This window comes from Delphinus delphis, chromosome 1 (assembly GCF_949987515.2).
Source record: "Delphinus delphis chromosome 1, mDelDel1.2, whole genome shotgun sequence".
In the NCBI taxonomy this organism is placed as follows: Eukaryota; Metazoa; Chordata; class Mammalia; order Artiodactyla; family Delphinidae; genus Delphinus; species Delphinus delphis.
This window is the reverse complement of record NC_082683.1, coordinates 30,040,082-30,180,083: the sequence shown is the minus strand read 5'-3', so window position 1 is coordinate 30,180,083 and position 140,002 is coordinate 30,040,082. Positions and strand designations below refer to the sequence as shown.

Below are 140,002 nucleotides of genomic sequence, written 5' to 3'. Positions count from 1 at the left end.
TACTACTTGAACCCTTATTAGAATATTTACTTCCCTCTGTTAGGGGAAAGTACATGTCTTAATCCAGTGAAATGATTTTATGGTAAAATTAATACCTCTTGTCATTCTTGCAGGTGAAAGACCCTTTTTCTGCCCCAGTAATGGCTGTGAGAAAACATTCAGCACTCAATACAGTCTCAAAAGTCACATGAAAGGTCACGATAACAAAGGAAATTCATACAGTGCACTTCTAAATCACAATGGATCAGAGGTGTGCAGTGTTTTGTCTCTTGTTTTGATCTGGGCACCATAGAACAGCAACCGTTGTTTGTATATCAGAATAAAAGGTTAAAATGCCTTCTCTCTAAATCTGTTAGTGAGAGAGAAGAAATCAGTGTCGAGATCTATGTCTTTGTGATGAGGTGGTGGAAGCCAGAAATTTCACCAGGCTCCCTGTGCTTCAGCCCCTGATTCAGCTCCACCTCCCCTCCGTCAGGTATGGTGGAAGAGATGTCTTGGAACCAGAGGTCTCAGAATGGCTTCCAAAGTGTCAGCCAGGTGCTCTCAAAGGGTATTATTTTCCCATTCATGTCTATAAAATGGTACATCTGCACTTGAGTTTGGGACATGAGTTAATGATTTGCTTCACACATTCATTAATCCATCATTGGAGAACCAGGCAGAGTCTGGGGGGTCCCCTGCCCTTTTGAATTGTCTGCAGACCGAGGTTTGAGAGCCACCGCCTTAAGGCACTGAACCACAGAACAAGACTCTGCAGAGTTTTAGGTGGTTTTGTCTGTTCTTTACCAAGCCCTTCCACCACATTTCCCTCTCCTCTACAGCTTCTTTCCAGAGAGGTCCTGGGATAAACTTACTGTTATTACTTCTGATATGGTATTGAGTAACTTACCTTATGTCTTTTGAACCCAGGAACTGAGAACTGTTATTATTTTGCTATTTCATAGATAAAGAAACTGAAGCACACTGACCCCCTTTTGAATAATGCGGTTCTTAAAGTATGTAATACAGTTTTGATTTGGGGAAAGGCAGCATAATTTAATTCTGTGGTTTCTAATATTTAAAGAACAAAGGATCCCTTTATAAGGACTGTGATTTGAATGTGTTTTATTAGTAATAACTCCCCCTATGTTTTATTAGTAACAATAACTAATATTTACTGAATTTTTACGATATACCAAGTACTGTGCTGTTTTTCTGTGAATTATCTCACTCACAAGAGGTCAGTATTGTTATTATTCCCATATCACTGATAAAGAAACCTGAGGCAAGGAGAAATTAAATAACTTGCCTAAATATCCAAAGCTTGTAATTAGTCCCCTTTAGGCAGGCAGGCTGATTCCAGAGCCTGGTTCTTGACCCCTATGTCGTAAGAGGCAAAACAGCACTGGTTGGGCTTCCCTGGTGGCGCAGTGGTTGAGAGTCCGCCTGCCGATGCAGGGGACACGGGTTTGTGCCCCGGTCCGGGAAGATCCCACGTGCCGCGGAGCGGCTGGGCCCGTGAGCCATGGCCGCTGAGCCTGCGCGTCCGGAGCACAGGCTCCGCAACGGGAGAGGCCACAACAGTGAGAGGCCAGCGCACAACAAAAAAACAAACAAACAAACAAAAAAAACCCCAGCACTGGTTGCGAAGAGTGTGAATTCACATCCAGGCTCCACAACTAGTCACGTGACCTTAGGCAAATGACTTCTTTGCGCCTCAGTCTCTTCCTCTGTAAAACCAGATGAAAATACTAAGATTTGAGAGTCTTTGTGTACAAAGCTGCATTTATGAAGTCATGATCAATTTTCTTGTTTTTGTAACAATCTGAGGACAGTTTCTTGCCACAGTCTCTATGCATTGGAGGGCCCTAGTGCACACTGCCCAGACCTCACCTACTCTGGATGGCTGTTCGCTCGCCAGGGGAGGGAATCTCCTCTAGTCTCAGTCTTTCAATGTCATCGAGATTGCCTTTGAGTCCTAAGTTTGTATCTCCAGCCCGGATTAACCTTCCGCTTGATGTCTCCACCCAGCTGTCACCTAGGTTTCCCAGTCTTGACGTGTCCCAACCTATTCCTCCTGTAGTCTACCCCATCTTAGTAAATGGTGCAGTCTACCCCGTCTTAGTAAATGGTGCAGTCTACCCCGTCTTAGTAAATGGTGCAGTCTACCCCGTCTTAGTAAATGGTGCAGTCTACCCCGTCTTAGTAAATGGTGCAGTCTACCCCGTCTTAGTAAATGGTGCAGTCTACCCCGTCTTAGTAAATGGTGCAGTCTACCCCGTCTTAGTAAATGGCACCTCTGTTTTTCTAGTGGAGCAGGCCAAAAATCTTAGAGTCATTCTTGACTCCTTTTCTTCCCTCATACCCCCCACCCACCAGCAAAGCCTATCAGCCCTACCTTGAGAATATATCTAGAATCTGATGTGATTACTTCATTCAAACCACTGTCATTTTTTGGCCTGGTTACTGCAGTCACCTGCTAAGTGGTTTTCTTAGCACCTTTCCCACTCTTCTCCCCACTGCTACTCTGTCCACGTCTGTCCTCTGCTCATAACCCTTCAGTAGCTTCGTATCACTTAAGGTAAAAGAATCTTTACAGTGGTCCAGAAGGCCCTAGACACTCTGTCCTGGTCACTTCTCTCACCTCGTTTACATCACTTCCTTTCACTTTAGCCGTACCGTCCACCTTGTGGTTCTTTGAACAAGGGAAGCCCACTCTTGCCTCCAGGCCTTTGTACTTGCTATACTCTGTGTGAAACACTTCTCCCACGTATGTGCATGGCCCATGCCCTCTTTCCTTCAGTATCTGATCAGAGGCCACCTTATCTAAGAGGCCTTCCCTAATCTAATAAAAGGGCAGCTCTTACCCTGGCCTTCCCTACTCTGCTTACCCTCCGTAGCACGTATCATCATCTTGTGTACTGTATATTTATTTGGTTTTATGTCTGCACCCCCTCCCCACACTGGAATGTAAGCTCTCTGGTGGCGGGGACTTTGTTTTCTTTATTATTGTATCCCTGGGCCTGGAACAGTGCCTAATACATAGTAGATGCTCAGTGAGTATTTGTTGAATGCATGCGTGGATGGGAACAACTGATCCATGAGGTAAAGCAGGGTTACCACCTGAAGTATGTGAATTCCAACTGGCATTCTAGGAATCCAGAATTCAGAGTTAGCCCAGACAGCCATATATGAATAATAACCCCTCAGTACCACTCTGAGTAAGGGTCCCCGAGATGCCCATGTTGGGGACACAGTGATGTAATGGAAGGAAGATGGACTTTCAGTCAGAAGCACTGGGTTTGTGTTATGCTAATTAGCTGTGTGATTTTGGACAGTTCACTGCTAGTCTTAGCATTAATTTTCTCATACTTAAAATGGGAATGTGAAGTAATACTTCGAAGGTTTATGTGAATAGTAAATGAGGTCATGTGAAATTGCTTTATCAGTGGTAGGACCAATTATACAAATATTATCCATTTCATATTATTATAGCTTTTGTTACTTTGGAGCCTGAGTCATGAGATAATTCTTAAACTCTATTAACTATCTTTAAGAATGTAAGAGATTTCTTCTTAAGAATATCAGGATTTTAAAAATGGAAATAACTCACATAGCCCTTGCTTTGAATGGTTTTTTACTCTCTAGACATTTGGAACCTTAGGGACACTCTAATCAAGTGTTTTATTACCTGATAGGCTACTATAAACCCTGATTTTTTTTGTTACTTAATTAGATTTTTTTTTTTCTTTCACAGGATACAAATCACTCACTTTGTCTGAGGAATTTAAGCCTTCTGTCCACAGATTCCGAATTTCAAGAAAATTCCAATACAGTAAGTGAACCTGTGATTATGGGTGCCATTAAAATAAGTGCAAGAATTGAGCCCTCCCTTTGGTGGGAGTCTTTGAAGTCTTTCAGATTGAGTTGTGTTCAGTTACTAACCATTCAGGGTGTTTTGCTCTTGTTTCCTGATAAGAGCTCTCATTGGAGAGGTTGTTCTCTCTGACGTGTAGTGCCTTTTGACCTAGATCACTCACTTGATAACCTCCTGCCCCAGAAAATGTCTGTCTTTATTCATTTAGCAAATATTTCTTGAGTGGCTACTCCATCGGGCAGAGTGCTGGTGCTGAGCTTGTGGTGGTGGTGAAGTAGCTGCGGTCTGTCCTTGAGGAGCTTAAAATTCATCCACTGTGAGGGGGAGCCAGGATTCCGTTTCCAGACTTTTCTCAAGCCCTGCCAGTCTGACCGAAGTCAGTTTTTTCCTTTCTTTGAGCTCACTACACGGGGGTTTTGCGGAGGACCTCCTCTACAGGCCCTCGGCTAGGGGACAACACCAGTGTCTCTTGGTCTGCTTGCTTTGGTTCCCTCTGCCGTTGCCATGGCTCCACGATATATCTTGGAAACTGCCGCATCAATCCTGAGCTTATGCTCCTTCAAGAGGACCTGTGAGCTTTACTGGGTCACCGACACTGGTGGTTAAGTGTGCATTTTTTGTTGTTTCTCTCTGGTAAGTAAATATAGCTTAGGTCAGATTTTCTGTGAGTATATGCATAATAAATAAGGAGGAATCCATGTGATAGGAAGGATTTGAACAGAGACTGAGTGACTCAGGAACGCTGTGAAAACGTGTTTCTCAAATTGTGAATGATGGAGTCATCTGCAGCTCTTCTGCAACGTAGCTTCTTGGGCCTCTCCCAAACCAACTGAGTATCCTCTGGAAGGGGCACCTGACACTGCAATTTTATATTAGCAGACCAAGGCCTGGGTTCTCCCGGCAATGGCAGAACTGCTCTTATCAGACCTGCCCTCCCACAGAAAACAACTGTATATGCTGGACAAAATATAAAATATAAAAACAACTACTTGAAGGCACCAGAGAGCAACCCAAACAGGCAGAGGTAACGCTTGGAAGAAGGGGCTGGGAAGATAGCAAAGGCACTGGATGGGTCTTCAGGCTTTATGGTTTATCCATCTCAGGGCAAGTCCTGGTTGATACCAAACAAGATGGCCCAGGCTCAGTAAACACTCCCTCTTACTGGCTTGACTAACCAGGGGACAGAGTTCAGGGCTACCACAGCACCTGGAAAGTCGGGGGGTTGGCCTGGAAAGGAGAGAGCCACAACGGGGGGCGTCCTGAGTTCCGTGTATAAGCTGTGTCCAAATCTCTAGTTGGCCCCTGAACTGTGGGTGTGTGGGGCAGACACTTAAGCAGCCCAGCTGAGGCTAAAGATCTGGACAAAGATTACAGCTGCCATCCACTGCAGGGAAGACAGAGCTTGGAGTTGGAGCATAGCCAAGTCACCGGAATGTTAAAGCAAACACCAAATACTCTTCCAAGAAGTATAACAGAATCCTTAGTCTCTACAACATATCATTTGCAATGTCCAGGGTTATCCAAAATTTGTGAACATAAGAAGACACGGGAAGGGACTTCCCTTGTGGTCCAGTGGCTAAGACTCCACCCTCCCAGTGCAGGGGGCCCAGGTTCCATCCCTGGTCACGGAACTAAATCCCACATGCCACAACGAAGATCCCACGTGCTGCAACTAAGACCTGGTGCAGCCAAATAAATAAATAAATATTTAAAAAAAAAAAAAAAAAGACATGGGAAAACATTACCCCCACTCAAGAGAAAAGGTAATCTATGGAGACTGACCCCAAGATGAGCTAGAAATTAGAATTAGTGGGCAGACATTTCTAAGTAGCTCTTAAACGCTTACGCACATAAAGGAATATGCTTGTAATGATTTAATAAATAGGAAATCTCAGCAGAGAAATAGAAACTATAAAAAAAAATATGTTCCAAATGGAAATTCTGGAACTGAAAATATATTGAAATTTTAAAATTCACCAGATGGGCTCAACAGCAGGTTGGAAATGACAGAAGAAAGAATCAGTTAAGTTGAAGAGAGATCAGTAGAAATTAGCCAATCTGAAGAACAAAGAAAAACATTAAAGAAGCACTTCATATGATTGTTTGGCATATTCACATTTCAGAGCTAATGCTCTAAATGAAACTAATGTACTGTGTGGCCAAGATTGCCCTCTAAGCCACACACCTAAAATTTCTGGGTATAATATCTCCTTAATTTCAAGAGATCGTATGAAATGGTTTAGGCATCCACTCCCTGGCTGGGGCTGTGACATATGACTGAGGAGCTTTCTGAAGCCCTGGGGTCACCAGGTGAGGAATCATATGAGGGGACATTGAGTACTTGTTAAAAAAAAAGGAAAGCTTTTTCTGCCATAATTTACAGCAGCAAGAGAGAGGCCTGCTCTTCTCCCTTGGAATCAAATTATATGTTGTCTCCTTGTCACCCAGCGTTTATCCCAGAATTGGAAATAGGCTCATTTTTAGGCTTTCAACTAAGACCACAGTTCCTTGAAGTAATAGGATTAATTTTGCTCTGCTTACTTTAAAAAAAAAAAAGATGAATTGTTAAAATCAAATGATATATTTTTATGAGATCATCATTTTACAGGTTCCTGGGCAGCCACATGCTTGTGTCCTAGGAGTGAACTTGGGCTGAAGTGCTGGGGAGTGGCCCGCTGGGCCTTTGGCGCCTGAGCTTCAGGATCCATCCTGTTCCAGACGGCTCAGTGTTCTTGTGTCTCTTTGCTCCAGGCCCCAGAGGCTTAGCCTGTTCTGTCTCCTCTACTTTGGGGGGCAGTTCCCACTCTGCCCCCAGGGTTGTTGCCCTAAAGCCTGGTAGTGGCTGAGTCACAGTCACCTCAGCACCTTCCTTTTAATTAAGAAAAACTTTTTATTGAGGTATAATATACATGCAGAAAAGTACACCTATCAGGTACACCTTGATGAATCATCACAATTCATCATATCCAGGTAACCAGCACCCAAATCAAGAAACAGAACATTCCCAGCACCCCAGAAGACCCCCCTCAGTCCCCCTAACAGCCATTACCTCTCCCTAAGGATAACGACTGTCATAACTTCTCACAACCTAAGATGAGTTTTCTCTGTTTTTGTGATTTGTATAATCGGAATCATGTGGTATATACTCGTTTGTGCTGGCTTCTTTCTTGCAACGTTTTGTTTGAGAAATTAATCCATGTTGTTGTATTTAGTAATAGATTATTCATTCTCATTGTTGAACAGTATTACACTAAATGAATATAATAGAGTTCATTCGGTCGACTGCCCTTGGGCATTTGGATAGTTTCTAGTTTGGAGCCATTGAGAGAGCTGTTGTAAACATTCTTGCGTATAATCTTTTGAAGTCACACGGACTCATTCCTTTTTTTAACAGTGTTGTTCCTGATAATGATTCGTAAACAGGTAGAACAAAAAAAACAACCATAAAGGAGTTGCAAAGCTGTAATTATAGCTTAGTGGTAGTTCTTAGCTCACCATTTTTCAAAGTGGGTGGCACATCTTTATTGGGTTATAAAATAGTGGCTTATAATCAACACTTTAAGGACATCAGTAGAATAGAAAATATCAGAAGACATTGCATGTAGTAAGGATAGGATCTGTTTCATAGAGTTTTGTTTCAGTCGTACGTACAGATATGTATGTAACATGAAATATATATATATAATATATTTCCTACTTTGTGTCATGATGAAAAGTTTGAAGGCACTGTTTCGGCCTGTGATTCTTAACTCCCTCTGGACTAGAAGCTGGAAGCCTTACATAGGTTTCTGCCTTCAGCTTCTACCATGCTGGCCATCAGCTTCACTGAACTCCCTCTCATTCTGCCAGTTGTGGAGTCATGGCAGAATAATTGGACCCTCTTGGCTCAAGTGGGCAGTTCATCTCAGAGGCCCTCTAGATTGGTGGACAGCTCCACTCGCCGTGCTTCCGCCCAGCCCCAAAGAGATCCTTCCCCCTCCCAGAAGCAAAGCTGATGCAAAATGCCCTTAAAGCTCAGCCTGGCACCAGGTCAGAGTCTAGCCTGAAGACAGGTTTTGTGCGGTCTGTACTGTGCTTTGAAATTGTTTCCGTTACTTGTTTTCAATTATAAATCAGTAGGTTTCACGTAAAAGTCCAGGTTTTGAACCGGCCCCGAGCTCTGGTGACCCCCTCTGTGTGGCCCGTGGCCGCCCTCAGCTGAGCCCACAAGTGTGGCCGAGGCTTTGCCACAGCCCCTGCCCTCTGCTTCACTTCTTTCTGTTGCTCCCTGGGCTCTTGAACGTGGTCGCCTTTGCCACCCTTGCGGCACAAAATGCGAAGTGGTGTTGGGCTGCAGAGAAAAGAATTGCTGTTTTTCCCCTTCCCTTAGCTGAAGGGAAGCCTGGAGGTGGTGCCTGTCAGCAGTCAGGCCCTCGGGTCACTAGGTGCTCTCTTTTGTTTTCTCATGCCTTATTTTTTCATAAATGCCTCTGACCTTTTCTTAGTTGTAAGTTACAAAGAAACTTGCAATGACAAACAGTAGTGAGTCTAAGGCCATCACTATTGTCTATCATTCTAAGTTTCCTTATATTGTTTGATTCACTACCATGTGTACATATTAGAATAGCATAGCCATTGTGTAATATCCTTGGAAGATATTCACAATATGTTATTATTGTGTTATTATTATGTTATTACATGAGAAAAGCAAGTTCCAAGTAATAAATATTATACAACGCCATTTTTATGTAGAATTTGGTCTTTTAGAGCAGGGGTCAACAAAATTTTTGTAAAGCGCCAGATGGATATTTTCGGCTTTGTGGCCCATACATCCCCTGTCACAACTCCTCAAATCTGCCACTGCAGTGCAAAAGCAACCTAGACAATCCAGAAAGGAACAGAAGTACCTGTTCCAATACAACTTTATTTACAGAAACAGACGTTCAGCCAGCAAGTCAGTTTGCCGACTCCTGCTTTAGAGTGTTTGAGGACCCAGATCTTCAGCATCTGAGGCTTAGGGAAATAAATGTCACCTTGGGAAAGGAGAAGTTGGAAACAAGAAGCATATCCAGAGATCATTCTAGTAATTTAGTTTTTTTTTAAATAGATTTATTTATTTATTTATTTTTATTTTTGGCTGTGTTGGATCTTTGTTGCTGCGCGCAGGCTTTCTCTAGTTGCGGCGAGCGGGGGCTACTCTTCGTTGCGGTGTGCGGGCTTCTCATTGCGGTGGCTTCTCTTCTTGCGGAGCACGGACTCTAGGCACGCAAGTTTCAGTAGTTGTGGCACACAGTCTCAGTAGTTGTGGCGCACGGGTTCTAGAGCACAGGCTCAGTAGTTGTGGCGCACGGGCTTAGTTGCTCGGCGGCATGTGGGATCTTCCTGGACCAGGGCTCGAACCCGTGTCCCCTGCATTGGCAGTCGGATTCTTAACCACTTTGCCACCAGGGAAGCCCCAGAGATTATTCTAGTTCTGCTGTTCTGTGTGCTTTCGTGGTGAAGACCTGCTTTCGGATGGCGAGCCTTACACCTTTGTCTCTGTCTCTGACACAGGGCCAGAACACTTTCAGCACACTTTCACCAGCAATCATCTTTGAACCAATGTTCCAGAAGTCAGATGATCCAGCAATTCAGGAAGATCCTCAACAGACAGGTTTGTTATACAGACTCTCTTCCTGCCCAAATCTCTGCACTGGGAATGGGAATTCACACTTGTTGACACAGTGTAGATGTCAAGCACAGTGAAATATTTCAGTTCCTTTAATGAAGTGTGCTTTCAGTGAGGGGTCAGAAAAAGATGGGCTTTTCAGTTCAATTCCATCTTTTTTTCCCCTGCTTCCCTCATCAAGGGTTTACTTGAGGAACTCCTTTCCCTGGACCCTCAAAAGAAGAGAGTCCCCTTTTCCAAACGCTCTTGTTGGCTTTAAAAAGTGAGAGGAGTTGTGAGCTCTTTCTCCTGATGTGACACCTCCGTTCATGAGTGGGCAGGATCCACAAACCAAACTTCAGATGCGTAGATCAGATTGTGTTTGAATGAAAACCTGTCCGTGAAGCTTCACTTTCAGTAGTCAGAAAGTGTTCACTGATCATAGGCCAAGAAAAGGATGTCTCAGCTCTTTTCCAGAAAAGCGGTAGGACACATTTTTTTATGGTTAGACCCATACTAGGTCTTCACGTTTAGAAAGTAAGGTTGATCGTGAAGCCTGGTGCTTTGACCAGAGGGGTCGTTGAATGCAAAGCAGAAAGCCAGCCTGCCAGCACTGGAGGAGTCGACTGTTAACAGACGTCAGCTGTGTTTGGTGTAGCCCGTGATGACTGTGTTTTTGTGGCTCATATAAGGCTTGGAATATGTATATATATTTCTATTTCTTTTTCTTGCCAGCTGCCTTGATTGAAAATTTTAATGGTGATGCAGAGTCAGTCAGTGATGTTCCGCCATCCACAAGACATTCAGCATCTTTATCTCTTCCACTTATACTGCAGCCTGGCATCTCCGAGCCACCCCAGCCTCTACTACCAGCCTCAGCACCGTCTGCTCCTCTGCCTGCTCCCTCCCTAGGAACTGGTTCCCAGCAAGCTGCATTTGGCAACCCCCCTGCTCTCTTACAACCTCCAGAAGTGCCTGTTCCCCACAGCACACAGTTTGCTGCTAATCATCAAGAGTTTCTTCCGCACCCCCAGGCACCGCAGCCCATCGTGCCGGGACTTTCTGTTGTCGCTGGGGCTTTGGCGTCAGCAGCGGCAGTGGCGTCAGCCATGGCAGCACCGCCTCAACCACAGAGTACTACTGAGCCCCTGCCGGCCGTGGTCCAGACTCTGCCCCTGGATGCCAACTCCGTCCTAACTAGTAATCCCACTATAACCATCACCCCGACTCCCAGCACGGCTCTCCTGCAGCCCAGCCTCGTCATGGGAGAACAGAACTTACAGTGGATACTGAATGGTGCCACCAGCTCACCACACACCCAAGAACAAATTGTAAGTATTATGTGGAAATGGATCCAGTGGGGTGAAGTGTATTTCCATGGGTGACATGTTCAGAGGCTTTTACTTCAAAAAGGAAAACAGCTGTCATATCCACCCTGAAACATGTCATTCTAACACTTAGTCATTTCCCCATAATCAAGCAAGTATAAACCCAGGAATGCTGCCGTCAGTACCTGCAATGGAGGGGTCGGGGCAGAGAAACAGCCTTCAAGTTTACCTGGATATTTCAGCTGCAGTCTAATCCTGTCAGCTAGGACAGGAAAGCCTGAGAACATTTCAGGAAAGCGGGTTTTTATCCAAGGCAGAGTCCAGACTGGGATGAGGGACCGATGTGACCCCATCAGATGGAAGCAGACAGCAGTAGCCAAGTCAGAGAAGTGATCTGTGCTCCCAGAGCAAACCGTAGTGCCATTTTCTACCAAAGTGTTGGTCTTGATGGCTAAGGAAATGACTTGGTCGTTCAATTGAATATATCTTGAGGGCCTGCTATTTATCAGATACCACGCAGGATACTCTTGGGGATATGGAAAAGTGAAAAAACCACGATCTCTTCTTCATAAAAACCTATATTCTAGTTAAAAAGGCTAAAATGCCTAGAAGAAAGTTAACACTACCAGTAGGTAAAGTGTCAAATAAAAATAATGGTAATAAAAAATAACAATAGCTGTAATTTATTGAGCCCTTACTAATGTGTATAGGCTTACTGTGCTAACTAAGCACTTTTTAAAATTGAGGGTCTAACATGTACCAGTCATTACCTTAGGTACCTTATTTTTAGATTATGGTTTTTTTAGGTTTTATTGAACAGGTAGAACAGAGAATTTCCATACACTTCCTGCTCCCTGCCCCCGCCAGCCTAGTTTTCCCTTTTACTAACATCTTGCATCAGTGTGGTACATTTGTTATAATTGGTGAATTAATATCGATGCATTACTATTAACTAAAGTTCATAGTTTACCTTAGGGTTCACTCTTGGTATAGTATGGTTCTGTGGGTTTTGACAAAGGCATGATGTCATATATCTACCATTACAGTATCCAGAATAGCTTCACCACCCTAAAAATCTCCTCTGCTTCACTTCTTCATCCCATCTCCCTCTCCCCCTCTCCCTAAGCAACCACTGATCTTTTTATTGTCTCTATATGTCTGTATCTCTAGATGTCACTCACCATGCTAAGTACTTTTTAATGATTTAATCACAACAGGCCTAGGAGGTAGATAATGATTTTACCAGTGCAGAGCTGAGGCCCAGAGAAGTTAATTGACTAGCCCAAGGTCACACAGCTTACAAGTGGCAAAGCACAGACAGACCAATCCCAGAGCCCATGCTCTTGACTGCTACATTGTGCTGCCAGATGAGGGGTTTAGAGACTAAAGGCTTGTTAGTTGGGCATACAGGTCAGGTGAGCCTTGAAGTATGAGTAGGATTTAGATGGATAAAAGGATATACTAAGTGGGAGAAAGTCTGGGTGGATGTATGATGCAATCAAACAAACTGGAAAGGTAGGTTAGAGCTAAATAGTGAGTACTCAAATTCCATAAATGGGGTGGGTGCCAACCACCTCTGGAGGCAGCCTAGTTCCAGTCTCAGGTGGCCAGAGTCACTGGAAGGATCTTTTCAGCATTAATGACCCAATCAATCTGCCTCCATGTAGTTGGGTTTTCTGGTTGGTACTGTTGTTTTCATTATTCAAAATTATTTTCAGGGACTTCCCCGGCGGTCCAGTGGTGAAGACTCCGTGCTTCCGCTGCAGGGGGCGCGGGTTCAGTCCCTGGTCGGGGAGCTGAGATCTCGCATGCTGTGTGGCGAGGCCAAAAAAATAACAAAAGAAAGAAAATTATTTTCATTATTTTTATTCATATATTTGCTGATGGCTATGTACAGAAAGTGATCGTACTTTCTCATATGATAGTGGTATTTTTTTCTTTTTTCTTCCAGTTTTATTGAGCTATAATTGACATACAGCAGTGTATAAGTTTAAGGTGTGCAGCACAGTGACACAGGTTTTGTGAGCATCCATCATCTCGTACAGACAGAATTAAAGAAATAGAAAAAAATGTGTGCGTGTGATGAGAACTTTTAGGATTTACTCTTCTAACAACTTTCATATTAACCTACAGCAGTGTTAATTACATCCCTAGTACTTCTTTATCTTATAACTGGAAATTTGGATCTTTCGACTGCCCTCATCCAATTCCCCCTCTCCCCACCCTACCCCTGCCTCTGCTAACCACATATCGGATCTCTTTTTCAATGAATTTGTTTGTTAGTTTTGAAGTATGATTGACCTACCTCTGTTAGTTCCTGCTACACGACATAGTGATATTTCTGTACATTTCAAAATGATCACCATGTTAAGTCTAGTTACGATATGTCACCATCCTAAGATTTACATACTTATTGACTGTATTCCCTGCACTGTACATTTCCTACCCATGACTCATTTATTTTGCAACTGGATTTTTGCACTTCTTACTCTCCTTCACCTATTTCCCTCCTCCCCTCTGGCAACCACATGCCTCCATGTAGTTTTTAATCTTCTTTTCCTGGATCTGCCCTGGGGAACTGCATGGAACAGCTCATTCCTTTTCCACCCAATTCATTTTCATGTATTTAAATATGGGTCTCATTTCTCCATCATTATTTTATAGTGTCCTCTCCTATAACTTAGCCAGAAGCTTTCACGTTCCTCCTAGACTCATCTTAGAGGCACTTTTTTTTCCTTAAAAGGATGAAAGATAAAGCCCTTTTTAATATAAGACTTGAAGAAAGCAGAAACCCTATAGCCAGTTGAATCGGAAGTGTAATAAAGTGAGGGGTGATTTCTGGGCATGACCCAGTAGTCCTACTTGGTAATCATATAAATAGCTAGTGTTTGCTGAATGCTCACGGTGTGCCCCGGGCTCCACACACATCATCTCATTTCATCCTTTTGGGGGCCTTTGGGAGAGTCTTTGGTTGGTGTCCCTGTTTTTACAGATGAGGAAACTGCGACTCTAAGAGGTTAAATTACTTGCCTGACCTCAACAACTAAGTGGCCGAGCTTGGACTTGAATCCATGTGTGAATGAGTCCAGGGCCTACCCTTGAGCACGTGCCCCATGCAGCTTACAGCACACTGCCCAGGGCCTTCACAGGAGGTCTTCTGCCTGTGAGAGGGAGTCTTAGCCTGTTCTTAGCATGCAGCTTAGTCCTTGAGGGGAAAAAAGAACTTTCCAGTCTCATGGAAGTATTGGGGGTTGGCAGGGAGTGGAGGGCTTAGAGGGGAAGCTGGGGCTCCGTCTGAGAAGACCATCCACGTGAGAAAAGCAACCTTGGAGGAGCCTTTGGGTGCACAGAACCTACTGGATTAGGCAGCTGGGAAACAGCCAAGGAGTAGGGAGAGGACAAAGCCAGCTACATTTTCAGCACTGAATGTCAAACAGTGCGGTGACCTCATGTCAGAGCACAAACAAAAACATCGCTCAGTACAAAAATCCCTGAACACGGAGGGGTTTCTGTCCTCTTGGATGACCATTACAACTGGGGAGGCTTTAGGCCCTTGGAGATCTGCCATATCTGAGTAGCCATAAATGTGATTTTTTTTTTTTTTCCAGCAGCAAGCATCTAAAGTTGAGAAGGTGTACTTTACCACGGCAGTACCAGTAGCCAGTAGCACAGGTATGAGATTCTGTGTTAGCTTTAAAAGGAAGGCAGCTCTCTGGGCCCCTTGAGGCACAGTTAGTTAATTGTTGCTTTGCCCGGGATTCAAACATTTTTTAAATTAAATTGATCACATTTGTATTATTAGAGTATTTAATATTCTTACAACTATTGAAAGTTACTGGACTTATAGCATAAATACCACATTTAACATTCTTTAACTAGTAACGGTTCTTTCCCTTTCAGATATAGCCTTTAGGGAATTCCCTGGTGGTCCAGTGGTTAGGACTCTGTGCTTCCACTGCAGGGGGCCTGGGATCGATCGCTGGTCGGGGATCTAAGATCCTGCAATCCACACTGCACGACCAAAAAAATAAAATAATAAAAAAAACAGATATAGGCTTTAATGTGGCCAGAAAAAAGTCTACATCACAGTTAATGCTAAAGAGAGCAGCTGTTAATTCACTGGACTCTTCTAATTACAGTCATGAAGAAACAGCATCTGGGTCAGAGACTCTTATAGGGCTAAAGGGTCCTTTCTCTCAAACTCTTTGTTTTATAGATTAAGAAACTCAGGCCCTGAAAGATTAAATGAGTCCCCCAAATTCATAAGTGAGTTTGTGGCAAAGCCAAAGCTCTAGTTCTTGGGCCTCCTGACTCCCTCCTATTCTGTTCTCTTAGCCCCTTGGTCTCTAGCTCTTTTGAGACACACAAAGCCTGTGTGAATTCAGAGTGTGCATCTGCACAACACACGTATGCAAAAGAGAAGGAATGTGCGCGCACACAAGGCTGGCTGTGTGTCTGAGACGGGGCTGCAAAGGTGAGCGCGGGATGTCCCAAAGGAGGTCAGAGCCTCCGGGGCAGGCGGGACTAAATGGCCTGGTACAGTGTGGAACAGCTCTGCACAGGCAGCTGCCCTTGGGCCATCCCTGAGGTATAAGCCTGCTGCAAACACTGCCTGGAGACGCTAGGAGAGGAGGGCAGTGAGCTGGGTGCTCAGAAGTAAGAGTAAGTTCTCCAGAAGAGTTTAGGTAGGAAGAAGAGCCCCTGAGCCCAGAGCTATGAAGAACGTGCAGGAAAAGGGAGGCATCCACCGTGGCTGGCGTGGAGGGTGCCTGTGAGAGGGGCCGGAAATGAAGCTGGAAATACAGGGTGCATCTAGATGGTGTGTGGCTTTTCTGTCTTGGAGGGGATGGGGAGTGTCAGAACCTTCTTACTTGAGGAGGAACGTGGTCCAGTTTAAAGCAGAACCAACCCTGGAGCATGGCACGGCATCCACCCTTTCCATCGTCCCGCCTCCGTGGTGCTGAGCTAGTCCTACACCCTCCTGTCCCTCTTGCCCTTGCCCTGCGGCTACTTGAAGAGCAGTCTTTCTCGCCCTCTCGCAGGGAGCGCAGTACAGCAGATTGGCCTCAGCGTCCCTGTGATCATCATCAAACAAGAGGAGGCCTGTCAGTGTCAGTGTGCGTGCCGGGACTCCGCCAAGGAGCGGGCGGCCGGCAGGAGGAAGGGCTGTCCTTCCCCTCCCGCTCCAGCGCTGAGCACCCAGCCTCCTGATGAGCCCAGCCTGAAGCTACCACCGCAGACTTTTTCCCCGCCCCCGATCCCCCTGTCGTCCTCCGCCGCCTCCTCTTCCTGTGAGCAAAGCAGACAAGCAGTGACTCCTTCAGACCCTCAGACAGAAACGTTACGTGCCATGGATATGTCAGAGTTTCTGTCCCTCCAGAACCTGGACACGCCGTCTAATCTGATTCCCATTGAAGCACTACTGCAGGAGGAGGAGGAGATGGGCCTGACCAACAGCTTCTCCAAGTGAAAGGCCCAGCCGGATGTGCTCACCTCCGGGAACAGAGGCCAAGCAGGAGGCAGAAGGTGCGATGCCTACCATCGTGGGGTCAGCAGTTTGAAGGAGGAAGAAATCTACTGTTTGAAATCCTCACCTTTCAGACATATTTTCTTTATTCATATCCCAGGAGCATCCATTTTTAAGGAACTGATCTTTGGAGAAAAACAAACAAAAACGGAACAAAACAAAAAAAAAAAGCTAAGTTATAAATGAACTGTTTGGCTGCACTGTATGTCACTTTCGCTTATTGTCATGTGAACTTGGAAATTAAGGTTACTCGTATGCATAAAAATTCTAAATGAAAGGGTGTGGTTTCCATCAATCTGATGCTGCCCATCACTTGCACTGGGGTCTTTGTAGTCCGGGCAGTAGCGTTCAGCGTGTCGGGTGTTGCTGCTCCTGTGTCTTTTGAGTCTGAGGTTGAAGCTTGCTTGGAAGGCCAGACCCTCACTCCATCAGAGAGGGAAGTGGCAAAGGCAGGTCAGACAGCCGTGAGCTGGACAGGGATCACGTGAGATGGTTTCATTGTCTGCGCTTGGTGTTGGTGGAGCTCAGGGTGACTATGGCAGGTGTCATCCTGCAGCCCAAAGGGGCAGCTGAAAGCCTGGCCCGAGGCCGCGGGGACGGTCCGCTTCTGCAGGGACCCCAGGCAAGTTGTTGACTGCTCTCTGTCCATGACACATGTGCAGAACAGGCTCTAGTGATGTGATCACAGTCTTTGCCTTCGGGTTCTCTCTTTCTCCGTTGGTTGCCAGGGCTTGCAGATCACAGTGAATTTTTCTCGGGGAACATCCCTGCTTTGTCCTAGAGTGGACATGTGGTTTATGGCCAGTCGCTGGCTGGTGGTCTGCCTTCCTTGAAGGGTATCTTCTTCCTCAGAGCAGAAGAGCTGCATTTTGCCGATCAGGAGAAGGTGCAGCTTTACAGGAGTTCTGTTCAGGCGGCGTGTCATCGGCAGGCCGGGTGTCCTGGTTCCGGGTTCCAGCCAGGCCTTTGGTTGCCCCTCCCATCCCCGCCTCTCACCCCTCTGGATTTTGCATACAGCCTAGTACAGTGCAAAGAAGGATGTGACTTGCTCAGCTTAGTCATATGATTTCTAAACAAAAAACAAAAAAAGAAAAAAAAAAACACAAAGCGATGATCTTCTACTCAGGGTAAAACAAAAAAATTCCCCTTCCACCAAAAAGCCTGAAATGTTGCAATAAGTTATCTCATTTGGAATGTTTCATTAAGTTGTATTATAGGAAAAAAATTTTTTTTGATTTGTGTATAGAATTATATCCATCTCTCTGCCTTTGGCTCTGAGTCAGTCATTGCCTCTTAAAATAAAACATAAAATACAATCCACACTAAAATGGAAAGTTTCTCTTAACTGCCTATGTCAGTGTAGTCATGAGTGCTCCCCCCACTCACTGAGCTCAGAAACTAGGCATGGCCCAATGTCCAGACTGGGCCTCTGCCTCCCAAGGGCCCCTTCCCTGCCTTGAGCGAGGGGCAGGGTGCCACAAACAGGGCTGCCCTTCTGAGTCAACGATGTCGGGCAGAAAGCAGCCGTAACTTGCCTTCCTTTCCCAGTCCCTAAGGTGGAGAGATCTGTCACTCTCCTGTTCTCTGCGCCATTACTCAGGGCCAGCCAAGACAGTATCCAGAGCAGATCATCTACCTGGGAGCCAGAGGCCCTGCCTTTAACAGGATGTTCAGGGACAGATTTGGAGAAGAGGGCAGTGGTGGTAAATGTTACTGCCATGAGGAGAAATGGGCTTACCTACAAGCAGCTGGTGGTTTCTCATTGTAGAAGTCTAGTCACGAGAATCGGGGGTTTTTTGACCCTCTGCACTCTCCTGTCCAAAAGGCTGGTGGGTTCTGGTGGCCACTGGCCTCAGCAGAAGTTGATAAGGCAGGAGGAATCTTCTATTACCGCAGTGGTTCATCTTCCTGGAAAACCAGCTGCTGAGCATGGGTTGTTCTTGACCGTCTCCGGGCCTTGCACCCATAGGAAGGTTTGCGGTAGGACCCTGGCTGTTTTCTCCACACCTTCCGAGATAGAGAGCAGCATGTGGCTCCCAAATGACCTCCCCACATGCCCGTCCTAGGCTCACTTGAGATTCGGTTCCCTGGGAGCTGAGGTGGAAAGCAGGAGCCTAGGGAAGGCCGTCGGAAGTGCCATGGTTGAAATATTGCTTCCCTCCGGCCAGCCCGGGCTGTGCTTGTGTTGGGGGTCCACCCAGGTCAGTGGCTTTTCTGCTCCAAAGATCAGGGGTGATGAAGAAACTGGGTTTGGGCTGACAGATTTTCCTAGTTGAAGTATCTGCCTTTTGAGGGTACTAGAGATTACAAGGGGGACCTTCAGATCCAATCAGCTTTTGAAAACATCAAGAATGTGCTTAAAATGCTAGTGAGTGGTTGTGAAGAGTACGTTTACTCCACAGGATAGGCGGTCTCTCCTTTCCTTCTTCTAGCACGCTTCCCCACCCCTGTCCCTTCCATCAGCCTGGCCCCTAGTGTCAAGGATCTTGAAGAAGAGAGGGCGCTGGCTAAAGTGGAGCCACAAAGAGCCTTCATGGAGAGTGGTTTTCAAACCCACGAATGAACCTAGGGTGAGGCTAGGGAAGGTGTGCAGACTTCAGGTGAAATCACGCCTTTTTTCTTCCCATGGTAACCTTAATCATTTTCACCCTGTAGACTGAGACTTCCAGCTCCCACTAGCATCTCCAGTTATACTGCCCCTTTACAGAATGCTAGTCAGCCTAGGGAATCGTGGAGTTCACGGGCCTGGCAGGTGGCAGGAAACTTTGGCTGGCACCGCCAAACTGCCTTAGTGAATTTGGTCCTTCCCAGGCAGGTGGGTGAGGCATTGAGGGAAAGTGGCCCTGCCTTTCCTGGCAGTTTGGCCAACCTCGTGGGGGTATCACTAGTTTGATGACAGGAATTGGTGTCATTCATTGAATTCCACCCCTACCCCTCCGCCCTCGCAGAAGGAGATCATGGTACAAAGTCCAGGAGGGGCCTTAAGGTGTGAAGGCTTCTCTGGGCAGAAGCAAGGGACTTCTCTTCACCACCTCTGGGAGAGTCAGTAGATTGGAGAGTTTACTTTCAGGGTCAAGGCAGCGGACTGATAGGGATAATGGGTGGGTGGGTTTTCCTGAGAGACTTTGTATAATGTGCTGAATGTGTCCAAAGGGACAAGTTTGCAGAACCTCATATTGGTATATTAAAGAAATAATAAAAAAGCACTTTACGTTATTTTATCTTTAACCCAATTGCTGCAATTTCTTTCGTGTGTGTGTGTATACACACACACACACACACATATATACTTTCCACAAAGTTTTATTTTTTGCTCAGAAAAAAAGTTAAATTGAGGTGTGAAAAGAAAAGCACTTACCTTGGTGCAATATGTGTAGCTTGATGGTTGTTGTCCCATGTGGCCCTGGCCTGGCTGCGTTTTTCCACTCCATCAGCCCTGTGCCATGAGGCTGTCCATAGGGAAACACTATTATGCATTCTCAGCAACTGCTCAATCTATGCAAGCCTTCCCTGTGTGCCCAAGGGCGCCCCCTCAGGCTCTCTGAAGAACTGCTGCGGGTCCTGTTTTCTGCTGTTGAGGCCCTTTTTCATCACTTCTTCTTGGTCCCTTGCCATCTTTTCCCCCTTCTTCACCATTACAAAGTGATGCCTGAAAGGAAGAAACTGGTTGTTCCTAGGTAGACACCTGGCACCTTCTAGACTTTTATATTTGTAATCACGTTCATTGTCCTTAATCCTAAAGACTTCTCCAGAGTCACCGAAACCATTGATTTGCGGAACTGCAACAGTATTGCTAATGAGTTTACAATTTTCCTATACCACCAATCAGAAATATGTTTGGGGAAGGCTGTGGCAGTCGTGGGTGGGGCGGTGGGGGGCGGACAACATGAGCCATTTCCATACTGCTCCCCCTACCGCCCCTGTTGGCTCTTTAAGCAAAAGCCTCCAGCCCTCATTGAATCCAGTAAACAAAGCTGTTAATAATCTGCTTTATCAACTTTCTTCCTTTCCCCTCACTCCCCTCTCCCCCGCCCATTTTATCTTCAATTCTCAGGCTACTAAAGAACTGAGTTTTAAAATATACTTCACCCAAAGCAGAAAGATTTCCATAGATCCAATATGCAAATGGAGCTGAGACATAGATCTGCTGTGTTCTGCTGTGACATAGATCCAAAATTGACCATTCCTAAATATTGGGGAGGGGAGAGGCAACAAAACTGAATCATGCATATTTCTGATTGGTAGTCAGTTTAGCCCGTTTCCTCTGGCATACGTTGGGGGCGAGGCTAGAGAAAGGGTCCCCTGTCTCTTCTCACACCCTTTGGGGAAGCTGATGATCACTGTTTGGGCATTTCTCATTGTTACTCCTGTTCGAGAGAGGGCTTCTCAGTCTGCACTGAGAAATGCAAATTAAACTGGATCTTTATGTCTATGTGTACATAGTACAAGCTTTTTTACTGGAAGCAAAGTTTAAAACCACACACTGCCCTTTTGGTGGTGTGCCTGCTGGGCCCCAAATTGGGTGATGTCGTGTCACTTTCTCAGCTCAACGCAGGTTCTACTTTTTCTTACTGGGAAATTTTTCATAAAACCTTTTTTTTCCACCAAAACCCAGGGGTGTTTTCTGCAATATTCTTATTATCCTTATACTGGTGCCAAGTCAGAGAGGCCTCTCTTACCCTTTTCCCCCGTGTCCTCAGGCCTCCCCAGGGCGCTCTTTGACTCAACAGTCTACATCCTTTGTTGTGTTTTGGAGAATGTGTGGGTGGGGGGGTGGTCAGAGTTCAAGGTAGCTGTTCTCTTTCCCCGTAAACTCCTAGTCCCTGTTTGGGGAAGGTGGCTGGAAACAGGTTTTTGCTGACTCTCTGGCTCAGATCTTCTGGCCAGGAGAAGCAAGACCCACGAGAGCCTTCTTTTTTTTGACACACACTAGTCATTGGCCAGAGGTCTTGGTTAAATCCCAAATAGTTTTATTTGGATTATGTAAAAGCCTATCAAATTTATTTAAGTGTGAAACATGGGAACAACAGACTTCCACTGAGCGATATGAAAACGTTACAGGTTCAGTACTTCCAAAGGAAGAAACCTCCAAACCCAAAAAAGAATAAATATGAATTTGTATTTTTGAAGAATGTGAAACAATGGTGTTTGCTTAATTGCTCATTTTGTATAAACTTAATATTGTACTTTAAAATATCTGCTAAGAAGTGAAAATTTAACTTTTTGGAATTGAAAAAGCAATATTAAATACTAATGAAATCCTAATTAAATGCTTATTTAAATCTGGTAGTATCTGTGGCATTTCTTCCCAACCCTACCCATGGTTGACAATTTTCAACCACTTCACCCCTCCCCAGCCATCAGAGTTTTAGAGAGGGGACAGAAAGGAAAGGTCGGTCACCAGGAGAGTCTGCAGGTTTCCTTTTAATCAAGGCTCTGCTAAAAGTGTTTTGTGGGGCTAGGAGCCCCCAAAGCATGAAATGGACATGTAACACGACCTGGATCCCCCAAAGCAGGCCAAACCACTCTGGCGAGCACTGCTGGTCTGCCCAAATCTGGGTAATCAGACTGGGTATTCGTTGGCTACATTTCAGAGCTCAGCACTGCCTTCAGCCAGGATGAAGTGGGAGTGAACCCAGCTGCTAGCAGAGCTGCCACCCCGGCTGAGAGCCAAGTACCAGCCACTGCCAGTGAAGACTGGCCCCTTTATTGAAAGGGAGTTGTTCACAGTCCAGCTACCAGCCCTGGGGAGGGAGAGAAGTCAGGGCGCCCGGCTCGGGGATGGTCAGGGCTCCGTAGCTCCATCGCCGGCATCCTTTGGAAAGCCACCTCTGGCGGAGACAGCTGTCTGGGAGGGTGCTCCAGGTTTGGCTGAGACGTTCTGATTGGAACAGAAGAAAGAAAAAAAGTGAGGCTGGGAGGAAAGGCCTTGGATTAGGCCCTGCAAGAGATGGCCACTTGGCATCTGGATAGCACTTAACTTTTTCAAAGCCTCTCGCCCAACTGAAAGGCAGTGGGCGATAAAGCGGTGGGGACACTCTTCCACCCTCCAGGGGAAGCCAGAACTTAGCAAGTGCGGCCAGTGGGCAGTCCCCACCTCCCAGGCCCAGCCCGGGGTGGGCACTGACCCCGCCACCAGCCGGCTCCGGGCGCCGGCGGCCCAGCTGCCGCAGCATCTCCTCGCAGGCGGCGATGGTGTCCAGGAGCTGCCGCTGCCGCTGCTCCACCGCATCCAGCAGCTGCTGGGCGCGCTCATCCCGGGGCGGCTGCGGGGGTGGCCTCCCGCCGAGCCCCAGCCCCGCCTTCCCACGGTCCACGCCGGCAGCCTCCCTGCCCGGGAGAGAGCGAGACAGACGGTCAGGGCCGGAGCTTGCGCGGGGTCAGAGCCCCTTTCCCCCCGCCCCAACGGGCCCCCTCTCACCCCCGTGACCAGTCTGAGCCCGGGCCCCATTCCATCTCCGCCTGCGCGGCCCGACCACCGCCCCCCTTTCGGCCGCCCCCCCTCCCCAGCCCTGCGCTAAGGCTCCGCAAAGCTGCGCCCCGCCCCGTCCCCACCGGTCTCCTTCAATCCTCCTGGGGGTCGCGGTCCCTTTAAGTTGCCCAGCACGGTGGTGGGGCGGAGCCTCCCAGACCGGAAGATGACTGGGCGCGTCACTTCCTCCCGGAAGCAGGCCTGGGCGGATGTCTCCGGCGCGTCCGTGCACGGGGCTGAGGGCCGCGGTGGCTGCCAGCATAGGGTTGAGCGAGGGGCCGGCGGGCTCCGCCCGGAGCGGGCGCCTTCTCCGTCCGCCGAGCCCCGCTCCGGCGGCGCCGGGGGCCCGGCTGTTCCGGCTCCCGGGGAGCGGGGCCGTGCGGGCCGCAAACCCGGAGCGCGCCGGCTGGACCGAGGCGCTGCGGGCCGCCGTGGCCGAGCTGCGCGCCGGCGCCGTGGTGGCCGTCCCCACCGATACGCTGTACGGCCTGGCCTGCTCGGCGAGCTGCTCGGAGGCACTGGGCGTCGTGTACCGCGTCAAGGGCCGCAGCGAGACCAAGCCGCTGGCCGTGTGCCTGGGCCGCGTGGCCGACGTCTACAGGTGAGGACGCCCCGACCCGGCCCTGTTGGGGGCGGCACCGCGGGAGGGGTTTCCGGTGACAGGCTTGGGAGACTGAGGCGCGGAGAGCGGGAGGGGCTTGTCCAGGCTCACCCGGGAATCCGGAACTGGAAACGTGTATGGAGCGCTTAGCGTCTGCCAGGCCTTGAACGAGATCGGGGGCGCAGCGATGAACGAGGCAGGCGGGGTCCCTATTCTTCTGGCGTTTTTGTGATAATGGGCGGGGGGGGACGCCCACGGTTTAAGAAAAAAGAGGGGGAGCACGGTAGCTTAAGTTAGTAGGGAGTGCTTTGAAGAAAGTAAAACGTGTAGCGTGAAAGCGGTGCAGCTGTTGTAGCCTGCGGGTCCAAGCCTGGGGCGGTCCTCTGGAGCCCTGCTTTCTGCTCAAGCTCTTGGGGGTGAACAGGGAAGACAGGCGGATCCCATTGTAGACCCTCGGGTCACCTTTCCTAGATCTGCCTAGAGTCTGGAATAGGACTAGCAGTGCCTTTCATTTGGTTGGATTTGTGTCCCCTCTGTTTCCCAGGTACTGCCGTGTGAGAGTACCTGAGGAGCTCCTGAACGACCTGCTGCCAGGACCAGTGACCCTGGTGATGGAACGCTCGGAGGAGCTCAACAAGGACCTGAACCCCTTCACTCCTGTGAGTCAGATTTTCTCTTGTGTCCCCAGACTTCCGCTGTTTGGCTTTCGCTAGGATCCAGGCCAGAGCCATCTCCCACCCCTTCAACCTTTCTGATGATCCCCTTTCTCTTTGCCTCATAGCTTGTAGGCATCCGGATTCCTGACCACGCCTTCATGCAGGACTTGGCCCAGGTGTTTGGGGGACCGCTTGCTCTCACCAGCGCCAACCTCAGCTCCCAGACCAGCTCTCTGAATGTTGAGGTGAGTTACCCAGTCCTCCCCCTGGAAATGTCACCAGGCCACAGTTTCCTCTGAACCAGAGGGGCTGATGGTTCACTGGAATTGCCTGGCAGGGGAGCTGCCCTTTTGGTCTGATGGTGGGAAGTCTGCCTAGGTGGCCGGGGTGGGGGAATACAGAATGATCTCAGAAAAGGTTTATTTTAAAGTTTGAAAGGCGAGGGGGAGAATTGGTGTTGTTTTCCTACTGTCTTTTTAACAGTAAGAGACATCATAAGTACATGTTTTTCTCATTCTGTTGGGATAGCAGTCGTTGGAGAATACAGTTGGGTGATAAGTCTTCATAACTTGCTGTAAAGAAAGTTAAGACTCTGAAAAGTTAAATCACTTATCCCAGGGACTCCTGGTCCTGTTCTCTTACCTCTGTCACAAGCCAGGTCAAAGAAGGGATCACCCACGGGAATTCCCTGGCCATCCGGTGGTTAGGATTCCGCGCTTTCATTGCCGAGGGCCCAGGTTCAATCCCTAGTCGGGGAACTAAGATCCTGGAAGCCGCGCAGTGTGGCCAAAAAAAAAAGACAGAAAGGATCGTCCTAATCCTGTCTTGGCGGAGTAGCTTAGAATGAATGAGGACGCAAAGAAGTTTGACTGAGCATACTTCTTTTCTCCTACTGGTCTTAAATGCAGAACATAGCAAAGTGATTTTACTTTCATAGTAAAGTGTTTCCATGCCCAGACGTAGAGAGTGGGTTCAGGGGCTTTGGAAAGTGAGAGCCCAGCACCCCTTCTTATTCTCAGGCTTTACTTGATCCTGGTGGCTATATCCTAGGCATTGGTGATGGGGATTCTTACCTTTTCGGCAAGCAGCTTACCTATCCAGCACAGTAACTGGTATTTATGATACCCCATCCCAAATTCCCAGGCCTAACTGCCACTGCAGTGCCTTCATGCGGGGTGAGGGTGGAGAGTGGTGCTCTGGCTCAGTTAACAATTCAGTCCACAGTTCTGAAGGGGAACTCCTTTCCATAGCCCAAGGATTGAGTGCCAACGGCGTGCAGTTGCAGAGTCCCCCCCATTTCTCCTGCCCTGATCCAGAGTTTAAATGAGGTTCCTTACCCTGCTTAGAGGAAGATGCCTGCTGTTTTAGAGCTGTGTGATCTCTGTCTTAGGTGCCCTGTGTGCGGTATGACATCATTGCAGATGCCAGAGGTGGTGTCCATGCTCTTCCTCTCCCTCTTCTCAGGAATTTCAGGACCTCTGGCCTCGCTTGTCCTTGGTCATTGATGGGGGACCAATTGGGGACGACCAGAGCCCTGAGTGTCGACTAGGCTCAACTGTGGTTGACTTGTCTGTGCCTGGAGTGTTTGGCATCATTCGTCCGGGTTGGTGAGTCTCTTTGCTGTGGCACAGGGATAGGATTTGAGGGAGGTTGGGAGATGCAAACAAAAAAAGGTTGTCACTCCTATCTTGCCCTGAGGGGAGCGGGCAGGTTTGGAGATGTGGTGGGTGGAGTGGAACTCAGTTTGCTAGTGTTTGCTGGCTTTTTCAGAATTCAAAAGGATTCATCAAGGGTTTGATGAACAGAGCATAGTATGATCGAAGAGTTTAGAGGTCCCTGATCTCCAGAATCTGGTGGGCTCGGGGCTTTGAGAAGTCAAACCCTAACTGTCCTCCATTTCCTCCCCAGTGCCCTAGAAAGTACTTCGGCCATCCTCCAGAAGTACGGGCTGCTCCCCTTACGTGAATCCTGCTTGTGAAACTCCGGAGGAGGGAGGGCGCAAGGACTGGTGCTGGACACTGTGTGTCCGACTGCTGGTGGCTGGCAAGGCCTCATTGGCAGAGGCCGCTGGGGCTACAGTGTTACTAGTCTGACCTTTTAAGGCAAAGTTTCTTTCTGAACACTACGGACCAGGCCTCAGAAGCTGCTGGTTAAGCCTCACACCTGGTTGGGGAGGTTATATTTATTTATAATTTCATATATGAGCCAAAAGCTGAATAGAGGTTTTAAGAGTATTCCGAGGATGGCCTTGTTCTGATAAGTTTTTCCGATCTTTGAAAAATAAATAACAGATTTGGAATCTAGTGAGAGCTTCTCTGGTGGGTAGTGGCACTTAAGGTCCAAATCAACTAACACATTGGTTGGTGCTTTTCAAAAGTCTCAAGTGACCAAGTGCATGAGTTTTATGCTTCTGAAGCTGGAACCAGTTTAGGACAAAAATAAAAACTGTAGAGCCATCGACCAAACACTGCTTCCTCTGAACCAGGGGGCTGGTTCTTTGCTGTAATTGCCTGGCGGAGAGTCACCATTTTGGTCTAATGGTGGGAGGTAAGCTCAGCTGGCACAGGGGTTGGGGGTGGGGTCCAAATTAAGGAATATTGGAAAATAAATCTCTACTGTCCTGTCCAGCCACTTTTTTCTTATTTATTCGTAATATAAATTATAATGAATTATACCTACAACACCTTTATTTAAATGCAGTGTCTACTCAGCAGCCTTTATCTTTATTCATATGTATACAAGTGTTAAAAACATACTTACTATTGGGCATTTGAACTTAGCTTTTTCTTTAATAGAAAAAATGCTGTTAAACATCTTTGTGAATGTTTTATTTTCCTTCTTTTGAATTATTTCCTTGGGGTAGGATTACTGGGTCCAAGTGTGTGGCCATTTTCTTGGCTCTTGATAGAGGTTAGCCTTCAAAAGAACTGAATCAACCTGCACTGCCATCAGCAGTGTGTGAGAATTACTGCGCCTGCCCCCCGGTTCTGGCCATACTTTTACTAGTCTTAAAAATATGCATATGTGAACTGAAGCCTCAGTGTCACTCCCTTGTAAATTATTCCAGGTCATCATCTAGCCCTTTTCACCTGTCCCTGCCTGCCTTGGTTTCCCCAACTGAGTCACAGCAAGGGGACCAGGCCTGCCCCATCCGTTGGTGGGATTTAGTACCTGTTAACCTAACTGGAGCTGGGAGTCCTTGTGACCAGTAGGGCTCACTTCCACCCCTCTCCCCTCACACCCCAGTTCTCAGAACTAGGATTCAGTCTGAGCCCATAAACTTCTCAATACGGTCGTTTCCAATGCACATATTTTCAAGTAGATCCTAAGAATTTTGCCAAGAGGGTGTCCCAGGGCCTGCTTTGAGGGTCCCTGCAATTAGCATATTCGTTTATTTGTAAATAAGCACTGGTTTGTTAAATATTCCCTCTAGAAATCTTGTTGAAACTAATTTCTTAAGCAAACTCGACTGCGTTGTGCTAACCCTGTAGCCAGCCCATCCCATATGTCAATTTGTCACAGAATCTGAGGAGTTAAGAGTTCGTGGTCCTGAAGGGATCAAAAGGAAAGCTGATTTGAGAATAGGAACAACACGTCATTTTTAATACAAATCACAGTCGCACTGAAAATGGCTCTGGTGAGTGGGCCTCATTCAGTTCAGGCAGCTAAAGGGAGGGGGGTGTCCTAGTCCTCCCCCTGGAGCTAAATGTTTACCTAGGAAAACGGAGGCTCTGGAGCGCAGAGGTATTTTCTTCGAGGAAAAAGAACTGAACTCCCAGCACTGGGCAAAACAGCAAAAAGGAAAAACTTATAGCTGTGCTTAGGCACTAGCTACAAGGCCACACCAGATTAGGAAAGCTGGCTCCTGTAAGCTTCGGAAGACAGGAGCCATTCCTGGTCGAGTTTTCCCCCAGCACCTGGCACGCGGTAAGGTGCTCGCAGAGTATGTGTTGAATGAATGTGTGAGTGCTCAGGATTATTTCCTGATAATTGGGTTCGGGAATCTACTGGGAAGAGCTTAAACTGAGAATGTTCCCTTTTAGAAAGTCTTAAATGTGGTTCCCTAACTTGGGGAAGACAGATGACGTGGGAAGGAGGCCTGGAGAGGACGCAGGTTGGCAGAGAGCAGGGTGCATGCTAGCCCAGAGCCCTGACACCCTTCTAAGACCAGTGACTTGGCGACTCCAGAACACCAACCAGCTGAGCTCCAAGCTAGACGGGATTGTCTTAAAGTGTTCTCACTGAGGATGTGGAGCTGCCTTGGGCTAAGCCCAGCCACCGGCCAGCCCCTGGGGTTCCCTTTCTGGAACACCACCTAGTTTCCTGTCCCTGCAGGGCACTCTGGCACCCACCTGCCTCAGAAGCACTCAGCCGCTGACTTGGGAGCGAGTGCCGAGCCCCACGTGGTGACATCTTCCAGTGAAGCTGGGACGTCAGCACCTCCTGCCCCTGCCTGCAGGCCCCTCACATCAGCCACTGCTCCTTCTCTTTGATGAAGTGTTCCGCCCAGCGGCGCGTCAGCTCTAGGTACAGGCTGGGCTGATGAGGCAGGTAGTCCAAATACAGCCGAGTCGGCGTCTTCTTGGGAATGGCCTTCTCAATCTGGGTGCCCTCGTGCCACTCATTGAAGGAGGTGATGGAGACGATCTCGGGCCTCACGGTCAGGGCTGCCTGCAGGGCCGTCTCATAGTACTTGCCGTTGACCCTGTTCCGCGTACTGTGGTTGTTCCAGGGCCGGATGCTGGTGTCAATGTAGCCAGGCCCCACGCTGGGAATGAACATGAGGTTGTTGGCATCGCAGAAGTTCTTCACAGCTTTCCAGTTCTGATGGGAGGAGCCGAAGGAGAAACCATTGGAGGCAAAGTAGGTGTACATGCCATCAAATCCGGCGGCCAGGATGTCATGGGTGTGGCCCTCCTCCACCAGCAGCGCTATGAAGACCCCATCGTAGGGGGTGTTGCGGATTGAGTGGGGCCCGTTCGGCATCAGGAGGTGGGCCCAGGCCTCGGGGGATGTCAGGTAGGAGTCATAGATATAAAAGAGTGGGAGGCTCTTACCCATGCTGTTCTTATAGCGGTAAAATGCACCATGGGAGCCATACCTGAGGAGCAGGAGGAAGAAAAGGCTGAGCCAGCAGCCTAAGAGAAAAGAAGCCAGCACAGCCGGAGGGCTGGCCATGAGTGAGATCTTTCCTGATGTCCAAGCACAATTTTGAGTCCACTTGGACTCCACAGTTGGACTCATCATGCCTCTAAGCAAGAACCCAGTTCCCTCCCACCCTCCCCCGAGCCTTGTCATTCCTCTATTTAAGCCTCACTTCCCTGCCCCAGGCCGAGCCACCACCATCTTCTATCTGGACTGTACCGACAGCCACCTAACTGGTCTCCAGGCTCCCACTTCCACCTCCCTATAACCCAGTCTCTTTTTAAAGCATAAATCAGATCTGACTGCTCCTTACCGGAGACCAGCAAGGCCCCACCTACTTGATCTGACCCTGCCCACCGCTATTCCTGCTATTACCCCATCTATCGCTTCACTCCGGCTACACTGGCTGCCGTCAAGCTTGTCCCATCAGACGGCCTTTGGATCTGACAGCCCTCTGCCTGGAGTTTTCTGCCTGCCCCAGATCTCTGCAGAGCTGACTCTTCCTTTAGGTGCTGGCTTACATGTCACCTCAGAGAAGCTCACTGGACCACCCATTCTAAAATTGTTTCTTGGACACACTCTTAACACCTGCTTTATTCTGTTATTACTTCTTCATAGTATAGATCGCCATTTGATTTGTCATCTATAACCACTGTCTGCTCACTGCACACCCGCCCGAGGATGTAAACTTTGGTAGCCCTACCCACTGCTGTACAACTGGGACTTAGGACAGTGCCTCGACACCTGAAGGCACTCAATAAATATTTTTTGAATGAATGATATATGCAAGCCATTTGCAAGCCACTTTCCACATATATTAGCTCATGTTAACTCTCACAAGACTCAAAGGTTAAGAGGACTGCCTCTGATCACAGAATGGAGGCCGCAGAACCAGAATTCAAACCCAGGTTGCTGTCTCCAAGCCCAGTACTCTTTTACTCTTTTACTCTCCAGTCCCCGTGCTGGGGACACGGGCATTCTGCCCTTTTGTCTCTTGACCTGCGCCTCCAAGCCTTCTAGCCCTACCCCCATTTAGATCCCCACCAAAATCCAGGTCCCAGAGCAGCCTTACGTGTCAATGATATACTTGATGTTGTCATGCAGAGTGATGTCATCTCGGCCCTTGTAGGGTTGGATGTGGAAGGCCACCTGCCACAAACAGGAGGTATTGGTCAGGTGAGTATCTGTCCAGAGGCCACAACCTATAAGGCTCGTGCTTCAAGTATGGGTTGGAGAAGAGGCTGAGTTCAGGAGAGACCTGGCAGTCATGGGCACAGTGTAAATAAAAGCAACCACTGCCCTCAGGGCCCGAAAAACAGGGGTGAGTTTTCCCACCTCCCACAGCAGGGCCTCTGGGAATCATTCTGATGGGCTGTTGCAGGCTGGCCAATAGGTTTCAACTTATGTGCCAGCTCCCAGTGGTTGGCACTAGCTGCCTGAAACTATGGGAAGACGTGTCCATAGGAAAACGTGCCGTGATCTGTTTAATGTGCCAGTGATGGGCTCAGGAACAGGAGCGGGGCTCGTTTTCATCGTTTTTCTTCTTTTGCCATACAGAGGTAAGGGCAGTGACTTACTTGATTGGTACACGTGGGGAAAGTAACTGGCCAGCTCCATCCTTCCTCTTGAAAGAGAGCCTGCCTGATGAGAGCACGTGTTGTGCTTTACTCCTTGAGGCCCAGCACTGCCTCCCACTAGGGAGTTGAGGCTGGAGTTCAGTCTGTGGGCCTATTTGGCCCTTGTCTGCCCTCTCTCCAGGATCAGGGTCTCCAACCTAACCTCTATCACCGTGATATTAATTTAGTCTCCCATTTATCCTATATTTTTCCCAAAACTTTTTTTCAGAACTCAAAAAATAAGAGTGACATAGGCACCTAGAGAAATGGTACAGATGAACCGGTTTGCAGGGCAGAAATAGAGACACAGATGTAGAGAACAAACGTATGGACACCAAGGGGGGAAAGTGGCGGGGTGGTGGTGGTGGGATGAATTGGGAGATTGGGATTGACATATATACACTAATATGTATCAAATAGATAACTGGGCTTCCCTGGTGGCGCAGTGGTTGAGAGTCCGCCTGCCGATGCAGGGGACACGGGTTCGTGCCCCGGTCCGGGAAGATCCCCACATGCCGTGGAGCGGCTGGGCCCGTGAGCCATGGCCGCTGAGCCTGCGCGTCTGGAGCCTGTGCTCCGCAACGGGAGAGGCCACGACAGTGAGAGGCCCGCGTACCACAAAAAAAAAAAAAAAAAGATAACTAAGAAGAACCTGCTCTATAAAAAATAAATAAAATAAAATTCAAAAAAAAAGTGACATAGGCATTATTTATTAGACCCCTACCCACAACACCACACTTGCTACGTATTTGCATACCTGGGCTAACGCCAAGAACTTTGGTAGAGGCACTATCCCTGTGGGTGGAGGAGGGGACATCTCCAGAATCGGCCAGAGAGCATTTGACATCTTCTTGGAGACTCACCTGGATGTTGTGCTGATGGGCAGCATCCAGAATGGTGGGCACCAGGTCATCTGAGGGTTCCCCATTATCATCAGCCATGCCAGGTGGGTACCAGGACAGGACCAGGACGCCTGAGACACAACACAGAGGCTACTTCAGAGACACACAGTACCCCACAACAGAGAATTCCTTCCTCACAAACCATCTCCAACTGCAGAATGGTTTCTGAATGAAACCTTGAGGGAGACTCCTGCCAGGTTCTCTTCTTGCAGATCAGATCCCTGAGCTGTGAGTCCTGGAGCTGTCCACGCCTGCGGTGCTGAAGCTCAGTGACTGCAGGAACCCTAACGTGTCAGGCCTGGAAGGAGCCGGGAGCCTCGGCAGCCTCTGGCCTGCATTAGCAAGTAGTTAAACAAAGGGAAACGGGTGGACAATGACACACCCACCTGGAAGGCACAGTCCTGTCTCTGGGGGAGAGGAGCACCTCTGAGGTCCCTCAGGGAGAGGAGCCCTGAGCAGAGGTCATTTTACCCTTCCCGTGGGAAATAACATTTGTCTCAACTGTCTGCCCCTCTAGATGGTAGAATCTTGAGGGATGGCCTCTGTGCTATTTATCTGTGAATACTTCCCACCACTGTCTCTGGCATTCGATTTTCCCACCACACATTAACCATTTCCAGAGAAATTGAAATGTACTGTAAAATCCAGCAGAATTCAGTGACAAAATCTGAAATAAGTCAGCCTCCCCACCCCAGCCTGCCTACAGGGGGGCTTCTTTTCAAGCAGAGTACTTGAAAAGCTCCCAGGCCCCTTACAGCAAATAGAGCAGGGTCCATCATACAACGTGGGCAAACTTTCCTTTCTGCAACCAGCAAACTCAGGAAAGGCTGCTGCCCTACCCTGTGCCTAGTGTGAAAGCAGAGGCCATCCCAGGCACTACTGCTCTGAACCCCAGACTCCTGCGGGGCCAGGGCACCCAGGCCTCACTTAACCCAAACCGAGAAGCCCAATAGGCTGCCCTCCTCTCCTCGCTCTCCCTACCTGGGACAGCCCTGGTGCAAACGCCTTCCACTGGCCCTCCCAGCAGCTCTGCTCTAGGAAAGGGCCCTGGAATGGTAGGGGGTCAGAAGGCAGAGGTGGAGGAGTCTGAAAACTAGGAGATGGGGGCGGGGTCTCCTGGTGAGCATGGGATGAGCGTTCTAGAAGAGAAGAGGTAGAAGCCAGGCTGAGTGGGACCAAAGGCCCCGTGATAGGAGCAGTGGAAGTTGGGGTCTCCTGGTGAGCATGGGATGAGAGTTCTAGAAGAGAAGAGGTAGAAGCCAGGCTGAGTGGGACCAAAGGCCCCGTGATAGGAGCAGTGGAAGTTGGGGTGTGGGAACGAAGAAAGGCGAGGCTGGGGACCCAGCGACGGGGGAGGGGGAGCTCACCAATGGCGGCTTCCTTCAGCTGGGTCATGTGCTCCCGCAGCACGTCGGGGTCCCGGGAGCTGTAGGGCCCCAGCTCCGGGTAGAAGCTGGAGCCCAAGTCTTCGGGGGGGCTGTGGCGGCCGCGGGGGTAGCTGGCCGAGATCTTGGGGTCCCAGTGCGGCACCATGACGTGGTCCCAGTGAATGTAGTGGCCCTCGCGCCGCGGGCTCCCGTACCACGAGTAGTAGAAGGCGTGCAGGTCCGAGTAGACGCGCAGACTCTGCCCGGGGGCGGGCTCGGCCTCCGCTGGGGCCGGCCCCGGGGAGCTGCCCGGACCCGCGGTGCGGGGCGGAGGCGGCGGCGGCGGCGGCGCGGCGGGGGCGGCCGGGGCCCGGGCGGCCGGCGCGGGGCCCCCCTCGGGGCGTCGCTCAAAGGGCGCCAGCTCCAGGCCGGGGCCCAGCGCCGGGAGTCCGTCCGGAGCCTTGAGCGTGCGCAGGCCCATGAGAGTGCCGAAAGCGAAGAGCAGCACCAAGAACAGCGCGATGCAGGCGCGGCGCCGCCGCCGGGCCATGGCGGCCCCCGCGCTCTCCGCGTCCCGCCCGGCTACCTCCCCGCGCGCCGCGCCATGGCTGCCCGCCCGGCTCCCGCGCGTCGCGCAGCCCGCGCGCGTCCCAGGGAGACGGCGACTCCGAGCGCCGAGCGCGGCGTGGGCGGCTCCCTGCCTCTCCCCCGCAGTGCGGGCGGGCCCGGCACACAGAGAGTGCAGGCGGCGCAGACCAACTGGTCGCGAGCCGCGGGGGGAGTGGACGCGGAGAGCTACGAGATCCCGGGCCAAAGGAGCAGGGGCCAAAGTCAAGGCGCGTGGCTCGCGGAGGATCTGTCGCCTTTCAGCCTGGGGCAGCGGCGAAGGAGCCCGCTGGGGGAAAGGGAATGCCCTCCTCCCGCAACCCAGGAGAAGGTCCGGGCGGTGGCGCTGGAGGGCGTGGGAGCATAGGGCAGGGTGGGGAAGAAAGCAATGTCTGTGGCTGTCCCTGTCTCCAACGACCTCCTTCCCCGCTAGGAGTCAGACACTACAGACACTGGCTAGAGTGGGAGGATGAGGGAGACCGTGACTTGCGCAAGGTCACATGGACTGGGCCTAAGTCCAAGGATCAGGACTGTCTCCTCGCCAGAGCTCTTGTCACTGTCCAGCCTGCCTGCTCTCGGGCCAGTTGTCCCAAGCTCTCTGTCCTTGGACAACCTCCTATAGTCAGTGAGGACTAAATAAGATGGCTACCATGAAGCAGTTTTTACAGGGCCTAACAAAATTAGCACTCAACACTTGCTCGAAGTTCCTTCTGGACTCTGAGCTCCAGAGAGCCGGCGCTGGGTCACCTTTACCTTTTTAGATTCCAAGGGCTTGGAAAACAGGATGTGACACTCAGTGCCCAGGGTTGCTTGTGGAGTGAATAACAGACTCTGATGTGATATTCTAGAGACAATGTTAAGTTTTTCACTCAACACTGATTAAGTTCCTACTCTGCGTTACTCATTATTTGACTCATTAAGAAAAAGTTTTGTTTATCGTCTGCCTCCTTCTCTGGTCCATGAAGACAACAATTCTGTTTCATCAGCCACTATATCTGCAGTGTCTAAAACAGGGCTTGGCACACTGGTAGGCGCCAGATTCTCATTTCTTAAGTAAATGAATTGTCGGAAACTCAGGAAGAGGAGGAGCAATGTGGGAAATGTGGGTAGGTTTGGAGCCCAGGAAAGTACATTCAGGAGAATTCATGGGAGTGTCGACGAAAAATTAACCAGTCGATCTAAGACAGAAATGGAAAATATTATTCGAGTCATATTTGAGGTTTATAACCTGGGAAGAGCATCTCAGAAAGCTCTGAGAGCTGTTCCGCCCATTAAAAGTCAAGGCAGAGTTATATAGGTTTTTTTGAGACAGAGGGCTGTATATTAAATGACGTATTATTGACAGTTTACATAATCCAGATCAAAGCCCCATGTGATCCCTTAGCAAGAAGGAATGTTATCCAAATGCTGGAGAAAGTGAGGAGAACCCTACTAGCGCTGTTGGTGGGAATGTAAATTGGTGCAGCCACTATGGAAAACAGTATGCAGGTTCCTTAAAAAAACTGAAAATAGAACTACCATATTATCCTGCAATCCCACTCCTGGGCATATATCTGGAGAAAACTCTAATTCGAAAAGACACGTGCACCCCAGTGTTCACAGCAGCACTATTTACAATAGTCAAGACATGGAAGCAACCTAAATGTCCATTGACAGATGAATGGATAAAGAAGATGTGGTGTATATAGACAACAGAATACTACCCAGCCATAAAAAAGATTGAAAAATGCCATTTGCAGCCACATGGTTGGACCTAGAGATTATCCTACTAAGTGAAGTAAGTCAGACAGAGAAAGACAAATACCATATGATATCACTTATATGTGGAATCTAAAATATGATACAAATGAACTTATTTACAAAACAGAAACAGACTCACAGACATAGAAAACAAACTTATGGTTGGTTACCAAAGGGAGTAGCAGGGGGAGGGGGAGATAAATTAGGAGTTTGGGATTAGCAGGTACAAACTACTATATATAAAATAGATAAATAACAGGTCCTAGTGTATAGCACAGGGAACTATATTCAATATCCTGAAATAAACCATAGTGGAAAAGAATTTTTAAAAATAAGAATGTTATCTTTAAGGAGTTGGCTTATTGATGCTAGGAGAATGTTGCTCTTTATAGTTGAGCAGGTATTTCTGCTGATGGGGAAGATTTGGTCGATGCATGAAGCAGTTATACAATGCACAGTGTGGGGAGAGAGGAGGCCAAAGGGCACATAATTTTTTTTTTTTTTTTGGTACGTGAGCCTCTCACTGTTGTTGCCTCTCCCGTTGTGGAGCACAGGCTCCGGACGTGCAGGCTCAGCGGCCATGGCTCACGGGCCCAGCCGCTCTGCGGCATGTGGGATCTTCCTGGACTGGGGCACGAACCCTTGTCCCCTGCATCGGCAGGCGGACTCTCAACCACTGCGCCACCAGGGAAACCCATGAAATTTTTTATGTTTAAATTTTTCTGGTCTTGCCATAAAATATGAATTTTATTTCACAGCATTAAGTGTGAATTAATATTAGAGAAATGCAAATCAAAACTACAATGAGAGGGGCTTCCCTGGTGGCGTAGTGGTTGAGAGTCCGCCTGCCGATGCAGGGGGCAAGGGTTCGTGACCCGGTCCAGGAAGATCCCACATGCTGTGGAGCAGCTAAGCCCATGCACCACAACTACTGAGCTTGTGCTCTAGAGCCCGAGAGCCACAACTACTGAAGCCCGCGTGCCACAACTACTGAGCTCGTGCGCCTAGAGCCTGTGCTCCGCAACAAGAGAAGCCACCGCAATGAGAAGACTACGCACCACAACGAAGAGTAGCCCCCACTCGCAGCAACTAGAGAAAGCCCACGTGCAGCAACAAAGACCCAATGCAGCCATAAATAAATAAATAAATAAATAAATAAATAAATAAATAAATTTAAATAAATAAAATAAAATAACCTAATTAAAAAAAACTACAATGAGGTATCATCTCACACCAGTCAGAATGGCTGTCATTAAAAAGTCTACAAATACCAGATTCTGAAGAGAGTGCGGAGAAAAGGGAACCCTCCTACACTGTTAGTGGGAATTTAAGTTGGTGCAGCCACTGTGGAAAACAGTATGGCGTTTCCTCAGGAAACTAAAAATGGAATTACCATATGATCCAGCAATCCCATTCCTGGGCATATATCCAGACAAAACTGTAATTCAAGAAGATACATGTACCCTCTGGGACTTCCCTGGTGGCACAGTGGTTATGACTCTGTGCTGGGAGCCCGGGTTCCATCCCTGCCTAGGGAACTAGATCCCACAGGCATGCCGCAACTAAGAGTTTGCAGGCCACAACTAAGGAGCCTGTGTGCCGCAACTAAGGAGCCTTCCTGCTGCAACTAAGACCCAGCGCAAACCAAATAAATAAATATTTTTTTTAAAAAAAGAAGATACATGTACCCCTATGTTCATAGCAGCACTATTTACAATAGCCAAGACATAGAAACCACCTAAATGTACATCAACAGATGAATGCATGAAGAAGATGTGCTACAGGGGCTTCCCTGGTGGTGCAGTGGTTGAGAATTTGCCTGTCAATGCAGGGGACACAGGTTCGAGCCCTGGTCTGGGAAGATCCCACAGGCCGTGGAGCAACTAGGCCCGTGAGCCACAACTACTGAGCCTGCGCATCTGGAGCTTGTGCTCCGCAACAAGAGAGGCCGCGACAGTGAGAGGCCTGCACACCGCGATGAAGAGTGGCCCCCGCTCGCCACAACTAGAGAAAGCCCACGCACAGAAACGAAGACCCAACACAGCCAAAAACAAATAAATAAATAAATAAATAAATAAAGATGTGCTACATATATACAATGGAATACTACTCAGCTATAAATAAGAACAAGATAATGCCATTTTCAGCAACATGGATACAACTAGAGATTATCATACTAAGTGAAGTAAGTCAGAAAGAGAAAGACAAATACCATATGATATCACTTATATGTGGAATCTAAAATATGTTACAAAGGAACCTGTCTATGAAACAGAAACATAATCAGGGACACAGAGAATAGACTGGTGGTTGCCAAGGGGGAGGGGGGTGGGAGAGGGTTGGATTGGGAGTTTGGGATTAGAAGAAACAAACTGATATATATAGAATGAATAAACAAGGCCCTACTGTATAGCACAGGGAACTATATTCAATATCCTGTGATAAACCATAATGGAAAAGAATATGAAAAAGAATGCATATATATGTATAACTGAATCACTTTGCCATACAGCAGTAATTAACACATTGTAATTCAACCGTACTTCAATAAAAAATAAATTTAAATAAAAAAGAAAAAAAAGTGTGAATTAAGTAGAACATGTTCAGCTCCAATAGCAAACACCTGATTCAAACTGGCTTACACAATGCGGAAACATATCTCACAGTGCAGGAAATCCAATGGGAGGGCAGCGTGGGTAGATGCCCTGGTTCAACAATGTCATTAGGGACCTGGGATGCTTCCATCTCACTGCTCTGCTGTCCCCATCATTGACTTCACACCAAAACTGGCTCCACTCAAAACACAAAATGACTGCCACAGGCAGCATGCTTCCTTTTGCCAACAAACAGACAACGGTAAAACTGATTTCTCTTTCCCAGAAGCCCTAAGAGGCATTGGTGGTACAGTGGTGAGCATAGCTGCCTTACGGAAGTCCTAAGCAAGCATTTCCTTGAATCACATTGGTCTAATATGATTTAGGCCTGTTCAACACAAACAGATTTTTGCCAAGCGGGAACGGAATGACCATGACTGGATTAGATTAAATTTTTGCATTGAGTTAAATGTTGGGGAGAAAACTGTAATGTCTACCATAGAATCAGATGACTCTGGGAATGAATAAGAGAAAAAGAATAAGGATGGAACTTTCAGGAACACCAGGATTTATGGGTTGAGCAGAGGAAGAACATGTGAAGTAAACTGAGAAAGAATCATTAAAGAGGAAGTAAGAGAATTGGGAGTGGGTAGTGTGGTCTTAGATAACTAGTGGGAAGGTTCCCCAGCTCTCAATTATTCCACTATTTCTGGGACTGCTCTGCAACACAGCGGTGGTCCCCACTGGCCATGCCTGGAGTCCTTGACACTACCACCCATCCCTAATGGTTTGACCCAGGGCTAGAACTCTGACCCAAGGTGAACCGACAATAGCGCTCTGTTTCCCATTGTACCAATCATGGACACTGACCCAGGAGTCCTCGATTACAATCATTCTTTGGGATTTTTCTCTCTGGCGCTGAGGATAGATTCAATCTTTCTATCAAAAGGCAATGCCATTAAAAGAGAAGGAAAAAGAGAAGAACTTATTGGTATGGAATTCCTGATTTGGTTTCCTCGAGGCCTGGTTTCAGTGTGAAACCCTGAAGTAACCTAGTAAGTTACAATTTTATTCTAAGTGAGATGAGCTCATGAAGGAGACTTGATTGGTTGCACATGTTAACCTAAAACACTGAAACAGCCAGTTGTTTACCAGCAAAACAGGTTTATTCAGGAGCAGCAAAGAATTGGAATTTGGGACAAACAACTATTTGGGGAACCACATGCAAGTCCTGGTAAAACAAAGGAGAGGAAACTTTATAGAGAGGGGAAAGTTGGGAGGGGCAAAAAAATCTATTGGAGGATACTGTGAATTTGAAGTATAGTGGCTTTTCATTGGCTGAGTTGTGCCAGTCTCTTATTGGCTGAGTTGTTGCCGGGCAAGGAGAAAAATCTGTATTCTTCCAGCTGGCAATATAATTAAGTAGTGTCACTTCCTATTGGAGAAGCAAGGTACCTTCTCTTCCGGTTGGGATCTGTACTGATGCGAAGTGGTACATGCAGGAGAGCTCCACCTTCTGGTCTTCTGACTCCATTTTATTTAGGTTTCCCTTTATTAACTTGTACACCTGTCAATGTCAAGCAGAGATTGAGAAAACGACTTGGGAGCAGGGAGGTCATTTAAGAGGTAATTCTAGGAAGCAAGAGTGAGGATCTGAAAAGAATGAGACAAGAAAGAAAGAAAAGCCAAACTAATGATGCACGGGGCTTCCCTGGTGGCGCAGTGGTTGAGAGTCCGCCTGCCGATGCAGGGGACGCGGGTTCGTGCCCCGGTCCGGGAAGATCTCACGTGCCGCAGAGCGGCTGGGCCCGTGAGCCATGGCCGCTGAGCCTGCGCGTCCGGAGTCTGTGTTCCGCAACGGGAGAGGCCACAACAGTGAGAGGCCCGCGTACCGCAAAAAAAACAAAAAAACAAAAAAACAAAAAAAAAAACTAATGGTGCATGATGGGGGTTACTGCTGAAACCGAGCAGGACCCTGTGGAGCTCCTGGGCACAAAAGCCTTTCTGTGTCCCCCATTTCTTGTTTGCAGGAAATAGGCTTCATTCAGCCCCCACGACCTTCCCTGAGTTCCAAAGGGCAGGTTCAAACAGGTCCTAATCAGGGAAAGGAGGGGATGCGGAGGCAAGGAAGGAACAGTCAGGAAACAATAATGCAGGACTTCCCCGTGGCCCAGTAGCTAAGACTCCGCACTCCCAATGCAGGGGACCAGGGTTTGATCCCTGGTCAGGGAACTAGATCCCACATGCCCCAGCGAAGATCCCACATGCCCCAGCGAAGACCCGGTGCAGCCAAATAAATAAATAAATATTTTTAAAAAACAAGAGTGCAGCCTTGGGGCAGGGTCTTGGTTCCCCCTCAAGGGATACACATAACACTATCTTTGAGCTGTTTTGCAGAAACTGAACACCCCCATCAGGTGGGAGAAGTTAACTGTATGCTGCCCACAAGCGCATAGACCCCAGATCTGTTGGAACCAGAAGGCTGATGATACTGACTCCCAATTACCTCACCACCAAGCAATCAGAAAAATGTCCATGAGCTGATCACGCCCTCCTCTTTGAACCATTTACAAAAAAACTCCTCACTACTCTCTCCAGGTCGGGACGCACAATTTTGAGGACATTAGCCCGCTGTGGCCCCCTTTGCCTGGCAAAGCAATAAAGCTTTGCCAATAAAGCTATTTTTTTTTTTCTGCTTCACCCAAAACTCTGCCTCCCAGACCAGGTTTCAGCATCACTGCTGTAGATAACGGGGCATTTGTTTCACCAGGACTTCTGAGAAGTGTACGAATGCCTCCCAGAATTAAGAGGTTCAAGGAACTTCCCTGGAGGTTCAGTGGTTAAGACTCTGTGCTTCCACTGCAGGGGGTGTGGGTTCGTTCCCTGGTTGGGGAACTAAGATCCCACATGTGCTGTGCAGTGCAGCCAAAAGAAAACAATAAAACAAAATGAAATACCATTTAGAATTAAGAGGTTCAAGACTAAAGCAATTATCTGCTGGTCCCTGATCTTCTGGGTGAGTGTTTTCTCTAGGGCTGTTAACTTCCTCATACTTCTGGTCTGCTTTGTGCCAAGTAGGCTCCCTGATATCAGAGGAGGTCCTGGGGCAGGCATTAAGAGAGAAAGACACATTGTATGATTGAAGTGGGATGCTGCCAGTGAGAAGTAAGTTTAGGCTTGCACAGAACTGTCTACCCTGACTGTGCTGTTGTTAAAAATTGCCACAAATTTAGCAGCTTAAAACAGCACAGAAATATATTATCACACAGTTGCTGGAAGTCAAAACTCTGGGCACAAGTGTGACTCAGCTGGTTCTCTGCTTAGAGTCACACAAGACCAAAACAAAAGTGTTGGCAGGACTATGCTCCTTTGTGGAAGCGTTGGGAATGAATCCATGTCCCAGATCATTGGAAGAATCCAAGTTCTATGCAACAGTAGGACTGAAGTTCCTGTTTTCTTGTTGACCAGCAGTTGGGGATCTTTCTCACCTACAGGCTGCCTGCATGTCTTGGCTTGTGGCCCCCTTCCTCCAACTTCAAAGCCAGCAATATCAGGTCCAGCCCTTCTCACACTTAGAATCTCTCAGACCTCCTCTTCTGGCTCATCTTCCACCTCCCTCGTCTACTGTTTTTTTTTTTTTTTTTTACGGTACGCGGGCCTCTCACAGTTGTGGCCTCTCCCGTTGAGGAGCACAGGCTCCGGACGCGCAGGCTCAGCGGCCATGGCTCACGGGCCCAGCCGCTCCGTGGCATGTGGGATCTTCCCGGACCGGGGCACAAACCGGCGTCCCCTGCATCGGCAGGCGGACTCTCAACCACTGCGCCACCAGGGAAGCTCTCCCTCTTCTACTTTTAAGATCTCAAGGGACTTCCATGGTGGCGCAGTGGTTAAGAATCTGCCTGCCAATGCAGGGGACACAGGTTTGATCCCTGGTCCAGGAAGATCCCACATGCTGCGAAACAACTAAGCCCGTGTGCAACAACTACTGAAGCCCATGCGCCTAGAGCCCATGCTCTGCAACAAGAGAAGCCACTGCAAGGAGAAGCCCGCGCACCACAACGAAGAGTAGCCCCCGCTCTCCAGAACTAGAGAAAGCCCACGCGCAGCAACGAAGACCCAACGCAGCCTAAATAAATAAATAAAATAAAATAAAATTTAAGATCTCAAGTGACACATTAGGCCCAGTTGTATATTCCAGGATAATTTCCCTATTTTAAGGTTAGCTGATTAATAACCTTAATCCCATCTTCAAAATCCCTTCACAGCACTAACTAGATTGATGTTAGAACAGCCAGAGGACAGGGTTCGTGGGGATGGGGACATGTTTAGAATTCTGCCTACCACAGAAGCTCCTGCTGAAATCAAAGTGGGCCAAGGAGGTGTGACACATGGCTTGAAAGGTGTCTGCTTCATCCACTCTATCAGTTAGAATGTGTTTGGCTGCAAATAAGAAGGGAAATAGCTAAAGATGGCTTAAAGCAGTGCTTCACAAACTTTAACGAACATATCAATCCAGATTCTGGGTTCTGGATTCAGTAAGCTTAAAATACAAATGCTGATTCAGTGGGTCAAGGGTGAGGCCCGAGATTCTGCGTTTCTAACAAGATCTCAGGTGGTGCTGATTCTGAGGGTCTCAGACCACATTTTGGGATTTAAAATACAGTGGGCTTGGGCCTCCCTGGTGGCGCAGTGGTTGAGAGTCTGCCTGCCGATTCAGGGGACACGGGTTCGTGCCCCGGTCTGGGAAGATCCCACATGCCGCGGAGCGGCTGGGCCCGTGAGCCATGGCCGCTGGGCCTGCACGTCCGGAGCCTGTGCTCTGCAACAGGAGAGGCCACAACAGTGAGAGGCCCGTGTACCACAAAAAAATAAATAAATAAGTAAGTAAATAAATAAAATAAAATACAGTGGGCTTATTACTCCACTTTTTTTTTTTTTTTTGGCCACACAGCATGCAGGATCCTTGGTTCCCCGACCAGGGACTGAACCCGTGCGCCCTGCAGTGGAAGCCCCCTGCAGTTAACCACTGGCCTTCTGGGAAATCCCTTGAGGAGTCTTTAGGTAGGCAAGATTTAGGGATGGTTAATCTAGTGGTTCAAAGACATTGGGGCATCAGATCATCTGTCTGTGTTTTCTTTGGCTTTCTCCTCATGGTTGAAAAAGGATGGAAGCAGCTCCAGGCATCACATGACCACGTAACAATATTCAGATGCAGAGGAGGAAATGGCTGTCTCATAACCCTTTTAAAGGGTAAGAGAAACTCTTTGAGAAGCTCCCAGTCAATGTCCCATCATTTCTCATTGACCAGAATCGTGTCATAGGCTCGTGCCTCAGCCAATCCCTTGCCAGGGCCATTCAGAGAAGGAAGAACAAAATCGGAAAGAAGAGAGGAAGCCACCAACGGCTATAATGAGGGGGTAACTAAGAAAGTGAGGGGAAACTTGGGATCTGGTAAAAAGGAAATCCAACAGAAGGAAAGCTGCGGGGAGCCCCAGGATGACAGCTGTGGAAGGCCAACAGGCAGTCTGCCCCCGCTAGGAGCAGGAAGACACCCAGGACAGGTATCTCTAGGAATGACTGAAATTGATAGATATCCTGATTTACACCCCTCTCACAAGTTTCCACTTTCAATGCTCCCATGTGGCACTATTATTATTTTAGGTTAAATCCCTAGTGGATACGATATTTTCTATAATATTTTTCACTATTGGGCCAAGTGTGAACCATGATCACACTTCCTTTTTTGTTCAATTTTCGTTCCTCCAGGAGTTAACAATTCTCCCTTTTTTTCACCATTTTGTTTTCTGTATCTTTATTGTTTGTTTTCCCTAAACTCTCCAACACAATGATATCCTTTGAATACTGTTTCTACAGAGTTTCCATATTAGGATGTCTATCAGTCAATGAATAAAATGGAGTGGCCAGGTGATGATCAATGCTATAGAGAAAAGCAAAGCAGGGCTAGGGGAGAGGGAGTGCCAGGGTGGGGAAGGTTTGTAATTTTTAGTTTGTTGGTCAGGGAAGACCTCACTGCGAGGGTGACCTGAAGGGAGACATAAAGGAAACCATGCAGACATTTGGAGGAAGAGAGTTCCAGGCAGAGGTAATATCAAGTTCAAAGTCCTAGAGACAGGAACATGCCTGGTCTATTCTTCCTACATCTACTAGAATTTTCCTTTGCATGTTTTACAGTCACTTCCACTACCCACTTCCCCACTGAAGGGCACTCCAACCTCTCAAGCACCCACATTCAAACTTTAGTCACTCTTGGTACACGTTTTTATTCTCAGTGTCCAAATGGTGACGAAGTCATATTGATACTATTTGCAAAACACTTCAATTCTTTCTCTTTTTCTATATTTCCACTGTCACTCTATAAATACTATAAGATAGAAATTATAGAACATTAGGACTGAAAGAGCTCTTAAAGACCATCTAGTATAACTCTATCTTATGAGGCTCAAATTAAGCTACTTCTCTGAGAACTCTGAATCGGGTCTCTGGAGTACCAGGCAAAGCTTGGTTACATCATACCTGAGTCTGCCCCTTGCCTGAATCCACTCCATTTTGCCTGCTGCTCACCAACAAGTGCTCCTTGCACGCTGACTTATTCCTGCCTACCCACCCTACAGTAATACTCTGTGGGTCTACCCCGGCTGGGCTTTCCTCAGCTGCCTCTCTGACGTGACCTCTTACACCTAAAAAGAACCCAACATTCAAGTTACATCAGTCGACTTTCACTATTCCTCAAACACGCTATCTTCATCTCTGCCTTTAAGTCTGCACTTCAATTCTTCTCTTTTCTGTAATAGCCTTTCTTTTTCCTTCTTGTTCAAATTCACTTATCTTTCAAGACCTTTTCCAGACATGGTTTCTCTGTCTGATGGAATGGATCAGAAGCCATGTTTTAGGGTACTTGATTTTCCACACCCACACCCTTGTCTTTGTATCAATCTTGTGTCATGAGTATTGTCTTTCCCCATTTTACAGGTGAAGAAACAAAGGCTTAGAGAGGTAGAAAGAGAGTGGGCTAGAATTTGAGCCTATGTCTGCCTGTGCCCTTAATCATTGTGCAATACTGTCTCCTGAGCTAGTAAATGTTAGCTGAGTTGTTTATGAACTGCTTTGTATATATTAGTGACCTCATCACGCCCCAACTGACCACACCCCTAGGCTTGTAGAGCAGAGTGAGAGCAAGAAAGAACTCCACTTACGAAGGGCCCACCTTGTGCCAGACTCAGTACCATCTTCAGTGAATATGAGGTAATACTAGGAGATACAACCAAAAGTGTTGAAAGCAGTTGGCTCTGGGGGATGAAACTCAGGGATGGAGCGAGGGGAAAGGCAAGGACTTTCTATTTTTATAATAAGCCTTATAGTACTATTTGACATTTAGTACTACATACAATATCACTTTGGTTAAAAATGAAAGTGAATTTAAACAAATTAAATGGATAAGTAGATGTAAATAACCTTTTTATAATCTTGGATGGGAAGGGAACAAGGAAATATAAGGCAAGAGCCATCTAATACATTTGTAGTAAGGATTAAACAGAGCAAGGCATTTAATACATGCTTGGCAAAGAACCAGCAGCAAGTATTATTATTATAACATGAAGCAGGACTTGGGCTCAAGGTTCAGGATGGGTTCATTTTACCGGAGAGACGTCATAAGAACAACCTATGATAATTAGAGATCACTCTGGTTTCCACCAAGACAGAAAAGTGGTACATTCTCCCCCGGCCTTTCTGTTCCTACTTCTCACCCCTTCCTCCAGATTTTTATTTCAACCCAATCCACCCAATAATTATCCTCACCAACCTCTCCACACACACACTCGTACATACCTCCTCCCTTCATGCTTTCACTTCAGCCCAACCCTTAACCCTGAGAAAAGGGAGCAGTGAACTCTACAATCAGATTTTGTAGTTTAGAGGGAAAGTAATTGACTTCCCTGCGATAGTTAATTTCTAGGAAAGGGAGTTTGGAGGCAATACTGAATCATGTTATTAAAGTCCCATTCATTCATTCCATACATATTTGTTGAGTGCATGCTATGTGCCAGGCGTAGCTCTAGCTACTGAAGATACAACAACGACCAAGGCAAATGCTGTGTGCCTTCGTGGGGTTTCTGTATAATGCCGCCATGACCGGAGCAGCTACCAGGGCAAGTGGAGGCTTCTGGCAAGGATCGTCACCTCCACCTGCTGCTGTCCAGTTTGACGCAATGGAATGAACTAAAAGACATGAACTGGGGTGCCTTCTCACTCATACCCTCCTGCTTAAGTGGCCACCTTTATACCATATGACCCTGTTCCCCTGACTACAGCTTTTTGGACCACAGTAACAGACATTTGACCTAAGCTAGGCAATTAGATTCTTTTTAAAAAAAATTTATTTATTTTATTTATTATTATTATTTGGCTGTGTTGGGTCTTCGTTGCTGCGTGCAGGCTTTCTCTAGCTGGCGGTGAGTGGGGGCTACTCTTTGTTGTGGTGCGCGGGCTTCTCACTGCTGTGGCTTCTCTTGTTGCGGAGCACGGGCACTAGGCGCACGAGCTTCATTAATTGTGGCGCATGGGCTCAGTAGTTGTGGCTCGTGGGCTCTAGAGCTCAGGCTCAGTAGTTGTGGCGCATGGGCTTAGTTGCTCCGCGGCATGTGTGATCTTCCCGGACCAGGGCTCCAACCCTTGTCCCCTGCATTGGCAGGCGGATTCTCAACCACTGTGCCACCAGGTCAGCCCGGCAATTAGATTCTTCCCCCAAGAATTTGCCAAAATTAGCTCTGGGAAGGTAAGTTGAAAGGTCAATGCGGAGCCAGGGCCACAGCAGAAGCCAGTAGACACTATGGCAAGCCAATGTCATGGGCAGACCAGAATTGTAAGGGGCAGATACTATGAGTAGGCTGAGGTGAGCCTTCTGTCTAAAAAGAGGAAAATGCAGCAACTATGCTATAATAAGAAGGAACAAAGACCATTTGACCCCAGGAGGAAAGAGGAAAAGAGAGCAAGCAAAAGTTGTTTTGTTTTTTTTTTAAGGAGAGAGCAGTGGGAGGAGAGAAATAGGTGAGGGAGATTAAGAGGTACAAACTTCCAGTTACAAAGTAAATGAGTCATGGGTGTGAAAGGCACAGTGTGGGGAAGAGTCAATAATTATGTAATAGCTTTGGATGGTGACATGTCATAACTAGACTTATCACTGTGGTGATCATTTTGAAATGTACAGAAATATCATATCAACATGTTGTATAATGGGAACTAATGGAATGTTATAGGTCAATTATACTTCAAAAACAAACAGACAAACTCATAGAAAAAGAGATCAGATTCGTGGTTACCAGAGGCAGAGGTCAGGGGAGGGGGAATTGGATGAAGGCAGTCAAAAGTACAAACTTTTAAATATAAGATAAATGAGTACTACAACTTAATCCCTAAAAGGGATGTTGTCTATAAGCTTAAATTATACTTAATGGCCCAGCTCTGGGAGCCCTGCCTCCCACGTAATGAGTGTTAAGCTAAAATACCTTTGTTTAGCTCACAGGAAACATCCTGACCAGGCCCACCTGTGAATGGCTGCAGGAAGGACGAAATGACCACATCCGCTCTGGAGTCTGGCCGGAACCAGAACTTTACACCCTACCCTTTTAGTAGAAAAGAAGCCTGAATTCTAACTCGGGGAAGATGGTTCTTTGGGGGCACTGGTCCCCCATCTTCTCAATCTGCTGGCTTTCTGAATAAAGTTGCTATCCCTTGCCCCAACAATTTCTTGGACTTTTGTGTGGCGAGCGGTACGAGCTTGGACTTGGTAACACTTGCAGTTAGAATGGGGCTATGTGACTGGATCTAGCCAATGATCTGTGAGCAGACATGACTTGCGTTACTTCAGAGCTGAGGTAGTTAAGAGTTTGTGTGTCTCATCCATCCCCCTCTTTCTCTGTCACATGTTCACGATGGTCAAGGTGTCAAAGCCTCTGTCAGCCTCTTTCCTTGAGGACTGTGAATAAGTAGGGTCCCTACCTTACCAGGCATGTAATGAAAGCTGGAAATAAATTTGTGGAATTAAATCACTGACATTTGGAGGTTTGTTTGTTGCAGCGGCCGGCAGCTAATTACATGGATACTCTTAGGCTGCGTTCATATCCCTGGATGTACTCTGTCTTGCACATTCATTCCTCTGTACAAATGCTTTTTTCCCTGATTCCCAGGACTCTTGGTTCGCGCCCTTTTTACTGCAGACCTGGAGGTGTGGTGTGTATGTGGGCGTTTACATGCTTAGAGGCTATTTTATCAGTTACATACAAATTTAGTATTTTTTTCTTCCTAGTTTATTGGCATTTTATTCATTATGCGGTATGTAGTGATGCTTCTTGCCTTAAAGTCTAATTTGTATTATATTAGTTTAGCTTCACTGATTTTCTTTTAGTTTGTAGAGTATGTCTTTTACAACCTTTAACATACCTGTATCCTTATATTTCAGATTTTTTAAAGCAGTAATGAGTTGCTTTTTAAAAACCAATCTGGGGGGCTTCCCTGGTGGTACAGTGGTTAAGAATCTGCCTGCCAATACAGGGGATACGGGTTCAAGCCCTGGTCTGGGAAGATCCCACATGCTGTGGAGCAACTAAGCCTGTGAGCCACAACTACTGAAACCTGTGCACCTAGAGCCCGTGCTCTGCAACAAGAGCAGCCACCGCAATGAGAAGCCTGTAACAAAGAGTGGCCCCTGCTTGCCACAACTAGAGAGCCCGTGTGCAGCAATGAAGACCCAACACAGCCAGAAATAAATAAATTAAAACAAACAAACAAACAAACCAATCTGGGACTTCCCTGGTTGTGCAGTGGTTAAGAATCCGCCTGCCAGTGCAGGGGACATGGGTTTGAGCCCTGGTCTGGGAAGATCCCACATGCCGCAGAGCAACTAAGCCAGTGCACCACAACTACTGAGCCTGTGCTCTAGAGCCCGCGAGCCTAGAGCCCATGCTCTGCAACAAAGAGAAGCCACTGCAATGAGAAGCCTGCACTGCAACAAAGAGTAGCCCCCACTCGCCACAACTAGAGAAAGCCCGCATGCAGCAACGAAGACCCAATGCAGTGAAAAATAAATTTATTTAAAAAATAAATAAATAAAAATAAACAATCTAACAATCTTTGTTTTTTAATAGAGGTATTTAGTCCACTTATATTTAAAAGAGGCACTTATACTTTTGAGTTTCAAAATATCATGCTAGTATTTGTTTTCTATTTCTCCCACAGGTTCTATGTTCCTTTTTTCTCCTTTTAAACCTTTTTTGGATTGTTTTTATTATTCCATATTTCTCTGCATTCACTTATTTTACATATATATATAAACAAAAATAGTTTTAAATTATATATATATAATTATGTATATTTTTAAAACTGTTTTTCCATGACTGCCATGGTGATTACAGCATGCATCCTTGACTTGTTAAATGTTAATATAAATTAATTCTTTTACAACTTTCTGAACAATACAAGAATCTTAAAATATTTTAATTCCATTTATCTGCTCCCACACCGTGTGCCATTTTTGTGGTGTGTTTTAATTCTCTATATGTCTAAAGCTCCACTAGACATTGTTGCTTTATATAGTTATTGTTCACTTATTTTTACCTATATAGTTACTCTTTCCATTGTTATTCATTCCTTCCTCATATTCATACTTCCTTTTGAGCTTATTTTCATTCTGCTTGAAAAATTCCCTCTAATATTTCTTTTAGTGTGGGTCTGTGGATGAATAACTTTTTTCAGATTTTGATTGTCTGAAAACTTATGTATTTTTCTTTCATTTTTGAATGATATTTTCACTGGGTATAGAATTTTAGATTAACTATTATTTTCTTTCCACACTTTAAAGATAACATTCCATCATCTTCTGGATTTTAGCATTTATATTGTTGAGTCTGTTGTTAGTCTTAATGTTGCTCTTATGGAGGTAATATATCTTTCTTTCCTAATTGCCTTTAACACTTTTTCTTCGTTTTTCATTTTCAGCAGTTTTCCCATGAAGTGCTTAGGTGTGATTTTCTTTGCATTTATCCTGCTTGGGATTGAGTATATGTCTTTCATCAATCTTAGAAAATTTTTAACTACTCTATTGTCAAATATTACTTCTTTCCCATTTTCTCTCTCCTATCTTTCTAGGACTCTAATTTTTGGTATTTAGGCATTTTCATAATGTCCCATATGTCTATCCCTCTCTTCTTGATATTTTTCATTCTTTTCTTTCTCTGAATACTTCAGTATGGATATTATATACTGATCTATCTTCCAGCTCCTTAATCCTAAAATGAGCTGTGTCTAATCTGATGTTAGGTCCATTTATTGTGTTAAATACATTATTGTATTTTTCAGTCCTAGGATTGCAATTGCATTCCTTTGTAGAATATCCAGGTTTGGAGATTACCTAGCACTCTACCACAATCCCAATGCAAAATCTTGTTGTCTACACAGATCTACCTCATTCAGTTAAATGAATGGAAAAAAATCTCAGTTTTGTTCAAGCCAGTTTTAGTTGGGTTTCCAGTTACATACAACTGAAAATTCTTAGCTGAAAGTGTTGAGATATCTCTCTTCATGATGCCAAGATTGTTGCAGCAGCTCCAGATGTCAAACGCAGACATGATTTAGAGAAGAAGTGGGATGTTGCCTCATGCATCTCTTTTTATTAGGAGGGAAAACACTTTCTAGAATCCCCAATCAGAAGACCTGGGTTGTATCACATGTCCATGCCTAAGGTGACCCTGACACATTGGAATGGGATGAAAATGATTAGCCAGTAACAAACTTTGCTTATCCTTGAATTTGGTGAGAGGGCCATCTTCTCTGAGCAAAGGACTACAGTACATGAACATCCAGACAAAACTGGGGCTCCCTCAGCAATTAAAAATATGAGAGGATGGGCTTCCCTGGTGGCGCAGTGGTTGGGAGTCCGCCTGCCAATGCAGGGGACATGGGTTCATGCCCCGGTCCGGGAAGATCCCACGTGCCGCGGAGCGGCTGAGCCTGTGAGCCATGGCCACTGGGCCTGCGCATCCAGAGCCTGTGCTCCGCAATGGGAGAGGCCACAACAGTGAGAGGCCCGCGTACTGCAAAACAAAAAAAAAATATATATATATATATATGAGAGGAGAAAGGTCTTAGGTAGATAATCAATGCTGCTTACCTCACTAACAGATACACATTTATTTTCTGTAAAAAGATGTGTGTGTGCACGTGTGTGTGTGTGCGTGTGTATAGAAAATATCAGGGAGGGTACGTATCAGTGTGTTAACATGGTTTAAATTTTGAAGTGGGACTATATGGGATGGAATGAATGGATATTTTCACTTTTTACTTAAAATATTTTTATTAGTGTATGTTACTTTGGTCACTTAAATTTAAAAGGATGAAAATTCCCTGGCAGTCCAGTGGTTAGGACCTGGTGCTTTCACTGCCAGAGGCCCTGGTTTAGTCCCTGGTCAGGAAACTAAGATCCCACAAGCCATGCTGTGCAGCTAAAAATAAAGAAGTAAATAAATAAATTTAAAAGGACTGCTTCAGTCTTAAAATGGGCTGCTCAGAAATGGAACTAGGATTTAAACAGAAACACAGTCAGAAGCGTATGTTGGTGGATCCCATTCCCGGGTCTGGCCCCTAGTATGGCCACTCAGGTGCCAGTAACAGGTTTATCCTCACTGGGGATTTGGAGGCACAAGGCTCTCGGAACCTGATGTCATCAAATATTTAAACCATCCAGCTTCCCTTCTCTCACACTCTCAAAGCAGGCTTCACATCATAAATTGGCTTCCTGTGCACATTTTCCTACAGGGGAAGAATTTGCTGGACGTGGCAATGTGAGCATTCTGGTCCCTTTGGTAGTTGCATTTCTCATCGTATATTAATCCACTGGTTCTTTGGCTCAGATAGCAAGCTAAGAGCTGTTACTATGATCTGCTTCCCAACCCCCCCACCCCACCCCCAGCATATAGGCTCTCTCTTAATGCTGTTAAGGTGAGGTTTATGAGCTTGGACCAGGATGAATTCACAAAGGTAAGTGTCACCTCTGAGGCCACTTGGCAGCCGGCTAGCCAGCTTGCCCTGATGACACTCCTGTCTCTTCAAGCACATCTCCTTCAGGCTCCTGTGCTTTCTAGCCACATTCATGTCAGCCAGCTGTCTCTTTCTTTATCCTTCATTCTGTCTTTTCCTCTATGACTGTCTCTCTAATTCTATTGCTCTCTCTTCCTACCTCACCACCTAACCTTCTTTTATCCTTTCCTTTCTTCTTTCTGTTTTTCACCTTAATTAACCATGGACTTGAATAATAAAATATACCAGAAATATGCGCCAGGAACTGCGCTGGGCCATACATATAAATATATTTTGACCTCACAGTAATTTTGAAAATGTTTTTATCTCTATTTTACAGAGGGGAAAGTAGAGGCTCATAAAAGCTAAGCAGATGTGTTTGATAATTTGAAGTTTTACTGCTTAATTTTCAAAGTCAATAAATTTAAAATGTTTTTTTTTTTTTTTTTTTTTGCGGTACGCAGGCCTCTCACTGTTGTGGCCTCTCCTGTTGCGGAGCACAGGCTCCGGACACACAGGCTCCGGACGCACAGGCTCAGCAACCATGGCTCATGGACCCAGCTGCTCCGTGGCATGTGGGGTCTTCCCGGACCGGGGCACGAACCCCTGTCCCCTGCATCGGCAGGCAGACTCTCAACCACTGCGCCACCAGGGATGCCCCAATTTAAAGTTTTATATTTGCTTTATCTTAGGCAATAAAATTTGAACATTATTTTTGCCTGTGAGTCTATTGTCCTAGAAAAGAATCACCTTAGCTCTGTTTATTTCTTTCTTAGGCTGGAGAGTGGGAGATGGGATGGAAGAGGAAAGAGACTAACTGGAGATGTTTCTTTGAGCAGCAGGGCTCCCCACTGCTTTTGGCACCCTTCCTCTCCTCTTTCTTGAGAGCAGGGCTTGGCCTTGATTTCTCTGGAGCAATCTTAGCCTTCTTCATGAAGGAGATGACCTTCTCTGTTCAGCCAGGACGAATGTACTTCCGGTATCTGTGCAAAAGGAATAGATCAAATTTTCAGCCACCAGCTATGTAACTTTCAATAACTTGGAGATGGAGGTTGCAGTGAAGTTGGATCTGCTCCCTGGAAGACCACTTCTCTATATTTGGATGTTGAACTAAACTTCTCAGCTCCAGCAGGTGTTTCCTCAGCAGGCTGGAGGTAGTGAGGTAAAAGTAGAGAGAAGCACCCCTGCCATCATTACCTCATATGGGGTTTGAGAGGAGTAGAAGAGAAAACTGGAATTTTGGGGTTTTTTTTAATGCTCAGAATTGAATTCAGTTTATTTTCGTTCATTATCAGCTTTAGAACTATTTCAAGAAGTTGTATATTATCCAAAAACATCACTTCAACATTATATCCTAGTAAAGCACACCACTACTCTCTGTGATTAACCAAAATTACCCATGACAACTTACATGGCCTAATTTTAGAGGATTCCCCAATCTCTTCTCTTCCACCTTAGTCTCATTCTGGTCAGGTACTTGTAATATAGTTTTATTATCACATTTCAATTGTGAAACAATGAAATTTCCAAACAAATATCCCACAGAACTACCATTTTTCTGATTAAAATGTTACACTACTGTGGTTGCTTCTCACATACAATATTTACCCCATATTCAAGTTTCTGATAAATCAACTGTAAGTTGAAATTCTGTTTCTGAGGCATTTCCCGGTATACTACGCAGTGCATTTGAAAAGATATTATATTTAGTCTATAATAATTATCTTTTAAGCGTCTCTATATAATTAACAACCATTCAAAAAGAAAGTGCAAATGAAGGAGAACAAAAACTGGGTTCCAGGCACCTACACTCTTATTCCAGGGAATAAGGCTGATTGTTTCCTGGAGACTCGAATATTTGGATCTTGGTTATAGGCTGGAGGGGCAGGCAGAGAATCAGCGCAGCAGCAGAGAAGTCCCAGGTCCGGTTGAAAATGGAGGCTCCAGACCCTGCTAGGTTCAGCACCACGGACAGAAACAAGACTGCCGCTGGCCCTCGGGCTCATAATTAAGCACCAAGGTCAGAACCCCCTGCAGCACCCCCCCCACCACCACCCCCAGCCCCGCGCTTGCTATTCCAGGGAGGAATCTAACCTGGTCCCTGGTTGACTGGCCCCTAGCACGTAAAGTTCGCAGTAAACCACAGTTTAGTTTCCATCTAAATCCCTCCAGAATTTCTACACTGAGGTGTCTATTCCGCAGCCTCCTGGTGAGAGTAGAGTTGCCTTGGAGCAACTCTTATTAAGATCCGGCTGATTTGCATATATCCGCATACACTGGGGCTTCTCCGTTCTGCTTTTATTATAAATGAATTGTTCAAACGAAGAAAGAGAAGATTTATTTCACTCCTTCTTTTCCTCTTCTTTCCCTTATTCCTAGGGTCTCAATCTGGTGATTTCCCCGAGGTACCTGCAGGTAGGTGTGTGTTGTAAGAGAGGGTGGCAACCAGACCATCCTATGTGGTTTTCCCCAGATAATTTCCTTCATCTGTTTGCCTTCTGAATGATCCTTGTGAGAATCATAGGGAGTCTGCATTTTGTTTTAGCAAATGGTCAGAACCTCTGGGCTGAAGTCCCTGGAGCTCAGGGACTGAAGAAACCATGGCTGGAGCTTTAGAGACTCCAAAGAGGAAGGGACCCCGTTTTGAAGAGAGGGATGAGGGGTGGTTGAGTGAGGACTCCTTTTGAAATGAAAGGAGTCCTGGGTCTCCAAGCAGCTTCTAAAAATACCTTCTCCCAGCGCTGGGGGAAGGGGGAGGGGAAAATCGAGCGTGCGGAGAATAAAGATGGGAAGGAGGTGGGAGTGTAAGAGCCCTTCTTCAGGTAGATCTGATTTCAGAGCCTCCGCCTGCATTCAAGGACCAGCAGGATGCCACATCTCCTTCTGCTTCCTCAGCGAGCTTCAGTCTTCTGCTGTGTCCGAGCCTCAGTCCCTCCTGATGACCTTTCTTTCTATGGGCAAAGGAGCTCAATTCCTCCCAGTCACTATTCCTATTGCTGCTGTCCAGCGACTATGTCTGTGAGCGAGCAAGTGCGCTTGTACACATACCACACACACACACACACACACAGAAGTGACATATGAAAGTGCCTTGTAAATGACCAGTGCTCCATGATGCCAGAAATTTTCATTCGATTTGGTGCTCAGAGAGGTATGGATTGTGGTAGAGACAGTGTGATTCACCCAGGTATCCTCAGCACAGAGCATGGCACCCAGTAACTGTTGGCTGAAGAGGGGTGGAATATATATATACAAGATGCACAGACATCCAGGCCATGCAGGACTCACATTCATTCTCAAAGTTTCTCCGGCTACTATAGCCTCTAGAGGAGAGGGGTTGCGTCCCCCAAGAAAAGAGCTCTGAAAAGCCACAGGGTGGGTGGAGCTTTCTCCGCTCAAGTTCAGTCCAGATGGTGGCGCTCGACAGCCGCCTCCCTCATCCTGGAGGGCCCCAGCCCTTCCCAGCATCAATGCCTTAAACCCTCAGCTAGCACGTAAATGACCTTCACTAGATAGAGGTCGTGCTCCACGTTTCCTTTCGCTTCTTCAGCGCTGGGTGAACTCTGCGAGGATTGCTCCTCCTCTCGCTGATGCCTGGGAGTCCGGCCGCTGCGCTCCTCACCAGTCCCCTGGGGCGGGCGGAGGGGGATTATGGGGGGGGGGGGGACTCCAGGCTGGGGAAAGGGGTGGTTGTGGAGAGAGCTGCCTGTGTCCTGGCAGCAGGAGCAGGAACCTGAGGAACCGGTAGTTCATGCAAAATCTATCACCGCCCGTCCTGGCGTCCACATGGTTTCCCAGCCTCGGAAGAGCTGCTGGTAGGGTGGGACTCTGTCTGCCACTTTACTCTCCTTTCTCGAGTAGCTCTCGAGGTCGGGCTTGGCCTCTTCCTCCAGCCGCTGAGTGTGTGTGTGTCTGTGTGTGTGTGTGTGTGTGTGTGTGTGTGTGTGTGTGAAGAGGGCGGGGAGAAAGGGGGCGGGGTGGAGATACGAGAAGCCGCAGACACTGGAAGAAACCGAGGGCTGGGAGATAGAGGAGCTTCCCAGAGCTTGGGGTCAGGATACCAGGCTTCAAAACCTCCTGCAAGTCCTAGGTACAAGGGGTCTTCCAGGTTAGCTCTGAGGCTGCAAGTGTCGTTGCCTCCCAGAGGTTCGCTCCTCCTTAAGCCACGCCCACATCGCCTACTTCTCAGGAATGAGAGGCTAAGGTTCAGCGCTCTGGGCCACCAACGTCGGCTCATCCCCCTCCCCATGAGCCCAAATGGCTCTCAGCGCTGCCCCACCCCCACGGTTTGGAGACTGGCGGGACCCCTTCCTTCCCCCGCCTCCAATTCTCTGATCCGCCCCTGGCCTCTGAAACTCCACCCCTCCACCTTCTGCTGGCGGGGATTGGTGGACTTCCCGCGGCGGTGCATAATGCTTGGTCCCCATGGATGATGGTCACCGGCGAGATCCCGCCCCCCGCCGGCGCTGGGGTCTGGGGGCACTGCTCAGCGGTGCTGGGGCTGGCGCGGCTCGAGCCGCCGCCGCACTGACAGCTCGGTTTGCGGACCATGGAGACCGGCGTCGGCCCACATCCGCTGCGCCTGTTCATCTGCCTGACGCCGCTCTGTCTCGCCTTGCTTTTGGGACCAGGGAGGCCCGGGACCGCCGAGGAAGGTGAGGAGTCTGGCGGCTGTTCTTGGAGCCTGGGATGCCAAAATACAGGAGGCTGGAGAGCTGGGGTGCTGGGAGAAGGAGTCGTATGGAGAGACTGGAGTCGGTATTGGGGTTCGAAGCAAGCGGGCAGCGGGAAGCAAAGAACTGGAGACACGGAGGGAAAGGTGGCTAAACAACGGAGAAGAGAGGAGCATTGAGGAGCTTGGGGACTGGAGACCTGGGAGGCTAGGGAAGAAAGAGACCAGGAACCGTGGGAGCCAGAGGCGGCGGTTCAGGGGCCGGTGAGACGGACAGGCTGAGCAATTGGATGTGGGAGGTGTGGGGGCAGGGAGATGCGGAGGTGAGATCAGAGTACGGGGAGACGGGATGGAGCCCGAACGGCGGGGGGCTAGGGGACCACTGCGTGGCGAACAGGAGGTAGAGCGCTGGTGCCGCGGCGGGGGCGCGGGGTCTGGAGGCGAGGGTGGCGGGGCGCGGTGGGGGCCGGGGTGTGTCTGGGTCCGGGAGCTGCCCGACGTGCTGACCAGGAAGCTGTCCGCAGTGCTGATTTTGAAGCGTAGACTAACCAGCGCTCTCCGAGTTGCCGGGTTTGGGGCTGCCCACTGGACCAGAGCCCGCATCTTGCCTAGATTTGGGGGAACTGTACCCTCAGTTGAATCCAGAGGCGTAATATCCAGGTGCAGAATACGGAGGAGCTGGAATCTGAGGCGTTGGCCTCGGGGTTGGTCGGGGCGCTGGATCTCTGATGCTTTCCAATATGCAATTCTGATGTGCTGTAAGTTATACCGAAATCGGGAAGCTGTCAGCGGTCCTGCCCATTGTCGCTGACGCGTCTGGGACCAACACTCTTAAAGGTCTCACCTTGGAGCCCCACCCCCTTGCTTAAGCTCCAGATGAGGAATCTTCCAAGATTTGGGGATGACCTGGGCTCCTGTCTCTGAGTTGCTGCTGTGCTGTCCAAACCAGTGCTTCTTGGGACCGATGCTGACAGCGGAATCCAGACTGCTGGTCAGATGCCTCCTGGGGGAAGAAAGTGACTTCAAGCCTCTCTGGTATAGAAGGAGCCATGGCTTTATATATTAAAGGAACCCTGACAGTCTTCCAAAAGGCAGTAGAGGTGACAGCCCCTGGGAAAGGGGCTGGCTGAGGAGATGAGAGGTTTTTATTTCTGTTGCTGCTGGCAGGGTCTCTCTACTTTGTTTTCCCCAGAGACCTTGGGAGTCAAACTAAAAAGGTTCAAGTCTTTTCCATCCCTGGTGACCCCAGACCTCAGAAGAACACCTAAGTATGAGTGAATTCAGGGATATATACAGGAATCCTTTGATATGCTCACTTTCTCCCTCTTCTCGACACTCAGTTATAATTTAGGGAACCTGGGAAGGCGGGGGGGATCACTGATCCCCCATTTAAAAGCCAGTCTTATGGTACTTGTCATGGATTCTGTGCCAGGCTGAATAATGACTCCCCAAATATTTCCATATCCTAATCCCCAGAATCTGTGTATATTATCATAAATGGCAATAGACTTTGCAGATGTGGTTAAGGATCTTGAGTTGGAGAGATTACCCTGGATTATATGGGTGGCCCAGTTGTCATCACAATGGTCTTTATAAGAGGGACACAGGGTCAGTCAGAATCAGAGGAGAAGGCAATGTGATGACAGAAGCAGAGATTGGAATGGTGTGTTTTGAAGATGGAGGAAGGGGCCACAAGCCAAGGAATCCAGGTGTGGCCACTAGAAGCTGAAGAAGGTAAGGAAATGGATTCTCCCCGTTGAGCCTCCAGTGTTGCCGACACCCTCACTTTAGACCAGTGAGACCGAGTTTCAACTTCTGACACCCAGAAATGTAAGAGAATAAAATTTTGTTGTTTTAAGCCACTGTTTGTGGTAATTTGTCACAGCAGCCACAGGAAACTAATACAGGCTCCCTCCCAAATCATCATGGCTACCTTTATTTACACTAGAGCTACTCACACTTCCTCGTGGGGAGGTATGGAGTGGAAAAACCGTGTCTGTGTCCTTCACCACATTCTCTGTTTCCTCAGTTAGCTTTTTTTTTTTTTTTTGGCCACGCTGCGAGGCTTAGTTGCCCCACCAGGAATTGAACCTGGACCCTCGGCAGTGAAAACACAGAGTCCTAACCACTGGACCGCCAGGGAATTCCCTCCGTTAGCAAATTTAAAGTGAACTCGCCAAAGAATCTCGTACTCCTGAACTTCTGGCTTTCTGACACTTCTATTCTCCCCTCTCTCTAGTCACCCTCCTGGATTCCAAAGCCTCCCAGGCTGATCTGGGCTGGACTGCACTGCCGAGTAATGGGGTAAGTGTAAACCTTTCCTTCCCTGTCCCAAGGAGCCTCTGGTGGTCCAGGATTCAGTCCCTTTATCTCCCCATGGTTACATCAGATCGAAATGGTCCTCAGAGCATGTGGTCTCCAGCAGCCCTGGCTTCAAGCCAGAGTGACCTATTAGAAAACGTTGAGTCTTCAGTCAGACAGAAAAAGCAAGAAGACAACTGACTGTGTCTAGGAACAGAAACGTGGCATCTGGATGGAGCCAGTGCTGGATGGTGCCTTGCACCCAATAGATCCAGCAAACAGTGCTGTTGATCGATAGATTGACAGAACAAGCAAGACTTGGAATCCTAAAAGAGGCTTGCGGTAGTGGTGGGGAGATGTGGCAGTGTGACAGCAGTTTGGTGTTGTGGAAAGGCACTGGTGGAGAGCCAGGAGACTCCTTTCCTAGCTCTGCTACTAACCCGACGTGTATATCCACTCAAGTCACCATTCTCTGGAGCCTCAGTTTCCCCGTCAGTTGGACTCAGTTGTCTCCAACGTTTCTCCCAGCTCTGCGTCTTATAATTTTAGGGGTGTGTATAGAGAAGGAGGGGAGAAGAGAATGCAAAATGATGGGGAAAGGGGGTTTCAGCCCGAGTCACCGCCAGGGCTCGACCTCTTGGGGGCGCCTTGGCTCTGAGCTGCCCACATCTTTGTTCTCCTCCCCAGTGGGAGGAGATCAGCGGCGTGGACGAGCACGACCGTCCCATTCGCACCTACCAGGTGTGCAACGTGCTGGAGCCCAACCAGGACAACTGGTTGCAGACTGGCTGGATCAGCCGCGGGCGCGGGCAGCGCATCTTCGTGGAGCTGCAGTTCACACTGCGCGACTGCAGCAGCATCCCTGGAGCCGCCGGCACTTGCAAGGAGACTTTCAACGTCTACTATCTGGAAACCGAGGCCGATCTGGGCCGTGGGCATCCCCGCCCAGGCGGCAGCCGGCCCCGCAAGATCGACACGATCGCGGCGGACGAGAGCTTCACGCAGGGCGACCTGGGCGAGCGCAAGATGAAGCTGAACACAGAGGTGCGAGAGATCGGTCCGCTGAGCCGGCGGGGTTTCCACCTAGCCTTCCAGGACGTGGGCGCATGCGTGGCGCTGGTCTCTGTGCGCGTCTACTACAAGCAGTGCCGCGCTACAGTGCGGGGTCTGGCGGCGTTCCCAGCCACCGCAGCCGAGAGCGCCTTCTCCACGCTGGTGGAGGTGACCGGAACGTGCGTGGCGCACTCAGAAGGGGAGCCCGGCAGCCCCCCGCGCATGCACTGCGGCGCCGATGGTGAGTGGCTTGTGCCCGTGGGCCGCTGCAGCTGCAGTGCGGGATTCCAGGAACGTGGTGACATCTGTGAAGGTATCCAGCGCACTGGGGGGTGTGGTGTGGGAGTGTAGCGCGCAGGTGGCAGTTGGGAGAGAGAGTGTCCTAGATGAAAGAGGCAGGGTGGGGAGTGCGGAAGCCACGGGATGTGGAGCCGGGAGTCCAGACATTTTGCGGTGCTTCCAGTGGGTCCAGCCAGAATCGGTGAGTGAAGTTAATGGGAGGTGAATTTGACTCCATATAAGGGGGCATCAGGACCTATATTTTAGGCACCATGATAAGCACCTCACACGGGCCTTCTCCTTTATTCACAGCAATAAAGTCATCATTATTCCTATTTTGCAGATGAGGAAACAGAGGCTCAGAGAGATTAACACCTCACTTGCAGTTAGGAAGTGGGGAACTGGGATTTGAATCCAGATTTGCCCAACTCTCAAGTTCTTTCTACTACACCATGCTGACTCCCCTGTGCATAAGGAAGAATGTTACAGTTGGCCAACTGTATTAGCTAGGGGCTAGTGGAGTTGGTTGCATTATACGGAGTGAGCTCCCTGTCACCGACAATATGCAAGTCAGAGGCTGGCAGGGGGATTCTTTTTTAATTTTCTTTAAATTAATTAATTAATTTATTTATTTATTTTTGGCTGCATTGGGTCTTTGTTGCTGCGCTCGGGCTTTCTTTAGTTGCAGTGAGCAGGCGCTACTCTTCGTTGCGGTGCACGGGCCTCTCACTGCGGTGGCCTCTCCCACTGCGGAGCATGGGCTCCAGGCTCGCGGGCTTCAGTAGTTGTGGCTCATGGGCTCCAGAGCGCAGGCCCAGCAGTCGTGGTGCACGGGCCTAGTTGCTCTGTGGCATGTGGCATCTTCCCAGACCAGGGCTCAAACTCGTGTCCTCTGCACTGGCAGGCAGACTCGTAACCACTGCACCACCAGGGAAGCCCAAGCAGGGGGATTCTTGAGTTGGAGAGAGAGACTGGGAGGTTGCACTGGATGACTACTAAGATCCCACCCAACTCTCTGAACTAGAATCACTGCACCCCCTGGGGCAGAGCCTCCATGTTGGGGGTTCTTTTGGACTCTCTGTTCTGTGGGGCACCAGGAACAGATCTCTCCTTCTCTCTCCTATCTGCATCTGGAGGACTGAACGGACTGGGGTAGAGAACATAGGACGTGGATGGACATATCAAATTGACGGTGTCCATGGTACGTTCAAGTGGAGGTAGCTAGAAAGTGGGTCTGGAGCTCAGCAACAGAGAGATAGATGCGACTTGAAGATACAGGTGTGGTTGGGACAGACCAGGGAGAATGTGTGGGGTATGAAGCAAGAGGGCCAATGATGAACTCTCACAGAACAGCACTATAGGAGGGGAAGTGGAAGAAATGGAGGCCGTAAAAAAGACTGCAAGGCAGTGATCAGAGGCTGGGGGAGAGTGTGATTTCATGGCAGCCAAGGGCGATGGAGGTACCCAGGAACGAATGGCCTGCAGTGTTGGCGAGCAGTCAGATAAGGCGAGGATTGGCCAGTGTCTGCCTGGTGGCCCTGGTAAGAGCAGTGTCAGCTGAGTGATGGAGAGAGCAACCAGCTGCAGTGGACTGAAGGACGAAGGCAGCTGAGGAGCTAGAGTCGGGGACCGTAAACACTCTCTGGAGGCTGGGTTTGAAAGGGCAGGAGAGGGCCTGGTGTCTTGAGGAGGACATTCGGTGGAGAGAGAATTTTTACTGTAGATGTGAGCCTTCTTTACACATGAGGGAGGAGCCAGTGGGGTACCAAGTAGGGGGTGGTGGGAGCAGTAGGCCTCGGGGGAAGAAGTATTTTATTACTGATGTGGATCAGAATTGCTGACACATGCTGCTAACAAAAAGCAGACCACGTTTTAGTCAGTTTCATTGTTTTTAAATACTCCACAGACAGTGCCCTACTGCCCACACCCTAAACGGACCGCTTTTATGGCTCCGCTCCCTGTACGGTGACCGGGAAGAGCTAGTAGAGAAGGGAATGACCAGCTGATGGCCTCTCTTCCCGCTGTGAGGTAGGAGAAGGGCATCTGTACCAGTGTACAGTAGAATCCTGGTCTGCCTTATTCACTGCTGTAGCTTCAGAGCCTAGAACAGCACCTGGCTCATATTCGATGCTAAAACATTGTTGAATCACTGGATCAGGTGTTGGAGGAGGGGGTTTGGATACACACTCTGGGCAATGAGAGGGACACACACACACACACACACACACACACCCGGGAACCCAATCCCACTTCTGACTTTGGCTGAGACCAGACAAAGGCCATTTGTAATGGCATCAACTCTGCCTTGGGGAGTATGGAGGTGGGGAGGATGCCAGGGAAAGCTTCACAAGGGAGGTGTTATTTTGAACTAGGATTTGGAGGAACATAGCAGTTCACCAGAAGAGAAGGGGTGTAAGATTACAGTACAAGATCCAGAGGTGTGAAAGGAAAAGTTCAGTACGGATGGGTGGGGTGGCTGGCATTGGGGAGCTGTGGGAGGGTTTCAAGAAAGGAAGGAAACGGGCTTCCCTGGTGGCGCAGTGGTTGAGAGTCCGCCTGCCGATGCAGGGGACACGGGTTCGTGCCTCGGTCCGGGAAGATCGGGGAGCGGCTGGACCCGTGAGCCATGGCCGCTGAGCCTGCGCGTCCGGAGTCTGTGCTCTGTAACGGGAGAGGCCACAACCGTGAGAGGCCTGCATACCGCAAAAAAAAAAAAAAAAAGGGAAGGAAGACCCTGCAAGTGCCTTCTGCAGCTATTATAGAGCCCTCTCTAAAGGCAGATGGATGTGGAGGCTTCTCTTTTTTTTTTTTTTTTTTGCGGTACGCGGGCCTCTCACGGTTGTGGCCTCTCCCGTTGCGGAGCACAGGCTCCGGATGCGCAGGCTCAGCGGCCATGGCTCACGGGCCCAGCCGCTCCGCGGCATGTGGGATCTTCCCGGGGCACGAACCCGTGTCCCCTGCATCGGCAGGCGGACTCTCAACCACTGCGCCACCAGGGAAGCCCGGAGGCTTCTCTTTTTAGGGACCGTGACTCTTGTTCCTTCTCTCTCAGCCACCAGAGGAATTACTGAAAGACTTGGGGTTTCCCTTGGGGGAAAAATCAGTGTATGACTCATGTCTTCAGATCTCTGTAGGACTGCCCTGGAGCAGAGGGACCCAAGCAGACATGCTAAGCTCTACAGGGCACATCAATCCTCTGCAATGAGGTGGCATGAGGCGGGTTACAGGCAGGGAGGCTGCTTTGGACTCAACATAAAGGAAGCACTTTCTAACTGCCAGCATTGTTCAGCAGAGGCGGCCTCAGAGGGAGGTTGGCTCCCCATTACCAAGTATCTGAGCAAAGACTGTGGCTACTGCTAGGAAAGCTGCTGGAGGGTGGGCCAGTGGGAGCTGAACTAGATGACCCCTGAAATTCTGACTCCGAAGAAGGCAGGGGCCGGGAGTCAGGAGTCACTTCCTGAGTCTGCCCCTCAATACAACCTCTTTTAAGCAGAGCCTCTCCAAGTAGAAATAAGCAATGCTGTCTCTGATGGGACCACCCACCTCTAGGACCCCAGACACCCACATACACACGGAGAAAAGGAGCCTCCCACATTCTTTCCCTCCTGCGGTGAGGACCCCACCCCCCACCCCGCTCCTGCTCCCGCAAACAGATCCCTCTCTTATTTCACAATGGAGGTGGGCAGGCCATGCTTATTGTTCTCATTTGACTGATGGTTTCTCAAGGCCAGAGAGGCACAGGAAGTGGCCGAGCTAACACCGGAACCCAGGTCTCCTGAGTCCCAGTCCGGGTGGCTGTTGCCCACTGGACCACGATGTTAGCTAGCTCTGTGCTTCATGCTGAAGGCAGACTTCCAAAGCCTCCTGGGCTTTGGAGACCCTGCCCAAAGCTGCCCAAAGCCCAGGACTCTAGGCAACACGGACGCCCCTCCCCCCCAAACCTAAGCCTTCCAGATAATGGGAACCCTCAGCCCTCTGCCCTCTCCTCCCAGACAGGGAAAGTTCTGAAAGTTCTTCCCAAGTGCTATAGTCTGCGTCCCTTCTTCTGTACTATGTCTTCTTGGGGCTGGAGAGCAGCCAGCCTTCCACAAGCAGCTAAAGCAGAGGAGAGGGATAGAGAAGTCCTGGCGGGGGCAGGGAACCAGGTGCGGACCACCCAAGCTCTGAGAGGAGGGCCAAGAGCCATTGCTTCCCTCCCTGGCCCAGCTGGTGAGGAATTTTTTAAAGTGGGTGCTTAGCTGTTTCCACTTCAGGCCTAAGTTGGAGGAAGAGTGATTACTACCATTATTGTATAACTGTTGTCTGTACTGGGCTAAGCAGTTTGCATGTTTTATCTCAATCTTCCAAGCACCTTTTTGAGGTAGGTATTCTATACAAGGCTCAGAGAGGTCACCAACTTGCCCAAGGCCACACAGCAAATAAGTGGTGCGACTCAGCTGCAAATCCAGGTTGTTTAGATATAAAAGCCTTTGCTCTTAACCATTGACTTCTGGGGGAGGTGAGAGAAGCAAAGTAACTGAGGAGGTGCCAAGGCTAGAACCAGGGAACTTTCACTGTCCCTCTCCTCTCTCCACCTGGCTGGCTCCACTTTCAAATGGGAACCAAGTGCGTCAGTAGAGAATTTATGATGCATTAGCCCCCAAATAGTGGAGGTGGGAGGAAGCTCTGACAAGTGTGTGTGTTTGTGTGCGTCAGAGTTTTTGTCTCTGTAACTGGGAGTGTGTGGGTGTCTGTCCTTGGGTAACTGTGGGACACCCCTTCGAGGCCTCTCTCTTCTGTCCTCACATCAAAACCGGAAAGTTTGGTTCCTCTTCTCCCAGTGGGCGTTAGGGCAGTGTGGTGTGGTCTCTCAAACCAGTCGGCTTTGGCTGGAATCCGTCCATTCACTAGCTGTGGGACATGGGGCAAGTTACTTAGCCTCTCTGAGCCTTAGCTCCCTCATTTAAAAAATGAGGATAAAGCAACATACCTCACAGGTTGTTATGAGCATTTAATGAATTACTAAAAGAGAAACACTGCAGTGTTTGCACGTTAAGCGCTTACTAAGGGTTAAGTAATACTGCATTGTTCAGTCACGAGCTGCCACCCCCGGGGCGGTGCTGGAGTAGCTGAGACCCCCGCCCCCCACTTCCCCATCACAATTCGAGGAGATAAGGCCCACCACAGTGGGGGCAGTCAGGAAAGCGGGGGGGGGGGGGAAGCCAGAAGCTGTGGCGGAGCCCCCTCCTCACGCAGTTCCTCCCCGCAGCCTGTCCCCCAGGGTTTTACAAGGTGTCCCCGCGGCGGCCCCTCTGCTCGCCGTGCCCGGAGCACAGCCGGGCCCTGGAAAACGCGTCCACGTTCTGCGTGTGCCAGGAAAGCTATGCGCGCTCGCCCAGCGACCCGCCCTCGGCGTCCTGCACCCGTGAGTCCCCCTCCTGAATGCCTTCCGGATGGTGGGTGGGGCGGTCCATAAGGGCGTAATCGAGGCGTTGTGAGGGCAGGGGTTCCACACTCGGGGGCGCCAGGGCGCACGTGGGGGCCAGCGATCCAGACGGCAGAGTGGAGGGAGGGGAGCCTGGGGCGGTGATGGGGCCCGGGGCCCGGGGTTGGAAGAAGCAGGACAACAGAGACAGTCCAGACGGAGGGATGAGGTTAGGCTTGTTGGGGGATCACCGTGTGCGCCGCCTACAACCATCCCCGCCCTCACCTCTCCCAACTTTCCAGCCAGGCGGGGGACTCCCGCCCCTCACACTCTGCATCCCCAACCTCATCCCCTCACTGACATCCTCCCACCCCATCACTGACCGCGCCCCACTCCCACATCCCGCCCCTCACTGCTCCACGCCCCCGTCCCTCCCCCTCACTGCCCCCGCCCCCATCCCGCCCTTCCTCTCCCCGCCCCTGACGGCGCCCGCCTCTGTGCCCCCAGGGCCGCCGTCGGCGCCGCGGGACTTGCAGTACAGCTTGAGCCGCTCGCCGCTGGCGCTGCGGCTGCGCTGGCTGCCTCCGGCCGACTCGGGCGGCCGCTCGGACATCACCTACTCGCTGCTGTGCCTGCGCTGCGGCCGCGAGGACCCGGCGGGCGCGTGCGAACCGTGCGGGCCGCGCGTGGCCTTCGTGCCGCGCCAGGCGGGGCTGCGGGAGCGCGCCGCCACACTGCTGCACCTGCGGCCCGGCGCGCGCTACACCGTGCGCGTAGCCGCGCTCAACGGAGTGTCTGGCCCGGAGGCCGCCGCGGGAGCCACCTACGCGCAGGTCACCGTCTCCACCGGTGCCGGGGGTAAGGCCTTCCGCACCCCGCGCGCCCGCCCGTCCGGCCCACCGCGAGCATCCCCACAGCCCGCAGCCACCCCGGATAAACTGCGATCGCTGGTCTTAAACAAAAATCCCCGACCCTGGCGACCCCCCATCGAGGTCAACCCCCTTCCCGAAGGCCATGGAGGAGAGATTGAGGATACAGGTGACTCTGTGCCTCTGGGCCAAAGAGGTTATGAGTGTTAGTGATTCTGCGGGAGCCAGTGCGTGCTCCTTCTTCTGACCTCGCGGAAAGCCTATGTCCCACATCCAACTCTGCAGTTGCCTTGCCTCTCGTTTCCCGGCAAAAGGGGTGGAAGGTTCCTCAATCTTTTTGCCCTCCCTTCTCAAAAATTTCAGTGGGAACCAGAATCATACCTCCTTCTTTCCTGTCTTAGAAAGAGGGACACTGTGTGTATCCCTCTGACTTCGTCCCTCGGCCTCTGCAAGGGTGTTGCTGCATTGTCACCCTCTTTCATAGTCCTGGAAAAGAGCAAGGAAGCACGGAGGGTCAGACTGTCAGGGGCGATAGAATTCACTGGTCAGCACATAACAGTCACATTTCGGAGTCTGGAATTGAGATGAATAAATGAAGACCTACAATCCTTTTATACTACATCTTCCTCATTCTTGACATTTACTTTTGATTTGTCTCACTCAGCTTCAAGTAATCCTTCAAGTATCCTTTGCAAGAAAGATAAGTGAGTGAGTGGTATGGTCTTTTCATATCTGAGAAGATATGTTCCGTTTGTGACTCTGCTTCCCCGTCTGATGGCAGTTGTACTGCAGAAGAGTCTGAGGCGAGGGTAATCGTCATTGTTTTGTAGGTGACTTGAATACGAATGTGTACACGCATGGATGTTTGTATAATTCTTAGGCTACTGGTGAAAATAAACTTTAACCAATATTGACCTCTTTTCATTGAGTTTGGCTAGAACATAGTAAAACTTTGGATCTGCATACCTTTTTTTATTCCTGGAAAAATTTTTTTCAGTTTTTATTTCCAGTTATTACTTTGACTAGAACTTCTAATAACTCTGATCTCTCTCTTAAGACTCTTTCTAAACCTTGAGTTGTACGTCCCTTTTCTGATTCTCAAATCTTGTCGCTTCCTTTATCATTTTCAGCTCTTAATCCATTTCCTCTGCCTTTTGGGAGAGATTTCCCAACTTGCCTGATTTTCTGGGACAACACTTTTTTTTTTTTTTTTTACTATCTCTATTATGATTTAACATTTGCTATTGCATTTATATTTTAAAAAATTCAGAATAGAAAAAGAAAATGAGCACCCATAATCCTATTATCCAGAGATATACAACTACTAATATCTTGGAGTATATCCTTCCACATTTTTTTCTATTTCTATATCCATACCTAGAACTATCTACTATAAAACCCCTTTTGTATAATATACGTAACACAAATTTTTATCTGGTATTTCCTGATAATAATCCTGTTTTGATATAGATGGATTTAAAAATCATGTTAAGGAAATACTCTTCTGTTTCCATTTTGTTAATAAAAATACTTTCACTGATTGAGTGCTGCTCTGTGTTTGGCACTGTGCAATATGATTTTCTACATTAATTCATTTAAATCAAATGATAATCATCTTTCAGATGGTGAAACTGAAGTCTGAGAGGCCAAGTGAATTATCCAAAGTCAGCCAGCTAGTAGTCGAGACCCATCTTTGAACTCAGGTCTGTCTAATACCAAAGCCCTGCTTTTAGCCCCTTGGCCATATAATGCTTTCACTTTTTACTGAACTTTTCAGAAAAATCAGCAATGGATGTTAATTTTACAAAATGCTTCTTGAGCATCTTTCAAGATGACCACGTTTTTTTGTCTTTGACCTTTCGATACGATGAATTCTACTAATGGATTTTTTCAATGTGAGTTCTTTTTGCCTTCCTAGATTATACCCTACTGCAGATGAGTGTGTTATTCTTTTAATATTTGCTGAATTAATTTGCTTATATTTTAATATTTTTTCCATCTACATTTATAAGAGAGAGTAGTTTTTTTTTTTAAATTTATTTATTTATGGCTGTGTTGGGTCTTCGTTTCTGTGCGAGGGCTTTCTCTAGTTGTGGTAAGCGGGGTCCACTCCTCACAGCGGTGCGCGAGCCCCTCACTATCGCGGCCTCTCCCGTTGCGGAGCACAGGCTCCAGATGCGCAGGCTTAGCAACTGTGGCTCACGGGCCCAGCCGCTCCGCGGCATGCGGGATCCCCCCAGACCAGGTCCCGAACCCGTGTCCCCTGCACCGGCAGGCAGACTCTCAACCACTGCGCCACCAGGGAAGCCCCCGAGAGTAGATTTTTTTAAAATTATTGTGTTCTTTGTCAAGTTTTAGCATTTTGGGCTGGCTTTGAAAAAGGCATCAGGAATAATCTCTTCTTTTTCTCTGTTCTGGAACAGTTTAAATAGCATAATTATCATTCTTTGAAGGCATGCAAAACTGCCTGGGAAACTGTACCTTGCTGATGTTCGCAATCTTTTCTATAACTTCTTCTTGAATCAGTTTTGTTAATCTGTACTTTCATAGAAAATCTTTTGATGATCTTTTTCTAATTTATTAGCCCAGAAATGCTTATTTAAAAACTTTCCATAGTATCTGGAGTTAACGCTTACTTTCTCTTTCTTCATATTGTGTCCTGTGATGTCTTTTTAAAAATTATTCTGGTCAGAAGTTTATTTTATTGGTTATGACACATAACCAGCTCTTGAACTTATCAATTCCACTGCTCTTTACTTTTGTCACTTATTTTATGATTTTATCTTTATTACTACCATCCTCCTGATTTCCTGAAGTCTTTTTCTAGGTGGCTTCAGTGCTTAGTTGTTTTTTTTTAATATTTATTTATGTGTTTGCCTGTGCCAGGTCTTAGTTGCAGCACGTGGGATCTTTGTTGCTGCAGGCAGGATCTTCATTGCAGCATGCGGGCTTAGTTGCAGCATGCGGGATCTTTAGTTGTGGCATGCATGTGGGATCTAGTTCCCTGACCAGGGATCGAACCCCGCATTGGGAGCACGGAGTCTTAACTGCTGGACCACCAGCGAAGTCCCAGTGCTTAGTTTTTATATTATAGTTTTAATATTTTAAGCCTATGAAATTTCCTCTAAGAATAGCTTTGGTTACATCCAGTATGTTTTTATACATAATATATCACATTGTTCGTATTGTCATTTTCTTTGTAGATATAATTCACATACCATAAAATTTCACTTACCTTTTAAAGTGTACAATTCAGTCATTTTTCCTAGCAGCTATCACAAACTCTCTAATTCCAGAACATTTTCATCATCCCCCAAAGAAACCCATTAACAGTCACTTCCCATTCCTCCCACCCCCTCCAGCCCCTAATAACTACTAATCTACTCTCTGTTTCTATGGATTTGCCTATTCTGGGCATTTTATATACAGGGAATTATACAGTATGTGGACTCTTATGTCTGTCTTTTTTCACTTAGCATGATGTTTTCACGGTTTGTCCATGTTGTAATATGTATCAGTATGCCATTCTGTTTATGGCTGACTAATGTTCCATTGTCTGGATATACCACAATTTTGTGTATTCATTCATCAGTTTATGGACTTTGGACTGTTTCTGCTTTTTGGCTATTAGAGTAATGGTGCTATGAACATTCATGTACAAGTTTTTGTGGAAACAGGTTTTCAGTCCTCTTGGGTATATACTTAGGAGTGGAATTGCTAGGTCATATGATGTCATAGACTGAATTGTCTCTCCCAGGTTCATATGTTGAAGCCTTAACCCCCAGTGTGACTGTATTTGGAGATAGGGCCTTTAAGGAAATAATTAAGGTTAATGAGATCCTAAGGACGAGGCCCTAATCCCAAGGACTAGTGTCCTTACGAGAAGAGGAACAGACACCAGAGCTCATTTGCTCTCTTTGTGCATACACAGAGGAAAAGACAGGTGAGGACACAACAAGAAGGTGGCTGTCTGCAAGTCAGGAAGAGAGCCCTCACTAGAATACAAACATGAGTCGGCAAGCATCATCTGGGATTTCTAGCCTTTAGAACTATGAGAAAATACATTTTTGTTGTTTAAGCCACCCAGTCTACAGTATCTTGTTATGGCAGCCTGAGCTGACCAATACATATGGAAACTTTTTTATCTTTTTGAGGAGCTGCTGAACTTTTTGAGGAATTGCCAGACTGTCTCCCAAAGCAACTCTACCCTTTTCCATTCCCACCAGCAAATGTACAAGGCTTCCAGTTTCTCCACCTCCTCACCAACACTTGTTTGTCTTGCTGATTTTAGCCATCCCAGTGGATATGAAATGGTATCTCATTGCAGTTTCAGTTTACATTTCCATAATGACTAATGATGTTGAACCTCTTTTCATGTACTGGGTTTTCTTTTTGTCATTGAGTTATAAGAGGTTTTTTGTCTAATCTGTATATTCTGTATACCTTTGTATTACTTTCCTAGGGCTGCTATAACAAAGTACCAAAAATTAGATGGCTTAAAACAAAAGAAATTTCTTGTCTCACATTTCTGGAAGCTAGAAGTTTGAAATCAAGGTGTCAGCTGGGCCATGCTTTCTCTGCTCTAAGTGAGAATCCTTCCTTCCTTCTAGCCTCTGGGGTTTGCTGGCAGTCCTTGGCCTTCCATGGTTTGTAGATGCATCGCTCCAGTCACATGGCCCTCTTTTCCCTGTGTGTCTCCACATCATCTTCTCTCTATGAGAGACCCTCTCTGTGTCTAAATTTCCCCCCATTCAGAAGAACACCAGTCACATTGGATTAGGGCCCACCCAGATGACTTCATGTTGACTTGATTACCTCTGTGAAGACCATATTTCCAAATAAAGTCACATTCTAGAGGTACTGGGGGTTAGGACCTCAAAATATCTTTTTGGAGGGACACAGTTCAACACATAATGACCATTATGATACATGGTTTGCTAATATTTTCTCCTACTCTGTGGGTTGCCACTCACCTTTTTTTTCCAAAGGAGATGTAATTGACATATAACATGATATTAATTTCAGGTATACAACTTAATGATTTGATATTTGTATATATTGTAAAATGATCACACAATAAGTCTAGATCATCCACAGCCACACATAGTTATAAGAACTCTTTAAGATCTACTCTCTTAGCAATTGTTTTTTTTTTTGGCCACACTGCATGGTTTGTGGGATCTTAGTTCCCTGACCAGGGATTGAACCCAGGTCTTTGGCAGTGAATATGTGGAGTCCTAACCACTGGACCGTCAGGGAAGTCCCAGCAATTTTCAAATATACAATATAGTATTATTAACTATAGTCACCACGCTGTACATTACATCTCCAGGACTTATTTATTTTATAACAGGAAGTTTATACCTTTTGACCACCTTCACCCATTTTTGTTTTAGTCCTTTCCTTTTTGCGGCACGTGGGCCTCTCACTGCTGTGGCCTATCCCGTTGCGGAGCACAGGCTCCGGACACGCAGGCTCAGCGGCCATGGCTCACGGGCCCAGCCGCTCCGCGGCATGTGGGATCTTCCCGGACCGGGGCACGAACCCATGTCCTCTGCATCGGCAGGTGGACACCCAACCACTGCGCCACCAGGGAAGCCCCATGACTCTTTTTGAATTATGGTTTTCTCAGGGTATATGCCTCGTAGTGGTATTGCTGGGTCATATGGTAGTTCTATTTTTAGTTTTGTTTTTTTTTTTAATTAATTAATTTATTTTTGGCTGTGTTGGGTCTTCGTTTCTGTGCCAGGGCTTTCTCTAGTTGCGGCAGGCGGAGGCCACTCTTCATCGCGGTGCGCGGGCCTCTCACTATCGCGGCCTCTCTTGTTGCGGAGGACAGGCTTCAGATACGCAGGCTCAGTAGTTGTGGCTCACTGGCTTAGTTGCTCCACGGCATGTGAGATCTTCCCAGACCAGGGCTCGAACCCATGTCCCCTGCATTGGCAGGCAGATACTCAACCACTGCGCCACCAGGGAAGCCCTATTTTTAGTTTTTTAAGGAACCTCCATACTGTTCTCCATAGTAGCTGTATCAATTTACATTCCCAACAACAGTGCAAGAGGGTTTCCTTTTCTCCACACCCTCTCCAGCATTTATTGTTTGTAGATTTTTTGATGACGGCCATTCTGACTGGTGTGAGGTGATACCTCATTGTAGTTTTGAGTTGCATTTCTCTAATGATTAACCTTCACCCATTTTGCCCACCTCTCACCTCCACCTATGGCAGCCACCTGTCTTTCACTTTCTTAGTAGTGTCCTTTGAAGCTCAGAGTTTTAAATTTTGATCAAGTCCAGTTTATTTTTCTTTAGTTGCTTGTGTTTTTGGTTTCATATCTAAGAAACCATTGCCTAAATCAAGGTCATGAAGACTTACACCTGTGTTTTCTTCTAGTATTGTAGTTTCGACTAAAATTATTTTATTTAATTCATTTATTTTTAAATTTATTTTTGGCTGCGTTGGGTCTTTGTTACTGCGCACGGGCTTTCTCTAGTTGCGGCGAGCAGGGGCTACTCTTTGTTGCAGTGCGTGGCCTTCTCCTTGCAGTGGCTTCTCTTGTTGTAGAGCACAGGCTCTAGGCATGCAGGCTTCAGTAGTTGTGGCACACAGGCTCAGTAGTTGTGGCTCGCGGGCTCTAGAGCGCAGGCTCAGTAGTTGTGGTGCAGGGGCTTAGTTGCTCCGCGGCATGTGGGATCTTCCCGGACCAGGGCTCGAACCCGTGTCACCTGCGTTGGCAGGCGGATTCTTAACCATTGCGCCACCAGGGAAGTCCCCAATGTTTACTTTTTAAAGTAACTATTGTGGTTTTCTTTGAGGGCTAAGGTATGGTAAACATTTTAACTATTCTATGGCTACCTTGAAGCAATGCGTATTATTTTTATACTGCAGTGTTCTCTCTCTCCCCCTCCATCTCCATATATATTAAGTATATTATTTAATCCTTCTATTTCCTTCTTATTGTTTACTTGATGTTCCAAGGACTAAGAGGTTTAACTTTCCCATTCTGCTTGTAATTTTGTTAAATTCCTTATATTTGTAATGACTTTTAAATATTTTGATTTTGCTAATGCATTTTTAGTTTCCCTACACGCCTTTCTCACTTTCTCCACTTTTATCTCATCTCATCCTGTTTCTTTTTCTTCTCCATCTGTTTTCTCTTCGTGGCCTTCTGCTCCTATTTCAGAAGGCTGTGTTTTCTTTCATCTTCTTCAAGATGCCAAACAGCCTCCTTACTTGTTCTTCTAACTGTCATATTAATCGCTCTTAAAGATCTGCTCCTCCTGAGTCTTCATTTTTTAAAAAAATTTATTTATTTATTTTTGGCTGCTTTGGGTCTTCGTTGCTGTGTGTGGGCTTTCTCTAGTATGGCAAGTGGGGGCTAGTCTTCATTGCAGTGCGCGGGCTTCTCATTGCGGTGGCTTCTCTTTGCTGTGGAGCATGGGATCTAGGTGTGTGGGCTTCAGTAGTTGCGGCGTGCAAGCTCAGTAGTTGTGGCTCGCGGACTCTAGAGTGCAGGCTCAGTAGTTGTGGCGCACGGGCTTAGTTGCTCCGTGGCATGTGGGATCTTCCCGGACCAGGGCTCGAACCTGTGTCCCCTGCATTGGCAGGCAGATTCTTAACCACTGCGCCACCAGGGAAGTCCCCTCCTGAGTCTTTAGAGTAATACTTTTTTTTGCTTATTCAGAAATATTTTTTCATATGCCCAATTTCTTAGTGTTTTCTGTTTACTTGTTCTCGAACAAGGAACTAGCTGATGTTTGCCAAAAAACCCAAAAACCAAAACAAGATATATGAATTGTCCTTTTTACCAGTTTATGAGGCTTTCAGCTGCAAGTAACAATACGTCTCAGTGCAAATGACATTTGACTGAAATGACTTATTAGCTTACCTAAGAAGAGGGGAATTAGAGCTTGGTTAATTCAGCAGCTCAACAGTGCCCTCAAGGACCCAGGTTCTTTCTTTCACTCCACTCTGCCATCCTTATAACATAGGCTGGCTCCCTTATGGTGGCAAGTTGGATGCAGCTGCTCCAGACATCATCATATCCTTACCATCCAGGGCAGAAAAAGAACTGTTTCTTCCTCGTTGGTACTTTTTTTATTTTAAGTTGTGACTCTATTCCTTTATTTCTTTTTTCTTAATAGATCTTTATTGGAGTGTAATTGCTTCACAATACTGCGTTAGTTTCTGTTGCACAACAAAGCGAATCAGTCATATGCATACACATGTCCGCATATCCCCTTCCTCTTGAGCCTCCCTCCCATCCTCCCTATCCCACCCCTCTAGGTCATCGCAAAGTACCGAGCCCATCTCCTTGTGCTATGCTGCTGCTTCCCACCAGCCAGCTATTTTACATTCGGTAGTGTATATATGTCAATGCTACTCTCACTTTGCCCCAGCTTCGCCCTCCCACCCCATGTCCTCAGTTGCAGGGCAGGAATAAAGATGTAGACATAGAAAATGTTGGTATCTTTTTAAAAGCCAGAAACCTTTCCCATAATCCCTCCTCCCCTTAGGTGACTTCTCCTTTTGTTGGCCAGAACTGGATTATGAACTCAACCCTAACCCAATCATTGGCAAAGGGAATGAGTGCACACAGATGTTTTAGAACAATCAGAATTAACCTGAGTCATCTCAGGGCAGACAGTAGACCCTGAATCAAAAACTGGGCTCAGTCAGCGGGGAAGGGGGACATGGCCGTTGGATAGGTTTCCAGTAGTGTCTGCTGTACTCTCAGCCCCACTTTGGTGCTGACTGATCTCATTACCAATCTATAGTGGGAGAGCAGGTGCTTGGGCTCAGTTTTTAGCTCCACTGTCAGGATTTATCAGGCTTTCATCTAACATAGCTCTGCGGGGCTGAAATTCAACCTTCTTCTACCTCTGTATCCTGGCCATCTGATAACTTTCAACAAATGTAGTTTTTAAAAATGACATTCCTGGCTCTTTCCTGTCTCTGCCCTCCATCTGTATCTACAAGGGATTGTGCCCCTTCCTAGGATGTTTCATCACTCTTCTTCCCTTTGTGCCTACATCTTTTCTGGGAGCTGCCATCTCCAAGTGTATCTAGGCTGAGAGGCACTCTCCGGAGACAGGGAAGAACACTTTTCCTCCAAAGCAACTATGCGGTAGAGTGATGGCTGTGCATTCGTTGTCCAGTTGAAAAAGACCTTGCTTTTTTTTTTTATTTTAAGGGTCAGGCTGTGGGAGGAAGGATGAAGTATCTTCCAAGTTATTTTCAGGACGGGAGGCAGCGTCACTCTGTGAGTAGCATAGCCGGGGGGTGCACTCCAATTGTATTTTTCAGTCCAGTACCACTGGCTTTAGCGTAGGTGGAAATATGCCGCTCTACTCCCCATCACCCCATTCTGGCAGTCAGCTGTCAAGATTAGTTTACGGTGACATTCTGTGTTTTCAACTCTTTCTGTATCTTTGGGTCTTAATTAGAATTTGGGGGAGACTGGAGGTGGAGCCTGTTAGATGGTTACCATTTAAAACTGGAAGCCATGTTTATACGCTTTTCTAAGAGTGATCTCCTTATGCCCTTCTCTCCACTTCCTCGGCCCGTTGCCACCTGCCGTCCACTTCCCCTCTATCCCCTGAAGTCACCAGGAACCTCCACACTGTTAAAGCCAGTGGGCACTTTGAATCATCTTGCCCCGTCTCTGCTCAGCATATGACACTGCCAACCAGCGGTTCCTCTTGCTGGTAAACTTGGTATTGAATGCTTGTTCTGTGTCAGGTGTTGTGCTAAGCTCTCCAGATGCATTAATTCATAAAATTCTCACAGCAGGCCTAAGGAGGTCATTCTTGTTCCCAGTCTACATATAAGGAAACCGAGGCTCTTGCTTGTGGCCCAGTAGCTGATAACTGGAAGAGTCAGGAAGGAACCTTCCTAAATGTCCTCTTCCCTGGGCTTCTGTAGCCTCCTTTGCTCCTGGCTTTTCCTCCTACCTCTGTGGCTTCTCCTTTCTAAGCTCCTCTTCCTTTGCCTGCCTTTTTTTGGGCTTGTTTCCTGAAAGCTTTGCCTTCTCTCTCTCTGTGCATTGCCCTGGGCAGTTTCATCGAATCACCTCCTGATGGCTCTCGGATCTCTATCACCCTCCCAGGTACCTTTTGGGAGCCTTGGAACCCCTTATCCAGCTGCCTTTCTGGCATCTTCTCTTGGGAACCCCTCTGCTCAACACACTTAAAGTGAAGTCATGATCTTTCCTCCCAGTAACCTGGTGGTACCTTATTCTGGCATGATTACACTTCTGTTTGTTTCTTTTTGTTTGCTACTGTCTGTCCCCCGCAACATTATCTAGACTAGGTTCTCAAATCTGTCTGTACACTGGAATCATTGAGAAGCCTTTTAAAAAAGATGCTAATGCCTGAGTCCCACCCCACAGAAATTATGATTTAATTGCTTTGGGTTTATGACCTGGGCATCAATACTTTTTCTAATTGTGGTAAAAAATGTATAATTTACCAAATTAACCATTTTTAAGTGTACAGTACAGTAGTGTTAACTATATGCAATTATTGTACAACAGACCTCTAGAACGTTTTCATCTTGCAAAATGCAAACTCTGTACCCTTTGAACAACTCCGCTTGCGCCTTCCCCCAGACCCTGGCAACCACCATTCTACTTTCTAAGAGTTCGATTACTTTAGATACTTCATAGAAGTGGAGTCGTGCAGAATCTGTCTTTTCGCTACTGGCTTATTTCACTCAGCATAATGTCCTCAAAGTTCATCCATGTTGTTGCATGTGATGGGATTTCATTTTGTAGGCTGAATAGTATTCCATTGGATGTCTACATCACATTATTTTTTCCCCCAGCTTTACTGAGATATAATTGAATTACACCTTTATGTAAGTCTAAGGTGTACAATGTGATGGTTTGGTGTATGTGTGTATTGTGAAATGATGGCCATGGGAAGGTTAGTTAACACATCCATCACCTCACATAAGTATGTTTTATGAGTCTGGTGAAAACATTCAAGATCTCTCTTAGCAGTTTTCAACTACACCATGCCATACATTAGATCCCCAGATGTAATTCATCTTATAATTGGAAGTTCGTACCTTTGACCAACATCTCCCCATTTCCCCCACCCCCTAGCTCTTGTCAAAAACCAATCTACTCTGTTTCTATGAGTTTGGCATTTTTATTTTTTTTAATTATATATTTATTTATGGCTGCATTGGGTCTTCTTTGCTGCGCACGGGCTTTCTCTAGTTGTGGCGAGTGGGGGCTACTCTTCGTTGTGGTACGCGGGCTTCTGATTGCGGTGGCTTCTCTTGTTGTGGAGCACGGTCTCTAGGTGCGCAGGCTTCAGTAGTTGTGGCACGTGGGCTTCAGTAGTTGTGGCTCGCGGGCTCTAGAGCGCAGGCTCAGTAGTTGTGGCTCACGGGCTTAGTTGCTCCGTGGCATGTGGGATCTTCCCAGACCAGGGCTCGAACCCGCGTCCCCTGCATTGACAGGTGGATTCTTAACCACTGCGCCACCAGGGAAGTCCCGAGTTTGGCATTTTTAGATTCTACATATAAGTGAGATCATGCAGTATTTGTCTCTCTTTGTCTTATTTCACTTAGTATAATGCCTTCAAGGTTCATCTGTGGTCTTGCTAGTGGCAGGATATCTTTTTTTAATCACTGAATAACATATCATTAAATATATACGTATATAATTTTCTTGTCTTTATCCGTTCATCTGTCAACAGACACTTATGTTGTTTCCATATCTTGGCTATTGTGAATAATGCTACAGTGAACATGGAAGTGCAGAAATTTCTTCAAAATTGTGATTTCATTTCCTTGGGCTATATACTCAGAAGAGGGTTTGCTACATCACATGGTAGTTCTATTTTTATTTTATTGTATTTTTTTATCGATTTTTTAATTGAAGTATAGTTGATTTACAATGTTGTGTTAATTTCTGCTGTACAAAGTGATTCAGTTATATGCATATATACATTTTTAAATATTTTTTCCATTATAGTTTATCATAGGATACTGAATATAGTTCTCTGTGCTATTCAGTAGGACCTTGTTTTTTATCCATTCTATGTATAAAAGCTTACATCTGCTAAACCCAACCTCCCACTTCACCCCTCCCCCTTGGCAACCACCAGTCTGTTCTCTATGTCTTTGATTCTGTTTATTTTTCATAGATAGGTTCATTTGTGTTATATTTTAGATTCCACATATTAAGTGATATCATATGGTATTTGTCTTTCTCTTTCTGACTTCACTTAGTATGATAATCTCTAGTTGCATCCTATTTTTATTTTTTTAAGGAACCTCCATACTGTTTTCCATAGTGGCTGTACCAATTTACATTCCCAGCAACAGTGCACAGGGTTCCAATTTCTCCATAGCCTCGTCAACACTTGTTATTTTCTGTTTGTTTGTTTTGTTTTGTTTGCTGTTGTTGTTTGTTTGTTTTTGATCCTAACGGGTATGAGGTGATATCTCATTGTGGTTTTGACTTCCATTTCCCTGATGATTAGTGATATTGAGTATCTTTTCATGTGCTTATTGCCCATTTGCACATCTTCTTTGGAGAAATGTTTATTCAAGTCCTCTGCCCATTGGGTTATTTGTGGGTTTTTGTTGTTATTGTTGAGTTGTAGGAGTTCTTTTAATATCCTGGATATTAAGCCTTTATCAGATATGTGGTTAGTAAATATATTCCCCCATTCCATAGGTTGCTTTTTCACTCTGTTGATTGTTTCCTTTACTGTACAGATGTTTTTAGTTTGATGTAGTGCCATTTGTCTATTTTCGCTTTTGTTGCCTGTGTTTTGGTGTCATATTCAAGAAATCATTGCCAAATCCAATGTCATGAAGCTTTTCCTCTATATTTTCTTCTAGGAGTTTTATAGTTTCAGGTCTTACATTTATGCCTGTAATTCATTTTGAGTTAATTTTTGTATGTGGTGAAGGTAAGGGCCCAAATTCATTCTTTTGCATGTGGATATTCAAATTCCCCAGCACTGGGGACTTCCCTCGTGGTCCAGTGGTTAAGACTCTGCGCTTCCAATGCAGGGGGCGTGGGTTCAATCCCTGGTTGGGGAACTAAGATCCACATGCTGCACAGCGTGGCCAAAAAACAAAACAAAACAAAAATCAAATTCTCCAGCATCATTTGTTGAAGATACTTTCCTTTTCCCGTTGCGTGGCCCTGACATCCTTGTAGAGGAGCATTTGACCATATATGTGAGGGTTTACTTTTGGGCTGTCTGTTCTGTTCCATTGGTCTATAGTTCTGTTTTTATGCCAAGTACCATACTGTTTTGTTTACTGTAGGTTTGTAACATTTTGAAGTAAAAAAGTGTGAGGCTTCCAGGTTTGCTTTTCTTTCTCAAGATAATTTTGACTGTTCATGGTCCTTTGAGATTCCATGTGGATTTTAGAATTTTTTTCTATTTTTGCAAAATATGCTATTGGGATTTTGATAGGAATTGCACTGAATTTTTTTAGGTCACTTTCGGTAGTATGGACATTTTGACAATATTAAATCTGCACTCCATAAATATGGATGTCTTATTTTTTTAAACACAGATTTTATTTATTTATTTATTTATGGCTGTGTTGGGTCTTAGCTGTGGCACGTGGGAACTTTTGTTGCAGTACACGGGCTTTTCATTGCGGTGTGCTGCGGGCTTCTCTCTAGTTGTGGCACATGGACTTCTCTCTAGCTGTGACGTGCAGACCCTGTAGTTGTGGCACGTGGGCTCCAGAGCATGTGGGCTCTGTAGTTGTGGCATGTGGGCTCAGTGGTTGCGGCGCGCAGGTTTAGTTGCCCCGCGGCATTTGTGATCTTATTTCTCCGAACAGGGATCGAACCCACGTCCCCTGCATTGCAAGGAAGATTCTTAACCACTGGACCACCAGGGAAGTCCCAACAAATATGGATGTCTTTCTGTTTATTTGTGTCTTCTTCAGTTTCTTTCAGCAGTGTCTTGTAGTTTTCAGTGTGCAAGTCTTTTGCTTTTCTGGTTAAGTTTATTCCTAAATATTTTATCTTTTTTGATGCTATGGTAAGTGGGATTGTTTACTTAATTTCTGTTTCATATTGTTCATTGTTAGTGTGTAGAAATGCAAGTGATTTTGTGATTTGATTTTGTATCCAGCAACTTTGCTATATTTGTTCTAACAGTGTTTTCTGTGGAATCTGTGGGGTTTTCTACATATAAGATTATGTCATCTGTGGAGAGAGATCATTTTACTTCCTCCTTTCCAATCTGGATGCCTTTTATTTCTTTTTCTTGCCTAATTGATCTGTCTAGGGCTCCCAGTACTGTGTTGAATAGAAGTGGCAAGAGTGGGCATCCTTGTCTTGTTCCTGATCTTCAAGGGAAAACTTTCGGTGTTTCACCATTGAGTATGATGTTAGCTGTGGGCTTTTCATATATGGCCTTTATTATGTTGAGGTAGTTTCCTTCTATCCCTAGTTGGTTGAGTATATTACCTCTTGCCCAGACTATTAGAATAGTTGAGTAGCTTGTCTTCCTGCCTTCTGTGCTCCCTAATGTCTCCAAACTGCAGAGAGTGTAGAAAGAGCCTGGGGGATTAGAACCAGCCACCATGAGGGAAGCTGGAGTATAGGGTGTGGGCAAGCAGCACGTGACCTGATGCTTTCCCCCTAGGAGCCAGGGGAGCAGAGAGCTGTGGGGTGAGAGGGGCCTCCCTTCCCTCTAGCCCCGCAAAGTCGCTATCCCTCAAGCCCCGTGCCTCAGGAGCATCCTGTCCCCCACAGACCCTTTGGTCATGCTTCTGTGGCTCCAGTAGCCCCGCCCCTAATCCCCTCTTGTCCAGACTTTCCAGCCCCTGTCCCTGCCCCACAGTCAGATCTGGGTCCAGAACCTTGCATTACTTACTTTCAGCGCCATGGGAGGAGGATGAGATCCGCAGGGACCGAGTGGAGCCCCAGAGTGTGTCCCTGTCATGGCGGGAGCCCATCCCCGCTGGAGCCCCTGGGGCCAACGGCACGGAGTATGAGATCAGATACTATGAGAAGGTGAGTCGGGGTCTGGGAGGGACCTGGGGCTGCATTCCTGGCTGTGATCTGCCCCCCTCACCCGCTGGCTTCCTTCTCTTCATGAGCACCTCCCAGCAGAAGTCCTTCTTACTTTCTTTCTAAACATTTCCACAGGCCCCCTCAGGGGCCTCCCCAGCCGGGGTTTCTTCCTGTCCTCTCCTCACCATGGACCCCACTGCTCTCCCTCTTTCCCCACGTCTCCATTCATCACTGGTCATCAAGTCCATTTTCACCACTTCTGCCTAGTGTGTACAGTTGACAAGAAGCCTTCTCTGGGGGCTGATCCAGATTTTGTGTGGTGGAATCATGTACCTACAATTTGCAATCCTTTTAAGAAAAAGAATGCAGAGATACATTGTTTCAAATTTTACAGAAAGGTACCACGGTGGGAGCACACTAGGTCATGGGACCCCCGTGTTGGTAAACGTTTAGCAGCCAGCTCTGCAGAACAATGAACGTGTGCAATATTATTATAATTTTGCTGACGTGAGGAATGTGTAACCCATCATTTACAAATAAGAATAGAAAATATACAGCGATCCTTATTGTGAACTCCATATCGCCAATTGGTTCCATAGGATACTTCTTGCTGATTTTTGCTGACCTCTTGCATCTGTTGCCATCTGTGGTTGCAGCCCAACCATGGTTTGGCGAGTGGAGTTACATCCGGGTCCGCTGTCTCTTTTCCGCATAAGTTAATAAACTTATGAATTTAAATTCAAACTGTTTGAATTTGACATGTAATCTGCCGTTAAACTCTTTCTCACCTTGGTGCCAATTGCGAAACCTCGCTTTCAACTTAGCACTACATGTGTCAGGACTTCACTCCCTCCTCAGTGACTCCAGGGAGTTCTTTGCTGAATCAGTCAAAGATTTTGAGTACGAGAAGTCTGGAGAGCTGTGAGTTGAGAGAGAGAGACAGAGAGAGAAAGACAGAGAGAGAAAGAGAGTTGGGGGCTTTCAGCATAGAGATAGTAGCTGAAGCCAAGGGAGCAGAAGGGATGACCAAGGGAGCGGGGCATGAATGAGAAGAGAAGTCAGGGCAGAGCTCTGGGGATCCCTGATGTCTAGGAGACCGCGGCGAAGGTCACTGGGAAGGAGCGAGGCACGCAGCAGTTGCTTAGAAAGGGCTCCTTGAACTGACACTCGGGGATCACAGCATAGATACAGTCCCAGCACTGAGCTGGGTGGATGCTTCCAGGCCCTTAGGGAGTTTGAAGTTGCTGGGAACAAAAACCCTTGAGAAGAGGAGCCAGTACCAAAGGGGCTGTGTTTGAAAGCCTTCAGGAACGTCTCACGGAGCCCGATGGCCAGAAGTGTGGCTGGTGTCACGAGCTCCTCGCGCCGACTTCTCTCTGTGCACCAGCTCCACCTCCTCTGCGGGGGCCTTGCTCCTAGCACCTGGCAGCTGCGAGGCTGGCAGCCTTGCCCCTTTCCCCCTCCCCACCCCGAGCCTGTCCCGTCTCATAGGTCATGCAGTCATTGCGCTGTCTTTCGGCGGTTTGTTCAAATGCCCGGAAGGGAGATTCTGATTGGCCCAGCTTGGGTCAGAGTCTTCCCTGATTCCTGAATACCATGGCCCTAGAGCTGGGGCCACAGGTATAGGGGAGGTGCACCTCTGGAGGCTGTGAGTGTGGCAGGGGCTCTAATAAGGGGGTGTGGGCAGAGACAAAATAATGGTGGCATGTCCAGCAGGTACCATTATCAGATGTGTTGGGGGCAGGACGAGGTAGAGCACAGAGCACGGGACCTGAGGGAATCGAGAAGGTGTCACCCCAACCCTTCTTTGATGTGAGCCTCACCTGTTAAAGGAGATAGGAATGCTGCTGTGAGGACTGTAGGAAGTTGGCTCCTATAGGGTCTAGCCCAGCAGCGGGCAGTGAGTGGACCGTTGCTGGGGGCCGTGGGAGAGCCTCTCTACCCCTCTGAGCCCTATTCCTTATCTGTGAATCCATGCCTTGCAGGACATTGTGAAAGTCCGATGCCAAGGGGAAGGAAAAGCTGTGTGATCCGACAAGGGCCGAGCAGGTGTCAGGCCCTTGTCTTCTTCTTTCCTCTGAGGGGTCAGGTGCAGCTCACCCTCTGGACTGCCAGGCCCTGATGCCCTTCATTCTAGCATCCCTTTGAAGGCCAGCATCTTCTCTAAAGTTTCTCTTACTTGGAGGTGGGGCTGTTCTCAGCTACAAGTACCACCGAGTAGGGGTGGGAGCTCGTGGTGGAGAAAGGGGCTGGTGATCCTATGGAAGAAAGCTGTGGGATCTCCCCAAGACAAGTGGAGTTATTCCACCAGCCCAGGTTCCTCCCTACTTCTTGCCCCCGACATTCTCCCAGGAGCGTGGGGCCAGCCCTGGGTCTGGGCCTCACTTCTCGGTCCCTCCCCAGGGTCAGAGTGAGCAGACTTACTCCACGGTGAAGACAGGGGAGCCTGCGGTCACCGTCACCAACCTCAAGCCGGCTACCCGCTACGTCTTTCAGATCCGGGCGGCTTCCCCGGGGCCCTCCTGGGAGACCCAGAGCTTCAACCCCAGCATTGAAGTGCAGACCCCGGGGGAGGGTAAGTGATGTGTCAAGTGAAGAGAAAACCCAGCCCGGGACTGGAGCAGGGAGGCAAATTGGGGCGGGGCGGGGGGGGGCGTTATCTGTGCAATGAAGGGAACCTGCAGAACAGTTCAGTCACAACCTAATTAATGGATGAATTCGGTTGGACTTCCCTGGCGGTTCAGTGGTTAAGACTTTGCGATTCTACCGCAGGGCGCACGGTGGAACTGGTGGGAGAACTAAGATCCTACGTGCTGCTCAGTGTGGCCAAAAAAAAAAAAAAAAGCATGAATTTGGAATCCAACAACTAGTGGCTTACATTGGGTACCTGTCCTGGAGGAACTCACAGGGGAGGGGCCCATGAACAACTATAACCCAGGTCTCAGCTGGTGTCTCCCTGCCTCCCAGAACCTCCCACGTCTCGTGGAAACATCCTGTGCCCTCTCCAAGATTCTTCTCTTTGCTTGGGAGAAATTTTTGTCTCCTGGTCACTTCTTGCCATTGACTGCTAAGTTCTTGTTCCCATCCTGCTGCTTTGTCGCTGCCGTGATACAGACTCAAACGTGGGCCCCCGTCCCTCTTCCCACTAGGCCTTACAGTGTGAAGCAGAGGGGTGAGGCCCAGCTCACCCTCACCATCCTAGCATCCAACCTTCCCTGAGGGTTGGGGCACACGAAGGGAGCTGCACCTGCAGCGGTAAACAAAACAAAACACCGGGAGAAGTGGTTAGGATTCGGCACGTTCATTGCCAGGGCCTGGGTTCAATCTCTGGTCAGGGAACTAAGACCTCATGAGCTGCGTAGTGCGGCCCAAAACAAACAGAAAAACACCAGGAGAATTGTACGCTTTCAATGGGTGAATTGCACGGTATGAGAATAATTTCTCAATAACGCTCTTATCAAAACAGAAGCTGAACATCAGATATGCCCAATCCTAACGCAGCTCCAGCTCCTCGGCATGGTGTGGCGCTACCCCCTCTTCCCTTGGCTTCCCTCCCCTGGTTCCTCTTCTCCCCACCCACCCCCAGTCCCCCCTCCTGATGCGTGCAGAGCAGTTAGCGCTCTCTTTTGTTGTTCTCCTGCTGCTACCCCAGCCCTCAGGATCTCACCTCTATCTACCCGAGCAGCTCACGCAAGTATTTTCCCGGACAAAGGCAGTTCCCCCTAAGAGGCATCCTGGCACCAGCTGTCTAGATAATAATTCTTTCCAACCTGCTACATGAGTCTAATCCAAGATAGGAAGAGTTCTGAGCCCAAAGGGAGGTGGAGATAAAATGTGGAGGGAGTTTGAGTTCTGGGAAAGGAAAACAGCACTTCTTGCTCGAACGCCTGTGTCTCTGCCAGACCTCGGCCAGGTGCTGGCAAGAGATTAGAGCCGTGTCTTGAAGGCTGGGGAACGTCTGAGTGTGTGGAGGTGGGCAGGGAAGGCGTTTTGGGTAGAGGAAGCCATCAGAACAAGGGCTCGCGGGTGTGGCTGGAGTGGGTGTGGCTGGAGTGGGTGTGGCAGAGGGCGGGAGCTGGGAGCCGGTAGCTGAAGAGGGCTGATGCCTTCCCTTAATTTGGTGCTTCTTAGTTGGTAGATACGCTGCTCAGCTTCCGGGCAGCCTCCTTTGCTGTGGCCCTGGCTGTGGGGAGTGGTTCCCCAATCTGCAGAGTACTTTTTCCAGTGAGCTGTGACCCCAAATCAGGATCACGAGGAAGGACCATGCTTCACCGCTGTACTAGTTACCCGTTGCTCTGTAGCAAATTACCCCCAAAACTCAGCGGCCAAAAACAACAGATGTTTATTATCTCATGGTTTCCTTGGGTCAGGAATATGGGCAAGGCTTAGCTGGGCGCCACCTGTCTCAGGTCTCTCAAAGGATGCAAGCAAGGTGTCCTCTGGGGCTGCGGTCATCTCCAGGCTTACCTGGGGCAGAGTGGGGAGCGGGTGTCTGCCCCCCTGCTCGGGCTCTTGCTGGCTGTCTGTGGGAGGCAGGCATATGCCTCCTGGGCTTCTCCAAGGGCTATTTATAACCCAGCAACTAGATTCTTCCAGAGAGAGAGCGAGCGCAAGAAGGCACCCGAGACAGAAGCCAGTCTCTTGTAACCTAATCATGGAGGTGACATCCCATCACTTTTGTTGTATTCTGTTCATGAGAAGCAAGTGACTATGTTCCGCCCACACTCAAGGGGAGGGAACACCAGGAGGTGGCGAACCCAGGAGGGCCATCTCAGAGGCTGCGGACCACAACCACTTTTAGCTCCATCCTCAGTTTCCACGTCCACATGGATACTTCATTTCAAACAGTCCTTGGCAACTCCACTGCCTGCTGCCACCAGCTGGACCCTGGACCCAGTTCCCCATCTCTGAAAATGTGGGTTCTGAAATCTGCTCTTTGACCCTGACCTTGTTGGCCTCTAACTCTTCCTTCCTCTTCTATCCCTCTTCCTCACTTGCTCTGTGACATCCTAATAGCAGCTCTTGGGATCTGACCTCATCTCCCAGGCTCTCAGCCCCTCCTGTCCCCACAATCATCTCTCCCCAGTGAGCACAGATTCTCCCGGCAGAAACATGCCCCACCTCTGCCGGCCCTCATTCCCCGGACATCGTGCTGCACCTGCCCCGCTAGTCCCCAGGCTTGGCTGTCCTCCTCTGTCCCTCGCCAAGGCTGCCTGCAGAGTTGTATTTTTCTAATCTCAGTTTAGTCTTCAGGGCTGCATAGCATTTTCCCCGTTCTTGTCACGTCTCTCAAACACCTCCCCTCTCTCCCCGCTCCCGAGCCAGCAGATCCCCTCACTCCTCTCCCTGTGGGCAGGAACTCTGTCTATCGCTTGAGCTCCCTGTTACCCTCGGGATATCCTGGCTCATACTGGCCTAGCATTCAAGGACCTTCCGGTTCTGTCTCCTCCCCCAGCTCCCTTCACCCTCCTGCCCTCCAGCTTCATACTTTCATATCTTGCATCTGCATCTCTGCCTCCAGGCAGTCTGTTTTCCAGCCACATGGGATGACTTGCCGTTTTCCAGACCCAGCAGGTGCATCTAAGCATCATCAACAACCCTTTCAATCTCCCAGGTCCAGTGCAGATGACGCCTTTTCTACAAACCTTCCTCGCTGGCTTTAGGAAGAAATTATCATGCCTCTGCTCAGCTCTGCTCATTCATGTCTCTGTTTTTTTTCATTCTACAGTTAAGATTTTTCATTTCTGTCTCCCGCACTGGTCGGTACACCCCTCCAGAGCTGGGATTTTGGCTCATCCATTGCTATCTCCCCAGAACTAGTGCCAGCCTGGCGCACATGTTGGATGGATGGATGGATGGGGCTGAGGGCCTGGCTCTTCCCCTGGGGAAATAGTTCAAAGCAGAGGCTTTAGGAATCAGGTTCGAATCTTAGGTTCACTGTTCGTTAGCTGTGTGACCTTGGGCAAATTACACAACTTTTCTCAGTGTCAGTTTCCTCAGCTATAAAATGGAAACAGTAACACCTTACTGGCTTGGACCACTTAGTCTTGAATGGAGCAAGTGTGCATTAAATGGTAACTCATCATTTTTGCTGGTGACACTTCCGGATGGGGGCTGGGGAGCTTGGATGAGAGGCCACCCCCCTGCAGAGCTACCTTCCTTGTGCATCAGAAAGGCAAAAAGGGAGGCCTGGGCCTGCCTATCTGGATGCCTGCTCCTCTCTCTCAGAGCTGGGCTGCAGTGGAAGTGCCTTGCCCTGGGAAAGGAGGAAGCTCCAGGTGCCACTGTGGCTGGTGGGGCTGCCTTGGTCCCTTGCCGCCGGGAGGCCGGGCCGAGTGCGGAGGTGCTGTGGGAATCCTGCTGTGGGGTGAGGACAGGAGTCTGTCCTGGAGCTTCCCCGGGAGCCTGGTCCTCTGCCTCTCTCAACCTCGTGGTTTCCCTCCCAGTTGCCTCGGGGTCCAAGGACCAGAGCCCCGCAGTCGTCGTCACCATCGTGACCATCTCAGCCCTCCTCGTCCTGGGCTCTGTGATGAGCGTGCTGGCCATCTGGAGGAGGTAGGTGGCTGGTCCCAGCCTGGATGATGCCTGGTGGGCCGTGTCCCTGCGCACATTCACATGTGCTCACAGGCACTCATGTCTGTATCTGCATTTGCACCTGTGCGGATGTGCACGGGCGAGCACACCGCTGTGTAGATACAGGCGTGGCTGGTGTGGTCCTGGCCTTCCTCCCACCGCCCTGACCCCCTGCTCCTGCAGTCGGCAGTGTGGCAGCCAGCACGGCAGCTAGCTCAGCCGCTCTGGGATGAAGGGGATTTAGCTTCTTAACTCATTAAATGTCAGAAGGCATCGCTGAGGATGGAATCAAGCTCCAGCTGCTCCGCTGTGATTAGGATCCCCCTGAGGCACTCAGAGGCCCCCGGCCCCTGCCCGAAAGGGATCTGGAGGCCCTTCAACACAGGCAAAAGGAAGAAAGGCAGAAATCGTGTGTGTGTGTGTGTGTGTGTGTGTGTGTGTGTGTGTGTGTGTGTGCGCGCGCGCGCGCGCGCCTGCGCCTGCGTGCAGGGAGAACAGGGAGGGGAACTCATAAACCAGAAACCCCCAACCCCCAGCAGAAGAAGCTGGCAGAGTGGGCAGAGGAAGGGGATGGGAGGAGGGGCAAAGATGTGGAGCTTGGGTCCGGCCCTTTGGCATGCAGCAGAAATCTCATGCATATATATCGCCCTCCTCCCCAGGGCCACAGTCTGCCACATGCAGAGGCACCCGGGTGGGTTCCAGGCTGGGGCTGAGGTCAGCCGACTGGAGGGGCTGGAAAGTCTGCATGTGACAGGCTGGAGTGGGGGGAGCACAGGAGAGGAATGGGCTGGCCCGGGAGCCACACATCAGCATCCTGGAACCGCCTGCGGGCTGGAGGGACCGTGAGCTTTCACTTGGCTCGGAGGGGACTGTTTGCTTGGTCTTGAATAAGGTGCTGAAAGTGACTGAGGAGGAGTGAGTCTGGGAGCCAGCTCTGCCCGGGGCCAGGTGAGTCAGGAAGGCAGGACAGGAGTGGAATCTCCTTCCTCACAGAGCTTAAAGGTCCTTATATGAGACCTGTTGGAAAAGCGGGAATGGACAGGAGCTGAGAGCATCTTGTCCTGGCTGTGAGCTCAGGGTCTCTGGGAGGCAGAAGGAGGAAAGGGGAGAGAGGTGAGCAAGGAGGGCCTCTTCAGGCAGACCCTACAGAACAGGGGCAGCTGCCCAGCAGCTCCTCGGAGACAGATGCACCAGAGCAGGCAGCGTAAGCCAGGGGTGGATTTCAAAACCTGCTCAGAATCAAACGGCACCAAAACGAGAATCTCCCTGGCCTAGCGCTGATGTGCAGAGAGGCACTCATCTCCAGCACGTGTGTCCCAGCTTTGCAGACGGTAACACCTCCCTCAGCCGTCTCCTCCTCTCACAGTCTCTGCGGTATCCGCTCTGTGCAGCGGGCTCCTTACCTCCGCTTTCCCTCCCCAGTCCATCTTGCGTCACCCAGTGGGAGCTTCTCATTTTCTCTGCCACCACTCCTCCAGCCACTCAGCCTTGCCCCCTTCATCCCTCGTTACCTCTCCCAGGTGTTCCCCTCATTCATGGAAGTCCTGTTCCCGTGCTGGATGACTTCAGTAGCCATTGGAGGACCTGCCCCACCCCTCGGCCTCTGGGTTCTTTGACTCCCTTGTTTCCGCGGACCTTCTCTCCTGTTCCATCTCAGCTGCCCTCTCCCACCTCCTGACGTGGACCTGGCCATCACCCCAAACACTGACACCAGTTCTGCTTTTGCCCTGCAGACTCCCCGTCCTTGCAGCTCGCTCCCTCAGCCATGTCTGCTGCACCTGCCCTTTAACAGCAACTTTAACCCCTCAACTTCTTGCCCCCAAGTCTACACACCTGCCTATCTCTGCATCCATCCTCCCCCTCCTTTTGCTCTAGAGGAGGTGCCACTCTCCCGGCCAGGATCTTCTACCTGTGACCATACTTCCTACCATCTCAGGAACCCATTACTATTGATAATGTCCACTTCTTCCCCACGATAGCTAACATTTATTTAGTGCTTAGTAAGCTCTTGGCACCAGTGTGATCAGGCACGGATGTCTTTATCCTGATTTTATTAAAGAGAAATCCCAGCCACCTGGTCCCACAGACAGTGAGTGGACCACCTAGGGAGCCGGTCGTCAGATTCCAGAGCCCATGCTGGCGACCGCCATCATGACCACTCCAGACTACAGGACAGCCTCCTCTTTCCCACTGGTATCGAAACGTGGTCATCTCTCTCCAGTCTCCCCTAACCCCTCCTCCTAGAGCCTTCACGTGACCTCGGTCCTCTGCTCCACTTTTTCTTTCCTTGCTTCCTGTGATATCGCCCGCCACCTCCCCCCACCCCTGCCCCCGATTTCCCTTCTGTTTCCCTCCAGTTTCTCTGGTGGTTCTTTCATGATCTCCTCCATGGCATCCTTCTCCTCTACCCAATTTTTAAATGGTGGGGGTCCTCAGACTTGTTCCCTGTCCCACTTCTCAGGCTCCCTCCTCTCCCTGGGCAATACCCCCAGCTCCAGAACTTGTATCTCCAGAGCACACCTCTGCCAAACTCCAGACACACACATAGCAAACTCCCTGCTCATTGATTGTCCCTGCTTTTACCAGAGGCCCTGCAAACTCAAATGTCTAAATGAGAACTCCCGATCTCAGGAACTGGTACACCCCACACCCTGCTGGGCAAGCTGGAATCCGAGTTGTTCCAACCTTCCCCCCTCCCTTTCTGCCTTCCAGCTATCTCCAAGCCCTGTGGCCCTGTCACCTAAATGTGACTTGAGTCCTCTTACTTTTCTCCGAGTCCATGGTCACCACATAGCCCGAGCCACTGCCATCTCCCGCGGGGACACAGCAGCAGCTGGGGTGATCTTCCTAAAATGCAAATTGAACCTTGGCTCAAAACCCCCCAGGGGGTTCTGGGGCCTCTCCTCTGCCCCCAGAATAAGACCAAAGTCTTTATCTGGGCCTGCAAGGCCCTGCCTCAGGGGGCCCCAGATGCCAGCCTGTGGCTCTGTTGATCATGATGCAGTCCTTTGGTCCATGGCTGCCTCTGTCTCAGGAAGCCATCCTTGACGGCCCCGGCCACATCAGATCCATCTGTGAGGTGCTCCCCATGGCGCACCACCCTTCTTTGCTTGGACCTGTGAGTGGGCTTGTGGTTCCTTCTCAATGTTTATTTTCTTGACTAGACACAAGCTCTGCCTGTTTTGTTAGCTGTAGGCAGGGGGGCAGCTTGGGCTTGAAGTCAGGGCATGGATTTGGGTGCCTCTGGAGTTGCAAGAATACACTGTGTCTCAGAGTGAAAATAACTAGGAATGCGGAGGCGGGTGAGGGGTTAGGTCTGGGGCTAGGATTGTGTGTGTGATGTGGGGAGAAGCTTTCAGACCAGCAGGACAAGAAGGCCCCTCCCCTGGGGCACAGACCTTATCCTTTTGGAGGAACAGAGAGGTGCCGCCCTGGGTGCTGGTGAGATGGGAAGGGCTGGGACAGCCTGGCTCAAAGAATGACTACGGACCCCCCCGACCCCCAACCCCCTACCCCAGGACCTGCAGCTATGGCAAAGGAGGTCGGGATGCCCATGATGAGGAGGAGCTGTATTTCCACTGTGAGTTGTCTGGGCCTGACGCGGAGCGGGGCGGGGCGGGCACCCCCCTACCTTACCCCTCAATCCTCTTCCTTGCTGCCATTGCATAACCCCCACTCCTCCAGTCGTGGAGGCCCCTTATCCCACCCCCCTCTCTTTCCCTGCGTTCCCAGTCAAAGTCCCAACTCGCCGCACATTCGTGGATCCCCAGAGCTGTGGGGACCCGCTGCTGGCTGTTCATCTGTTTGCCAAGGAGCTGGATGCGAAAAGCGTCACGCTGGAGAGGAGCCTTGGAACAGGCAAGCTAGGCACCCCGGAAGCCTTGTCCGTTGGGAAGCCCCGCCTCCGCCCCCACCCAGCCGTCTCTAGAAGCCTGTCCTCCACCCTACCCCGCCTCTATCCTGTAAGCCCCGCCTCCGCCCCGCCCACTAGAAGCCCCTCCTTCACCCCACCCGTCTCTATCCTGTAAGCCCGCCTCCACCCCAAGTCCCGCCCCCATTTCTGGAGGCCCCGCCTCTACCCAGTCCCCACCCTGTCCAGGAAGCGCCCCCTCCACATCAAGCTGGACCTCCGTCCACCAGGATCCAGGGAAGGAGGTGGCAGAGGAGTCTGTGGCCCTGCCTTCCTACCCTTGGCCTGTCCCCAAGGTCAGAATTCTCTCCATTCAGGCCCTTTCAGAGCTGGCTCTGCAGACTGCCACTGGCAGAAGTTTGGTCCCAGGCCTTCAAGGGACGATGGGGAGGGGCCTTTGCAAGCTTGGGGACCAGGCATACCTGAGTTCTAGTCCTGGCTCTACCACTGACCAGCTGTGTGACCAGGGGTACGTCCCTTTTCCGCTTTGAGCCTCAGTTTCTCATCTGTTAAATGGGCATGATATTTGCCTCAGACAGAGCTGATGTGGGGGCTTTCCAGCACTCAGCCCAGGGCCGGGTTCACAGTGGGTGCGTGCTCTCTAACGGTCAGTCCCCTCGCTTCCTTTTTTCCTGTCTGCAAACCCTCAGCCCCTGCACTAAGGGAGTGCTTTCACCAGGAGCCTGACACTCTTCCCTGGCACTGTCAGCAGACTCGCTGGGTAGAGACCAGAAAGGGGCAGCGTGGCAGAATAGGTGTCATCGTTACCCTTCCTGGGTCACCCTGCGCCTCTGGTGTGCTGGCATGTGCAGCGTCCTCTCTTTGAGGCTTTGGAATTTCCCGCTGAAGCAGGCAGGGAGGACTTCCCATTTCACAGAGGAGGAAACTGGGGCCAAAAGAGGGAAAGAGCAGAAGCCCATGTCACACGGCTGGTACTCAGTTTACCAGGATTTGAAATCAGGAGACCCGAGTCCCATGATCCAGAAGCGGCTTTCTCCTCGGCTCACCCTGCCCAGGTTGGCCGAGGGAGCGGCCTCCGGGGGGTGTCTGAGGTGCCTTTTCCCCCCAGGGCGGTTTGGGGAGCTGTGCTTCGGCTGCCTGCAGCTTCCGGGCCGCCAGGAGCTCCCCGTGGCCGTGCACACGCTGAGGGAGGGCTGCTCCGACTTGCAGAGGCTCAGCTTCCTGGCCGAGGCCCTCACCTTGGGCCAGTTCGACCACAGCCATGTGGTGCGGCTGGAGGGCGTCGTCACCCGAGGTAGGGCCCATGCTGCACCAGTGTGGGAGGAGATGATGGGGTGGGAGGTGGAGGTGTGCCGTGCCCCCAGGCCCTCTGCTCAGTCACGAGAGGGAGCCCTGACGCTGCCCACCATGGAGAGAAGGGCTCAGCCCTCCTTCACTGACTCTGGGTGGCCTCTCGGACCCTGCGTGATCTTTGGGCGTGTGGTGACACTCGGTGGGGTTGGCTCACTTGAACCTTCAGAGTGATCGCCCTCAGCTAACTTGGTGCAGATCCTCACCTTGGCCTTTGTTCCCCTCAGACGACACCTCTTTTGTTCTTCAGCACAGAGGGTCCTGGGCTGGGCAGGAGGGTGGCAAGACTCAGGGAGCTTGGCCTTGGTTCTGGCCTTCTTGGAGGGGTCTGGGGCCCAGGTGGGGGAGCATATGTGCTCACAGAGGGCAGCAGGCACTTTAGCGTGTGTTCCCCTCCGTGGGTACAGGAAGCACCTTGATGATCGTTACTGAGTACATGAGCCATGGGGCCCTGGACGGCTTCCTCAGGGTGAGTGGCCTGGGCCCTGCGGGGAACTGATGACCATGATATTCTTGGTCCCTCACTTTTCCCTTTGGTGGGACTTGGGCTTGGCCTCATTCCCTATAAAGATGACCACTGGCCAGGCTGACCTGGCAGGTCACATGGCAAACTGAAGCCCAGAGAGGGCCAGTTGACTTCCCCGGGGTCACCCAGCAACAGGGGAAGCGAGAGTGCAGCCTGGCCTCGCTCTCCTCCTCTCACAGCGGCACGAGGGCCAGCTGGTGACTGTGCAGCTGATGGGGATGCTGCCCGGCCTGGCGTCGGCCATGAAGTATCTGTCGGAAATGGGCTACGTCCACCGGGGCCTGGCGGCCCGCCGGGTGCTAGTCAGCAGCGACCTCATCTGCAAGATCTCCGGCTTTGGGCGGGGACCTCGGGACCGAGCAGAGGCTGTCTACACCACCATGGTGAGGAGCCCTTCCCTCGGCAAGCTGCCCTGGAGTCCCCGTCTCCCCACATCCCCCTTCCTGGCTGTGTCAGGGTCACTCCTGCCCCTCCATCCAGTTGTCCATTGCCAGTGTGGGCCTCGCCTAGATGAGCAGCCGGGGAGATGGCAGGGGGGGCTGGATCTGTGGCTCTGCGGGTGGGGAACCCTGGCTGTGTGACCTGGTCCCCTCCTGCCCCTGACCTGCCTGCCTGCCCGCAGAGCGGCCGGAGCCCGGCACTGTGGGCCGCCCCCGAGACGCTTCAGTTTGGCCACTTCAGCTCCGCCAGTGATGTTTGGAGCTTCGGTGTCGTCATGTGGGAGGTGATGGCCTTTGGGGAGCGGCCCTACTGGGACATGTCTGGCCAAGACGTGAGTGACGCCCGTGGCTTCTGCTCCTTGCCTTCTGATCTTGTTGCTCCCTGACCTCTGCCCATTAACCCTTGACCTGTTAGCCCCAGGCCCCTCTTCACTGTCTACTTGCTTCCAGTCCTGCCTGGTCACCACTTGAGCCTTCCTTGGGATGGGGTGAGTGTGTGTATTGGGGGACCTAAAACCTCCTGTCTGCCCGCCACCCCCATGGCCTAGGTGATCAAAGCCGTGGAGGATGGCTTCCGGCTGCCACCCCCCAGGCACTGCCCCTCCCCCCTGCACCGACTGATGCTTGACTGCTGGCAGAAGGACCCAGGTGAGCGGCCCAGGTTCTGCCAGATCCATGGCCTCCTGAGCAAGATGGTGCAGGATCCAGAGCCCCCGACGTGTGCCGACTCTACCTGTGCCAGGTACAGCTGTCACCTCGCGTGTCCCAGGTACATCCCCAGGTATCTCCAACCATACCAGATGTAGCAGAACTCTCACCTGTCCACGAACACCCCCCCCCGCCACCATGTACAAGTACAGCTGCCCCACCTGTCCTCCCCCACCAGTCCAGGTACGACAACTCACTCAGGTACCCCAGATAGATCTAATACTCCCACCTGCCTTAGGCATGTATAACTTTTCATCTTAGTCACTTCTGCTTGTCCTGGGTTTTGCCCCATGTATCCCAGGTACAGCGACCACATACATAAATGTGGTAATAGTCCTAACATATCTGTAGTTCCAATAAATAAGTGCAATTAGTGTTAGTTGTCCCCAATACCAGTCACTTCCCAAGTTCTCCTAGGGACATCCTACCCTAGACTGTCGCAGACACTCCCTTTACCTGGCTCCTATGCAGCTCACTCTCTGCCAGCCAGAGCATCGTAAACCCGCGCCTGCTCTGAGGTTACCTAGAACCCTGTGTGAGCCAGGCCTGTCGGAGGCTCGGCCATCTTCCCCTCCTCCTGGCCGTTCTCAGACGACCTCTCCTCAGGAGAGTGACCGGGTCTGGGCCCCAGGTCCCTGCTGTCGACTGACCACTGCTCTTCTGCTCCCCAGGCCTCCCACGCCCCTGGCGGACCGTGCCTTCTCCACCTTCCCCTCCTTTGGCTCCGTGGGCGCGTGGCTGGAGGCCCTGGACCTGGGCCGCTACAAGGACAGCTTCGCTGCCGCCGGCTATGGGAGCCTAGAGGCTGTGGCCGCCATGACTGCCCAGTGAGTCTAAAGGGCCCGGGGGCCCTGCCCCTGCCAGCATGGGAGGCCCAGCCGGTCCTGATTCCGGTTCCCGGGCTGGGCAGGGGATGGGAGGGACAGCAGAAGGTGGGGAAGAGCCAGCTGGGTCTGACCCGCCCTTCTTCTTCGCAGGGACCTGGTGAGCCTGGGCATCTCATCGGTGGAACACCTGGAGGACCTCCTCAGTGGGATCAGTGCCCTACGGGCCCGGGTGCTCCAGCTGCAGGGCCGGGGGGTGCAGGTGTGAGCGGCCCCACTTTTCCAGGCCAGGACCCCAGGGGGCTCCAGCCCCCAGCCTTGCCCAGGACCCCCGCCAGCTGCACTCCACCCGTGCGGAAGTGAGCTCCCAGAGCTTGTGTGGAGCCCCGGTTTCCTCCATTTCCCCGCCTTCTCCCCCCATTTCCCCCAGTCTGAGCACCTTGGCTGACTCAGTCCCCCTGGAAAAAAGGTTCAAAACCTGGGGAGGATCCCTGAGATAACAGTGGGAGGAAATGCAGGGTCTCCGAGACTAAGGTGGGCAGGGGCAGGGAGGAAGACATAGCTTTAAATGGCCCGATTCATGCACTTCTGTCTTCCATACCCACTGGGGTCTGGGGCCTACTCCAAAAGGTGCCCCACTTTCCCACAGACCATTGGCCAGCAGGCAGCACAGGTCCCTGATGGATGGGCTCCTGTCAGTGACCACCGCTGCCTGGCCGCCAATCCTGATGGGCCATGGGGCCTCAGTTCCCCGTATTCCAGCTGGGCTCTGTCTGGACACTGGTCCCGAGGCCCAGGCAGGCAAAGGTGGTGCTGAGATCAGGGGCTGGACCCTGAGGGCCCCGGACTTAGGAGCTCATTTCTGCTTCCCCCACCCTTGAGCTGACCATTCAGGGTGAGGGTGAGGTCCCGGTGTTCCCCTAAGGCCCCACTAGGTGCCCCCCACCCCCTTTGCTTTCCTTTTATAAACTCACTGGCCAGGACATCTGGGAAGAGCATGAGGAGAGAAGCTTTCTCCCCGGGGCCCCAAGAGCTTTGCTCCCCAGACTTGGGGGATGATGAAGACATGACTCTCAGAGACGGAGCTTCTCTCTCTAACAGGCCGGTCCAACCCGTACCGTACAGGTGGGGAAAACAAGACCTAGTGAGGAGTCAGGGCCAGAGCTGGCGTTGAACCCATGTGCCCAACTCCCGATCCAGAGCCGAGGCTGGCTCTGGAGAGAGTCATTGGTCCTGCCCTGTGTCACCAACACTCTTTCCTGAGGCAGCCCAGGGGTACTCTGAGGTGACCCCCTCTTGCAGGCTCCATCCCCTGCACCCAGCCTCCCGTGGAGTACCTCCTCCCTCTGGCCCCTCTTCTGCGGGGCTTTGGCAGAAGCAGTTGCCCTGAGCTGAGTCCAGAGTTCCTTATCCAGGAAGGCTTCCCGGAGGCGGGGGTGATCGTGAGGCCAGGGCTTTCGTGGCACAGAATGAAGGCAACTGGGTCTGGATAGGGTCACCCCTGACCTATGCCTGCTGTGGTTTGGCTGCGTGTGGGTCGGGTGGGATGGGCTGGGAAGGAGACAAGGGCTACAGGAAGGGGTGAAGGAGACGCAGCCAGCCCTTGGAGGGCCCCGACGAGGCGGGGAGTGAACTCAGGCTCCAGGAACTACTACACGTCGCCCACGGGAGACCTTAGGGCCTGTGGGCCGGACACTCCTGGTGTGTGTATATGGAGGGGTGTCTGGAAAGGTTCCTTGACTGAGAGTCTGACGCATCCATTGAACAGGGCCTTGGAGGAGCTGGGGGAGGACTCTTTCCTTAGGGTTGGTGGAGTTTTCCACAGGCCAAGACGGAGGGCCTAGGACAAGAGGAATCCAAGCAGAGGGGCCAGCATGAGAAGGAGCCTGGAGGGTGGGAGATGCAGCACATCTCTGGGGAGTGCTCCGTGGTGGGGGACGGTGCCTCTCAGCAGTGCCTTTGGCCTCATTCTGCCAGCAGGGCAGGCGTCCCCCCAGCCCCGCTGTCCATCTCCTGAGCACCTGCCCCAGCTCAGTGTCCTGGGGGGTGCTAGGGGAGGCCGAGATATTTCTTCTACCTTTGACAGAGCTGGAGGGTCCCTTGCTGGTGCCCTCCAGGCCCTGCCCCGTGGGAAGTCTGGAAAGGACATACCAGCATCCTGTGGAGGGAGCCTCATTCCCATCTCCAGCCTCATCAGTCATGCCCTGAAGGTCAGAGTCCCCTCCTCCTCCCCCCCGCCGTTCTGCAGAGTCCCCTGGCTGTGTTGGCAGGACTTCGGTGTCCAGGGTAGACCTCCCTTCCACTGAGGAGTGAGGTCCCAGCATCCTGATGGGTCCCAGGCCTCAGCCCTGCACAGGTGCCGGCAAGATGCAGGCTGATGGCTCCCTGGGAGCCCTCTTCAGATCTATTTTTATATGGACCTTATTCACTGGATAGAGAGGTGGCCTGCAACCCCCCAGCACCCATATCTGAGCCCATCCAGGGAGGGAAGGGGCTGGTTGGTGGTGGTGGGGGAGTGGTTCCTTTGACTAATTCTGGAGGTGTTTTTATAGTTCTTGGGTTCTATATGCAGAACAAAGTAATAAAAACTTGTCTGTGGTATGGTGCCTCTGTCAGTGACAGTTGCTTAACTGTTAAGTAACTTGTGTGGGAGGGTTTCGCCCCCCCCCCCCGCCCCACCACAGGGGTCTCCAAAGTGTGTGTCTGAGATCTCTGGGCAAGAGACACATTTAGGAAATAGATGACAGGACGGTGTGATCAGGGTTTACCCTAGGGGCGAGCAGTGGGTGGCTTCCCCGAGGGGGCAACACTCCGTGGCGATGGCGGTGCCATTGCCGGAGATGGACCACGTAAGGGGAGGGGAGCAGGTTAAGCAGCGATGTGGGAAGTGACGAGCTTGGTTTGGGACCGGGCTGCAATGTGTCTTACGCTGTGAATAAACGATGCTTAGGTGGTGTCCTAGCACAGCCTCCGCGAGAACTAGCTCTTCATGTGGCTGATTGAACCTAACTGTTCGTAAGGCAGCACATTTGGACTTCTTTCAACAGGACGTCCCAAGTAGGGCTTTTGGAACGATCGGGGGGCCTGTAGGGCAAAGATTGAAACTACTGTTCATTGGAAACGCCCCTGGTGCGGGGAGGGCCTCATCCTCCCTTGAGCTCAGAGCAGCTCTGCTTTTATTCGCTTTATACACACAGCAGAGGCTACAAAGTAAACTGCCCACAGGGATGAGGTAAGAATTCCTTTGAATGGGAAGAGGCCTCTGAGGGCCAAGGAAAAGTGCTACACAGCTCCTCTTGACTGTGGCTCGTGTTGCTAGATATTTTTTGGTGGCTAGTGACTATTTTTGTGAAATCTCATGATTTTTAAATTGTTAGCAATTCATTTGAAAAGACAAAATCCAAACAGTGAAAAGCGTTTGCGGCCCTTTTTGGTCTATGGGCTGGCGGTAAGGTTTGAATTTTCTTTGCCGCATGCCAGCCCTGTGATAGTTCAGCCCATGCCTTAAATCCTGGGATGGGGAGCTCATTACCGTCTCCCAGCCAGCTCTTGTATGGAATGAAGGACTGCTCCATCTTTGTCGTGTGACTGGTATTTACTACACATTCCCTGCAACTGGGTCTAGGCAGTAGTGCAGTTGGAGCCAAACTAGGGTAAGGGTGGCTTTGAGTAAAGAATGTTGGATCCTAAGTGTTTTCTTGACGTCAGGCTCTACTTAACAACAGTGTACCAGACAGTGAAGGAAAAGGTACAAGCCTCAGCTTTGGTGACTTAATCGCTTGAAATGAGTAACCTCTACTCTAAATGCTGTCACTGACTGAAGGGCCTTCTCCCTAAACTGTCAACACCGATGACCTGCTGAACCGTGACCCCAGTCTGTCTTCTCTTCCGCCGTGAGCCCCACGTCGATCATTTTGGCGAAGAGCAAATTCCAGGAAGGCAGATCTGCCAGAGCCTGGAGCTTGGGAAGTGAGAAGCACGATCACTGAATCACCTGGGCCCCTGCTTTGTCCCTGGCCAACGAGACTTGCTACACAAGTAAACTATAGGTACCCTAGATACTGTGCCCCCATGATGTAAATTTCTAGCTCATGGAAGGAAGATGTTGGGGAAAAGCTTCTTGGGCTAGGTTACCTGTGACCTGGATCTTGGGGAGAGGGCCCCCTCTTCAGGTATCAGAGAGGTTCTGCCTGAAGTAAAGGTTTTCGCATCTTCTGAGGAAAGTAGCTGCTTGCAGACCCTCACTCCAGTAGCTTCAGCTCCAAAATTGTCTCTGGTCCAGGTAGCACAGCTTGGAGATGACAGGCAGGGCGGAATATCAATTAAAAACAAATCCACAATTTATTGAAAACAGGTACCTTTCAGTAGCTCTGATTAGAATAAATCAGCTTACAGATACCATGACTCAGGAAAACAGTATGTACAAAAGTCTCAGGAAAGGGAGAATAAAACAACTTGAACACATCTTGAACAGGACTGGACTAGAATGGTCATGTAGGAAAATAATAGAGTACAACAAAGAGCCATTCACAGAACACTGTGCTCTCAGGCTTGGGGTGGGGACTCTCAGCTCCCACGTTCTCAAACCACATCTAATGATTCTTTGGGGCACAGGTGCTGGCTGGAGCGCAGGGATCTCAGTGCCCATGTGGCAGCCCACGCCAGGGCAGAGGCCACCAGGCAAGCTACGCCCACTCCCCCATGAACCTCAGAAGACAGAAGTGCTCTCTGCAAAGGCTACAGGCCTGGTGGGGACCACAGGGCCACAGACAGCTTAGAGTCCCTCTGCGGCCAGTCATGTAAAAACCCCTGATTAATCTAAGCCCTACAGCTCCCTTATCCAGATTCCCACTAACTGGACTAACCAGAGAGGTAGAGGAGTAAGACATGGAAACTGCCCACAAACCAAGTTTTGGTCTTTGGTAAACAGGGATAATACAAAATACTAGTCTACAAGTCAGCTTGAAACCAAACTACTGGGCATGGCAGGTGTTAAGATTGCAGAGCCCTGTCAGTACCCACCACAGAAGGGAGGGGATGTGCGCAGGAGGGGAGGTGTTTCCTCCTGTGGTCACTGCTGTGACAGGTCCTGCCCCATCTGCACAGTCCCTCCCAGCTCCTGGAGCCGCCCTCTCACGGAGCTCACTTCTCTGAGCCTAGCTCCCAGCCTCAAGCACGCACAGGGCGGGAACGCCAGCTGGAGCGGGCTCTCTGGTGAGGGCGAATTGGCAGTCTTCCCGAGAACAGGAGGCTCCCCTGTGCAGCCTCGGCTGGAGTTAGGGCAGGGCGGAGAGGACGTGGAGCTACGGCAGGCAGAGGCGGCAGCTGAGAGCAGGAAGGAGAATTCAGCTGGGAGAACGGCAGGAGGTTTGGACTGTATGGACACAGAGGCAGTGTCTGTCATCTGGGTTGGGAGGTGCCAATAGCAACGCTTCCTGAATTCTCCAAGAGGAACGCTTCTCCCTGCTCTGGAACTTCACGTTCAAACAGACAATAAGCCCAAGGGAAGAGGTATCTTCAGGGTCCCAAAAGTGCCCATTGAAGGTCCATCCTGTGAAATCTGGCTTCTTGGAATAGCAGCCTCATTTGTGAGTCCGTATGCTGCTGCAGATTTGAGCAAGACGGCTCTGAAAGGACAAGGAGAGAGGCCCTTTAGAGAGGACGAAGCTGGGAGCCTTGCCCACTTAGCACATAGTCTGCTCAGGTAGCACTGGCTTTGGGGCCGGGCTGGTCTGAGTGAATCTCAGCCCTCCATCCTCTATTGGTAACATGAACAAACTAACCTTTCTGGAAGGCAGCTATGCTCTCCTCTATACCACCAACGCAGACCGAACTAACCTTTCTGAATCTCCATTTCTCATCTGAACAAAGGAGCAAAATACCATCCCAAATGAGACAGTGAAGGTATAATTTGGGAACAGCAATGCTGTAGGTCCAGCTAGATGATGCATGTCACCAGATCCGGGGGGCTGGGTATGTGCCTGATCTCAGCACCGGCCTCTGTTCTGTACAACATGTTTGGGAAAGTACCTCCGCCCGTCCCCTTACTTGGATGTACCCTTCACAGACCTCCCCCCAGGAGGGGGGACCTACAGCAGTCATGTTTGCACTAGGTGTTCCCATCCACCAGCCAAAATCAAAGCGGAAGGGACCGGGGAGGCCCGTCTGACCACAGCTGAGCTAATTCAATTCTTCCTCTTGAGAATTTAAATAAGACTGAAACTGGACTGTCCGCGTTGGGCAATGGAGCAATAGAGTCAGAGCTGGGAGTGTGGCTACCCAGAGCCACATACTGACTCAAGGTAAGGGACAACAGAACCAAGAGCCTCGTGGAGAAGGTTACCCGCTGAGTGGGGGAAGGACGAGGTGCCAGAGAGGTGAGGGCATGGGCCCCAAAGACAGAGTTGCTAAAGGAGCTGGTGCACCAGAGCGGAGCCCCATCAACTCCTGGCACTGGTGGTCCCACCACTCAGAGGGCCTGCCTGTTCAGTGCTTTCTTTGATTCTGTGGGATTCCTGGTAGCAAGCTCCTCACCCTGTTCCCGAACTGTTGTGAGGAAGTTTCAGTCCCCAGGGGGTCAATTGTGCCCTAACATACAGGCACCAACTGCCTGAATGAGGCAGGATTTGATTCTCTTGTGGAACTTCTGTGGCAGGCACTCTGGTTGGACCAAAACTCAGCATCAATTTAGGGACAGAACTGCTGCTCAGTAAGCAGGATAACAGTCAAAATCCCTTGGGGGAAAGAGGCCACACAGTTGTAAGTGTAAAGCAGCAGGCCAGACCCAAAAGGCGATCCTAAGTACGGCTAAACCCAGAAGGCTACTGGAGGCCTCCTGTGTGTGGAGAGGAACCCGAGACTTACAGAGAGCTTCTTAATGTTTCCCAAGGCCTCTGGATCCAGCTGTGCGATATCAATCCTCTGCAAGTCACTGGCCAATAACCGCATGCTCTGTGTGGAGGGGAGAGGGTTAACGTGGCACGTCCCTCAGGGCAGGAACCTCCACCCAGCAGCCCAGTGTGCTCCGGGGGTCCCTTGATGTCCTGCACTTGTGGAGGGGGATGGCAAGGCAGGCGGGAGGGGAGTTAATCCGAAAGAGACAGTGCCGTCAGTGTTTATCACTGGGCCGATAGCTGGATCAGCTGAGTAGAAGGGGTGCACGTTAGCTTAGAAAAGCCCTGCAGACCTCATCTGAGATAAACCATCCCCTCCGTCCCAGGAGCCGAGGTCAGCAACTTGCTCTGCCTGCTTCAGACCCCTTGAAGCTACACAAAGTGGAAGACACAGCTCGAGCTCCCCTTTCCAGACTAAGCACGCACGCACCCCGATAGTGCCCTCCTCTGCACGCCCTTTAATATCTCCCTTACTGCACACATCACATGTTACAGTTAATTGGGAGCCTAGCTTGACTACTGAACTGCTTCTCAAGGGCAGGAATGTCTTCTACATCGAATGTCTTCTACATCTTGAACCTGCTACAAGACAGATGGGCAAATGTTAGTGGATGAACAAATGAAACCCAGAGCTGGGCAAGGATCTTGGCACTAACCTGGGAGAGGAAATGGTTCTGAGTCCTACAGAAATGTGGATATCAGAAGCCATGCAACCAAAGGGACTTTGGGTTTTGGGAGGGAAGTGAGTGATGGACAAGAGAAGAAATGCTGAGTAAGCAGCACGCCATGGCCTGATCGCCCTCTGGAACACTTACCTCTCCGCCTCCCACTGGCACGGTGAGGAATATCTCTTTGCTGTCAGCAAGAGGACTGCCATTTACAGAGACATTGTAAATCCGCTCTCTGGCTGCTGGAGTGCGCAGGCCTGGGGTCTTGAAGACCCTATAAAGTGGGAAAATCTCTGTAAAGATGGCTTGGCAGACTGAATGACACCTTGACCCCATCTGGCCTCAAGCTGCAGTTTTCAAATCACACATTTCTAAGAAGGCGCATTCTAAATTTAGGGTTAAAAAGCAGTATTGACTAAACACAGCTGGAGGAAGGAGGTTGTAATTATCAAACATACATCTAGTGAAAGTTAATTCTTATCCATGTATATTTTAGGTCCAGAGCTCCATATGGATACCAGTCTCCATCCATCCATCCATCCATCCATCCATCCATCCATCCATCCATCCATCCATCCACAAAGTCAGAAATAAACTGTGGTTAATATACTTCCAAGAGTGGCTAAGCGCTTCCATCAGGAGGACTTTTCCAGGGTCAAAGTTGGATGATTCAGAGATTACATCATTATATTAATTCCCAAAGTGACTTTCTCAAGACCTTTAAAATGCTGCCATCTATTTTTCCCTAAATGTCTTTTGCTATATACTCATGTAAAAAAAAACAATAAGCAGTTAAGGAAGAGAATTAGAAGTAGAAGGTAAGTCTTCCTCACTCTCCCCACTCCAGATAACCACTCTCAGTTCCTTATGCGTCCTTCCAGAAACTTTCTATCAAATGGGGTCATCTAGGACACGCTGCCCTGCCACCTGCTTTGGAGATGCTTGTGATCATGAAGCTCTTCCCCATCAGCACATGCGGATGTACTTATTTAATGGCTATACCCCATGTCCTATCTAGTTGACCAGCACTATGGAAGGGATTAATTTATGCTATAAGAACATCCTTGTTTATACTGGTCTCCCAAAAGGTGGTGTCCATTTTCACTCCTACCAAGAGTGTGGGAGAGTACCTACCAATTTAAAATAAACTTGATCAGAATCGGAAAAGACCAAAACAGTCACTAGAGGCCTCCTAGTCATCAGGGACAGGTAAAGAATCATTTTGTCACCAAAAACACGCAAACCTACACTCAGGGGAGAGGCAAACATTAGGAAACCCAGGCAGTTACCCTCCTCTGTTAGGGGCTTCCCAGTATTTTCTTAAACACCCTTCTTTTCTGGCAAACATCAAATGTTGGGCTCCCACAAAAATCCAAGTGCTGCTGTCAATACTCACCTTGAGTCAAACCGGGGTGTCAGGCCCGGAGTTGGTTTCACCATAGACAACTCCAGTCGGCCCACAGCTGGGGTAACAGTGGCACAATGGTTTGACCTACAGGTGAGACATGACCATTAGGTACGCCAACTCTCAGGTCCAGGGACGGCAGCCGCAGAGGCAGGTAACACTGACCATGTCAGAGCCTATCCTGGGCACGTTACACACATTAGCTCGTGCAGCCCTCCTAACCACCCTCTGAGAAGCACCATGATCCTCATTTCCGGATGCAGAAACTCAGGCATATTGAGTTAAATAACTTGCCCAAGATCATACAGCCAATTAGGGCAGAGCCAGAACTCCGAACCCAGGCCGCCTGCCTCCAGAATCTGACTTATCAATCAAGCTAACGAATGAGGGGAAGGAGCCAGCCCCTCAGCACCCTGCAGGCCCCCTAGCTGGAGCTCCTGTCCTCCTGCCAGACAGCTCCCACTGCCCAGGGAGAAATGGGAGGAGCCCACCGCTTCACAGACACACGCCCCAGTGACTACTTTCCTGAGCCTGTTAAGAGGCAGCCCCTCCCCCCAACTCCCAGCATAAACAGTTCCAAGTCTACGGTGACTCATTATTTAGCAAGAACAGGAGGAATTTTTTTTTTTTTTTTTTTGCAGTACGCGGGCCTCTCACCGTTGTGGCCTCCCCCGTTACGGAGCACAGGCTCTGGACGCGCAGGCTCAGCGGCCATGGCTCACGGGCCCAGCCGCTCCGCAGCATGTGGGATCTTCCCGGACCGGGGCACGAACCCGTGTTCCCTGCATCGGCAGGCGGACTCTCAACCACTGCGCCACCAGGGAAACCCGAGGAGGAATCTTTTAAGAAACTAACTACAGGTAGCTGACAGCCACTTTGTGACCGACTGTGGGTAGCTCTATACGTGGACTGTCAGGTAACTGAACAAAATATGCAGTGCTTACTCTGTGTTTCTGGGTCTTAATCTCCTTGTTTGCATTAAAAAAAAAAAGGGCGGGGGGAGATAGAGAACGTGGGCAGAAGAACCAGAGAAGGTGTTGGGTCAGACGGTTTCTAGAGGCCCCTCCAGCTCGGATACTGGAGGATTCGATGATGTGAAGCGCAACTTGAACACAAGTCACAAAAGCCCTTTACCACCTATTTCTGCCATGATGAATGTGGTTCTCCAATAAAACCAAAAACACATCTAAATCTGGAAAACCTGTTACCTTTTACTTTTGCCTTTTCCTTGTATAGACTGGGTTCTCTTCTTGGATGGAGGACACCTTTTAACCTGAAGTCACAGGCAAATGAAACTGAGGTTACAAAAGGCCCTGCAAAGGGGAAAGGTAAGGGAAAGGGGTACCAGCTCTGGAAAAGAAAACTAATACCGAACATCAGAAGGTCTATCTCACAGAATTCACAGTGACTTAAATAATTCTGAACATAATTGATCAACTAAGAATCTATACTGCCTGAGTCTTCAGAATAGAGGCCTTTGACTGACAGTAAAGGTAAGTGTCTTCTGGACTGAGTACAGCCTGGTTGGTCTCCCCACCCCACTCCCACCCCCTCACAAAGTGCTGCTGTGACGGTCACTAAGGGTACCCAGGTGCCCAATCCAAGGAACCCTCAGCAGTCCTCACCCTTGTTGAGTCCTCGGAGGTACCTGACAGGAATCACTCTTTACCTGCTGACATCCTCCCTTGTTTCTAAGATCCACCCACCTCCCCACTTCTCTGGCTGGCCCTCTGCGGGCTGCCTCACGAGCTCCTCTTTCTACCTTCCCTCCTAGGGTCCATCCTCAGCCTCCCCTCCACGTTCTCCCTGTACAACCTCATCGACTCCCTCGCTGGGACAACCACCTAAAGATCTGGGAGTCGTTGTCTCTCAGTCTCTTACTTCTGCCTGAGCTCCAGGCTGAGATTTCTGTCAGGGCGAGCTGTCCTGGAGAAGTACTGAACACTCAGCAGGCCAAACAACTGACACAGGGACTGCTCCCCTTAGCCCTAACCCAGCACTCCTCCTCCTCCTGTGCCCCACATGCCACCGGATGGCAGTTCCCTAGACTAGAAACCACCTAGTCATCTCTGGTCCCTCCTTCCCTCTACCAGTCTTGCCTACTCTCCATTATAAAACTTATCTCAGAACCATCCCTTCTCTTTTTACAGGGTCAGTGCCTCAGTTCAAGAATTACAGCAGCCTCTGCATGTAAATCAATGAACTTAGAACACACCCTCACACATGCACAAAAATAAACTCAAAATGCTTTAAAGACTTAAACATGAGACATGGCACCACAAAAGTCCTAGAAGAGAGCACAGGCAAAACATTCTCTAACATAAATTGTACCAGTGTTTTCTTAGGTCAGTCTCCCAAGGCAATAGAAGTAAAAACAAAACTAAACAAATGGGACCTAATCAAACTTACAAGCTTTTGCACAGCAAAGGAAACCATAAAAAAAAGGAAAAAGCCTACGGAATGGGAGACTATATTTGCAAATGATGCGACAGACAAGGGCTTAATCTCCAAAATATACAAACAGCTCATACAACTCAACAACAAAAAAACAAACAACCCAATCTAAAAATGGGCAAAAGACCTTAATAGACATCTCTCTAAAGACGACATACAGATGGCCAGTGGGCACATGAAAAGATGCTCAACATCATTAATTATTAGAGAAATGCAAATCAAATCCACCTCACACTGGTCAGAACGGCCATCATTAAAAAGTCTACAAATATATGCTGGAGAGGGTGTGGAGAAAAGGGAACCCTCCTACCCTATTGGTGGGAAGGTAAGCTGGTACAACAACTATGGAAAGCAGTGTGGAGGTTCCTCAGAAAACTAAAAGACAGAATTACCATATGATCCAGCAATCCTACTCCTGGGCATATACCCGGACAAAACTGTAATTCAAAAAGATACATGCACCCCTATGTTCATAGCAGCACTATTCACAATAGCCAAGACATGGAAGCAACCTAAATGTCCGTCGACAGAGAAATGGATAAAGAAGATGTGGTACATATATACAATGGAATACTACTCAGCCATAAAAAAGAACAAAATAATGCCATTTGCTGCAATATGGATGCAACTAGAGATTATCATACTAAGTGAACTAAGAGTCAGAAAGAGAAAGGCAGATACCATATGAGATCACTTATATGTGGAATCTAAAATATGGCACAAATGAAACTATCTACAAAACAGAAACAGACTCACAACATAGAGATCAGACTTGTGGTTGCCAAGACGGAGGGGGATGAGGGAGGGAAGGACTGGGAGTTTGGGATTAGTATATGTAAACTATTACATATAGGATGGATAAACAACAAGGTCCTACTATATAGCACAGGGAACTATACTTAATATCCTGTGATAAACTGTAATGGAAAATATACAAAAAAGAATGTCTCTATGTGTATAAATGAGTCACTTTGCTATACAGCAGAGATTGGCACTACACTGTAAATCAACTAAACTTCAATTAAAAAAAAAATTAAAAAAAAAAAAAAAGAATTACAGTAGCCTCCTGACTGGTTCCCTTGTCTCTAGTTTTTCCTCTCTCCCGTTTATCCCGAATCCTATTCTGAAATACCTATCTGGTCATGTCATTTACCAAGACCTACCTCATGAAACTGCAACTTCCAAGTTTGGCACACAAGGCCATTCATTTTCTGGCCCCTGCTCTCCCCAGATCACCCTCACAGTTTACAGCCCAGCCATACCAAACTGCTTCCTGTTCCTTAAAGGGCACTTTCATTCCTCTTCCTGGAATTCCCTTCCCTTTCTTCTCCAGCTAGTGAATTCTCACTCATTTTAAAGGCTGTGCCCAAGGGTGCTGGGGGAGCATACTTTATTTTAAGTATTTCCTTTTTCTCCTGACAGGCTCCAGCCCTGAATCTGAGTGCCTACTTACTCTTGCAGTTTGAGGATTCTTATTTTTATTTTCTTCCTCTTCTTCTTCCATTATCATGTCATCCACTTGCATCACCTTTCGTGCTATAAGAAAGTTTTAACAGAGTGATATTTCTCATGGGAATAAACTTTTATGCATTCACATTTCTTATAGGAAATAAAACTTATGCACTCTTAGGCTGTAATCAAGAAATAGATCCAATATAAAGATGACTTTAAAAAAAAAAGAGGGTGTAGACAAAAAAGAGGGTCTCAAGAGTGGTTAAGAAACCCCATATAATGCTTTGTACGGCAGCCCAGCATTCTGAATAAGAGTGCAGACCCTGGAGTCAGACAGCCTTGAGCTTGAGGCCTGGCCCTGCCTCTGACTAGGTCACATGGCTTTCATGGTGATCATCTAAAAGGGAGGAGCCACTTCATAGGGATATGATGAGACCTGGAATGTGTGCTCCACAAAAACACGGTCTTTGTTATTCATCCCAAACCCTAGAATTGCACCTACTGTATAAGTGCTTATTAAATATTTGTGGGACAAATGAATGTAAAGTCCCTTGGACGGTACTGAACACATAATAAGTATTACTATTTATTATAATAAAATACTATTTATAAATAATAAATTATTACAACTGTCATCTTAGAAGGAAAAGGGATATGAGGGATGTTTAAGATGGATGATAACGGAGGAAATAGCACCAATTTTTAATATTTAAGGGGTTGTCATATGGAAGACAGCTCTATGGGACCTCAAAGAGCAGAACCAGTATCAATATGTAGATACCACAGGAAACTCTGGTTCAAAATTAGAAAAAACGTTCTAACCATCACAGCTGTCTATCGATGACAGGTAGTCTCACTGCTAAATACGTACAGCCATGGGCTAGAAAATCCCAAGCAGGGATTCCATAGAGAAATTTAATTATGGGAGGAGAGATCAGACTTAATGACTTTTAAGCTTTTTTTTCTCCCTGACACAAATAAGAATCTAAATATATTTACCTTAAAAAAAAAATAGCTTACAATGTAGTTGAAGTCCAGTAGTCGAGAGGACACAAAACCAGTTTCTACTGTTGTCCGACCTGGGTCCCAGTGTGTTCAGTTCCCAGTGGTGAAATCGGAAGATCAGCCCCCCACACCCCACACACCAAGTAAGAAAAAAAAAAAAGTGGAATTCAAAAGAGAAATTGGACATTACCTAAATGTAGAAATAACCCAAAGCGACCTAACAGATTGCAGATTTGCAGCTAAGGAACTAACTCTAGGAACACCCAAGTCCAATTACGTCACAACCTTGCTGGGGCAGGCCTGGAACATGACACTAGGAAAGTGAAAATCCCATCATGCTGTCTTCATGCTACAGGACAGCTCTGATGGAAGGCAAGCTGGAACAAGAACTGGACGGTGTTTCTGGCTTGGCCCAGTGGAGAAGGTGCCCGCTTGGTGGGCAGCCCCAAACTCCAGGTCTTGGGTCAGGTTCATCTTCACTGGAGTTGGATGCATTGAGCTACTGGAGCTTAATGACAGTGAAATCACGTCCATAACAGAACTCACCCTGGCCTGAGTCTATGCTCACTAATTACAACCCAGCTTCCCCCAAACTTACCCTTTAAGGTAGTGTTTCTCAGAGTGTTGGACGTGTATGTGAGAGAATTTTCCACAGATGGGTCAGTGAATTGAGCAACATGGAATGACATGCTTAGACAGTTGGTCCTTTCACAATGCTCTTTGAACCCTTCTGATCACATCAGGGAGAGTCTTGGCCGGCACTAACGTGTCTTGTAGCACCTCTCCAAACCTTGCTCAGCTCTCTAACTCAGGGAAGCAAGCAGGCAACACTGTTTGGTTTCCAGCACAGCTTTTGTTTTTCTTCTTTCACCTTCACTTTAGCTCACACATTGGTCTAAAGAGTTCGGTTAGTTATCAGTCCTGTATATCACTAACTGAATGCAGAGGCTAAAATCAAATTTTTGGATTTGCAAGACTGAGGACCAGGCATTAGAGGGAAGAGGTTCCTCCAGTGAGGTCTCCCCAAGCAGCCAGCCAACCACACTAGGCCTTCATTCTCACAGTTCAACAAGGGGTTTTGAAAAGTACTCACTTTTGGCGGATTTCAGGGGTGTCTGAACAGCTTCTGCTGTTAGTTTGTTTATTTCTGTGATATCCAGGTCAGCCTGTAATGAACACAGCCAGAAAACAAAAGGTATATTCCATCAAATATGAGGAACAATATTTTAAGATTAAAAACATTAATTAAAAAACATATTCTTGGGACTTCCCTGGTGGCACAGTGGATAGGACTCCGTGCTCCCAATGCAGGGGGCCCGGGTTCGATCCCTGGTCAGGGAACTAGATTCCACATGCATGCCACAACTAAGAGTTCGCATGCAACTAAGGAGCCCATGAGCTGCAACTAAGGAGCCTGCCTGCTGCAAATAAGACCCCACACAACCAAATAAATAAATAAATAAGTAAAATATTAAAAACAAAAAAACCCAAAACATATTCTTTGATACATACAAAAGATTGTTGTTAGTTATAATACAAAATATTGAACTTCCATAAACCCACCATACTAACGAAGGCCTAAAACATTGCCAATTACTGGCTTCTAGGCTATGTATTTTTCCCTGTTCTATTTCCTTGCCTCTCCTCGAAAGGTGACCAGTCTCCTAATTCTGTCATTCCTTAGAGATAACCACTGTCATCATTCCATTTGCTTGAAAGAAAGTGTGTGTGTGTTTCTCCACAAATGTGTATGTGCTTAAACAATATTTTGTTTGCTTTTGTTTTTGATCACTATTTGTGGTTGTAGTTAATTTGTTTTCACTGCTATGTAATATCTATCACGATGGATTTGTCCAATCTCCTCTCAACAGTATTTTGCTATTACAAACACTGTTACTTTGAACTGTCTTATACATGTGTCTGATGCACACCTGTCCAAGTTTTCTCTTGGCTATATATTTAGGGATGGGGCATTACAGGGTTGTAGGGTACACAAGTGTTCAGCCTTAATATTATGCAAAATTGTTTTCCAAAGTGATTGTACTTGTTTACATGCCAGGAGCAAACAAGTTCCTAATGACCCATATTCTCTACCACACTTGATGCTATGTCAGCCTTCTCATTTTTTCCCTCCAGCTTTATTGAGGTATAATTGACAAATAAAATTCTAACATATTTAAAGTGTACAACATGAGGATTTGTGATACATACACATTGTGAAATGATTACCACAATCAAGTTAATTAACACATTCAGCACCTCACAGTTACTGTAAAAAACTTTTTTTTATTTTTTAAAGTCTAGAGGGCCAAAAGTTTTTTTACTCTGCCCCTGGGGCCTTCAAAAAGGCTTCCAGTCGCCATTCTAATTAAATTTGTTCCCAGTGGTAACTATATGTATGGGAATAGGCAAAAGCAGGCATGATTCACAGGCCTTTTCTTGCAGGGCATGTGTAAATATCAGAATAGTCGTTACAGACTAGGAATGACACAGGTTTCATCTCTGGGCTGGCAGAGACTACATGGAGTACTCAGACGGGGATTCTGAAGCTGTCAAGGCTTAGCTTAGAAAGTGCTGTGCTAGACAGACGAGTGCTGTCTGAAACGGATGATGGAATGGAACGTGGCTACTGAACATTTGAAATGAGGCTGGTGTGTCTGAGGAACTGAATACATATAATTAATTTAAAGAGCTACACGTAGTTGGTGGCTACTGTAACAGACAGTGCAGATCTAAACTCTTTACTCTGCCTCATCTAGCAGGCCAGGTCACCGTGTAATGATGCAGGGGCTTAAAGGAACTTGGACTTTAGGCTTTCTTCTTCCCCTGCAAAGGTCCAGGCAAAGAGCTGCAAGGAACCTGCCAAGAAAAGAACTACCTCTCTTTATAAACCTTGAAATTATCTGGGCTTCATGTACTCAGCATTTGACAACTATAATTTTTTTGTTGACACAGATACTTCCCCTCTGGAACCTCTTCCACAGTCAGCACCCACTGGTTGAATTTTGTGAACAGACTAAACTTAAAACTAACCAACAGTTCAAAAATAGGAGAAGTCACTTACTGTTGCTGCTTCCTCCAGCGCCCGCTTGTTTCCTCCAAGGGCTTTGAAAAGAACGTTTTGTTTAGTTACTATCAGATTCTAATAATTTAAATAATAAACCATCCTCCCTAATATGACCACTTACTTTTCTTACACTTGACAGATTAAGCCCTTGATCCAACACTCAGGAGCCTTTACAACCTAGTTTAATCTCTCTCCAAGCTTGACTGTTCCCCTCATGGCTTATTCTAGGTTCCACCACACCAAAGTGCCTGTTATTTCCCAAATGTGCCACTGTCTCTCATGACTCAGTGCCCTGGTACTTATTTCCTCTGCCCGAAATATTCCTCTGCACCCAAAAAATTTCTAATTCATACTTCAAAACTCAGCTCAAACGCAAACTCTGCTTATTTTTCTCTCTCAGCAGATCGCTGCAATGTGCTGAGTTAGTTGCTCACTATCGTCACATCCAACAACTACTCAAAACTGTAAAAGTGCCCTGCCTTGAACTGAACTCTTTGAGGACAGAGATAATACCCATAGCTTCTGGCAAAAATACGTCACACAGGGCTGCCCTGGTGGCGCAGTGGTTGAGAGTCCTCCTGCCGATGCAGGGGACACGGGTTCGTGCCCCGGTCCGGGAAGATCCCACATGCTGTGGAGCGGCTGGGCCCGTGAGCCATGGCCGCTGGGCCTGCGTGTCCGGAGCCTGTGCTCCGCAACAGGAGAGGCCACAACAGTGGGAGGCCCGCGTACCACACACACACACAAAAAAATGTCACACAGTAAGTAGGGAGTAAATGTGTATTGCAGATTTAGATGTAGAATAAAAACTTAGGTTAGGTCCTCTGGCTGGAAAAACTGGTAGTATCCCCTATAATAGTTAAGAACTCAGGCTTTGGAACCAGAATGCCTAGGTTCAAGTAGACTCTGTCACTAACTAGCTTATGAGACTTTGAGCAAAGTATACAATCTCTGTGCTTTAATCTTGTCTATAAAACAGGGATAATATTAACAATTAATATGGTTGTGATGAGGATGAAATTAGTTAATATATGGAAAACACTTGGTACAGTGCCTGTCTGCCATAGAAAGCACTATATAAATGTGCTCATTGACCACTACTCTATTCTCTTTAGTAGTACTCATAATTTTAAATATATAATCATGTCCAAATTTTAAAAATGATCCTTCTCTACTAACTTGTAAGTTCCTGGAGGCAAGGACAACGCCTGTTTTATTTCCCAATGCATCTTCAGCACCTAGCACTGTGCCTAACACATGCTCAGTGAATATTTGCAGAGATGCACAAATAGGTTAATCAATAAAAGGGGAAGTCAAAAGCATCACTGAACGTCTACTATGTGAACAGAACATGCATTGCTATCCAGGAAGGAGGCTATATACTGGGTAAAGAACAATAAGGAAAATAGTAAAAGTAAGGGTAACCCAGCAAAAGGACAGCCTTTTGCATTTCCTTGGACATTTAGCAAGGGGTGGGGAACAGGCTGGGATTTTTCTCTGGCCAGGAAAACTCTTTGAGTCCTGCACTTCACCATTCGATATGCCCATTTTTAAATTGGCATTTTCCCTAAGCTGCAGGAAGACCTGCTTGGGATTATCCTTCCACCTGAGGTCTGGTAATAAACCAAGCCACTCATTCATTTTCAAATGGTTGGATAAAATATCCCCCCCGCCCCCCCCAAAAAGAGTATTTCATGACACGTGACATCTGTGTCAAATTCACATTTCAGTGTGTCCATAAGTAAGTTTTTATTGTAAAACAGCTATGCCCATTCATTGCAGCTGTTTTGGAACTATAACAGCAAAGTTGAGTAGTTTCGACAGCGAACCCTCTGGCCTACAAAGCCTAAGATACTTATTATCTGGTCCTTTAGAGAAAACGTTTGCCTGCCTGCAGAGGTAGATGAGGGCAAGAGCTAAGGAGAAAAGTAAAGCCGGGAGGTGAGACAGGGAGTGGGGGGAAGGAGTAGGGCTGCAGTTTCCTACAGTGATCTTGGAAGACCTCACTAAGAAGACGAAGGTAACCACAGAAGGGCTCCAGGCCGAGGCCTGGGGAAAGACTAGCAGCTCTTACCGAAGTAGTCGAGCCAGTTCATCTCGCGCAGCGCCTTGGGGAGTCGCAGGATCTCGATGTTGTACAAGTTATCCATCTCCTTGAGGAGGTTCTGCCTGTCTGACTGAATCTGCTTGGATCGTATTTGCACTGCGAGAGGGCAGAGCGGACGGGACACGGGTCACCCGGCGGGCGAATGCGGCCTGGAATCCGTGCTGCCAGCGCCCCAATCCGCCAGCACCCCGCGACTGCCCCAGGTGCTAGCGACCACCCGGGCTCCGCCCCTTACCTTCACGGTCGAAGTCCTTAAGAAAAGAGGCGAGCTTTCGGCTCCGTACCGAGCTGGTCTTGGTCACCCGACTGCCGCCCTTCCTAGCCGGAGCCATGGCGCTTCGATGGAGGCTGCGGGGAGAGGGGGCCGAGCCACAAGGCGTCAGCGGCGGAGACGGGGAGGGACAAGGGGCCGCAAGGGTGAGGGAGAGGGCGGAGGGCACCCCAGGGGCTTTGGAGGGGGACCCCTGCCCTTCGGGGCCTGGGCATAAAAGATCTGCGAGGCACCCACCTGTGGGTCCCGAAACAGGGGCTGAGAAAAACCTGGCTGCTTCAGCTGAGAGAGAGCGGCTCCGGGGCTAACCAGACGTGCGACCGCCGCCACCAAATTCAAACTGCCACAGTCTGACCAGTGAGAAGCCGCCGTCTTAGGAGGATCCCACAATAACCAATCACAGGGAAGCTCTGCGATCGGACAGCCAATCCACATATAGGACTACAGTACCCAGAAGGCATTGACGGCATATTTTCGCGACTCGGTAGCCATGTTGGGGCATGCGTAGAGAGACTCGGAGGCAGGCTGGGGCCCTTGGAAGGTTCTTAAACTTTGATTGCTTTAGCTTTAAGTTTTCCCGGTGGTTTAGGGAAAGCGACGCGCAGTCTCAAGGAGAGGAGACAAGCTTCTGGCTCCGGATGCACGGATAGGCCCGGGGAACCCGCAGTCTAAAACAGGAAACTGCCCGAACCCGGACGAGCCTCCTCCGAGGAATAGTCAGGAAACGCTTCCCGAGGTGGGAAACAAGGGTCCTGCCTTCCGAGAGCCCCTCTAAAGGTAAGACAACGCCTTGCGTTAAACTCCTGTCGGGAGGAGTAGACGGCCCTACCTGAGGAAACGCTGTTCTCACCTGCGAACGGAAATAACTCCCACCCATGACCCGGTCCTTCCCCTATCGATTTGGAACCCTAATGCTTTTTTTGTTTTTTTTTTTCCTTCCCCCAACGGAAGATGACTCAAGACCAGCCTTTGCTCGCGGTGCAGGAGGCCCTGAGGAAGTGCTTTCCCGTGGTGGAGGAGCAGCAGGGCCTGTGGCAGAGCGCTCTCAGGGACTGCCCGCCCCTCCTGGCCTCCCTCAGCAACCTGGCAGAGCAGCTGCAGGCCGCACAGAACCTGCGATTTGAGGATGTGCCGTCACTTCGGGCCTTCCCAGACTTACAGGAGCGGCTGAGGCGCAAGCAGCTGGCGGCTGGTGACACCCTCCTGGACAGGCTAGGGGAGAGGCTGTAAGAGGCTCAGTGGCGTTCGCTCTTGGCGGAAAGATTTTAAAACTGGGTGTTTAATAAGCTAGGATCAGTCGGAAGGGTGTTTTTCTTCTTACTTGAGAGCGTGGTATTTAGGGATATGTCAGCCTTTGCTCCTTTCCGTTTGTTGCAATGGGATCTCTGTCAAGAAGGCATTTTCTGGCACCTCCCTTGTCAGACTAGGCGTGACAGTGGTGGACTTAGTAAAAGTTATCAAAGCAGAACAGAAGAGCAATGGGGATCGCTTATTGGCCCTCCTCTATAGTCTTTCTTAGGTAAAAAGCAGTGAGGAGCTATACTGTAAACTTATTAGGTGCCAGAGCTAAGGGTTTTACATACATTATCTCATAAAATCTTTTCAACACCTCTTTGACTTAACCTCACTTAATTAATTTTTCCGATGAGGAAACTGAGGCTCAAGCAGATTGCCTATGGTTGTGCAGTTAGTAAATAGTAAAACTGGGATTCTAACCCAAGTATACCTGACACCAGGGCCACTTGTTCAGCTGTTCATTGGTGTCTGCGTGCCACGAGTAGCACGTCTCTAAGCTCTTACTATGCCTAATGTTAGACCCTCTACCTTAGAGTTACAGGTAATTGAGGATAGAGAAGAGACAGGGCACGTATGGCCTTTCCTTGACCAGGACAAGAGAAGGGTCTAGTGTGTAGAGTCTGTGCCGTAGACTAATAGGAAACTGTCAAAGATGGGGCCTTCTTTGTATTCATTTGTACAAAAAACATTTTATTAAGCCCCTATGGGATGCCAAGCACAGGTGCTAGGAATACAACAATGAAGCAGACTTAGTTCCTAAGCTGAGTAAAAGAGAGAGACAAGACAATCAATTAAATTAGGTCACGGTACGTTCTAAGATTGTGAACTTTTATTTCAATTGATTATGTGTTTGTGTGTGAGTGTCGGGCTGTTACTTTTAAGTCTATTTTTAATTGTGAGTCACAGTCAAACATTTTTGAAAGCTGCAGTTCTAGGCTAGGGACCGCCTTGCCCTTTGGGAAGTTGTAGCCTTCGTCTTGGTGGCTGGGCCCCTTGGAGTCACCAATGGAACAATAACAAAATTTACCATAAGCTAGGCACTTCGCGAAGCACTTAATATGCATTGTTGCATTTACTCTTCACAGCAATCCTTTTCATTCATTGGACAATTGTTTGTTGTTCTGTCTGCCGGTCTCGATGTTTTAGGTACTTAGGATGCACAGTGAACAAAAGAGACTGTTTTTATTCGTGATTGAGAATAAGTAACTTTCCTAAGATCCACAGTAGTCTGGGTGTGTCAAGAGCCCAAATCTTACCTGTTGAAGAATTCACTAGGATGGGGCACGAGGTAGCATGAGAACACTGCTGGTTTGTTGCTTCAGTTTCGTCTTGCTTATTCCTCTCACGTACATTGCATTGGACTGTGTGTGAGCATTTGCTGTCCTGTATGGCAGCCCCAGAAGGGCCGCTTGGTCTTTACTTTCTTTGGCAGCTGGGAATAACATCATCACACAGCTTTGAGAGCCATGTCACTTCAGCCTCTCCATCTTTAAGTCAGTTCTGAATTCTTGAGCCACCCCTGCCTCCAAGGCACCATCATCAATCTCCATAGACGAATGGATCTCATTTGGAGCAGTTTTTCCCACTGGGATGTGTGGCAGTAAATATCTGGAGACGTTATTGATTGTCACACCTTGGGAACGGTGGAGGCATGGTTTGTTCTTGTCGTCTAGTAAGTAGAGGTCGGGGATGCTTCTGAACATCCTGCAATGCACAGGGCAGCCCTCCACCACAAAGAATCATCTGGTCCAAGACGTCCTTAGTGCTGAGGTTAAGGAACCTGGCCTTAGGCCTTTCTCATGATATTGCCTAATATCAGACTCTTCCCCCAGAGCCGCCCTCCTCAAGGTGCGTGATGTAGTCAGCAGCCACGTGGAACACGTGCTTCAGGTCTATGAGCAGCATGCAGACACGATCAGCCTCGATGCTGTCCTGCAGGCTTCAGCTGCAAGCCCCTCTGTGGCTGAAATGTTGGAGTGGTTACAGGATATCGAGAGACATTATCGAAGTTTGTATCCTTTGCACACATTTCAGGTAGTTCCAGAACTGTTCCAGGAAGTCTTTTTAATTTCAGTTTTCACAAGATTGCCCAAAAATATATCGTATGGGTCAGTTCTCTTTGGTTCTTGAACTTGGATTCTTTCTGCATTCCTTTGTACAGTCATTCCTTAAATCACTTATTGAGTAACTGCTCCCTGCCAGGCGTTGCTCTAGGTGCTAGAAGATAGGCATTAAAAAAAGGAAATTATATAGAATGTCAGATGGTGATAAGTGCCTTGGAGAAAAATAGAGCAGGGAATGAGGAAAGCGAGGGGTGAGGGTGGGCTTGTGGTTTTAAATAGGGTGGTCTGGGAAGGCCTCACTGAGAAAGTGGTATTTGAGAAAAGACCTGAAGAGGGTGAGGGAGAGAACCATGGGGGTATTTGGGGGAAGAGTGTTCCAGGTAGAAGAAACAGCAAGCGTAAAGGCCCTGAGGTGACAGCGAGCCTGGTATGTTCAGGAAGTAGCAAGGCGGCCAGTGGGGCTTGAGCCGAGTGAAAGGGGGGTGGTCTAACAGGAGATGTGGTCAGAGAGGCAGAGCTAGGCCTGGTGGGGCCTCCAAAGTCTTTGAAAGGATTTTGGCTTTTACTCTGAGTGAGATGGAAAGCTATAGAAGGTTTTGAGTAGAGGAGTAACCTAATCAGACCTATGTTTTCAACAGTATCACCCAGCTATGTTCTGAGGAAGGACTTGGGTGGAAGCAGAAAGACCTGTTAGTTGGAGTTCTCTCACCTTTTTCCTCTCAATTCTTGCCTGTTAGTCGCATCTACCCTCTGGCTGGAGTTTCTACCTTCATTTGAATCACTCCCAAGCCAACCTTTATTCTTGCCTCTAGTTTTGATTTTCAGTTTCCTGCAGATGCCTCCCACTGGAATCTCGCGGAACTGCAAGCTGAAATGGAGAATTGAAATCCTCCGTCCAGCCCTCCCGTGCAACTCCTGTTTCCTTAAGTTGTAGCATCAAACCTGTCTGATCGCTTAGTCTGGAAACTTAAGCAGCATTTTCCCCCCTTCCTGCTGTTTTCTGCTTGCAGCGTAGCAGCATCGGCCACAGTGGTGGCAGCAGCAGCGTGGGCAGTGGGAGCAGTAGCTGGGGCCACCCTCACTGAGCGCTTATGGTGTGCCAGCTGCCGTTGTAAGAATGTTAGCACTCAACTGTTAAGTCCTTCCATTCTGTTTCCTTGGTGCTTCTTGTAGTTTCCTCCTCTATCCCCACTGACTCTACCATTGTTTCTCACTTGGACCCTTAGTCACATGCAGTCTCTAGACAGGTTTCCCTGACCCTGGCTTCTTTCCCTCTAAGCCACCCCCGGGTAGTGGCCTCACTCCGCAGATCTATCTTCCGGAAGTCTCGTTTTGATCCTGTTGCTTGTGTAGGAGTTTTCAGTAGCTTCTGGTGCTCTGAGGACGAGAACCCCCGTGCTGGTCTTTGTGTTCTGGCTCCACCTGCCCTCTCAGCCACCTTTCCTGCTACTCTGCACATCGTTCCATGCCAGCCGCACTGGAAATGTCCTGCCCCTGAATCCATTATGTGCTGGAATCCTCCTCCTGTCCTCTAAAAGCGATGAACTCATCCTCTGAACTTCCACTGAGTTTTATCTTTCCTGTCACTTAGAGTCTTTTCAGTTTCTGTTTTTTTCTCACCACGGTGAGATCCCAGATTGCAGGGACAGTGTTTCTGTCCTTTTCCCTGTAGCCCAGAGCCATGTGTGTAAAGAAGGGCTCGGTAAAGATGTGTAGCAGAGGCGAGTCCTGCCCACCTGGTAAATGTGGCAGTAGCTGCGCCTTCACTTTTCTCGCTCCCAGGAGCTCTCTCCAGGGTATTTTCTTCCTTCAGCATATTTCATTTTCTTTTTGAGCACCTTCCTTAACTCCCAGGAAGGTACCTGAAGAGGAAGTACCTTCTGTCCTCAATCCAGTGGGGAGACTTGGGAAACATCCAAGCTTTGCCCAAAGCCTGGGACCGAATTTCGGAAGACGAACACCCAGACCTTGTACGAGGTACTGGTTTTCATTTAGTCCTTCGTGTCTCCTCCCCTCCTTTCTTTCTGTGTCTCACCTCTTTGAAAGCATGTAGAGATGCCCTCATGGTGCCTTTGTAGCTTTTACAAATCTGATGTTTTGTGTTTTCTGGAGAGGTGGTATGCCATGTGTTCTCTCTCTTCCTGTTCCAGATATCCTGTTGAATGTTTCCTTCTTCCTGGAAGAGTGAAGAAGCCGTGTGTTTATCGGGAGACTAGGGGGACGCAGTTGAAGACCGACCTTACTGCGCTCTGATATTTCTAAAGAAATGTCAGCATTGCAACTGGACTTATTGGAAATGTCAGTGCCTAGAGCCTGAGGATTGTACTGGATGTTGGGTCTTCTTCATGCCAGGTCCTGGGTGAGGGCACATGGTCACACCTTGCCCTTTCCTAAGGCTCAGGGGAGTGGACAGAGACAGAGAGGATGCAGGAAAGGCTGTGCAGAAGAACACTGGGTGCAGAAGCAACAGCCACAGAAGTGGTAAGGAAGGAAAGGACAGGGGTAGAGAGTGCTGCTGCCCCCAGCATCATCCAGAGCTCTGAGCCTCGTTGACACCAGGTCCTGGTTTCGTGTATTTGTGTCAGTATCCAACTCCTTGATGGAAAAAAGTGGCTTTGATGATTTAAAGAAGGAAGGGGTGGGACTTCCCTGGTGGTCCAGTGCTGAAGAATCCTCCTTCCAATGCAGGGAACACAGGTTTGAACCCTGGTCAGGGAACTAAGATCCCACATGCCGAGGGGCAGCTAAGCCTGCGTGCCACAACTAGAGAGAAGCCTGCGTGCTGCAACGAAAGATCCCGTGTGCCGCAACTAAGACCTGACACAGCCAAATAAATAAATAGATATTTTAGAAAAATAAAGAAGTAGAGGTGATATTGGTGGAAAACAATTACTGTTTTCGAATTGCAGTAGCTCCTTATCATCAAAACAATTTTCGTTTCCAGAGCCTACCACCAGGGGGAGGTGGTGCAGCATGAATTATTCTGAATGCTTTGTGTTTGGAGGGGTTCTCTTGTTGCTCTTACTGAGAGTAAGTAACTGGGGATAGTGGGACTCCTCAAATAACAGTTTTTTGTTTTTTTTAAACCAAAGCTGGTGACTGACTTGCTACAGTTCTGTGATCTTGGGGTGGCTGCGTAGATGGGAGAACACCAGCTCACAGTCAGGTGTTCAGGGTTGGGTTTCTGAGGCCCAGTGCCTTCATCAGTGAAATGGTCGTGGTACTTCCCGACCTGTCAACTTCCTGGGCTGGTGTAAAAATCTGGGTCATTGGATGTAAAGAGGCTTAATAAAGAATATAGATATTTTTCAAAATGAAAACGACTTTTTTCGTATTACAAAAGTGATATATGCTTTTTAAAAAACAGTAGAGGGCTTCCCTGGTGGCGCAGTGGTTGAGAGTCCGCCTGCCAATGCAGGGGACGTGGGTTCGTGTCCTGGTCCGGGAAGATCCCACATGCCGTGGAGTGGCTGGGCCCGTGAGCCATGGCCGCTGAGCCTGCGCGTCTGGAGCCTGTGTTCCGCAACGGGAGAGGCCACAACAGTGAGAGGCCCGCGTACGGCAAAAAAAAAAAAAAAAAAAACAGAAAAATTGTAGAAAACATTTAAAATGCAGAAAAGTATAAAACAAGCTCCACCAGAGATATTTTGTTAAGTATCTTTTTAGTGTCCATATTCACAAGTTTTTTTAACAAAACAATTAGGGTGTTATTGATAAATATTGTTGTTTAAATTATCTTTTTAAAAAATCTTAATATAGTTTGGCCAGTTTTTCATATCCGTGAATATAGCTCAATACAATTATATATCATTTTATGAATGTATTATAATGTTATATTTTACATGTATTTTTTTAAGTCATCATGTTTTTCTACCTGTAAGGATAATACATTCTGGCTGTGAAAGATTGAAGTATTACAGAAAGTGAAAAATGCACAATGTCCACCTACCAGATACGTAATCATTTTTAATAATGTGGTGTATATTCTTCCAGGAATTTTTTTTTTCTTCCAGAAATTTAAAAAAATCTATCACATATATAATAATTGTAAATAACTTAACTCAAGACATTTGGTATCAGGTCTTATGATGTGCTGTGGGTACAGAGGTGAAGGAGAGCCCTAAAAAGATTTATAGTTAAACCAGGGAAAGATTTAAACCAGTGTTTCTCAAGTTTGAAAATGTATGTAAATCACTGGTATCTGGTTAAAATTTAGATTCCCATTCTGTAGGTCCTGGGGTGGGGCCCTGGACTCTGCATTTCTAATGAGGTCCCAGGTGATGCTGATGGTCCTAGGACCAGACTTTAAGTGGATAGATTTAAACTGTAATATAATAATGCTGTATTTGAGATCAAAACAGAATTCCATGAGAGGATAGAGGTGACAGCCAACTGCTTGTGGGACTCCTTCGTGGTGACTGTGACATCTGAGTCAGGCCTTGAGGCTCAGAAAGGAGTGCAGGGTGCTGCACGTACAGGGACAGTCTAAGCAAAGGCAGTATTTGAGAAAGAATGGAAGCTGATACCTCCTGGAAGTGTGTGGCCATTGTGCTTGTGGCTTGTACCCCCTAGAACTGGAAGCATTAACAGTTGACTATAGCAAGTCACTGGAGTTCACAGGGGGACGGAAGAGTGGCAGGAAATGGGTCTGTAAAGGTGCACTGGAATGAATTTGTGAATGCCATGATCAAGAGTATGTATTTTGCAAATGGGAGTTGCTTGCTTGTGTGTGTGTGTGTGTGTGTGTGTGTGTGTGTGTGTGTATAAAAATGAGCTTTTTAAACCTCCCTCATTGAAGCAAGTAATCATGACTGAATAGACACAAGTATGTTTAAGGTGCTAAGTAATAACTGTATTATTTAAGTATAATTTTTCCTTCTTAGCTTTTTTCTTCTGCTGTTAAATTGCTATCCTAATTTTCCATTTTATTTATTTTCCTTATTTTTTTGGTTGCGTTGGGTCTTAGTTGCGGTACTCGGAGTCTTCGTTGAGGTGTACAGGATCTTTTCGTTGTGGCTTGGGCTCTTCACTGCAGCGCATGGGCTTCTCTCTCTAGTTGTGCGTGGGTTCCAGAGCACGTGCGCTCTGTAGTTTGTGGCTCATGGGCTCTCGTTGAGGTGCACGAGCTCAGTAGTTGCAGCATGCAGGCTTAGGTGCCCCGCGGCATGTAGGTTCCCCGACCAGGGATCGAGCCTGCGTCCCCTGCAGTGGAAGGTGGATTCTTTACCACTGGACTACCAGGGGAGTCCCTCTAATTGTCCTTTTTAAATTTACAATTAATTTGGTTTATTTTTTGAGTAAGTGATACTTTCACATTGTACAAAATTCATAGGGTGCAAGTGCATATTCAGTGAAAGTTCCCCGTTACTCAGTCCCCCTCCCTGGAGGCAGCCAATGTTAAATGTTTCCTATGTGTCCTTCCAAAAATATTCTTTGCCTCTATGAGTGCAGGGGTGGTTACCCTCCAAGATAGCCCCATAGACCCCAATGATCCATGCCCTTGTATACTCCCCTCCCCTTCAGTGTGGGCTGACCTTACAGATTCGCTTCTGATGAATAGAAGACAGTGGTAGTGGTGGTCATTTCTGGAGCTAGGTTATGAGGAAAGACTGGCTTCCATGGTGGGTGCTGTCCCTTGCTCTCCTGGGGAAGTCGTCTGTGAGGCCGCCCTGTGGAGAGCTCACACGAGAGCCTGATGCCTGCCAGCAACCCCGAGTGAACTTGGGAGCAGACCCTCTTCCCGAGCTGAGCCTTCAGATGAGACCACAGTCCCAGCTAACAGCTTGACTACAACCTCATGAGGACCTAAGCCAAAGGCAACCTAGCTCCGCCGGACCCGGATTCCTGACCCATGGAAACAGATAATAAATGTTTGTCTTAAGTCATTAAGTTTTGGGGTAATTTGTTACACAATGATAGGTGACTAATGCAAGAAGCAAGTATTTTTGTATTCTCTGTAACTTCATACAAATGGTAGCATGCTGTGTATCCAGTTTTGCACCTCGTGTTTTCCACCTACTGTATCTTAGAGATCATTCCATACGAATGCGTAAAGAGCTTCCTTAATTTTTTCTAAAAACAGTTGCATAGTTTTCTGTTGTGTGGGTATAACATAATTTATTTAGCCCCTTACTGATGGCCATTTAGGTTGTTTCCAAAGTCTTGACACTTGTTAGGTTTTGGTAGCCCTCCCTCTCACTGCCACCCCTGCTCATGGTTTTTTCCTTGGAATTTTCAGTTAGTTAATACCGCCCCACGCACTCACCCGCAATAAAAAAAGAATTCTGTTGGTATTTTTACTGGAATCGTATTAAATTTATAAACTAATTTAGGGAGAATCATCATAGTGGGAATCCTTCTTGCTCTCCTTTAAGCATGCCACTGGCTCATGGGTTGAGATATTAAATGTGAGTTCTTTTCTCTGTTTCCCTCAGGTGGGGAAATAGACTCTTGGTGCTCAGAACCCTCTTCCCTGTCCGTGAGACAATCTGTTGGGACGGAATGAAGAATTTGTGTTTCTTTCCTGTCTCTACCCCATCCACATTTAGAATGGACCTCAGAATTCTTCTCTCAGGCAGAGTAGAGGGTTTTCAAAGCCAGTGGGACCCTAGGCTCTGAAGAAAAGAACTTCTCCCTGCCTAGGGAGAATCCAGGCTGTGTGGTCTGACTTTACTCAGGATGATGGAGGCCGGGGACCATCTCCAGCTTGTTCAAGCATTGGGTTGTTTGTAATTCTTTCTCCCTGTGAGAAGGTGGGGAGAGCGCACATTTGGAGGAGCAGATTCAGGGATATGGGGAAGGAGCTAGTGTGTTGATAGCCAACTCTGGGGAAACCTTGCTGAATTCAAGTGACCCAGACCTGGGTCCAATCTCAGGTCAGCCTCTTACTAGACAGGTGATCTTGGGCGAGTTGTTTTCCTTCCTCTAAGTTTCAGCTTCTTCATCTCTACAATGAAATAATGACGTTTGTCCTTACAGAGTTGTAAGGCTCAAGTGGGAGGAGACGTGTGAGGGCTTTTGGTAATTTTATAAACATTGAAGGAGCTGAAATTCACTTGAGGTTGATTAGTCACCTACTGAGTGCATAGCTCTGGGCTGTGCCCTTTAACATGTTCCTCAACCCTTAACAAGCCGTGAAATAAGTATGCTTTGAGAAAGTTTTCTACGTGGCCACAGCTTATCAGTGGCATTGCCGGGATTCGTACCAGGGTTTTCTTGGTTCTGGTGAAAGGAGTCTTTTCCTTACACCACTGTTTCCTCTCTGCCACAGAAGGCAGAAGCTCCCTCACACCTCCTCAGCTGTGACAGGAGTTGGTTTCCCGAATACCCAGCCATGCAAGGGCCGTGAGTCCTCCAAATGCGGCGGTGAGTGCAGCGCTGCCCCGGTCTGGCTTGGCAGGGGCCCGTGAGGCGTCCAAGGCTCAGGGCACTACAACCTTGCCAGTTACCCTCCTTTCTGATCCCATAGCCAGGAGGGTTGGAGTGCGTCCTGGGGCCGTCTGCCAGAGTCTTACACTTGTGCCCTTTATGCCAGGCGCTGGGAGGAGAAAGCCAGTCCTTCCAGGCACTCTCCCTCCTCCACATCGTTCCTGGAAGGCTCCTTCTTGGTTTCTGCCGAGTGCAAAGGAAAGTCACTTTTTCTGAGACTGGTGCCTGGTACAGCGTATGAGAGTCCCAGCCCCAGAGATTCTGATCCAGTATGTGTGGGCAGGGGTGAGGTAGCTGTATGCTTAGCAAGTACCCCCCCATTCTCTTGCAGGGTCATTCTTGAAGAAATAGCCTTAGTCCTGAGAAAAAGCAGCAGCACAGAGAGAGAGAGCTGGGTAGGATAGCCACAAAGATTGTGCTTCTCTGGGGAAGAAACCAGACTTAACTTTCTCATTGCACCTCTTCTTCCCTTTTTGTGGCTTCCCAGCACCTAGCTGGTCCTCAATTCCAACGGACACCTTGGCTCTGTTCCCGCAACCCCTCTGTGCTGTTTGGAGCGGGGTAGTAGTGGCTTACGTACACGGCACCTGACAGTCTGCCACCTCCATATTCATTCATTCGGAGGCCTCCCTGTGTGCCCGGCACAGGACAAATTGCCGGTGACACAGAGATAAATAGGGGGAAGTACACAGTTGGTAGGTCCGGCAGATACGTAAGCCCATCGTGAGATGTGCTGTCATAAAGATGTGCTGGTGATGCAGTGGATGGAGAGAGACGGATCCTTTCTCTGGGCGGTTGTGGGAGGCAAGAAAAGGGAACGTAAAAGTAGGTGTCCAGCAACTTAAATTCAGCCAGAATCTTCCCTCCGGTCTCTAACGGACTGAGAGATGGAGGAGGGGGTCAGCCCGGCCCATTTGCCCTCATGTGAGCAGGGAGCATCATCTTCCCGATTCAGACGTGCGCAGTAGTTCTTAATTTGCACAGAAAGCCCAGACTAATAAATCCACTACTCAGCTGCAGTCCCCACAGCGCGTTTATAGGCAGCAGCTGACTTTTATCAGCTCGTTTGTTCTTTCACATAAGCAGAGTTTTATGAGGGTCTCCTGAGCTGGCTCATAACGCGATGAAACGTCTGCAAAACTCAACCATAAATCCCCGGCACCTGCCAAGCAGAGGATGCTGTTTTCCAGGCACATTTTGTCCAGCTGGCGGCTCTGTCCCCTTGCCCAGTTTGCATTTCTGCACTTGTCTCTTTAAACTTGGATTTGTTTTTCAGCTCTCTGCGGCCTCTTTAAAGGCAACTGAAAAATGAGGGGTAGGAAAAAGGAACTAGAAAGTTATGTCTGTGCTAAAAATTACGTCTGGCTTATGTTGCCCTGAAAGCTGGTTTTGATCCCACTGCTGAAACAGAGATCAGGCTTCCCAGCCACACGAACCCCAGGGCCAGGGACTGAAGGACAGTGCCAACTGAGTCCACTGTTAATACTTTGATTCTTTTCTGGGCCGTCACCCTTTGTACTTGCCAAAGACCCGAATCCTCAGTTGTCAGTTCCGTAAATTAAAGGAGCAGCTCCCAGAGGCCTTTTCCCCAGATGGTCTCCAAGCATGACATCTTTTCCCAGCATTTCGAGAGCTCCCCTAACACAGAGAGGAAATTTAAATGCCCTCCCTCCTCCAAATAAGGCAAGACCTGGCCTCTCTGAGGATGCTGGCTGGCAGAGGCGGACTGGTTCCTTGGGAAGGCTACAGACGCCTCAGCAGAGCAGGTTGTCTGTCTAGGAAATGCTATGTGGCCCAAGGCTGTGCTCTCAGAATCATTCACCTCTCTGTTTGCAGGGTCTCTTGGTTTTGGTCAGGCGACCACTAGGCCCGAAGAAGACCCCTGGGGCTGCCCTTCACGTGGCCTCATCTCTTGCTCACTTTCCCTAGACCCCACTTCAGGGCAGCTTCCTGGGCGTGTGACCCGTGCTTATAAGGGTCCCCCAGCTCAGCCTAAGGCTCTGCTGTCACCCTCTTGAAATTTTTAATAGTTTTTGAACAAAAGGCTGGATTTTCATTTTGCATGGGGCCGTGCAAATTACGTTGCCAGCCCTGCCCCACTTCCCTCTGGTCCTGCTGTAAGGAGCTGCCCCAGGTCTGTGGACAGACCCTCTCTCTCCTCCCAAGTCCAAGTCCGAGACTGTGGAGAGCAGGTTCCTCGCCTGTCCAGGAGGAATCTGGCCTTTCCCCCTCCCCAGGGCTCCCGTTATCCAGTCTTCCGGTTTCAGCCACTTCCTATCACGTGACAGCATCTCGAAAAGCCCTGAAGAGGCCTCTTCCAATCCTAACTCATTGAGTGTCGTCACCTGCTCCTGGCCCTTCATCACCTTCACCTTCACCAGAAAAGACTTCGGTTAATGCTAGGAGGAAGCTGCCTGCTCTGATGGAGGGACTGAAGCCTCTGCTAGAAAAAAACAGCTGCTAATCCCCATCCCCGCCCCAAAGGCAAGACACAGTTCCCTGCACGGGAGGGGGAACCCACCTTCTTTCTCCAAGCCCAGCTGGGACACCATCTACTCTGTGATGTCTTCTCTTATTCCCCTACTAAGAACAACCCTTCCTTTTCCAGCATGTTCCTTGTATCTCTATCACTTCATTTTTTGTATCCATCCTTACACCCCTACTGGCCCAGCAAGGTGCTCAGCACCTCTGGGGACTGAACCGAGTGGCAGAAATGCTGCAGAGATTTTGCAGCTGCCCGGCTCGGAGAAGGTGGACTTGCCCCACCTGGTGGGGTTGTGCGGGGTCAGGGGGCTGGTCCTTGGCAGAGCTGACCGGCCACCGGTGGCCGTGGCCTCCCCTAAAGGCATGGTGTCCTGGAAAGATCACGAGCTTCGACAGAATCCTGGCTGTACCACCTAGGACTGTAGGGCCTTGGCTTTACCTCTCTTCCTGTGAAATGAGGACAGTACCTGACTCACCGGACTATTAGGAAAATTAAGTGAGCTAATTTATTCAAAGCATAGAGGATAAGGCCCAGCGCACAGTAGGTTCTTAGTAACTGTTTTATGCTGCCCTCCTCCACCCTCTGGAGGACTTAAAGCTGAGGCCTTTCCTCCTCTGTCAGGTATCAGCTGGGCTGAGGGTATTGTCCCTGGCTACCTGTGTCTGGGAGCTGGGCTGGTGACAGAAGTGAAACAAGGCAGGAGCGGACCCCCCACCCCAATGACGAAGAGCCTCGGGCCAGGCAAGGCAAAACCTCCTCCCTTCCCCAGCCCTGCCTGGCTTGGCTTCCCAGATCCACCCGGCATTGCCACACCAGCGGAAATGGTGGTTGCCTTATGATGGTTGCTGTCCCAGCCAAACCCCAGGACTCTGGCGACAGCCCTGAATGGGCCTGGCCACCACATCAAGGACAGAGCTCCACCCTCTTTCCTGCACCCCCTCCCACCTCAGGCTTCCCAGCCTCTTTCCTCCCCAGAGAACCCAGGGTGGAACCTCTCCCTGGGGCCGGGGTCGGCCACAGGCCCCTGTGGCAGCTGCTGCCGTGAGGTGGAGAAGGTTCTGGACGGGGAATCAGGACATCCGCCACTCGCCCCTGTGGGACCTGAGCAGGTGACCCGACCTCTCTGGAGCCCGGTGTCTTCATCAAAAAAGCAAAAACAAAGTAGGATAGTAAACGAAAGTTTCAACTTAACAAGAATTCTGCTGCAAGAATTAAATGGGCTAATAAATGTAAAAGAGCTTCAAATCATATACACAGAGAAGGAACGTTCCTCTGAGAAGCAGCGGGGTGTGACGGAAAGAAGGGGGATTTGGGAGTCCAACGAGAATTATACCATAATCACTCTTTACTGAGCAGTTTCTCTGCTTCAGGCTTACGTCTAGTGCTTTTAGATCCATTACAACTGCCCTGTGGGGTAGATTTATTCCCCCGGTTTACAGATGAGTCTGGTTTAGGAGGCTCAGGTGACTTGGCTCTCCAAAGTCGCATAGCTGGTCTGGGATTTAATCCTTGAGGAGCTCCAGCGTTCCTGTCTACTACATAGCCATCCAAGACAGCCCTGGCCAGTGTCCTCAGCCAGTCAACAAGACTCCTCTGTGCCTTGGTTCCCTCCCCTGTGCAGTGGAGGAGAGGAAGTGAGCCCAGGAGAGGAGTGTGGCTGGCACAGTGCAGGGCGGGTGGGATGGTGGCTGACTCTACCCACAGCAGTGGTTCCCAGCAAGGCCTGCGATCCGCCCATCACAGGCAGGGTTTCTGGGGACCACTCAGTGAGGGAAGCCTGGCTCAGGTAGGAGCATAAGGCTGTGTCATTTCCCGGCTACGCTTGGCAACTCCTCAGAGGCAAGGCTGGCGGATGTGAGACACCCCGCTGCCCAGGGCAATCTGGGACCTGCCTCATTTCTGTCTCCATCCACTGAAGTCTCCATCATGCTCCACGAGTCACCCAAGCATCAGAATTCCACACCACTGTGTGGGGGAAAGTGCACCCAGTGAGCCAGCCTCGTAGACCAGTTTGTGGGAATAACCAGCACCTCCTGTGCAAGCTGTGGACCCCAGCACACTGATCCAAGGCCTGGGGTCTGAGGAGGGCACTTATTTCTGGCTGAGGATCCCAGCCTAGTAGCATCCTCTATCCAGTCCCTCTCGCCCTGGCTGCCTGGCCCAGCAGGAGACAGGCAAGATGTAGAGCGGCCATCATTTAGACCCTGTGTAACTCTGAACAAACAAGGAATAAACAGTCTCTCCCTTGGTGAGGACTGAAGGATTGAGACCAGTGGTTCTTATTCTTGGCTGCAATGGGAGTCACTGGGGGAGCTTTGTAAAGCACCAATGCCTGTGTCCACCCCCAGATTCTGGTTTAATTGGCTGGGATGCAGGCATTTTGAAAGCACCCCCTCCCTGTGACTTTAATATGCAGCAAAGGTAGAGAACAACTGCATTGATACAACTCATTCATTGAAGAACCTTGCTTTTGAATGTCACCATGTGTCACACGCTCTGCTAGGCTCCAAGGTGAGCAAGAGTCTGGGCCTCTGCCCTCACGGGGCCTGTATTCTAGTGGGGAGACAAAATAAGCAGCAAGGGAGTGGGTACTTGCAGATGGGAATAAATGCTGTAAGGGACATGGAGCAGTAATGCAGTGAAAGAGATGGGTATTAGCTGCGGCTGCAGTTCTCAAAGTGTCGTCTGGGGACTCTGAGGCCCTGTCAGGGGATCTACAAGGTGGAAACGTTTTATAACATAGTGGTCCCTTGGTATCCATGGGGGATTGTTTCCGGAACCCACGAGGATACCAGAATCCACAGGTACTCAAGTCCCTTATATAAAACGGCATAGTTTTTGCATATAACCTACACACATCCTCACGTATGTACACTTTAAATCATCTCTAGATTACTTATAATACCTAATACAACGTAAACGCTATGTAAGTAGTTGCCAGCATGGCAAATTCAAGTTTTACTTTTTGGAACCTTCTGGCATTTTTTTTCCAAATATTTTTGATCCTTGGTTGGTTGAGTTTGCAGATGCAGAACCGTGGATACGGAGGGCTAACTGTACTAAGACACTGTTTGCCTCTTCTATTCTCATTCTCTCACAAGTGTACAGGGGAGTTTTCAGGTGCCCTGTGTTGTGTAATGACATCCTTACTCTGACAGCTAACGAGGCGTGTGCTTGTGTGTTCCAGTGTTTTAAAACATTCTCAGATTTAATGTCTATTTTGGCAAATGTTGATAGATACAAGCCATATGAACCCCAGCAGAAGCTCTCTGGGGTCCTCAATTTTTAAGAATGCAATAGAGTCATGAGACCAAAAAGTTTGAAAACTGTTGATCCAGGGGCAAAGGCTTCCAGAGGGTCCTGAGGTATGGGAACCAGCTTGGTGTGTCCAGGAAACAGTAGGAAGGCAAGGAGATTAGAGTGAAGAGAAAGGGGTTGGTGGCAGGTGAGGTCAGAGGGGAAGGTAGAGACCAGGCATGCAGGAATCTGGAGGGAGGACTACTGCAGGCAGAGGAGGATTGAGACGCTGTCCGGATGTGAAATAAAAGATTGAACCAGGATGACAGCCGTGCAGACGGAGAGAAGTCGATTCCAGAGATATCTGGAAGGTGGAGTCACCAGGACCTGGTGATAAATGAAATGTAGAATGGAGGAGGATGGCTCCAGCTTGCTGGCCATTCGTCAAGGCAGGGGACACAGGAACTGGAAGAGTTTTAGGGTGGGTGGTGGAGGACAGAATGTGAGAGGTGTCAGGGGTGGGGGATGTCCAGCTGGCTTCTGGAGAGGTGGGTTTGGATGTCACTGGAGGAGTCAGGGCTGCAGTGACCAAGTTTTGGGAGAATGTGTGCAGAAAGGAGGAACTTTGCTGGGGAACCCCAACCTGCAGGACATGGCACAGGTTGATGTCAGAGGGGGTCGGGGGAGAACCAGAAGGTCCTGGGGGCCAGAAGCCAAAGGAGGAGACTGTTTCAAGAATGAAGGAAGGTCTGGGCTGGTAAGAGTGCAGAGGGGTCGTGTTGGATGAGGATGGCTGTGACCGCTGTAAGAAGTTTCTTGGGTTGCAGGAACGCTAGTTTGCAGCGGGTTGAGGGGTGAAAAGAGATGAGGACATGGAAGTGATGTGTGCGGAAAGACTTCCAGGAAGGGAAGGAAGGGAAGGAAGAAAATAGCTTGAAGGAGGTGCAGGGGCCGTCTTTTGGGATGGAGGAGGTAGGAAATGTTATGTAAGCTGAGGGGATGGTTGGTGGCACAAAGTCCCGGAACTGGTGGAGAGGCTGGCTCAGGGCCGGGGGAAGGAAGAGCAGAAACAGTTACAGTGAGTTTGGGTGGAAGGTGGATAGTGGAGGGAGGGCCATCTGAGTGGCAGGTAGCAGGCAAGGTGGTTTGTAGAAGGGGCGATCAGGCAGGTGGAGGCTTGGAGAGGGAGGGGAAGGTTTGGACCGCCAAAGGATGCTGGGTGAGGAAGCTTCTGGGCTCAGCGGCAAGGCTGGGCTTGGGACTTCTCTGCCCCTCACCCAGAGTGGATCCAGAGGGCTCAGAAAACACCAGATAGACTGCCTTTAAGCAGTGATTCCCCTCAAAGAGCTCCTCATACTTTTCCCCAGATGTTTCCCGATTATTTTTACCATATTGAGAGGAAATGCATAGAAGAGGAGTAGGGATTAACATGCTGACTTAATGTGAGGAAAGAGCAGAGAAACTCTCAAAACACTTCTGAAAGCAGTCAGGATCATAATATGGAAATCCTGGTTCCCTGAACTGGACTACTGGGCAGCAGTGCTTTGATGGTCCTCTTCCTCCTTCCCTCCATGGCCACGTTCCTCCCACCATCCCTCCAGGCTTATCAGCCTTGACACCTCCCTCTCTTCTGCCTTTTGGTCCCCGTACCCCTGCCCCAGCTCCAGCATATCAGTCCCCAAGATGGTGGCACTGTCCACGCCTCTCAGGAGTCTGTCCTTTCCCCTCCTTTCTCAGTGCCAGGACTACTGCTGGCCTCAGCCTCCAGTCTGTCCTTCCAGTCCACCCTCTTCCAAGAGGATTGTTCTAGACTATACGTAAATCTAACCAAGTATCCTCTTACTCCTGAAGTCTTTCAAAGATTCCCAGGGTGTCTAGGTAGAGACCCAAACTCTTTTTTAAAAATAATTAATTAATTAATTTTTTGCTGTGCTGTAGAGAAAGCATGTGGGCTTTCTCTAGTTGTGGCAAGCAGGGGCTACTCTTCATTGTGGTGCGCGAGCTTCTCATTGCGGTAGCTTCATTTGTTGCAGAGCACAGGCTCTAGGCACGTGGGCTTCAGTAGTTATGGCGCGCGGGCTCAGTCGTTGTGGCTCACGGGCTCTAGAGCGCAGGCTCAGTAGTTGTGGCGCACGGGCTTAGTTGTTCCGCGGCATGTGGGATCTTCCCGGACCAGGGCTTGAACCTGTGTCCCCTCCATTGGCAGGCGGATTCTTAACCACTGCGCCACCAGGGAAGTCCCCCAAACTCCTTTTTTTAATTTAATTTTTTTTTTTGGCCACGCCACATGGCATGTGGTATCTTAGTTCCCCGAGCAGGGATCAAACCTACGTCCCCTGCATTGGAAGCACGGAGTCTTAAACACTGGACCGTCAGGGAAGTCCCAAGACCCAAACTCTTCAGCATGGTGTTCAAGGCCCCTCATTGGCCCACCAACCCCACTTCATCTCCCAGCACTCCTCAGGTCTCCTCTGCCCCCATGCCTTTGTTCATGGGGGTTCTCCTGCCAGGGAAACCCTACTCCCCTTATCCATCTGCAGGGCTGGGGGAATTCTATTCACCTTTCAGGGCTCAATTGAAATGTCACCTCCTTCGTAAAGTTGGCCTTGACCACCCACGCTGAGTCACCTCCCTCATCTAAGTCCCCACAGTACCCTGTACTCCAGTAGAGTAGCCCATCCCACTTTGTGATAACCGGCTATTTATACATACACCTCCTTTCCCTGGGCTGTGAGCTCCTCCAGGACAGGGGCCAGGGCTGATCCTCTGCTACGTCCCAGCAAGGACCAGAGTTTGGAGGCTCGTGGGTGCTGAAATGAATGAATGAGTCAGTATTCTCATGGATCTTGTGTCATCAGTGTGGGAACCACTGCTATAGTTATATGGATTTTTTTAAAAAATGCGTTATCCAGTATTATACAACCCAGAAATGCATAGGGATTCAAAGACCCAGGGAGGTGGGCTTTGCAGAGCCCACGGAAGAGGAATCTCGGGAGCCTGCACAGAGGACAACTGGCACCTGGCTTCCCCGTGCCCCGGCAGAAGCTCTCCACGAAGCCACTAGGCAGGACCCCTGGGAGTCCCATCCTGCCAGCTGGGCCTCTGGACAGCCCAGGACCGAGAAGCACTGATGGCTGGGAAGCCCTAAAGAGGTAGTCATCACTCATCAGCTCAGTCTGGCACCAGCCTGCCCTGCCCAGAGGCGGGGGGCTGCATGAAATGAATCCTGCTCTAAGAGGCCCTGGCTCCCTGAGCCTGCGTGACAGCCCAGACAGTTAAAATGGTTGTGCATAGTCACATCTGCAGGTAATTTCTGCATCCATCTGCACTGGAACAGATCTCATTCAATCAATTAGAACAACAGCCTCTGTCCCAGCGCCATCTCTCAGGCAGGAGGGGCCCCAGTGTCCCCCGGACAGCACGTTGCTCAGGCTCTTGTCGGAACCCGCTGTCTCCTAGTGGGCTCCAATTGCATCAGGAGTAACCATGAGGTCAGCGGGCATGCTTGTTATGGGCAGCCTGGCCTCCAGCCGCCTGGGTGCGTGCGCAAGGAGCTCCGAGGCCGTGCTGCCTGACATTTGCAATCGTTTAATGGGAATAAGTTCCATCTTTGAGCTCTGCTCAGCCTTTCATTCAGCAGCCAAAATGTCCACCCTGGACAGGACATAAATCCCATTGGCGAGTCACTGGGCCAGCTCTCCTCCTGGAGCTGCTTCTTCCCCGTAGCTCACCAGGGGCAGCTGTTTGCCCCCCAGTTCAGGAAAGACCTCAGGAAACTGATGGGGTGCAGGGGAGAGAGAGCACTGCATTGGGAGTCAAATTCCAGAGGAGCAGTCCAGGTTGGGTGAGTTACTTAACTCTCTGAGCTTTGGTTTTCTCGTTTGTCGAAACAGGATGATACCTACTTCTCTTAATTATCCTAAGAATTAAGGCCCCAACTATGCCTGACACCCTGTAGATACACAGAAAGTGCTTCTTTCCACCTATGTACTAGCTGTGTGACCTTGGGTGACATACATAACTTCTCTGGGATTCGATTTCCTCATGTAAAATGAGACCACGAGAGAACCCATCTCATGTGACAGTTGTGAGGACTAAATGAGGTTAACACATGCAAAGTGATTAGAAGGGTGCCTGGCACGTGATAAGCACTTGATACACATTAGTCGTCATTGTTTTTACTCCTTTGTAGGTCACAGTTATAGGAGAAAGCCCTAGTCAATGTATTATTTGGGATGCTTTGGAGGTTAATCCTCTCCTTGGTGGGGTTCCGAGTTGAGACAAGTTGCAGTTTGGGAGGAGAAAGAGGACGAGTGGGAGGGCTGAGTTCCAGACTGACCAAATGTTCATTTCACGAATGTTTATTGAGGTACTACTGTGTGCCAAGCACTGGGCTAAAAATGTAGCGTTGATAGGAACGCCTATCTGGATTACTGTCATTCGTGTGATCTGGTGATTTTATTTTTCTCTTCGCTGGGCTATTGATTCTTTTAAAAATCACCAGTGAAAGGAAAGAGGTTCCTTGACACCACCGCAGCGGAGCTTCTGGGGTATCTCCATGGGGCTCAGGTCCTGGGTGACATGTTTCTAGGACCTTCCTCTGTTTATGCCTTCCCTCTTTTTCTAGTCTCAGCTGAGACTCCTCAGCTAAGGTCAGGTGGCCTGTCCTTAGCTCCTGATTCTTTGTCTGTCACTAACAATGCGTATCTTGAAGTTGCCGGTACTTTGTCCATGACCTAGGATGAGCAGGCGCCATGTCTCTTGTTTTCTGCTCTTCTGCAGAACCTAGCGGATGCCTGGCATGGAATAGATACTCGACAGATATTTGTCAAACAAAGGGGTGAGGCACGGACTTTGGCCCTGTGGTCAGGTGTAGGACTGGGGCCTCTGAGAGGTAACCTACCTCCACCTTGGACAGCCCCTCGGACCTGCCCCCATGCCCAGCCCCTGTGGAATGTCTCCAGGGCCAACGATTTCACTGTCTTCCTCTGGCTCCCATTCCAGCCGCTAAGCCCCTGTCGGTCAGGAAGTTCTTCCCAATGTCTGCCTATATCTCCAGGAATAACTTAAGCCTGCTGTCCCAGAGCCAGGCAGCACAGAGGCAGACGGGCATCCTCCCTGAATGCCTCTCCCTGCTCCCCCAAGGAAAAGACTGCACGAGGGACCAGAACAGGAAAGTGCCTGGGGGTGGGGGTGGGTTGGAAATGGGACTGACAAAGGTCAAGCACATGTCCCCGAGGAAACAGAATGTAGTTGTGGCGAGTGGGGCTTGGAGACTCGGGCCTGCATCTGACCAGAATCTTAAGAGCTTTCCTGGTGGAGAGGCACTGGCAACCAAGAGGGGTGAGCTCTCACCAGCTGGGTGCCCGGTGTGGGGCATCAGGAATCCTGGAATGCCTACCGGGCAGAGTCCGAGTGGGAGTCTCCAGAAACCCAGCCTTCCCAGGCTGGGCTGGGGTTGAAAGGAGAAAGTCAGCCTGGCCTGGACCAGGATAACTTGCCACCCAGCAGGCCAGCGAGCAGGAGCCTCAGGCAGGGACCACTACAAGAAGGAAGGGCCCCATCGTCAGTCTGGGTCAACCCCAAAGCCCCCCAGCTAGACTACAGCCGGGCCACTGCGTCCTCTCCGCCCTCACCCCGGTGTTCACTGTCTCCTCTGCCGCGCAGGCCTCCTGCGGCCTGGAGGCATGAAGCAAAGTACTCACAAGGGCCCGGGGAACACCAGCCCACACACTCCTTCCTGCCTCCTCGCGCCCTAAAGAGCTGTTTTCCATCTGTCTCTGGTTTTCCCAAAGTCACGTTGGTTACTCCGGCAGAGGATGGAGGGACAGCTCGGGGCCAGGAGGCGGGTGGCTTGCTTTATGTGACCTTGGACAAGTCTCTTCTCTCTGAGTCCTAAGTTATTTCCCTGCACAGAGTGGGCAAGGACAAGGATATTTACATGCTTTTTGTTTTTTACAGTAACAGACGCTTCAGTATTTTGGCGAAAAATCTGAGTTGGAATGTCGATGTTTAAAACAAAGAAAAGCAGAGCTGCTCTGGTTGGAGTGGGGGAAGGATCTGGGACCCCACCTGCTCAGCCTCCCCCAGACCCACGGCTGAAAGTCACAGGACCTCATGACCTTTAAGAGACTTGCTGCCCTCAAGTTCAACGGGGCTCCTAAGTGGGTTAGCACTGGGAGGTCCAAGGGCAGTGCTATCAGCTGGAAAATTGTTGACAACTAGTTCAACAGCAGGATGGGGGAGGCTAGGCTCGTTGTACCTTGATCATGAAATAGAACTAGCTTCCTGCAGATGGTCCCAGCTCCAGCTGAAGGAGTAATAAGAACCGCCACCCTCCTGAAGCAGCGCACACAGAGGGAGACGGGTCCCGGGCTTTGCCCTCGAGGGGCTGAGGACACACTGCCTAGAGGCAGGAGATCGATTTGATGGCCTCCCCGGGCCCCGACACCTTGGGTGGGGATGGCAGGTGTGGAGGAAAGCTTGGAGCACAAACGCCCCTACCTAGAAGAGACTCGAGTCCTCAGACCAGCCTTGCCCCCCTCCAGGGGGAGTGACTTTGAGACACCCGACCAGACCCTGTCTCCAGCCTCCTCTCCGGAAACCCCCTCATTCCACGGTGTCTGCTTAATCCCTGTTCACAGCAGGCTGACCTCCCGCCTCCGTGGCCTCACACTGAGCCTTCTCCAGATCCTCTCAGGCCTCCTTCGAAAAATAAATAAATACTTTCTCTATTATCCCATTAGCAGCTTCACAGGTTTTTCTGCTATTAGTTCCCAACTCCAGTGAAAGTGGAAACACGTGTCCTGAAGAGCCTCCCTTGCCCATCAGCCTCTATTGGGCTGGTGCTAAACTCCAGGTGGGAGCTGTGCCCATCCACCTGCAGCCACCCCCTGGCGAGAGGTGGGGTCAGAACCAGCTCAGCTCCCCCCGAGTTCCGCCAAGCTCAGCCTATACCAGCCCCCCCACCCCAAACACACCAGACAAGGATCTGGGAGAGGCAGCTTTTGCACACTTCTCCTCACAGGCTGTGCATCTTCAGGCAAAGCTCTTTACCTCTCTGGGCCTCAGATTCTTTTTTTTTTAAATGGAGTTTATAATCCCTGGCTTGAAGGATTGGAGGACCAAAATGATCTGAGAGAACCAGGGAAGGTCTTAAAAGGCACAAAGTGCTTTGCCAGTGGGGTAGGACATTTGGGAAATATTTTACTTTTCTGACCTTTGCTCCTACAGATTTAGGAGAGGAAGCAGGCAGGCCTTCCCTATAGCCGAAGAGGGGACTTTGGCAGCTCAGACTCTCTGGCATTGGCTCATCGGCCTTCCCTTCTATGCCTACCACACTCTACTTCCCATGGCCATAGCTCTCTGAGAAGATTCTAGGATGCCAGATCGTCAGCTCCTCGAGGTCAGGCAGGGAGCTGCCCGGTGGCCTCATCTAACACCCGCACAATGCCCCGGGCAGGCTCTGGCACAGAGCAGAGTCAGGCTGGGAGCTGGGGATGTGTTTGTCTCTTCATTCTATCTCTTGGCCCCTTTTTCCCTTCCTCTGCCTGTGGCCCCAGGCAAGAGGGCCCAGAAAAGGCAAGGCCAGCCCTTCGGCCCACGTGTGCAGGAGTGTGGGCTGTTTCTGGCTGCCCCCAGGCACCAGGCAGCTCTATTAGTCTGGGAAGAACCTGTCGGCAGTGCCTGTGAGGTCACTGCTCTGCCTTCCAGTTTCTAATGAAATAGGACTAAGTCCCGGCTCAAGCCGTCTCTGAAACCTTTTGTCCCTTGGCTCCCACCCTAGTGCCCCTCCTTACCCCTCCCAACACCCCAGCCCCACTTTACTTCTTCTCTTGTCTGTGAGCTTCTTGAGACAGAAAGGGTATCTCATGATCCCTGGGTAAGCAGTGCTGCCCGGGCCCTGCAGTCAGCCATGCTCCATCCAGTGCCATTCAGTGCCAAGCCTGAATTGTGACTCTCTTCTTTTATTTTTTTAAATAAATTTATTTATTTTTGGCTGCATTGGATCTTCGTTGCTGCACGCGGGCTCTCTCTAGTTGCGGCGAGCGGGGGCTACTCTTCGTTGCGGTGCACGGGCTTCTCACTGCGGTGGCTTCTCTTGTTGCAGAGCATGGGCTCTAGGCGCACAGGCTTCAGTAGTTGTGGTGCGTGGGCTCAGTAGTTGT

At 49.1% G+C, this 140,002-nt stretch overlaps 6 protein-coding genes across 9 annotated transcripts in view; 3 read left to right on the top strand and 3 right to left on the bottom strand.

Moving 5' to 3' along the window:
- MTF1 (metal regulatory transcription factor 1) overlaps positions 1-17,454 on the top strand; it is a 38,855-nt gene extending 21,401 nt beyond the window's left edge. For both annotated transcript variants that reach the window (XM_060019624.1, XM_060019631.1), the window contains exons 6-11: positions 114-250; positions 3,737-3,814; positions 9,389-9,488; positions 10,218-10,813; positions 14,419-14,482; positions 15,853-17,454. In XM_060019624.1, the coding sequence (XP_059875607.1) occupies positions 114-250; positions 3,737-3,814; positions 9,389-9,488; positions 10,218-10,813; positions 14,419-14,482; positions 15,853-16,280 (1,403 nt within the window). In that variant the 3' untranslated portion in view covers positions 16,281-17,454. The remainder of the gene's footprint in view (positions 1-113; positions 251-3,736; positions 3,815-9,388; positions 9,489-10,217; positions 10,814-14,418; positions 14,483-15,852) is intronic.
- A 3,591-nt stretch (positions 17,455-21,045) lies between these two features.
- Positions 21,046-23,239, bottom strand: C1H1orf122 (chromosome 1 C1orf122 homolog). Of its 2 annotated transcripts, none has more exons than XM_069540968.1 (3): positions 22,893-23,239; positions 22,466-22,667; positions 21,046-22,218 (listed from the first exon to the last, which is right to left on the bottom strand). In XM_069540968.1, the coding sequence occupies exons 1-3, from the start codon at positions 23,069-23,071 to the stop codon at positions 22,123-22,125; spliced, it is 477 nt and encodes a 158-aa protein (XP_069397069.1). In that variant the 5' UTR covers positions 23,072-23,239; the 3' UTR covers positions 21,046-22,122. The 2 variants fall into 2 exon arrangements, with proteins under 2 accessions (XP_069397069.1, XP_059875648.1); XM_060019665.1 differs by lacking the exon at positions 22,893-23,239 and adding an exon at positions 22,759-22,824.
- Positions 23,240-26,547: 3,308 nt separating this feature from the next.
- Positions 26,548-33,744, bottom strand: MANEAL (mannosidase endo-alpha like). The gene is made up of 4 exons (XM_060019642.2): positions 33,097-33,744; positions 31,691-31,800; positions 30,284-30,360; positions 26,548-29,167 (listed from the first exon to the last, which is right to left on the bottom strand). Exons 1-4 carry the CDS (start codon positions 33,644-33,646, stop codon positions 28,531-28,533), a joined length of 1,374 nt encoding a protein of 457 aa, XP_059875625.1. The 5' UTR covers positions 33,647-33,744; the 3' UTR covers positions 26,548-28,530.
- A 22,929-nt stretch (positions 33,745-56,673) lies between these two features.
- On the top strand, positions 56,674-97,474 carry EPHA10 (EPH receptor A10). The gene is made up of 17 exons (XM_060019613.1): positions 56,674-56,779; positions 59,036-59,100; positions 59,785-60,463; positions 65,678-65,833; positions 66,341-66,691; positions 81,578-81,711; positions 84,115-84,286; positions 88,158-88,266; positions 91,803-91,864; positions 92,017-92,142; positions 93,264-93,449; positions 93,913-93,974; positions 94,211-94,414; positions 94,654-94,803; positions 95,020-95,213; positions 95,851-96,006; positions 96,157-97,474. Exons 1-17 carry the CDS (start codon positions 56,674-56,676, stop codon positions 96,269-96,271), a joined length of 3,027 nt encoding a protein of 1,008 aa, XP_059875596.1. The 3' UTR covers positions 96,272-97,474.
- Positions 97,475-100,347: 2,873 nt separating this feature from the next.
- CDCA8 (cell division cycle associated 8) lies at positions 100,348-115,651 on the bottom strand. Its single transcript, XM_060003911.1, has 11 exons — positions 115,563-115,651; positions 115,290-115,402; positions 115,022-115,150; positions 112,945-112,985; positions 110,974-111,046; positions 108,877-108,959; positions 106,178-106,242; positions 104,961-105,056; positions 103,712-103,838; positions 102,868-102,954; positions 100,348-101,630 (listed from the first exon to the last, which is right to left on the bottom strand). Exons 2-11 carry the CDS (start codon positions 115,384-115,386, stop codon positions 101,586-101,588), a joined length of 843 nt encoding a protein of 280 aa, XP_059859894.1. The 5' UTR covers positions 115,387-115,402; positions 115,563-115,651; the 3' UTR covers positions 100,348-101,585.
- A 193-nt stretch (positions 115,652-115,844) lies between these two features.
- Positions 115,845-124,880, top strand: AIRIM (AFG2 interacting ribosome maturation factor). Of its 2 annotated transcripts, none has more exons than XM_060019588.1 (5): positions 115,845-116,102; positions 116,277-116,551; positions 118,454-118,633; positions 120,543-120,661; positions 120,835-124,880. In XM_060019588.1, the coding sequence occupies exons 2-5, from the start codon at positions 116,277-116,279 to the stop codon at positions 120,870-120,872; spliced, it is 612 nt and encodes a 203-aa protein (XP_059875571.1). In that variant the 5' UTR covers positions 115,845-116,102; the 3' UTR covers positions 120,873-124,880. The 2 variants fall into 2 exon arrangements, with proteins under 2 accessions (XP_059875571.1, XP_059875581.1); XM_060019598.1 differs by having other exon boundaries at positions 120,539-120,661.
- The last annotated feature ends 15,122 nt before the right edge of the window (positions 124,881-140,002 follow it).

Bases quoted from the DNA above. Each gene is read 5' to 3' on its own strand.
- C1H1orf122 (XM_069540968.1), bottom strand. From the start codon at position 23,071: ATGCTGGCAGCCACCGCGGCCCTCAGCCCCGTGCACGGACGCGCCGGA. The intron at 22,668-22,892 runs GTGGGGACGGGG...TCTCCCGGGCAG, and splicing joins AGGAGGATTGAAGGAGACCG to GGAGGCTGCCGGCGTGGACC. The intron at 22,219-22,465 runs GTCAGTGCCCAC...TGTTCCAATCAG, and splicing joins CGGAGCCGGCTGGTGGCGGG to AACGTCTCAGCCAAACCTGG.
- MANEAL (XM_060019642.2), bottom strand. From the start codon at position 33,646: ATGGCCCGGCGGCGGCGCCGCGCCTGCATCGCGCTGTTCTTGGTGCTG. The intron at 31,801-33,096 runs GTGAGCTCCCCC...GTTGTGTCTCAG, and splicing joins GCTGAAGGAAGCCGCCATTG to GCGTCCTGGTCCTGTCCTGG. The intron at 29,168-30,283 runs GTAAGGCTGCTC...CCTGCTCCTCAG, and splicing joins ATCAAGTATATCATTGACAC to GTATGGCTCCCATGGTGCAT.
- EPHA10 (XM_060019613.1), top strand. From the start codon at position 56,674: ATGGAGACCGGCGTCGGCCCACATCCGCTGCGCCTGTTCATCTGCCTG. The intron at 56,780-59,035 runs GTGAGGAGTCTG...CCCTCTCTCTAG, and splicing joins GCCCGGGACCGCCGAGGAAG to TCACCCTCCTGGATTCCAAA. The intron at 81,712-84,114 runs GTGAGTCGGGGT...GTCCCTCCCCAG, and splicing joins AGATCAGATACTATGAGAAG to GGTCAGAGTGAGCAGACTTA.
- CDCA8 (XM_060003911.1), bottom strand. From the start codon at position 115,386: ATGGCTCCGGCTAGGAAGGGCGGCAGTCGGGTGACCAAGACCAGCTCG. The intron at 103,839-104,960 runs GTGAGTATTGAC...CCCACTTTATAG, and splicing joins ACACCCCGGTTTGACTCAAG to GGTCTTCAAGACCCCAGGCC. The intron at 102,955-103,711 runs GTAAGTGTTCCA...CCCTCCACACAG, and splicing joins TGCCAGTGGGAGGCGGAGAG to AGCATGCGGTTATTGGCCAG.
- AIRIM (XM_060019598.1), top strand. From the start codon at position 116,277: ATGACTCAAGACCAGCCTTTGCTCGCGGTGCAGGAGGCCCTGAGGAAG. The intron at 116,552-118,453 runs GTAAGAGGCTCA...CTCTTCCCCCAG, and splicing joins GACAGGCTAGGGGAGAGGCT to AGCCGCCCTCCTCAAGGTGC. The intron at 118,634-120,538 runs GTATCCTTTGCA...CTTAACTCCCAG, and splicing joins GAGAGACATTATCGAAGTTT to GAAGGTACCTGAAGAGGAAG.